General features: G+C 40.6%; 1 protein-coding gene across 1 annotated transcript; it reads left to right on the top strand.

Moving 5' to 3' along the window:
* Positions 1-422: 422 nt before the first annotated feature.
* Positions 423-119,121, top strand: LOC134348766 (collagen alpha-3(VI) chain-like). The gene is made up of 20 exons (XM_063052569.1): positions 423-777; positions 2,130-2,768; positions 16,250-16,837; positions 18,366-19,004; positions 19,918-20,526; positions 21,662-22,498; positions 28,798-29,382; positions 30,917-31,537; positions 33,534-34,151; positions 42,815-43,432; positions 51,103-51,714; positions 58,237-58,854; positions 63,418-64,035; positions 78,314-78,952; positions 86,059-86,646; positions 93,387-94,019; positions 94,466-95,050; positions 106,839-107,495; positions 108,665-109,228; positions 118,261-119,121. Exons 1-19 carry the CDS (start codon positions 423-425, stop codon positions 109,216-109,218), a joined length of 11,613 nt encoding a protein of 3,870 aa, XP_062908639.1. The 3' UTR covers positions 109,219-109,228; positions 118,261-119,121.
* The last annotated feature ends 2,775 nt before the right edge of the window (positions 119,122-121,896 follow it).

The raw sequence follows: 121,896 nt of genomic DNA, 5'->3' as shown, positions 1-121,896 counted from the left end.
GTGGGTGATTAGTTTGGGATGTCTTACACTTCTAAGCATCTTTCATTTATCATTCATATTTTCTAAATATTTGCAATCAAATTATGGTTTTCTATACTGTTTGGGCATTTCAATGTGCACTTTTTTAAAACAAACTTCTGGTAATTGTTTCTGTGCAGATATTCATTCTGATTCCATTTTATCTTTATACAGCCAGGAAAAGGGATATTGTTTTCCTCATCGATGGCACACCTGGAATGGGAAGGTCATTTTATTTCGTCCGTAAATTCATTTCAAAAATAATTTACAGTCTCAACATTGAATCAGGTGAAGATCAGATTGCTGTAGTTCAATACAGTTTCGATTCAAGACTTGAATTTGGCCTCAATGTTCATTCAACAAGAAATGTGCTTTTGAATACAATAAAAACTCTGCGATTTAAAATGGGAAGACCCCTCAACACGGGTGCAGCACTGGACTTTGTCACAAGGAACGTCTTCATCCCAGCTGCGGGCAGCAGAAGAGATGCTGGAGCTGCACAAATCCTGGTGCTCATCACTGCTGGGAGATCCATTGATGACGTTGGTCCAGCAGCAGAGGCAGTGAGACAGGCTGGCATTGAGCTCATTGTTATTGGAGCCAAGAATGCAATCATGTCAGAGCTGCAACAGATCACTTCTGACCCAGATTCTGTTTTCAAATTGAATGAATTTCGAGAATTGCCAACAATTGAACAACAACTCCTTTCTAAGTTTCAAGCAATAGCAGTGATAGAGGAACCAATTCCTCCGACTGAAGGTAAAAATCTTTAATAGATTTACCCAAAATAACCATGATGTACAGAAAACAAAGAGGCATGTAACAAGTTCAAGTCCTAAAATGGGCTTAAATATTAGGAGATCTTTTTTTTTAAAATGTAGTTTCTTTATGTGTTTAAATTTACTAGCTATCATGGTCTGATTTGAATCACACTAAATTCCTTAGCCTTGGTCTCTACTTAAATGGGAACAGAGCTGCTCTGCTTTTAGCCCATATATATCCCACCATTAATTTGCTTCCTTTCTTCCAAGAAGATGTGCTTTCTGAGGACAATGACCTGGATATTTACATGAATGGTTGAAATAAGTGTCTATGCTTCAGTGCCACTTTCCCTTACTTACTCCATATTCCTTGAAGCCATTGCAACATTGAACTGTACTATGTGATGTAAGGAATGTGAGAGTAAAAGGAATTAGCTGAGATTACTGCAAAGTTACTTGAATCCAACGGCCAGGGGAGACTAGTTTCACAACAGCTTTATTCTCAAGCCTTGATGAAGCTTTTCCTGTTGTGAGTATACAAATAAGTTACGATCAAGACAGCAGCAGTTCTCTTGCCTCAGAAACCTTTGTGGCCACTTTAAGCCAATCAGGCTGGATATCAGTACCCTAATCCCCAATTTCCCATGTCAAAAACTCCATCTCAATTTTCAAATCTATGATTTTGTCAGACTTTCTGAAAACAGAACTATCACCAAATTTGTTAACATTCCAGAGAGCCTCAGGGAAAGCAGAACGTTCTTGGATATGTGATAACCCATGCAGGTTCAGGTTGGTTGATCTTTTTAGGGCCATATTTCATTCAATTGTTGTGAATGTTTAGAACAATATTTCATACTATCTAATATTTATTTTATCATCTATATCTGTGGTAATTCCTAGAAGTATCAGTATCCATTTTCTTTGGTTTAATGAACACAATGCACAAGAATTTTTTTAACGTCAGAGAAGCTTTACTAATCTCAACACAGAAGAGATGCACTTTGCATCAGAAAATGTTGGGTTCATTGGATAATCAGCTAGAAAGCTAGCATGCAAAGTTCTTTCCCATGCTATCGTGTTTGATAGCCCTGTGTTGAGCATTTGGTCTATGCTCTTCAGCATTAAATGTACGTTGCTAACAATTGGAGAGACATCAGATGGATGTGTAAAGATAGCCTTGATACCTTGAATTCTATCATAAGATAATAAGTTATGGATAACTGGTTTTCATGCATTTAGTTATCATGAGTCAGTAGGGACAATTAAGATATGCTTGGTATGACACTTTTCCAAACTTCTATGATCTCTGCTTACTTTATATAACCTAGTCTGTTTTTATACTTTTTCTAGTTACAACTGCAGCTGAAATCCAGAGAGACATTGTGTTTCTGATAGATGAATCTGATTATATTGGAAATTCAAATCTACAATTCGTCCGCAATTTTGTTTCATCAATAATCAATAGCTTTGAAATTGGGAAAGACAGAGTACGAGTTAGTCTGGTGCTATACAGCAATGTTGCAGAAACTGAGTTCTATCTGAACACCTACTCAAAAAGAGATGAACTTCTGTCTCTACTGAGATCTCTCAGCTTTGGAGGTGGTAAGATTCTTAACACTGGGAAGGCATTGGAATTTGCCCTCAAAGCTCACTTCATCAGATCTACAGGAAGCAGAAAAGAAGAAGGTGTTCCCCAGTTCTTGGTGCTCATTACTGGTGGAAGGTCTGGAGACGATTTCAGAAGAGCTGCAGATGCATTGAAGCAGAGCGCTGTAATAACCCTTGCTGTTGGATCTGGGTCTGCAGATCCTGCTCAACTGAAGCAGATAGCTTTTAAACCCAACCTGGCCTTCCATGTGAGGGAATTCGATTCTCTGCAAAGCATACAGACACAGGTGATAACATTATTACAAAAGCTGCATGTTCAAACAGTGCCTATTGAAGAGACATCAGTGCCTGTTGAAGTACCACTGGTCACTACTACCAAAGGTAATTGAGCTGTAATCATTTCCATCATTATGGTTTTGAAATTTTGTTAAAATTACCTTTTCTTCATTTGGGTTCATCAGGAAAATCTTTTGATATGCTGTAGCTCTATCACTCTGACTCTATCTCATTATCAATCATGTTAGTGCAAATTCTTGTGATGATCTCCAGCTAGGAAGCCCTTAACAGTGTTGTTCTGTGGAGAGATCTTGGAGTCCAAATCCATAGCTCCCTGAAAGTGATGCAGAGGTTGATAGTGTGGTGGACATATGGTGTGCTTGACTTTATTAGTTGGGGCATTGAGTTCAAGAATCAGGAAATGATCTCGCATTTTTATAAACTTTGGTTAGGCTGCATCTAGAGTATTGCATTCAATACTGGTATTCCCATCATAGGAAGGGTGTGGAGGCTTTGGAGAATTTGAGAAGTGCAGAAGTGGTTTCCCAGGATGCTGCATGGATTAGAAGGCTGGTACTATAAGAGGACATTGGACAAACTTGTGTTGTTTCCTCTGGAGTGGTAGAGGTTGAGAGGACCCTTACACGAAATTTATAAGATTTATAAGGTATACATAGTTGGTATCTCTTTCACATGACTGAAGTATCTACAACTAGAGCGTGTGTATTTAAATTGAAGGGGTAAGTTCAAAGGAAATGTGTGGGGCAAGATTTTCATTCAGAGTGGTGTGTGCCTGCAATGAGCTGCCAGGCACGGTATTGGAGGCGGACACAATAGTGGCATCTCAGAAGCTCTTAGGTAGGCACAAGAATGTGCAGAGAATGGAAAGATATAGATAGTGTGTAGGCAGAAGGAATTAGCATAGTTAGGCATTTAAGTTCTTGTGTAATTAATTCAGCACAGCATTTTGGGCTGAAGGGTCCAGTGCTGAGCTGTTCTATGTTTTACATTCTTTGTTCTTTGCATGGAATAAGTGTTCAGAAATGATAATGTCCCCAGAAGCACAAGGGACTGCAGATGCTAAATGTCTGAAGCAACAAACAAAGGTACTGGAAGAACTCAATCAGCCAGGCAGCACCCGTGGGAAATAAATCTGTTTATTTCCCTCCATAGGTAGTGCCTGACTCGGTGAGTTTCTCTAGGAGCTTGATAAGAATATAAGAGCTGACCCTTCTAATATGTATGCCTTTTTACAAAAGATTGATTTTCCTAGAATTTATCTATTGAAGATCAGCAAATTCTTGATGTTCCTGTCACTGAAAGGGAAATTCAGAAAGCTATTCTTTCAATGCAATCTGGTAAAGCTCCTGAATTGGATGGTTTTACTGTAGGATTTTATAAAAAATTTGAACATTTGCTTACTCCTTATATGTTGGAAATGCTTAAAGATTCTTTTCTGTTGGGAGAGTTACCTTCCACATTTTATGAAGCTTCTATTTCTTTAATTCTTAAGAAAGATAAAGATCCGACTGATTGTGCTTCATATAGACCTATCTCATTATTAAGTGTGGATGCCAAAATTCTTTCAAAAATAATGGCTAATCGGATGGAGAATATACTAGCTAAAATTATTTCTCAGCATCAAACGGGTTTTATAAAAGGCCGTTATTCTTTTTCTAATACTCGGAGATTGTTAAATATTATATACTCATCCCTCTCTAAGACTCCCCAATGTGTTGTTTCTCTAGATGCTGAAAAGGCATTTGATAGAGTTGAATGGAAATATCTATTTAAAGTTTTAGAGAAAATTAGCTTTGGTAGTAATTTTAATAAATGAATTAGATTGATATATAAAAGCCCTTTTGCCACTGTTATCACTAATAACTGTAGATCCCCCTTTTTCCAACTTTCCCGGGTACGGGACAAGGATGTCCATTAAGTCCTCTGTTATTTAACTTGATGTTGGAACCCTTGGCTATTGCACTTCGTAAAGCTAAAAATATTCAAGGAATTTCTATAAATGGGACTACCCAGAAGATCTCCCTTTATGCGGATGATCTTTTGGTTTATGTTTCGAATCCCGAAGAATCTATTCCTAGCTTATTGAATTTATTAGATGAATTTGGATTGTTTTCAGGATATAAATTAAACCTGCATAAAAGTGAATTATTTCCTTTAAATGATTCCACATCTATATATGATAACATTCCTCTAAAAGTTACGGATTCTTTTAAATATTTAGGTATTATCATCACTAAAAATTACGGAGACCTTTATAGAGTTAATTTAGTTCTCTTAGTGGATTTTATGAAGCAATTTTTTTCTAGATGGAATCCACTTACACTTTCATTGGTAGGTCGAATTCATGCAGTTAAAATGATGATTTTACCAAAATTTTTATATGTATTTCAAAACATTCTATTTTTCTAACTAAGAAGTTTTTTGATCAGGTTGACTCTATTATTTCCTCTTTTGTTTGGAATAATAAAAGACCAAGGATTGGGAAATTTCATTTACAAAAATTAAAAAAAGGATGGAGGTCTTATTTTGCCTATTTTAAGAATGTGCTATTGGGCGGTTAATATACGTTATGCGGGTTCTTGATTATATTGGACCGATAAAAAGGAACGACCATCTTGGGTTGATTTGGAATTGAAAATTGTGAACCAATTTCATTTAACTTCGTTATTAGGAGCTCCTTTACCTGTACAATTAGCCAAAATTTCTATTCTAAATATAAATCCTATGATTAATCAATCCTTACGAATTTGGTACCAGTTTTGTAAGTTTTTTAATCTTAAAAAATTTAACCTTTTTAGTTTAATTTATCAAAACTATTTATTTAAACCTTCACTTAGTGATCCCACCTTTCTCTTTGGAGGAATAAAGGGATTTTTTCCTTTATGGAAATGTTTCAAGAAGGTCGATTGATGTCCTTTGAGAAATTAGTAACTAAATACTTTCTCTGATACTCACATTTTTTGCAATATCTTCAGGTCAGACATTTCTTACAAAAATATTTAAGTAATTTTCCATATATACAAGACTCTGACCTGTTAGACATTATTTTAAAAATGAACCCTTTAGTGAAAGGTTTTATTGGGAAAATTTATAATTTACTATTACAACGGGATAATTATCCTTTACTTAAGATTAAGCAAGATTGGGAAAGAGAGCTTAATATGACCTTGATAACAGAGGATTGGTTGCGAATTTTGAAGCTGGTTAACTCTTTTTCGATTTGTGCCAGTCATTCTCTAATTCAATTTAAGATTGTACGTCGTTATTATTTGACAAAGGAGAGATTGTCTAAAATATTCCCTAATGTAAATAGTCAGTGTGATAGATACAAAACTGAAATAGCTACATTGACACATATGTTTTGGTCATGTTCTGTATTGAAATAATTTTGGAAATCTATTTTTTCTACAATCTTTAAAGCTTTAAAATTAATTTACAACCTAATATATTGACAGTTTTGTTTGGTATAATTCCTCAACATATTCACGGTATTTCTATATCTGACCAATACGTAATTGCATCTGTCACATTATTGGCTAGAAGGGCTATTTTATTAAAATGGAAAGATGCCTCTGCTCCCACTTTGATACAATGGGTCTCTCAGGTGATGTTATATCTTAGTTTGGTAAAAATTAGAAGTCAAACTTTCGATCCTAAATTTGACTTTGAGAAAAGGTGGGGTTCTTTTGCCTGTTATTACCATTTGACTTGCCTGTTATTACCATCCTTCTCTGATGCTTGTTTATATGGGTTTGGTTGGCGGTTTGATGTCTTTTTTTTATGGAAGCTTGTATGGCACATAGCTCCGGGTTTGTGCTCCAAATGGGTTTTTTATCCTTTTTTTTAAGTTATTAGGGGTTTTCTCTTTTTAGTTAGTGAGGGTTCTTTTTTTTCCTTTCTTTCCTTTTTTCCTTAAGAAAAAGCTTTAATACTTTATTTTTTGATTATTATTGATATACTGTTCAGCCCGGTTGATAGTTTAACTTTTACTCTATATATGGATATGTTATCTTGATTATTTTGATGTATTTTTTTTCTGTTGTTGATTTTCAATAATAATTAATAAAAAAGATTTAAATAAAAAAATATAGATTAGATTATGAGGACACTCAGTCCTCGTTTATTGTCATTTAGAAATGCATGCATTAAAAAAATGATACAATGTTCCTCCAGAATGATATCACAGAAACACAAGACAAACAAAGACTAAAACTGACAAAACCACATAATTATAACATATAGTTACAACAGTGCAAAGCAATACCGTAATTTGATAAAGAGAAGACCATGGGCATGGTAAAAAAAAGTCTCAAAGTTCCGATAGCCTCATCATCTCACGCAGATGGTAGAAGGGAGAAACTCTCCCCGCCACGAACCTCCAAGCACTGCAAACTTGCCGATGCAGCACTATTGGAAGCACCCGACTGCAGCGGACTCTGAGTCTGTCCGAAAACTTCGAGCCTCCAACCAGCCCTCCGACACCGAGCACCGAGTGCCATCCTCTGCTGAGAGCTTCGACCATGCCCTGGCCGCCGAGCAACAAACAAAGCCGAGGACTCGGATCCTTCCCCTCTGGAGATTTTGGATCATACAGTAGCAGTGGCAGCGAAGCAGGCATTTCAGAAGTTTCACCAGATGTTCCTCCGTGCTCTCACGTCTGTCTCCATCAAATCAGGATTGTGCATGGCACCCTACTTGACAGATAACAGACATCAGCTCCGGAGTGGCTGCTGCGAGCTGCGTCGCGCCGCCATCTTCTCCTCCCTCCTTTCAAATATACATAAAGAATTGGCCTCCACAGCTGCGAGTGGCAAAGAATTCCACAGATTCACCACTTTCTGGCTAAAGCAATTCCTCCTCATCTCCGTTCTATAAGGACCTCCATCTGTTCTAAGGCTGTGTCCTCTGGTCTTTGACTCTCCCATCATAGGAAACATCCTCTTCAAATCCACTCTATTAACACCTTTCACCATTCAATAGGTTTCAATGAGGAACCCTCATTCTTTTGATTTCTAGTGAATATAGGCTCAGAGTCATCAAGTGCTTTTCATATGACAAGCCATTCAATCCTGGAATCATTTTCGTGAACCTTCTTTTAACTCTCTTCAGTTGCTACGAGAAGGGACTGAATACTGCCCACAATACTTCAAGTGAGGCCTCACCAGTGCTTTATAAAGTCTCAACATTACATCCTTGCTTTTATATGATACTTAGAGTACTCTGTCCACTTGGAGTACCGTGTCCAGTTCTGGTCACCTCACTATAGGAAGGATCTGGAAGCATTGGAAAGGGTACAGAGGAGATTTACCAGGATGCTGCCTGGTTTAGAGTGTATGCATTATGATCAGAGATTAAGGGAGTTAGGGCTTTACTCTTTGGAGAGAAGGTGGATGAGAGGAGACATGATAGAGGTGTACAAGATAATAAGAGGAATAGATAGAGTGGATAGCCAGCGCCTCTTCCCCGGGGCACCACTGCTCAATACAAGAGGACATGGCTTTAAGGTAAGGGGTGGGAAGTTCAAGGGGGATATTAGAGGAAGGTTTTTTACTCAGAGTGGTTGGTGCATGGAATGCACTGCCTGAGTCAGTGGTGGAGGCAGATACACTAGTGAAGTTTAAGAGACTACTAGACAGGTATATGGAGGAATCTAAGGTGGGGGCTTATATGGGAGGCAGGGTTTGAGGGTCGGCACAACATTGTGGGCCGAAGGACCTGTACTGTGCTGTACTATTCTATGTTCTATTTCTGTGATATCACTCTGGAGAAACATTGTATCATTTCTTAATGCATGTATGCATTTCTAAATGACAATAAAAAGAGGACTGAGTGGTTCTCATAATCTAATCTAGTCTAATCTAATATTCTAGTCCTCTTGAAATGAATACTAACATCACATTTGACTTCCTCTCCATAGTCTCAGTGCAAATTAACCTTTGGAAATCCCTGCACAAGGATACCCAAGTCCCTTCGCATCTTAGTTTTTTGTATTTTCTCTCCATTTAGAAAATAGTCAACCCTTTCATTTCTTCAACCAAAGTACATAACCATACGCTTCCCAATACTATATTCCATCTGCCAATAATTTTCCCATTCTCCTAATCTCTCTAAGTCCTCTACTTCCTCAAAACAACCAGTCCATCCACCTATTTTCATATCGTCTGCAAACTTTGCAACCAAGCCATCAATTCCATCATCAAAATCATTGACATATAATTTATGTGTTGCTTATGATAGTGATTCTGCCAAAGTTGGAATTTCAGGAATTGTGTGGTAAGGTTAAACCAAAAGCTTGCATTTCTATTTGTGACTACCTGGGACACCCCTGTAGCTGTGGTCCTCGTCTCATATCTCATAATTAGTGTAAGTTAATGACAGAACTAAAGTGAAACCTATGGGCATATGACAGAATTAAATGGAAGGCAATAAAGGGAATGTGTTGGATGGGATTGTTCTGCTGGGATTTGGCCTGGATGGCAATGATGGCGTCCTTCTGTGCTGTAATAAGTAAGATGCTCTACAATTAAGAGTGCAAAGAAGCATGTGCGATGAATGCAAGGCTAGAGTTTAGACCAAGTTAGTTGTATGGTTAGTGTAGCTTGTAGAGATAAAGGGAATGAAACTGAAAAAAGATTCATAAATGGTGTTTAAGATTTTGAATTTAAGAAGAATTTTGCGCAGAATCTTTCCAGTCTTCAAAATGGCGCAGATGAAGGCATGGACAATGAAGGGATCTTCAGCACTTAACCACTGGATAGTGAGGAACAACACCACAACAAGGTCTCACAAACAGCAGTAAGATAAACAGCAAGGTTATTGCTTTATTATGAAAACTGAGAGATAACTAAATACTGGAATACTATCCTTCTTCAATAGCACCATCTTTTTCACCAAGTATGAAGTTACTTAAAGTGTCATTTAAAAATATGCTTCTATTCTGGCGTAGAGGTGAAAGTGATACCAGTGAGCACCATTAATACCTGAGAGGAAAGCTTTGGGAATGGATGTGATCAGGACATGAGGAAGGTTGTGGGAGACCCAGTGAGCAAAGAATTGTTGTAGCTCAGAAGACCATTCAGCCTATCCAGTTGAAGCTGGCTCCCAGCAAAGCAATCCTGCCATTCCCATTCCTCAGCACTATTTCTTCAAGTTATTCATTCCTAGCTGCTTACCCAAGTATGCTTTAAGCACTTCCACTAGAAGTGATTTGTAGATCATAACTGATCTCTGAGCAAAAAAGTTTCCTTGACATTCCCTTATATTTTTTGCTTTACAACATCTACCCTCTTTGTACTCTATCCAAGCTAGCTATTAATGTACAGGATTCCTTCTTTGTTATGTTAAATTTAAAATGGCTTCTTTGTTATGCTAATCTTTTAAACTGCTGCGTATGTGGATTAAAATGGCTTCTATGTTATGTATAATGCAAAGTCTCCAGCTAGAAACTTGCTTGGGTTATAACAGATAGCAGATGTACTATGAGCCAATGGGTGTCCATGGTATTCTTTCTTGGGGTGATATGCTGTCTCATATGGCTGGGAACCAGGGGCTTTTGGCGGGGAGTTGGAGGAGAGACCGTGAGGACGACGGACGTGCGGGGAAAGCTCAGGTTGATCACTCCGGGTGGTCCTGCGCTGCGAGTCGATGGGGTCAGGGTGGTCCCAAAGAGGGTCCTGAGCTCCAACGTGTGCACGAAGAAATTGAACTTTGATAAGTCTGGCACCTTTTCCATTCCCTTTTTCTGTATTGAACTTATATTAAATTCATCGACTTAGTAATATCTATAAAGTGTACTGGGTAAAACATACTGCGTGCGCTGGCTGATGATTGATGCTTGAAACTGATTTTGGTGGCAGTTGTACAGCAACTGACACAACGGGGAGGGTCCAGGCGGGCGGCGGACGGGATTTCCCCTAGATATATATGAACCAATTTAGCTGAGCATTACCTTAATTAGTACTAGGAAGGGTGAGGTTGCAGGAAAAGTAATCCCATCTCTTTTTGCAGATATCTTTATGAGTTCTCATATCATAGAACGTACAAAATATAACAGGGAACACTACAGCACGGTATAGATACTTTGGTCTATGATGTTTTGTTGACCTTTTAACCTACTCTAAGATCAAATTAACCCTTTTCTCCTACATAGCCCTCCATTTAAATATCAACTATTTGCCTATCAACGAAGTTATTAAAATGTCCCTAATGTATCTGCCTTCACCACCGAGTAAATCTATCCCTCAATCCATCCTAGTAAATCCCTCTCACACCTGTCCAGCCTCTTCACATCCTGTATTTAAGTGACCAGAACTGAATGGAATGTTCCAGTTGTAGCTTAGCTACAGTTGTGTAAAGGGTCAACATAGTTTCCCTTCTTTTGTACCTCTACTTATGAATTCCAGATTCCCATAATTTGGCCAACACTTTGCCTCTCAGTTAAGAGCTATGGGCAGTCTAGGAAGTCTCAAAGACAAAGGGATATGAAAATAATTCTTGCACCAGCTAAAGGAAGTCAAACAAAATATATGATTTATGGGTGGAGGTTGAGCCTTTTTCTCCTGATGTCTTTTCCTCATTAATTGTTTCCAGTAAATCAAATAAAGAAGTGTATTGCATCTTGATAATATAATTTGCTGGTTCAGGAAAAGTCAGTGAAATGAGGGAATATCTGTGGGAAGGAGTGTTGATAATACCAGGGTTCTCCTGGTCGTGGACCTATTCATTAAGTGAGTGCATCCACATCAATTAGATATTAATCATATATCGCTGGTGGTGGCTGAAGATACATAAATATTGGTTATGACGCTGGTTTAGTGTGATCCAGATATCTCTGTGTCAAAGCAGATTACCTACTAATGCTCTCACATGACAGGTAAGGAAGCTTAAATCAACAATGTAAAGAATGAATCCATTCTGTGTTAGACGCAGAACTGATTGTCATTAAATCATGTGTGTAAGTAATGTATATAATCCCGGACCATGACCAACCTTGTTCCAATTTGCCCCATTTTGCTAATCTGAATTTTAACTATTTGCCTTCAGGTAGCTTCTCCCTTTCTGATCAGAGAGACACTCTATTTGCACTATCTTCCTCTCTCCTGTACTTTCTGCCCTCTTTCAGCTTCCCTGATTGTTTTCTTACCTCAGCCAATTAAAAACAAGAACCTTGTTTCTGGCTGGATGGCATGAACAGCTTTATTTCATCATTTGAAAGAAATTGCAGAAGAACTTACCAAAAAAAAACATAAAATTCATGAGATAGGGTTGGAAAGCAGAAAGAAAGAGGTGTGGCTCTGATATGCTGTGCAGAAAATCATTGTGGTTGGGATAATGTGGTGTCGTGGATGAGGAGAGGAGGAGGTGAGAGGAAGTTATGTCAGAACATGGTGGCCAGCTATCAAACTACAAGGTAAATGAAAATCACATAGAATGATATTAGATATATCCAGTGGATGGTAATCTTGCAGCCAAAGAAACATTGTCATAGTCATACGTTATTGATCTCGAGGGAAATTGGTTTTCATTACAGTTGCACCAACCAAGAATAGAGTATAAATGTAGCAATATAAAACCATAAATAATTAAATAGTACTATGTAAATTATGCCAGGAAATAAGTCCAGGACCAGCCTATTTGCTCAGGGTGTACGACCCCGCAAGGGAGGAGTTGTAAAGTTTGATGGCCACAGGCAGGAATGACTTCCTATGACGCTCAGTGTTGCATCTCGGTGGAATGAGTCTCTGGCTGAATGTACTCCTGTGCCCAACCAGTACATTATGTAGTGGATGGGAGACATTGTCCAGGATGGCATGCAACTTGGACAGCATCCTCTTTTCAGACACCACCGTCAGAGAGTCCAGTTCCATCCCCACAACATCACTGGCCTTACAAATGAGTTTGTTGATTCTGTTGGTGTCTGCTACACTCAACCTGCTGCCCCAGCTCACAACAGCAAACATGATAGCGCTGGCCACCACAGACTCATAGAACATCCTCAGCATCGTCCGAGAGACGTTAAAGGACCTCAGTCTCCTCAGGAAATAGAGATGGCTCTGACCCTTCTTGTAGACAGCCTCAGTGTTCTTTGACCAGTCCAGTTTATTGTCAATTCGTATCCCCAGGTACTTGTAATCCTCCACCATGTCCACACTGAAACAGGGGTCACTGGTGCCTTAGCCCTCTTCAGGTCCACCACCAGCTCCTTAGTCTTTTTCACATTAAACTGCAGATAATTCTGCTCACACCACGTGACAAAGTTTCCTACTGTAGCCCTGTACTCAGCCTCATCTCCCTCGCTGATGCATCCAGCTACGGCAGAGTCATCAGAAAACTTCTGAAGATGGTAAGACTCTGTGCAGTAGTTGAAGTCCGAGATGTAAATGGTGAAGAGAAAGGGAGACAAGACAGTCCCCTGTGGAGCCCCAGTGCTGCTGATCACTCTGTCGGACACACAGTGCTGCAAGCACACGTACTGTGGTCTGCCAGTCAGGTAATCAATAATCCATGACACCAGGGAAGCATCCACCTGCATCACTGTCAGTTTCTCCCCCAGCAGAGCAGGGCGGATGGTGTTGAACGCACTGGAGAAGTCAAAAAACATGACCCTCACAGTGCTCTCTGGCTTGTCCAGGTGGGCGTAGACACGGTTCAGCAGGTAGACGATGACATCCTCAACTCCTAGTCGGGGCTGGTAGGCGAACTGGAGGAGATCTAAGTGTGGCCTGACCATAGTCCGGAGCAGCTCCAGAACAAGTCTCTCCAGAGTCTTCATGATGTGGGAGGTCAATGCCACCGGTCTGTAGTCATTGAGGCTGCTGGGGTGCGACGTCTTCGGCACAGGGACGAGGCAGGATGTCTTCCACAGCACAGGAACCCTCTGGAGACTCAGGCTCAGGTTGAAGACATGGTGAAGTACTTCACTTAGCTGAGGGGCACAGGCTTTGAGCACCCTGGTACTGACACCATCCGGGCCTGCAGCCTTGCTTGGGTTAAGATGTTTCAATTGTCTTCTCACCTGTTCAGCTCTGAAGCCCACCGTGGTGGTTTCATGTGGGAAAGGGGTATAGTCATGAGAGCAGGGTCGGGGACCTGTGAGGAGGAGTAGGAGGGGAGAGTGGAATATGTGTTGATTGGGGGCCGACAACAGATGAATCATGTGGATGGGCAGGGGCCACAATATCAAATCTGTTAAAGAACTGGTTAAGTTCGTTGGCCCTGTCCACACCGCCTTCGGGTCCTCTGTTGCTAGTTTGCCGGAACCCAGCGATGGTCCTCATCCCACTCCAGACCTCTCCCATGTTGTTCTGCTGGAGTTTCCACTCAAGCTTCCTCCTGTACCTGTCTTTAGCCTCCCTGATCCTGGATTTCAGGTCCCTCTGTATTGCCCTCAGTTCCTCCCTATTTCCATCTCTAAACGCCCTCTTTTTAGCGTTCAGGATGTCCTTAATGTCCTTTGTTACCCATGGCTTGTTATTTGAATAACAAAGGACAGTTCTCGTCGGAACATTGCAGTCACACAGAAGTTGATGTAACTAGTGATGCACTCTGTGAGCCCATCAATATCTTCTCCATCATTGTGGTTGGGATAATGTGGTCTCTGGGATGAAGAGAGGAGGAGGTGAGAGGAAGTTATGTCAGAACATGGTGGCCAGCTATCAAACTACAAGGTAAATGAAAATCAAATAGAATGATATTAGATATATCCAGTGGATGGTAATCTTGCAGCCAAAGAAAATACCTCAGATGAATAGTTTTCTATTTATATACTTATTTATAATTTTATCTATCTATCTGACTATCTACCAATCTATCTACCTTTGTGTTAGGATCTGGACATCGTCAGCATGCCCAGTATTTATGGTTTATTTCTATCTGGTGATGAGTGAGCCACATTCTTGAACTGCTGCATTCCTTCTGCTATTCGTATGATGAAGGAATAGGGATATTTTTGCCAGCCAGGGTGGTGGGTGACGTGGATGAGAATCCAGAGATGGTGATGTTCCGATCAGCCTGAAGCCTTTGTCATTCTTGGTTGTAGGAGCTGATAAGTTGGGAAGTGCTGTCAATAGTATCAGGGAAGTAATTGCAATACATTTTACAGATAGTACACACTGCAGGCACAATGGAGGGTGATGAAGGGAATTAATGTGTAGTGCAATGCATGGAGTATTAATGCATACATGATATTGATTTTATTGTGAGTAGGTTGAACTGATCTCATCAAGGAAAATAAAAAGTATCCTTTTGAGGCCCTGACTTGTGTTTTGTCACTGGTATAAAGACTTAGGAGTACGAACAGGTGAGTCTCTCGCTTTTGGATTATCAGCCTCTGGCCTGCTCTTATAGTCATAGTGTTCCTGTGGCTGGTTCAGGATGTTCATATGGAGTCTTGGCAATTGGAATGCCACTAAACAACAATTTGGAGAATTAATCTAAGTTGCAGATAAAAGAGTTTGCCTCACAGAATTTCATTAGAAAATAGATGTAAAGGAAATATTTCCAGAGAGCCAACTGGCAAAATCAATGGTGGCTCAGTTGGCCTCAGAGTTTGGAAGCTGTGAGTCCAAGTCCCACTGCACTGATTGGAAGACAGAAATCTTGGTTGAAGCTTCAGTGAATGTTTGAAAATCTGTGAAAACAAGGTCACAAGAAACACAAGAATGACAGAAAATAGGAGCTCAAGTCTACCTTGCTTTTCAATATGTTCATGGCTGATCTATGCTGGCCTAAGCTCCTCTTCTGTATCAGTTTCCCATAATACCCAACTCCTTGATCTTTCAAATACTTATCTACCTCCAGCTGAAATATGCCTGATGATTAGGCCTCCACCACACACAAGAGCAGAGAATTCCAGAGTCACTACCTCTGAAGAGAAGAAATTTTTCTGTCCAGATTATTAAATGACCACCCTCTTGTTTTGTAGGGAAGTCTTCTTGTTTGTGAGAAGCCTATCTACTTTGTCAAGCCTCTTTAGAGATCATTGAAGATTTTGACCTTCTGATAAGATATTAATGACTCCAAAGAAAAGTGCCATATTTAAATCTGATGACTTGCTCAATAGTTGCCCTCATTCAACATTTCTAAGACAGATTTTCAATATATTACTAGATAATTATCTGCAGAAGTTTATTATGTGCAAATTATCTGCCTTATTTCCTAAAATATAATCCTGGCTTCACTTTGAAAACTTGTGACTTGTTCTAAAAAGCTATGGTGTGTACTGAAAAGGGTTGTAAATGGTTCTAGGTAAATGTCAATCTTTCATTCTTTGTTATACATTGCTATTAGTTACAGATAAGGAAAGTAAGATAAAACCATGCCTTTTGGTTAGTTCGATCCTCTGTGAAAGTAAGGTTGAAAACTCACCTCTAATAATGACATATCATCTGTAAATTCCTCAGCATAATATCTGACAGATTGCAGAAAAGATTGTATTTTAATATAGTGTTAGGAGGTATGTGGAATAGAGCATCAAATTCAGTGAAAATGCTAGGTATGTTTTAGCAAACTTAACGCTGTTATGTAAAATTCTTTAACCTTATATATCTATGCATCTGTGTTCACAGCCATGAAGAGAGATATTGTTTTCCTAATTGATGGTACTCCTTTTATGGGAAGATCTTTCTCTCAAGTCCGTGAATTTCTTCTGAAGATAATCCCAGAGCTTAATATTGGACCAAACGAAGATCACCTGGCTTTGGTACAGTATGGTTCTGTTGCAAGGGCGGAATTTTATCTCAATTCTTTTTCAACTAGAGATGAAGTTTCAAATGCAATAAGAAAGGTGATACCAAAAATGGGAAGACCCCTCAACACAGGTGCAGCACTGGACTTTGTCATGAGGAATGTCTTCAATCCAGAGGCAGGCAGCAGAAGAGATACCGGAGCTGCACAAATCCTGGTGCTCATCACTGCTGGGAGATTCAGGAGTAATGTTGGGCCGGCAGCAGAGGCAGTGAGACAAGCTGGTATTGTGCCAATTGTTATTGGAGCCAAGAATGCTGTAATATCGGAGTTGCGACAGATCACTTCTGACCCAGATTCTGTGTTCAAACTAAACACCTTCCAGGAATTGTCAACTATTCAGCAACAGCTGCTGTCTAAAGCTCAACCAGTGCTTGAGATCGAGGAGCCAATAATAATTGTCAGTGAAGGTATAAAACTTTGATAAAATTACATAGGATAACATAGAATGAAAATTTGATTAAATTGAATAATTTCTAAATCCATCATGAGAAATGAAATGTTTCTTGATTTCAGCAATGAAAGGAAATAACATGCAAAATGCATTTTTTATTATTCCAACATCTTTGCTTTTAATTTATACTGTAGCATATTTCCATAATTTGTGAAAACTGTGAAAATTGTTTTCATGGTATAAAACTGTTGCAATTGGATATGAGCACAAAGCTCAGTGTTTTTGTAACATCATCAATTTGAGTAAGTTGTTCCCTTTTATGAACATCATGCATCTTCAGCTTTAAGTTTTCTTTTAAATTTTAATGCTGTGGATCTAAACACTTCCTTCTGAGTACTGTATACTTTAGACCCCCACTGAATTTAAGTTTCCTTTTGTCATGATCTTCTAGAAAATTGATTGATTTGTACTTGTTTTCTGCACACATCATGTCCATAGGAACACTGCCGCTTACTTTGAGGTGTTTATGCTCCTTACTGTAGAAGCCCCACTCACTGAAAAATCAGTCTTGCTCCTGCAAGTGTCTTTCATATTTTTTTAGTATTGTGTTTTGTGCAGGCAATATATCAACAATATGTGTGGCTTGCTGTAATTTCTTAACCACAGAAATTCGATCAAAAATTCACGATCTACAACCTTTGTAAGTAACTCAAAACAAACTGAAAATTGCATCGCAAGAAAACCATACACAATTTACTGTGACATCCCCAAGAAGGGGTTTATTTCAGCTGGAATCCATCGATTCCTTGTAATTATTATTCTAAAAAGTCAGTTCCAGCATTTTGCTGTGGAGCTTGAGGAGTGCGTGAACTGGTCCTGGGATCTGTGAGCCCAAGTTACTGCTGAGCATGGGGGTGGGGTGGGTAGGGTGTGGGTTGGGGGTGAGGTTCGTTCTGGTCATGTGAAACAAATCTGTGGCCGGTTCCATACTCCACAGTTCTCTGCATTTCTGCATTTACACCTCCTCCCATGATGTGAACCCTTCCTGGCCCCTTCCAATTCTCCTTCATCTTGGTTACAGCCTTGGGCTCTTATTGTGTGAGTTCTTTCCTCGAGGCTAGTTCACAATTCATGCCTGGCTAGAAAGAGGTTGCCATCTGTGAAGTGCACAGGCCTGGTTCAAAATGTTCAAAGGAGTGAAAACAATTATAATGATTGCTTAAAGGAAAGATATCTCAATTTTGTCATTTTCTGTTGGGTTTGATATTACCGCTATGTGCAGGTCCAATTCAGCACATTTACAAAAACCGATGGCTGTATTGCTAGGCAGTTGCTTTTAGATTTGTCTAAACTTGAGTTACTTTGTCTTTAACAATAATGGTCTTGATTCAGAGAAGGATGCCTCTGAGAAGCCATATGGCAAATTGTCAACGCTAGTCTCCATTTGGTATAAAATGAAAAATTATTCTACAATCTGCAGAGTAAACAGAGATGATTTAATTTCTGGAGTTTTGTACCTATTAATGTTCATTTCATTTTTCCAGTTGTGCCAAAGGAAATGAGTGAGAGAGACGTTGTGTTCCTAATCGATGGATCAGACAATGTTGGTGACGTTAATTTACCTAATGTCCGTGATTTTATCATAAGAATAATTCAGCAACTGGTTGTCGAACATGACAAAGTGCGAGTGGGTCTGGCACAGTACAGTGATGACACAGATGCTGAGTTCTACCTGAACACTTACTCATCAAAAGCTGAACTTCTGTCTCATGTCAAAAGCCTCAGGCTGAGAGGTGGGAAAATAGCCAAAACTGGGTCTGCGCTTGAATTTGCCTTTAAAAACTATTTTACTAGTTCTGCCGGGAGTCGAATCAAGGAGAATGTTCCCCAGTTTTTGCTGCTCATCACTGGTGGAAGGTCCAATGATAATGTGGAGGTGGCTGCGGATGCACTGAAACGAGCTGCCGTCATGACTTTCGCGATCGGTGTTAACAATGCAGACCCAGCCCAACTGGAAGAGATGGCAATTGACCCAAGTTTGGTCTTTAATGTAAATGACTTCCGCTCTTTGCCAGATGTCCTGAATCAACTGATGATGCCACTGACAACGTTAAGTGTCCCAACAGTAATTATTGAAGAACCAACAGCAAAACCTGAGGAGGAACCTCTCACTATCACAGAAGGTAACCAAATTATGTTCTCTGCTTCTTTTAGTTATTAATGGTAATTGCTAGGATCAAGTATCAAGGATCATGTGTTACAAAATTGCTGTGGTGCTTTAGTGCTACATGCAACAAAACCACCGGCATTCATGAATTATGCAGAATCAAGAAGCATATAAAAATAAATTAACAAGTACAGTTATGGAATAAAATGTGCATACTGTATATACATAACTACTAATGTAGATTTACATTGTAAGCAGCATTATAAAAAGTAGTTTGATGTGTTTACAGTACAGTGCAGTGACTGAGGTAACGTTTGTAATAATTTATAAACATTTTTAGATTTATCAAATAGTCTATTGACTGTTAAGGTACTATACAACATGTATAATCCATGTTTACGATTTCTTCCCTTAGTCAGGATCATTGTCTTTCTTCTCCCTACATCCCTTCTGTCAACCTGGACTCTATTCCAATGCTGTTAACTCAAGGACCTCCCCCTATGTTTTATAGCTTTTCGCTGTCAATGTCAATGAGCATAAGGATAAATATATTTGAGTAGTGTGCCTTGTAGTGAGCTTCAATGTCAGGACAAGAAACATGGTCCTCAGACCAAAAAATTTTACATTTTCTACCCTCTAATACTTTTACTAATTACTTATGATCCATAGTTCCCTCTGGCAAGAAAATTAAAAGTCTTTTATTATTCCATCTAGGTCCCTCGTAAATTACATACTTTAATAAAATCTTGTCTCATTTACTCTGTTCCAAAGAAAATGGCTCTAGTGTGAACTACTTAACTAAAATATTTCAGTTCTGGCAAAATGCTTGTATAACTTCCACTGCAAACACATCTTTTTCTGTAATCTGGTAACCAGAACTGCATACTGCAGTCAACATTTAGTCTTAACGTGTTTATGTTTATGCTTAGTGCTTGAGAAGGAAAGAAATTCCTACATGAGGGATATTGTATTCCTTGTTGATGGCACCCCCGGAATGGGGAAATCATTTCCTCAAGTCCGTGAATTCCTGATGAAGATCACTCAAGAGCTTGACGTTGGACCTGACACGGATCAAGTTGCTGTTGTTCAATACAGTTCGAACCCAAAACTTGAATTTGCCCTCAACGATCATTCAACAAAAGATGAGCTTTTGAATGCAATAAAAAGACTGCGATTTAAAAAGGGAAAACCCCTCAACACGGGTGCAGCACTGGACTTTGTCACAAGGAACGTCTTCAGCCCGGCTGCGGGCAGCAGAAGAGATGCTGGAGCTGCACAATTTCTGGTGCTCATCACTGCTGGGAGATCCACTGATGACGTTGGGCCGGCATCAGAGGCAATGAGACAGGCTGGCATTGTGCTCATTGCTATCGGAGCCAAGAATGCAGACACATCTGAACTGCAGCAGATCACTTCTGACCCAGATTCTGCTTTCAACCTGGCAAACTTCGAACAAATGTCAATTATCTCTCAACAGCTGCTGTCTAAAGTTCAACCAGTGCTTGTGACTGAGGAACCAACTCTTCCTACCCAAGAAGGTAATTGTTTTTGACGCAGTGTAATTAATTTGATTTATTCAAATTTGTGTTCGAGCACATGAAAGAAAGGAAAGTTATGTACATTGGAGGTGGGAAAGTATCAAACATAGATTGCTCACTTCCAGTTTAAAGTAATTTCTTCACGCCATTGCTAGAGATGTCAGCATGTTAGAATGCAAAGCAATTGCAACAACTCCTAGTGCTACTTCTGACTTGGAACACCGTTACTACTGTGCTGATGCTAATATTAAGGAATGCATTAAATCATTGATACTGCAGTTTAGGGGTAGAAATGGACTGTAGAACTTAGCATATTTGACTCCATTCCTGTTTCATCACTGGGTTAGACCTAGTTTCAATTTACACTACTATCACCTTTCCTGCAAGTTCCCATTTTTACATCGAGCATGGAATATAGCCTTCAGCCTACAACATGTTAATATTTTAACATATTTCCAGATCAATCAAACTTTTCCCTCCCACATAACCCTCTGTTTCTCTTTCATCCATGTGGCTATCTAACGGTCGTTTATATGTCCCTAATGTATCTGCTCTACCACATACCCCTGGAAGCCTGTGCCACACACCCACCACTGTAAAAAAAAACTACCACTGTGTGAAAAAACACTACTTCTGACATCCTCCCTATACTTTCCTCAAAACTATGCCCTCTCATATTAACCATTTCCGCCCTGATAAGCAGGTGCTGGCTGTCCACTCTATCTATACCTCATCATTTTTGTGGAACAAAAAAGAAAAGCAAGATTAATTAGTGTGTGACATGGGAAATGCCATATAGTAGTATTCTAACCAGGTCTTTTTTTATATATAATGGTGCCAGAGTTGGTGTGCAATAAATTGTTGGCTTGATGCCGTGTTCTGGGATCAGAAAATTCAGTTAGTTACTTCTTGCGTACTTGGAGAAAAGTTTCTCATATTAGGCACACAGTTAAATTGCAAACATATGGATGGGTGTAAGTGATCATACGAGTGGGCTTCTTGTAAGTCTCAACTAGAAATTCAAAAAGTAAACAGAGAATAATTGGGAATTGTTTCTATTTGTTTCAGAATTTAGAAGATGTTGTATTTAAATCTTAGAGTTTTTTTTAGGACCCAATGTGCATTTCTCTTTCAGTTGTACTGAAGGAAATGAGCGAGAGAGATGTTGTGTTCCTTATTGATGGATCAGACAATATCGGAAATGTTAATTTTCCTCATGTCCGTGATTTTATCATAAGAATAATTCAACAGCTGGCTGTCGGACATGACAAAGTGCGAGTTGGTCTGGCACAGTACAGCGATGACACAGAGGCTGAGTTCTACCTTAACACTTACTCATCAAAAACTGAACTTCTGTCTCACGTCAAAAGCCTCAGTCTGAGAGGTGGGGCAACAGCCAACACCGGCTCTGCACTGGACTTTGCTATTAAATACTATTTTCTTAGCTCTGCTGGGAGTCGAATCAAGGAGAATGTTCCCCAGTTTTTGCTGCTCATCACTGGTGGAAGGTCCAACGATGATGTGGAGGAGGCTGCGGATGCACTGAAACGAGCTGCCGTCATGACTTTCGCAATCGGTGTTAACAATGCAGACCCAGCCCAACTGGAAGAGATGGCAATTGACCCAAGTTTGGTCTTCAGTGTAAATGAATTCAGCTCTTTGCCAGATGTCCTGAATCAACTGATGATGCCACTGACAACACTAAGTGTTCCAACAGTAATTATTGAAGAACCAACACTGACTGAAGAAAGAACAATTATTGAAGAACCAACCATTATTGAAGAACCAACAATTATTGAAGAACCAACACTGACTGAAGAAAGAACAATTATTGAAGAACCAACCATTATTGAAGAACCAACCATTATTGAAGAACCAACCATTATTGAAGAACCAACCATTATTGAAGAATCAACAATTGTTGAAGAACCAATAACAAAACCCGAGGAGGAACCTCCTATCACTGCAGAAGGTAATAGCATTGTATTTATTTCCTTTCCTGTCCATTAGGAGAATTGGTAGCATACTTATGAACATTAATTACACTCTTATCAATTTTTTCATTGCCTAATCAAATACAGCTTGTAATATGAGGGATTTACAGAATGTATTTGACTAATTATCCTGTTTATATTCTCTCAATATGATACAGCTTATAGGAGTTGCATTTAGTGCATCTGTGCTGCAGCATGTCCCAATGTTCAAAGTTCAAAGTAAATTTATTATCAAAGTGCATATTTGTCACAATATATATACAACCCTGAGATTTGTTTTCTTGTAGGCACACTCAGTAAATCTAAGATCTAATAAATAAGCAATAAATATCAAAAACATAAGATGAAGAGTCCTTGAACATGAGACCATAGGTTGTGGTAACATTTCAGCGATGGGGCAAGTGAAATTGAATGAAGTTACCCCCTTTGAATCAAGAGCCTGATGGTTGAGGGGCAATAAAACTGCTCCTGAACCTGGTGGTAGGAGTCCTGAGGCTCCTGTACTTTCTTCTTGATGGCAGCAGCAAGAAGAGAGCATGACCTGGGTGCAACAGTGCTCTGTGTAGATGTGCTCAGTGAAGGGGGGGTGTCTTTACCTATGATGGACTGGGCTGTATTCTTAAAGGTACTTTATAGGTCCTTTCCAAAAATTAAACACTTTTAACACATCAGAAGAGATTTCTGATACATTCCTACCCCCGCCAAAGAATTTCAGAGATCGAGCAATTTTCACATAGGTTAATGCAACCCGTCATGAATTAGACATATCTGCCTTAAATTTAACACTAATTCATGGTCTAAATTCATAATGCAATAATGATATATGTATTTTATAGCACTATTTCCAACATAAAATCTTTTTGCTCATTGAACCTACGTGTGGTTAGAACTATTGTTCAAACAGAAGTCATTCTTTAATTATCAAAGGAGTTACGCTGCTGAAAAACAGGTTGTTAAATTAGTTTTCATAGGTTGTAAGGACTGGGCTAAATGCATTGTGGGATTTTTGTTAAACTGTATCCTTCTATGTGGAAGTAGCATAATATTTATGATTGTGAAAAACAGCTTTGTAAAATTTAAGTGCCCAAAGGACTCAATAGCATTTTTGTGAAAAATTATAAATCAAACATATGGATTTAATTTTTATATTAAGCTCAGAATTACCCATATTATAACAGATCCTCTCTTGACAACAATGTTGCTCAAAAAAGCAGTTTCTTATTGTTCTTTCTAACTGTTAAAGTCTTTTCAAGCAGTAACATTCATACGAGATGAAGTTGAAACCTTGGCAACTGCTGTAGGTTTTGTAAATGGTGCACACTGCAGCCATTAAGTTCTGACTGTGGAAAGATGATAGATAGTTTTCTAAATGAAGCAGGCTGCTTTGGCCAGATAGCAATGAGTTTTCCTGACTGTTGTAGGAGGCACTCTCCTGGGCTAGTCAAATATCCCAGACTCGACTAATATCCTGACTCGAGCTTCACTGTCTGTGAAAAGACTTTCAGTGTTCAGGACAAGCTTACCGACATGCTGATCTCGGGTTTTGATCTGTTTTTGCGCGCCAGTGTTTGTGTACCTAGTCCATTTAGCTTTCTGGTCAAGAGTAAGCAACAGGATTTTGATCATGGAGTTCTCAGCAGAAGTACAAGAGTGGAAAATGAAACAAATAAAGTTATCTTCCTTTTTTTGCAGATGCTTACTGCCTGGCGCATCTTTTACCATATAAGTTACCAATTTTCACCTCAAGCTTAAATATTAACCAAATATTGAGGGCAGAGATTGCTTTATTAGCTGTGAAGTTGTGAAATAAACTAATTGTGAATGAATACCCTAGATATGACAATATATTAGAAATTATTTTATTGATGAAACATGTTACAGGTTTATTACAGGATAAGGTCTCAAAGGAACTTGAGTACTAATGTCCTGGGGCTGTATAAAGTGCAAAGTTCAAAGTAATTTTTTTTATTAAAGTACATATATGTCATCATATACTACCCTGAGATTCATTGACTTGCAGGCATTCACAGTAGAACAAATAAGTGCAATATTATCAATGAAAAACTACACACAAAGACAATGTGGAAAAGAAGACAAACTCTGCAAATACAAAAAAAGTAATAACTACAAATAAATAGTAAATAATAATACTAATAACGTGTGTTGTAGAGACCTTGAAAGTGAGTCAATAAGTTGTGGAATCTGTTCAGAGTTGAGGTGAGTGAAATTATCCACCATTGTTCAGGAGTCTGATGGTTAAAGGGTAATAACTGTTCCTAAACCTGGTGGTGTGAGATCTAAGGCTCCTATACCTCTTTTTTGATGGCAGCATTGAGAAGAGAGCATGTCCTGGATGATGGGGGTCCTTCTGATGGATGCTGCTTTCTTGTGGCAGCACTCCTTGTAAACGTGCTCAATGGCTGGGAGGGCTTTCCTGTGAGGGAGTGGGCAGTATCCATTACATTTACTCCACATGTTTCTTTACATTCAGTATGACAAAACTCACAGCTAGTGGAGAGGTCATTCCTTTGATTCCTGTTGACTTTAATATTTAGTCATAGATGTCAGATTTGTTACTGCGCTGGACATCTGAGCAAGATGTGAAGCTGAATATTCAGCTTCACAATTGCAATGCTCTCTCGATTCATAGCATTTTTATGTCCAGTGTTCTCAGATATTTGCTGAGTTTTTTTTGTTTAGAGAGTGAATAAAATTGGCTGAAGACTAGTTTCAGTGGGGCTCGCAGAACTGAATAATCAGCTTGGCACTCCTGGCGAGATATGCAACGAATGCTACAGCCTTGGTCTTTTACATAGAACATAGAATAGTATAGCACAGGGACAGGCCCTCCAGCCCATGATGTCTGTGCTAGCCATGATGCCAAAAGAAATTAATCCCATCTGCCTGTAGATGATTCATATCTCTCCATTCCCTCCATATGCATGTGTATGTATAAATGACTCTTAAATAATATTGTATAATGTCTATTTCCACTAACAAGCCTGGCAGTATGTTCCAGGCACCACCACTCTCTATGGAACTTACTGCACTTGCTTGCTGTGTATTGAGGATGGAGATGTTCTTGGAATTTTTTCTTCCTTTTAGCATCTTAATTGTTTGCCACCATTCAACAACAGATGTAGCAGAATAGCAAAGTGATCTGATCCATTGATGCTGGATTGAGGAGCTTGATCGAAAACATTTTGCTTCCTATATTTAGAATGTGTGATGTGCCATGATGCAATATGACTGGACATTGAGGACACTGGATTACTGTTGGCCTTAGAGACCAAGGTTGTCTTTTGGCTCAATAGCACTGTGAATGCAGAGCACAATGCAATAGCTTATGTGGAGTACAGCAAGTATACCCTGTGTACTTCCTACATCCAGCACATCTCCTAGGTGATGTTCTACATGAGTGTGATAGGAAGCTTCATTTCTGTGAGATTTCCTGGGGTTTAGAAGGCTTATTCTTCATTACCAGTGCCACTTCCTATTGCATGCATGTCCTGTGCCACTATGTCTGGTGAGACTCATTGTGAAGTCACTGACTGAGAGTCATGAATCTGTGACCATGACTATATCAGCCTATCATTTGTCAATGGACTATCAATGAAGGGAGAATTATTGTTTTAAGTCATTGGCTTAAAACACTACCTCTGCTCCTCCACGGATACCGCACACATGGATGAGCATTTCCAATGTTTTCATTTCATATTCCAGACTTCCAGTTTTGCATTTTTCCTGAAGTATTTACATTTTCTGGTCACTGATAAACTGTAGAACTTATAGTCATAGTCATACTTTATTGATCTCCGGGGAAATTGGTTTTCGTTACAGTTGCTCCATAAATAATAAACAGCAATAGAACCATAAATAGTTAAATAGTAATATGTAAATTATGCCAGTAAATTATGAAATAAGTCCAGGACCAGCCTATTGGCTCAGAGTGTCTGACCTTACAAGGGAGGAGTTGTAAAATTTGATGGCCACAGGCAGGAATGACTTCCTGTGACACTCTGTGTTGCATCTCGGTGGAATGAGTCTCTGGCTGAATGTACTCCTGTGCCCAACCAGTACATTATGTAGTGGATGGGAGACATTGACCAAGATGGCATGCAACTTAGACAGCATTCTCTTTTCAGACACCACCGTCAGAGAGTCCAGTTCCATCCCCACAACATCACTGGCCTTACGAATGAGTTTGTTGATTCTGTTGGTGTCTGCTATCCTCAGCCTGCTGCCCCAGCACACAACAGCAAACATGATAGCACTGGCCACCGCAGACTCATAGAACGTCCTCAGCATCGTCCGGCAGATGTTAAAGGACCTCAGACTCCTCAGGAAATAGAGACGGATCCGACCCTTCTTGTAGACAGCCTCAGTGTTCTTTGACCAGTCCAGTTTATTGTCAATTCGTATCCCCAGGTATTTGTAATCCTCCACCATGTCCACACTGACCCCCTGGATGGAAACAGGGGTCACTGGTACCTTAGTTCTCCTCAGGTCTACCACTAGCTCCTTAGTCTTTTTCACATTAAGCTGCAGATAATTCTTCTCACACCATGTGACAAAGTTTCCTACCGTAGCCCTGTACTCAGCCTCATATCCCTTGCTGATGCATCCAACTATGGCAGAGTCATCAGAAAACTTCTGAAGATGACAAGACTCTGTGCAGTAGTTGAAGTCCGAGGTGTAAATGGTGAAGAGAAAGGGAGACAAGACAGTCCCCTGTGGAGCCCCAGTGCTGCTGATCACTCTGTCGGACACACAGTGTTGCAAGCACACGTACTGTGGTCTGCCAGTCAGGTAATCGAGAATCCATGATACCAGGGAAACATCCACCTGCATCGCTGTCAGCTTCTCCCCCAGCAGAGCAGGGAAGGTGGTGTTGAATGCACTGGAGAAGTCAAAAAATATGACCCTCACAGTGCTCGCTGGCTTGTCCAGGTGGGCATAGGCACGGTTCAGCAGGAAGACGATGGCATCCTCAACTCCTAGTCGGGGCTGGTAGGTGAACTGGAGGGGATCTAAGTGTGGTCTGACCATAGGCCGGAGCAGCTCCAGAACAAGTCTCCCCAGGGTCTTCATGATGTGGGAGGTCAATGCCACCTTTCTGTAGTCATTAAGGCCACTGGGGCGCGGCGTCTTCGGCACAGGGACGAGGCAGGACGTCTTCCACAGTACAGGAACCCTCCCGAGCCTCAGGCTCAGGTTGAATACATGGCGAAGTACTCCACATAGCTGAGGGGCACAGGCTTTGAGCACCCTGGTACTGACACCATCCGGTCCTGCAGCCTTGCTTGGGTTGAGACGTTTCAGCTGTCTTCTCACCTGTAGAGCTGTGAAGCCTATCGTGGTGGTTTCGTGTGGGGAAGGGGTATAGTCATGAGAGCAGGGTCGGGGAACTGTGAGGAAGAGTAGGAGGAGAGAGTGGAATATGTGTTGGTTGGGGGCCGACAACAAATGGCTCATGTGTGGGATGGGCAGGGACCACACTGTCAAATCTGTTAAAGAACAGGTTAAGTTCATTGGCCCTGTCCCACTGCCTTCCGCTCCTCTGTTGCTAGTTTGCCGGAATGCAATGATGGTCCTCATCCCCCTCCAGACCTCTGTCATGTTGTTCTGCTGGAGTTTCCACTCAAGCTTCCTCCTGTACCTGTCTTTAGCCTCCCTGATCCTGGCTTTCAGGTTACTCTGTATTGCCCTCAGCTCCTCCCTATTTCCATCTCTAAACGCCCTCTTTTTAGCATTCAGGATGTCCTTAATGTCCTTTGTCACCCACGGCTTGTTATTTGAATAACAAAGGACAGTTCTTGTCGGAACATTGCAGTCCACACAGAAGTTGATGTAATCAGTGATGCACACTGTGAGCCCATCAATGTCCTCTCCATGTGGCTCACAGAGTGCCTGCCAGTCTGTCACCTCAAAACAACCCTGGAGCGCCTCATAAGCCTCTTCCGACCATTTCCTCACTGTCCTCGAGGTTGCTGTTTACTCTTCACCAGAGGCACGTAGCAGGGTTTTAGATGCACCAGGTTGTGATCTGACCTTCCCAGTGGGGGGAGGGGAGAGGAGCTGTATGCATCCTTAACGTTAGCGTACATCAAATCCAGAGTACTCTCCCCTCTGGTTGAACTTTGAACATTGGATACTTGCAAAGGCACTAAAATTGAAATTATAGCAAATGTGGAAGCTTCATTCTTGTTGGTTTACAGTTTTATCCAAGTATTTACATTATATTTAACTCTATTAATTTCATTCTGAATTTCTTCAGCCAAGAAAAGAGATATTGTGTTCCTAATCGATGGCTCTCGTGGAATGGGAAGGTCATTTCAACAAGTCCGTGAATTCCTTTTGAAACTAATGCAGGAGCTTGATGTTGGACCTGATACAGATCAAGTTGCTGTGGTACAATATAGCTCTACTCCAAGGCTTGAATTTGCCCTCAATGTTCATTCAACAAATCAAGAAGCTTTGAGTGCAATACGGAAATTAAAACTGAAAACAGGAAGACCCCTCAATACAGGTGCAGCACTAGACTTTGTCATTAATAACGTCTTCCTCCCGGCTGCGGGCAGCAGAAGAGACACCGGAGCTGCACAAATCCTGGTGCTCATCACTGCTGGGAGGTCCAGTGACAACATCGGGCTGGCAGCGGAGGCAGTGAGACAGGCTGGAATTGTACCCATTGCTATTGGAGCTAACCGTGCAAACACATTGGAACTGCAACAGATCACTTCTGACCCAGACTCTGTTTTGATCCTGCGAGATTTTAAGGAATTGCCATCTGTTCAAGAAGAGCTTTTGTCTCAAGTTGGAGCAGTGTTTGTGATTGAAGAATCAATTCCTCCCACTGAAGGTAACAATCTTTGACAGATTTACTTTTATAGTGAGCGCAAGACCTAGAGCCATAGACTAAAGTAAGTTTTGAATTAATACATCCCTATCAGTATCACAACTACAATACTGAGTTTTGATCATTTTAGTAAATCAAGAGATAAATTTCTGTCCATGAAAAAAAGCAGGATTCTGGTGTAGATATGTGAGATAATTTCCTACACTCCTGTTAGAGAATCTTGCACATGAGAGTTAGAATGGAACATCAGTTTTCAGATTCATAGAATTTTTCAACTTTTAATTTTAGTAACTAAAATCTTAGGCTTGTAGAGTTACACTGCATGGAAGTGGTACTTGGGTCAACTTGTCCATGCCTACTAAGGTACTGAGCTGAGATAGCCCCATTTGCCTGTATTTGGCTCATAGACTTCTATACCTTTCCTATTCATCAACCTGCGCAAATACCCACCGTGTCAAAAACCTGCCTCTCAGGTTCCTTTTACATTTTTCCCTTCACATTCTTAAACCCTTGCTTCTTCTTTTGGACTTCTGTACTGGAAAAGAAAAGACATCCACCTTATCTAGCTTGACTTTATAACTTAGGCCTTCAAGCCCTAACAACATTGCTTTGATTTTTTCCCCTGTACCCTCTAGAACTTAATTAGTTTGTTCCTATAATTGGTGACCAGAACTGCATACGATACTTCAAGTGCAGTCTCAGCAACGTCTTGTACAGCTGTAACATAACATTCGAACTCTTGTATTCAGTGTCCTGACGGATGAAGAGAAGCATGCCATATAAACCTATGTCTTAGAACATAGAACAGTACAGGCCAACAAAGACAGGTTTTTCAGCCAATGATGTCAATGCTGATGATGATGCCAATCCAAACTAATCCCATCTACCTAAACATAGCCTTGAGTGTCTATTTCCCATCTGTTTCTCTGTTTGTCTTCATAAGTAGTGTCTCACAAATTTTAGAGTTTCTTGAGGAGATGATTAAGATGGTTGATGAGGGCATTGCAGTAGACATTAGCCACTGAGCGCCAATATGAGAAACAGCTTTGCACTACTTTTCATCTAAGTCTTGTAAGAAAGTCAATTTGGTATTCACTTAGCTAGCACATCCTAAATCCCATGTGATTGAACCTTACCAACCAGCCTAGTATGTGAGACCTTGTCTAAAGCCAGCCACTCACCAGTCTTCCAGTACCTCACCTGTTCTAACAAAGATACACCAATCTCTGCCAAACCCCAATAATTTCTCTGCTTATTTCCCAAATGATCTTAGGATACACATGGTCAGGCCCCATCCATGATCAAATGCATGCCCATTTATACAATAATTTCTTACTCAGTTTAACTTATTAAAGTAATATCAATTATTTAAGTGATCCAGACCCATTTGTAGGAGGGTGGAATCTGACTTCCATTAACTGAGTTTGATGCTGCAAGCAACTTTGGGAGTTTGGGTAAAGGGTTCCCATTTTTGAGCTTCACATCCTACAGCATACAGTATGATCTTTTGTGAATTACAATCCTTTCAATTTTCCAGTTGCACAACAGGACGTGGACAGGGGAGATATTGTGTTCCTTATTGATGGCTCCGCCAACACTGGAAACGTTAGATTCACTTACATCCGTAAATTCATCACTTGGTTAATTGATCAATTGGATATTGGAAGAGACGGAGTGCAAGTAGGTGTAGCACAGTACAGCGATGGAGTAAAAACAGAATGCTACCTGAACAGTTACTCAACAAAAACTGATCTTGTGAATCACTTGAAAGGACTCAAGGTGAAAGGTGGCAGGACGGTCAACACTGGGGCAGCACTGGACTACGTCCTTGAAAATCACTTTACCAAATCTGCAGGAAGTAGAAAAGGAGAAGGTGTTCCTCAAATATTGTTGCTACTTACTGGTGCAAGGTCTATGGATGATATCAAATCACCAGCAGATGACTTGAAGCAAGCTGCTGTAAAGATCCTTGGTGTAGGAAACAAGAATGTTGATATAGCACAACTGACAGAGATTGCAAGTGATCCAAGTTGGGTCTTCAGAGCAAATGAATTCTATTCCCTGCCAACTATACAGAATAAAGTGTTGACTCAATTAACAGCAATACTGATGGTGCCTTTGACAATGACGATTACTCCAACGGTTGCAAGTACTGAAGGTATCTGAATTGTTTCTGGTCTTACTTAATCATTATTATGTGCACTGTTTTGCAATAGAGGTATCAGAGTCATGAGAAAATGCCATTGGAGATGCAGTTACCCAAGGCTTGATAAGAATTTAGGAGAACATGCTACCTCAAATAAATTGTCCACATGAACTTAAGGTGAGCTGATAACCAGACCAAAAACGAATGGAATGATAAACAATGCAGGTAGGGTTAGATGAACAGTGCCAAGAGGAAGCTTAGCCACAAAAGGCTCCAGTTATACTGACTGGCCTTCCTTTGTGCCAAAGAATCAATGTAAACAGAAGCTCAATTTAACGATATGTATTACCTAAGAACAAATTGATAGCCTGTCAGGGAGGAATAAGCTTCACAATTTCAACCCTTTTGTGGGTGCATTCTGTTCATCAGTATTATTTCTTAATTTTCAGCTCCAATCCTCACATTTTGCTGTGTGATCCAATTTGTTGTCATTAGCCAACTTGGATTAAATGCACTCTCAGTGTTTACCTATTATTTAATAAATACGGTGCAAAGTAAAGGCTTCAAGCAGATTTTAGGAAGACACTGCAGGCCAAAGGATGACAATCTGATGACACACTCAATAATCTAAATTTTCCTCCTTACCAAATACCTGCTCATTAGAAAAAGTAATGGCTAATTCCAGGTAATGTATCATTTTCCAATCCATAAAATATTGGTGAATCAGAACACCTTTTAAGAATAAACCTTTTGTAAATTTGGATATTACTTGATATGGCTGGGGGCAAGAGTAGAGAGTGGGGTTTAATACTAGATATTCACAACATTTTATTATCGCAGAGCATAACCTTTCCAAGACTCAATTTTGTGAAATATGACCCACATTAACACCTTTCATGTATCACATTTTGTGTGCCCTGAATCACTTTGGCATCTAATTCGACATTAGTCTAATTTAAAATTCTCATTCTTGTTGTTTGTCCCTTCATGACCTTGGCCTTCTCCGTCACTGTAACCATCCTACCATGCACCAGGTCCAGTTTAAACCTCTCACACAGCCCCATTTTCCTTACATAAGAACATACATATGAAATAGGAGCAAGACTAGGCCATCTGGCCCGTCATGCCTGCTCTGCCATTCAATAAGGTCATGGCTGATCTAGCCATGGACCCATTTCCACCTATCTGCCTTTTTCCCATAACCTTTAATTCCTCTACTATGCAAAAAATATATCCAACTTTGTCTTTTATACATTTACTGAGGTATCCTCCACTGCTTCATTGGGCAGTGAATTCTACAGTTTCAACACTCTCTGGGAAAAGTATTTCCTCCTCATCTCCATCCTAAATCTACTCCCCTGAATCCTGAGGCTATGTCCCCTAGTTCTAGTCTCAGCTATCAGTGGAGACAACTTTCCTGCCTCTATCTTATCTATCCCTTTCATAATTTTATATGTTTCTATTAGATCTCCTCTCATTCTTCTCATTACACCCTGTTTGGCATCTGTGTCTTCATTTGTCCGTAAACTCTGTGGTTCTGTTTATTGCCTTTTCTATTCATTTCATGCATTTTCTTCAAATATACTGTAACCTTAAAGCCAACCTCCTTGAGTTGCTATTTTTATTTTTATCCCTATGTCACCAATGTGCCATGTGTCAAACTTTGTTGGTTAATTTTCCTCAGGTATGTTAAAGGAGACGAAAACATACTTTTTCGAAGAGTAAAATTCAGCGGCAGAATCAACAAGATATTCGCATGAACAATTCAAAAACACCTTTTAGGTGGGAGGGAATGGAGTGGAGGAATGTAATGGAGGTACAACCACACAAGGAAGCTTTCTATGTCTTCATATTTTATAGAGGAAACAGGCAAGAAGAGGAGAATGAATAACATGTTGTTACCAGTTCTCATGGTGCTATCCAGCAATGAGATATATTACCTCCTCTGTAAAATATCTATCAATATATTATAATCTTATGTGAATGACAATACTTTCATTTTTTCCAGTTGCACCACAGGAAGTGGACAGGCGAGACATTGTGTTCCTTATTGATGGCTCTGCCAGAAATGGAAATGTTAATTTTTTTTATATCCGTGAGTTAATCAGAAAATTAATTGGTAATTTGGACATTGGAAGAGACAGAGTACAAGTAGGTGTGGCACAGTACAGCGACAGTGTAAAAACAGAATGCTACCTGAACAGTTTCTCAACAAAAACTGAACTTATGAGCCACGTGAGAGGGCTCAAGTTAAAAGGCGGCAGGGCAGTCAACACTGGGGCAGCACTGGACCATGCCCGCGTCAATCACTTTACCAAATCTGCAGGAAGTAGGAAAGAAGAGGGTGTTCCCCAAATACTGGTGCTATTCACTGGTGTAAGGTCTATGGATGATGTCAAATCAGCAGCGGATGCCCTGAGGAATGCTGGCATAACTACCTTTGGAGTTGGAATCAGGAAAGCAGATGCAGTACAACTAAAGGAGATTGCAAATGACCCTAGTATGGTACTCGAGGTAAAAGAACTTCATTCCCTGCCAGATATACAGGCGAAGGTGTTGAAACTGTTGTCAACACTGCCTACTTCACAACTAACTACCGAGAAGCCAATTACTACCATTAAGCAAGGTATTTATCAAAGTTTTATATTTTAGCTTCTAATTGCTTTGGCTGTAATTATTAACACATATAAAGTTTATTCACAAGTAACTATGGATAATAACGTTATAGATTGGCCACATGCAGAAAAAAATGCATGACAGACTTGTAGAACTAGTTTGCATAACCTAATTGGATTTCCCTCCATTTGTATGGATCTTTTGCATTGCCATTTTCATCCACTGATTTCGTTGCTCCGTCTATTGTTTCTGGGTTTGCCTTAAATTAATAGCTTAGCACTTCAACTATGACTTGTTTGTGGGACTTCTCTGTGACTATTTGTGACTGTCTCTACATCAGCTGGTATGCAAATTGCCATTCAAATGAGTGGATGTGCATGAAAGAAACTCCAGACCACAAGGAGCCACTCAGCTTTTGAGCAGATATGAGGCACTAAGCCTTTGATATCATAAGGAGTTGATTTATATAATCATAATCGAGCAATCCCCTGTCATCTAAAAAACTTAATGTTCCGCATTATTGCATCAGAACAGTTATGACCCTGCTAAAGTATACTGAAAGAGTTGTAATTGCCTGAAAGGGACTATCCTCAGCAGTTTAAATTTTGAAAGATTTGGAGCATTGTGAAAAGTAGTCTTTTCACAACTATTGCATACAGGGACAATAGGATATACAGACAAGAAATGGCATAACACCACAGTCAATCAGACATCAGCTAAGCAGAGAGACAGAGAGTAAATGTTTCACATTGATCATGTTGCAGCAGAACTGTAACTCTTCATTAATTTTGCTCACATTTTCACATGCGGATGTTGTTGGATGGGCCAGCATTAATTAACTACTTCTAATATCCTGAAAAGGTGGTGAGTCATCCTCTTAAACTGCAGTGGTTCGGTGAAGGTCCATCCAAGATACTATTGCAGGTAGAGGTGTGGGTCCAGGCATTGAAACCAGCAACAGAGAAATAATGCAAAGTATTCTGCAATCAGTTGAGGTTGACATTGAAGAGTGTTGCAGCAGCTCAGCTGGCTTTAATCTTCCGGGTGGTGGAGTTATCGGTTTAGGTATTGATGGAGTGGTCTGGGTGGCAATAGAGGCAATGGATTTTATTTGTAGTACATACTGAAGCTATGGTACATCTGTGGCCAAGTTCCAATAAAACGATCAACTTTGGGTGCCGAACATCTTTTCAAAGTCAAAGTAAAAGTAAAATTTGTTATCAAAGTGTGTATAGGTCACTATATACTACCTTGAAATTCATTTTCTTGCAGGCATTTATAGGAAAATAAAGAAATACAATAGAATTTTCAAAAAAACATACATATACAAAGACTGCAAAAGATGACAAATTGTGCAAATACAAAATAATACTGAGAATATGAGCTGTAAAGAATCCTTGAAGGTGAGCCTGTTGGTTGTAGAATCAGTTCAGAGTTCTGATGAGTGAAGTATCCACGCCAATTCAGGAGCCTAATGGTTGTAAGGTAATAATGCTGGTGTGGGACCTAAGGCTTCTATACCTCCTACCTGATGGTAGTAGTGAGAAGAGGGCATGACTTGGATGGTGGGAGTACTTGATGATGGATGCTGCTTTCTTGTGGCAGTGCTCCTTGTAAATGCATTCGCTGGTGGGGAGGGTTTTCCCTGTGATGGACTGGGGTGTATCCAGCACTTTCTGTAGACTTTCCCATTCCTGGCATTGGCAATTCCAAATCAGGCTGTGATACAACCAGTTAGGATGCTATCTACCGTGCATCTATAGAAGTTGGTCAAAGTTTATGGTGACATGCTAAATATATACCACAGTCATCCAGAAAAATGGAGACTATTCCATCACGCTTCCGACCTGTGGCTTGCAGAAGATGGAAAAGATACCAGGTGTCAAAAGATGAGTGATATCCCTCAGGATACCTGGTCTCTGACCTGCTTTTGTAGTCATGGTAAGTTTTCGGTTCAGTTGAGTTTCTTGTTAACTGATCCTATGGATGTTGATGGTGCAGGATTCACAATGTTGTTGCTGCCAGAAATTGGTAAGTGGTTACAGATGTGATTTCCTTCCACATTTGTGGCATGACGGTTCCTGGTCACTTATCACCCCATTCCTAAATTTTGTCTTGGTATTGCTTCCTTGTCTGTGTAGTTATGATTTAAATTAAATATTGTGCAATAATCAGCAATCTATGATGGAATGAAAATCATTAATGAAGCCATTGAAGATGGTTGGTGTTTTAATACCCCTTGAGGAGCTCCTGTTGTGATATATTGGGAATATTAACCTCCAGCAATCACAACCATCTTCCTTTGTGTTGGCTATTATTATTGGACCATTGGAACATTTTCCCCGTGATGCTTAAGGACTTCAAATTAACTGAGGCTGTTGAGTACCCACTTGATCGGGAATTCAGTTTCATTGTCCATGTTTGGATTAAGATTGTGATGAAACATGCAACCAAATGCCCACTGGTGGTATAGTGGCATCTGCACTGGACTTTGAGGCTAGTAATCCGGGGTTCGAATCTGGCTGGCTCCTCGCACGCTTTCCATCCATGTTAGGCTGAGCATCAAGCTAGCAACCTGGCCTTGTAAAAAACAGACAAAAGAGGTGCGGAAAGGAACAACAACAACAACAACAAAGCAGTCAAGTGGTTTGCACAGTGGTACAGAAGTTAGAGGTGATGCCTCTCAGTTCCAGTGATCCAGGTTCGATCCTGATCTCTGGTGTCTGCGTGGAACTTGCAAGTTCTTCCAGTGGCCATTAGTGTTTGCTTTGGGTTATTTGATTTTCTCCCACATCCAAAGATGTGCAGGGTTGGTGGGTTAAATTAGAAGCCTACAGCACAATACAGGCCCTTCGGCCCACAAAGCCATGCCAAATATGTCCTTACCTTAGAACTACCTAGGCCTAATCATAGCCCTCTATTTTTCTAAGCTCCATGTATCCATCCAGAAGTCTCTTAAAAGACCCTATCATTTCTGCCTCCACCTCCGCCACTGGCAGCCCATTCCACGCACTCACCACTCACTGCGTAATAAAACTTACCCCTGACTTTTCCTCTGTACCTACTTCCAAGCACTTAAAACTATGCCCTCTCATGCTAGCCATTTCAGCCCTGGGGAAAAGCCTCTGACTATCCACATGATCAATGCCTCTCATCATCTTATACACCTCTATCAGGTCAACTCTCATCCTCCGTCGCTCCAAGGAGAAAAGGCGGAGTTCACTAACCTATTCTCATAAGGCATGCTCCCCAATCCAGGCAACATCCTTGTAAATCTCCTCTGCATCCTTTCTATGGTTTCCACATCCTTCCAAGTTGCCATTGTAAATAACCCCAAGCATGTAGGTTTATGGTAGAATCTGTTGAGAGTTGAGGATGTTACTGGATTGACGCGGCCATTTTTCCCTTGTCCTTTCCAGTGCCTGGTTCAATTCAAGATGACCCTTCTGGTTTGCTTTTTTTTGTGGTTTTCTATTAGTATAGAACATAGAGCTGCACAGTGTTGCAACAGGCTCCTCGGCCCTCAATGCTTTGCCAAACCTATTACATTTGTAATCAATTTGACAGCACGGTACAGTTGCATAGCAGTTAGCCTAATGCTTTACAGCACCAGAGATATAAAGGTCAATTCCCGCTGCTGTGTGTAAGCAATTTGTATGCTCTTCCTATGACTGCTAGGGTTTTTTTCCTCTGGGTGCTCCAGTCTCCTCCCACATTCCGAAGACATACAGGTTAGGGTTACTGAGTTGTGGGCATGCTATGTTGTCACCAGAAACATAGTGACATTTGCAGGCTGCTCCCAGCACATCCTTGAATATTTATCTTTAATCCTTTTGAATGCCCAACTAAGCTACTCCCTTTTGCCTACACAATGTCTATATCCTTCCATTTCCTGCAAATTCATTTGCTTAACTACGAAACTCTTGAATACTCCTGCCGTCTTTGCCTCGATCACCCCCTGAGCCAACATGTTCCAGTCAACCACCAGTCTCCGTGTAATAAAAAAAATGCCGCACACATCTCCTTTGAACTTACTCCCCCCGTCTCACTTTAAATGCTTCCCCTCTGGATTTAGACATTACAACTTTGAGAATAAAATACTGACATTTTACTCTATCTATGCCTCTCAGAATCTTATAAACCTTTATCAGATCTCCACTCAGCCTCGGACGCTCCACAAAAAACAGCCAAGCTCTGCTGATAGGACATGCCCTCTAATCCAGGCAGCATTCTGGTAAGCTTCTTCTGCACCCTCTCCAAAGCCTTAACATCCTCCCTATGATGACATAGCCAGAAATCAACACAATGCTCCAGATGTGGCCTAACTAGAGTTTTATTAAGCTGAAACATGAATTCACAACCCTTGAACTTCCTTAACTAATAAAGGCAAGCATGCCGTATGCCTTCTTTACCACCCCAGCAACCCGTGTAGTTACGTTCAGGGAGCTATAAAACTGGGCTCCCAAGATCCCCCTGCACATTTGCGCTGTTAACTGTCTGTCCATTAACTGTGTTCTCTCTCCTTAAGCAACACTCACAACATGCTGGAGGAACTCAGCAGGTCGGTCAGCATCCGTGGAAAAGATCGGTCGACGTTTCGGGCCAGAACCCTTCGTCGGGACTCAAAGTTCTGACAAAGGGTTCCGGCCCGAAATGTCGACCGATCTTTTCCACGGACGCTGCCCGACCTGCTGAGTTCCTCCAGCGTGTTGTTTTGACCCCAGCATCTGCAGATTATTTTGTGTTTCTGTCTCCTTAAATTTAATCTCCCAAAGTGCAACATTCATTACAGTTTGTTGTAACTGAATGGCTTTCTGGGCCATCTCAGAGGGCAGTTAGGTGTCAACCACTCTGAGTCTGCAAGAATACGCAAGGATGCAGTTTTCCTCCACTACAAGACATTATGTCTGTGTGTCATGTTTATTTACAGCAAAAATAAAGCCAAGAAACTTCACAGAATCATTATCAAACAAAATATTGTACCTCCCCCCACACATCCATCCAGGGAGCTAAACAGACCTTCCAGGAGATTTAGTGCTCTCAAAAAGGACTCCTCTTCATGTCTGAGATCAAACACAGACTAGGGCAACTGGCTTAACACATCACTTGTGCTCTGTCTGTAATGAGCACGGGTGATGTGTCAAACCTGAGCTCCCAGTTGCATCCCATTCCAATACCCACCTGTCCATCCTTGGCATTCTCTTCTCCCAGGGTGAGACCAAACAAAACTAGAAAAACAACACTTCATATTTCACCTGGGTTGTCTACAACCCAACTCAATAAACATTGAATTTTTTAGTATCATTTCAGGTATTGCTGATCCGATGCTTTCGCTTCCCCTCTCCTTCTGATCCACCCATGGTCCTTTCACTTTCCTTGCTTTCCCATACCCCACCTTCATCCCTTGTTTACATACACTTCCCCATTCTATTCCATCCGCTAATGACCCACACACTTCACACATGGGTCCTCTCCCTCAGGTCTCCCATGAATGGTTTCCATTGTCACCTTCCTTATTTTATAAGATCCCAGCACATAGTAGTGTCCCTGCTCATCACCCTCCAGCTTCAGTCTTCATCTTCACTCTCCCCTCCACCACCCGGCTCTCTACACTTACTACCTTTCCTGGTCTACCTATCACCTCTTGACCCTGCCCTACTCTTCTCCCTTACATCAACTACCTTCACTCTTCACCCTCAGTCCTGATGTAGCATCTTGACTTGAAAGTTTGACAACTCCTTCCTCTCTACAGCTACTCCTGATCTTCTGAGTGCCCCCACATGTTTGCATTTTGCTCCTGATTATGGTGATCTGCACTCTCATGTATTCCCCAAATTTTGCCAGAAACTTGGTGAGAAGTTATTAGAGTGGTTAACCAAACAATGTCTAAGTTTTTTTAAAAAAAGGTGAATTAGGAAAGAGTGATAAGAATTCAGAGCTTTTTAGCAGAATGCACAAGTGACTATGGTAGTGCAGTTAAATTTAGCGAAGATCAAATTAGAGTTTTCTCAGAGTTATAGGACTAAAGGAAGTTACATTGTTCGGGATAGGACATGGAGAGATTGCACGATTTACTGTGTACATACATCTACTGATGCTTCTGAACACATCTTCAGTGATGTTCCTGGAATCATCGGGTGTTTCGGGTCTTTCAACATCATACAACCTCCTCCAGGTGACCCAGCCGGGGCTGATCAGACCCCAGCTTGTGTCCAGATGGCTAGCTACTTATGACTCCATGGCTCCCCTCTTTTGAACCACAGCTATCTTGAGGCCCTCTCTGCTGCATCGGTGGTACTGTGGATGGCTCTCCTCTTCCTCTCTCCCTCGATGCCAAAATGCTGAAGGCTCTAACTAATATATGATTCTTGTTTCTTTCAACTTTTCCTCTCAAAACAGTTTTCTGTAAATTTTCTTCATTCTTGAAATGTTCATTTCAGGTGACATACCTGTTCCCTAACTGATTTTTCACCAGGTGCTTATATAATCAATAGCTAATCCACTTTTAATCAGACAGTACCTTTTTATTTCCCATTTGTCTTTCTAAAATGCCTTCTCTTTTAAACTTTTGGTACACCACGTGTTATACAGCTGGTTTTAACACATGAAATAGTTAGCAAAGCAGCTTAGCTCTTTTAAACTGGTTGCCAAAAGCTGAATGTTCTTTTAATAAGATAATGCAATGTAAAATGAGAGGATTAAAATTAACTAAAAATCTTGGATAATTGAATCCAACAGACTTATAGCAGAAAAATTCTGGTTATGTAATTGGTAGTCTTTAATCTTCCTGATTATCAGGATTACCAGGAGAAAAACGGTACTAATGTGTACCTAACTCAGATCCACATTGGACAGCAATTTCATTCAAGGCCAGCATTACACTAAGACTTATCTTGGTACCACATGGAAGTCCTGGGTTCCAATGCTGACTTCAGCTTAATTAGGCAAGGATATCCTCCACTTAGCAGCACTGCCTCATCTCCATCTCCCAAACTCTGAGCAGCTCTGCTGAACTACTTATGGTGTCCTATAGAGCAGCATGAGCTTTTGAGGTCTCGGGCCATCCCAGTAAAATGAATAGGATACATCCCTTCTGGAAAAAAGGTAATTGGTTCTGCTCATTTTATTCATATCCTAGTTTTATCCTTGTTTTAATTGAATTTTCGGTCTAGAAGTGCAATTTTTCATTCTAATTTTCTTGAATGATTTTTTTTGTTAACATTGTCCCAAATATCACTGACAGTCACCAAATTGACCTTGATAGATTTGACAGCACTGGCTGTCAAAGCCTTTCTATAAGACAGCACTCATGCTACTCTGGCCAATGCCACGTTCATACCAGAAGATGGTGTCTGGAGCCAAGAGCATAATCTGGGGCCAGAAACCTAATAATTTGTAACAACAGAAGTCCTACATCAATATTTAAGTTTTAGAAATAATCTCATTGGATATGAGAAATAGGATAGAGACAGAACATCACTTAACCAGATAACCAGAACATATTTGCACGAACCGTTTACCATTTTATTTAGACTGTATCTCTAAGTTTACTTTCTACTTCCTGTTTCTATTTCCAACTGCTGATAGTGTAACAGTAACTGAATACTTGGTTTTGAACTTGTAAATCCCCTTTGCCATGTGTATTAGCTGGAGGGATCAATACAGCCCAACTGTGTGGGGGTTCTGAATTAACAAATACCGAGCTGACTAATCTCTGGAATCTATGACCGTGAAATGGCAACAATGAATTGATGGACTCACCTCATTATTGACTCAAAGAGGTTCACAGTGTAGAAGGAGGCTACTAGTCCATCAGGTCCAGGCCATCCAAAAAGATCTGTTTAGTATAATCTGATGTTTTAGCTCTTGATCTGCAGTTTGTAGGCCATGGCATGTGAAGTGTTCTTTCAGTCTCATTTAAATCTATTGATGGTTTCTGGTTTCAGAGTCCTTAAGAGCTCTAGATTCTCACTGTCATGTGGGCAAAATTAGTTTAATTAATTCCTTCTCATCCTTATATCAAGTACTTTAAATCTATCAAGGGTCCTGATGAAGAGACTCAGCCTAAAATGTTGATTGTTTATTCCTCTCCACAGATGTTGCTTAACTTGCTAAGTTCCTCCAGCATTTTGTGTGTGTTACTTTAAATGTATAGGTACTCATTTTTGTCGGCATTTTCCTCTCACTCTGTATATGACTTTTATATTATACAAACATCAACATTATATCCGCTTTCATTCTCCTCTCTTCCAAAGAAGAAAGCACGAACCCAGCTAATCTCTCCTTGGAAGAAAAATTGTCTTTAACTGGTAATACTTCCGTGAATCTTCCCTGTACCATTTTGAAAATGAAACTCCTTCTCTCCACTGAACCAAATCATTTTGGGAATAAATAAGTTAAATCCAGAGATGTAAAAATGGAAAAAATAATTCGACAGTGAGATAGTATTTGAATTGGTTCATGATTAAGAAGGTAATTTAAAGTTTAAGTATACGTATAAATGATACAACAAGTTGCAGGTATTCTTTTCTTCACTGGTAGAGATGTGCTTGTGTTATTTTTATAGCTATTGTGAATAATAGCTATTTATAGCTATTTTATAGCTATTGTGAATAATAGCTATTTATAGCTATTTTATAGCTATTGTGAATAATAATGTGTTTTACTTTCTAGTTCTGCCAATTGTGGAAGGCAAGAAAGACATTGTGTTCCTTATGGATGCATCAAATAATGTCAGGAACACAGATTTTCTTCATCTGTGTGATTTTCTCACATGGATGATAGAGCACCTTGACATTGGGAGTGATGGAGTTCAAATAGGTCTGGTGCAGTACAGCAATTATGCAGAGACTGAGTTCTATCTGAACACCTACTCTTCAGAAGATGAAATTATGTCTCACACGGAAGGACTCAGACAGAGAGGTGGGATGCCACTTAATACTGGGGCAGCTCTGGACTACGTGCTTAGAAATCACTTCACCAGATCCTCAGGAAGCAGAAAAGACAAGGGAGTTCCTCAGATACTGGTGCTCATCATGGCTGGAAGATCCAGAGATTATGTTATGCAATCTGCAGATGCACTGAAGCGAGCGGCTGTTACAGTATTTGCTGTGGGAACCAGGGATGTCGACCCAGCACAAGTGAAAGAAATCGCAAGTGAGGCCAGATTGGGCTTCAGTGTAGAGGATTTCCGCTCTCTGCCCAACTTACAGGAGCAGGTGATGATATCATTGTCAACACTGCCTGCTAGACGAGAACCCACTCACCAGCCAACTGTTCCTGTCAAACCAGGTACCTCAGCTCATTTGCTGTGTTTAGTTGCTGACTTAATGCTGAAGTAATGAAATTTTATATGAGTGTTTACACAAGAGATCAAAAGTTCTAGGGTTTCTATCATGAAAAGAGAATTTTTCTTTAGAGTATTTCCAGATTTTTCTATTCTTGTTTTAGCTTTCCAGTATCTGCGTTTTTTCACAAGCTAATCAGCAACATGTGGCCAATGATTCCTTGCATTATTATTATAAATTCCAAAGATATGTTCCAGTTGCTGTTTGTCCATCTGAACTGAACCCTCACTGCTATAGTCCCAATCAATCCATTCATCCTAGACTGGCTGGTATTGCACCACTTCCTGCTCTTCCTAGTTATCGCTATGTCTCCATGTTGTCACCATGCTCTTCGTAGATTACTTATCTAGAGAAAGAGCAAGGGAAAATAACTTAATCTATTACAATCAAAGGTCACATGAGCAATGAACCTCCTCCCAGTTTACTTGGTGTGGAGGCTCACAACAAAGTCTACAATACCAATTCAAGCAAGTTCCTTATAGGATTTACCGGATGCAAATCATCCTCAAAATTGGGACATAAGAAGAAAACATATAATTCTCCGTCAACTCAAAGTAAATGCAAAATCAGACATTTAATAGTCTGTAGATCATTGCACCAGTCAGTGTACATCTATTGTAGTTGCTGCTCATGCTGCTATTTTAACACTCAACACTACTGCTATACCCACCCCGGGCTGAGCCCCTTCCCCCACCACAAGCATACACCCAGTCGATCAACAACCATATAAATTTAGCAGGATCATCAGCAACTCGCAGGTTAATTCCTGTTTGATTCTACTACCTTGGGCTTCATTTGTACAAGTACAATTGTTTCAAGTGGCTCTAATCCCAGGATATGGTATAGCAATTACATTTTTTTCCCCCTGACTCCAAGGATCGGTTAATTGCTTCCAAACATGGGATGGTTTTGGCCTCAATTCTCCTTAGCTTATCAGACAACTGGAAAAATAAGTGGAGGATAAGCAGGACAAGAGAATCTGTGAGGGAAAATAATGACATGGAGAAGGAGTACACATTCACCCAGGGGTATAGAGAGTAATTCTGCTTCTTAAAACCCAGCGAAGAGCAGTCCATGGAACATGTATAATTCAGTAACGATATCTTCACCAAAATCAACAAGGAAACGTAAACCCACACTGTCAGTGGTTGTTAAGCTGAATAAAGTGATTAACCTTTTACACATTTGGCTCTTCCAATGTGGATGCTTGAAGCATGTCAAGGTGTCCTTGTTATTACTGCCAGCTGGCACATACGGGATGCCACTACTGTTATTTAAGTAATTAATGTCTAACACAGTTAGTAGTTCTCTCTACCATTGATAATTTTCCCTGTGGCATGTTACAATGAAGGTCATCAGGCTGCATGAAATGTAGTGCAGTGTGTTGGAACTGCACTTCCATTACTTAAACTTCACTAGAATACTCCTCGACTACTATGCTGGTAAGATTTCAAGACTGTTGTGGTCTGCTACCCAATGCAAAATCTGAGAGGATAGACATTACCATCGTGTGCAGTGTACAGGCAAGACGCAGAAGCAAAGACTGAAGAGAAAATGTAAGAAAGAGGTAACCAGCTCTGTTCTCTTCCGGCTAGACCACTTAAGAACTCATAAGACAGGGATAAAGAAATCCAATTCCCCATTCACCAGAAGTTCCTTACTTTTACGTTGATGAAATATCTGCATGGCTACTGTACAAGAGTGAAATCACCACAAAGTGAATGTACCAACTAATTTTATAAATTAAATCATGCCAATTTGCACACAGAAGCAAATTAATATCCTTACACATTCCCTCAGTGCCGGTCTGCCCTGTACCTTCACCCCTCCTGTCCCATGATGCCTTGCGGTTGCAGCATGTCTGGTACAGAAGTGTTGGCTTTCAATGAGGAGGGTGAAGATGATCTGAGGTCACATCCTCAAGCAACCCTCGACTTTGAAAGGTTGCAGCATCTAGGCATGTGCAGCCACTTATCCAGGCTGGCTGGCTGAAGATGATGAAGTGTGGGTGGAAAAATACTAACTTCTTAGGAGATGATGGCAGGTTTATGCTCCATGGCAGGTTTATGCTCCATGTTGCCATTGCCATCTCGTAGGGGTAATACATCAGCAATTGTAATTATCTCTTGGAGATCAGGTATGTGGACGGCAGCGTTTAACCACTCAAAAATCTGATTGCTAATTTCTGGCCTTGCGTGGCAGTCAGCTGGCCTTGCATTACAGCAGTCTGATCCTTCACTACAGTGCCCAGGCAGCCAGTCTTCAAAAGAAGTTGCAAAAGCAGCCATCTGACACAGCCTCATGATTGGCTCCATAACTGAGCTCATTCCCCATTCTGGAAAAGACTGCAACATTAAACCAAGTTCACAGTGTGCCCGTGGAGTGGGCCACCATTCCCATACTGGAAAGGACTGCCTCAAAGGCCTGTGCCGTAGGCCTCAGACTCCTCGACAGTGAATTTGTTGACAATTGGCTGACAGCTCTCCTAATACATAAGGCATTTCCTATCAGTCTTCTACTTTAGACTACCCTATCAGCTGAATCAAATGGAGACAAACAGATTTTTGATTTTGCCCGTGGGCAAACTGGCATGTGTACTTCAATTTCCCTGGCTGTAGATGTCATGGGTCACTTGTGGAGGGGCAACCCTTTGCTGGGAACAGGAGGCTTGTTTTGGTGATGCTTAAAGTAGGTGTTCCTGAGCTGATCCCACTTCTCAGAGGGCAGAATTCACACCCGATTCCCTGGAGGAGTCCTGTATCCGTAATCTTTACTTCACAGCACCTTTTCTTTTAAACCTCCAGACTTGGTCCCTTGTAATCCATGCATCAAACCCATTCACCTAATCCCCATATGTTTGCTGATTTGCTTTAACTGCCAGCAAACTGTCACCTGATCTGGATAGTGAGAGACACTGAAGCAGGTCGATAGTTCAGACTTTAATGTGGACAGTGTTAAAGGGAACAGAAATCAGTAAACAGGGCCATTAACTAAAACTTTCAAATGGAAAACAAAGCCTACACTGCGGCTAAAAAGAACAACTAAGAATAAAACGAATGCTGCTAGTCTTCAGAGACAGTCCAATTACTCAGGCAAGACAGAATGCAAGCAGGCAGCGAAACACTGCTGTGTCCAACTCTCGACAAACTCTACGATGGAACCAATGGAGTTAAATACTACCACAAGGAAATAATTAGCTAACACTTGCATATTCATGAGCACAATTGCCGCATCTGCTGCGCTGCCAAATCCGTGGTTGTGGCAGGACCCCCCTTTCTACAGCCCCTGAGGCACCACAGACCTGTGTGCGTTGGAAGTCCCGATGAGAGACTTGTCCACGATGTCCTTCAGTCATGCTGGTAGATAAATACCATGGTGTGCACTGCCAATATTGGAGCAAAAGATTTCGATGTAGAGACAGAAACAAGAGCTTTTACTGAGGTAGCTCGATTGAGTGACACCATGAGACGAATCATTCTCAAAGTGAGGACCCTCTGATTGGAGCTAATCGGGCATCTGCTTCAAAAATAAAACTAACACAGAATCCCTGAGCCTATCAAAATAAACTTAAACAGAAAGTTCCAGGAAATCGCTTTAGAAGAGTGAGTTGCTGGAGAAAAACACAAGCAACTCTTAAACCATTAATAACTGTTGTTAAGCAAAATTTAACCTATTCAGGTGCTCTTAAAAACCTCAGAGCCCTGCACAGGCCTAAAGAAGTCACTACAGGACACCCCTTCTTACAGCTGGCACCTGATGGCCCTTGAAGCCCTGAAGGCGCGAGATCCAGGGATGACAAGAGAGAGACCTAGGGAACAGAGAGGGAGGCATGGAGAACTCGAGAGGCAGGGAGACTCGGGGATCCAGAGAGACTGAGAGACCTGGGAACTTCAACCGACTCAGAGACCGGTGAATCCTTAGAGACCTGGGTACTCCAACAGACTGAGATCAAGAAACCTCGGGCGGGGCTGAGAGGGAGGCTTGGAAGTGCAGACATCCCACCTCTTCCAGAAGTTGTGGGAGTCTCCCGCGTATTGATAGTGGTTCCTTGATGTCTGTGAATTATATACAATATCCCAGAAATCAATTTTTTTGAGAGCAAACAATAGAGCGCGAGAGCGAGAGAGCCAGAGCAACCACGAGAGAGAGAGAGAGAGGGAGAGAGAGAGAGCACCATGGCAGAGTGCTCCAAAAAAAGAAAATATAAAACATACATCACCCCACACTACACTAAAGTGTACCCCTGCCTAATAGGGGTCAAAAATAATGACAGTGTTGCTCGCTGCACTGTTTGCAACAGTGACTTTTCTATTGCCCATGGTGGGTTACGACTGTAAAAGACATGTTGAGGTGAGTTTAACAGGTGTCGTTCGTTCATTAGCATAGCTAACATTATTTAAACTAGCTGGCTAACTGCTAAGGAGCTACTCTATTGCAGACATCCCACCACTCCCAGAAGTTCCAGGGGTCTCCTGCAAATTGATGATGCTACCTCCCTGAAATGAGTTTTTGCAGGGTGGGATGTCTGGAAGTGTTTGAGGTGGGGATGACATTGATAAACCCTAAACACATTGAATAAGCCTTGGAAACAGTCAGAAAAATAAAAACCTTGGGAATATAGAGAAAAGTCCTTGGGAAAACTTGAAAGCGTGAAACTTGAAACCTAGAGAAGGAACCTTTTCAAATCTTGCTCAGTGTTTTATCTTTCACAATTTTTCCCGAGGCAGTTAGGATATACTCTCAATTTTACCATTCAAGTCAGCATAGACACGTTTCTTTCATCGCTAAGAAAGCTGGTTCTCTGTAGATCTGTTTAATTTGCAACATGAAAGTTCAATTTTTCCAGTCTGTACCATGACTTGCATCAAGAGGTTAAAAATACTCTTGATAGGGTTACTTTACTTGTCTATTTGCACACTCCAGCCAAGAATCAGCTTTTGTAGTCGGGCTCTTCCAGAATTTACACTATTGACTTGAATGATGATTTATTGGATCAATTGATAAGCTTGCTTGAAGCGCTCATTTGTTATGCAGATCTGAGTCTCGGGACCACAAAGCTGGGAACCTGGGTACTTCTGACTTGTAAAGCTTGGAATGGATACTGGAGAAACTCAACGTAGACTAGAGAGGCTCGGTATATAGACTCGGGAAACTCGGAATGTAGAGTCAAGACATGCACTGAGAATAGAAAACACCCTCTCCTCAAGCCACCAATGTCAAAATGTCACTGTTTAAACCTTGCTGGGTCCATTATTTGGCAAGATCCTTCTGTCATGCTGGAGACAGAAACAAGAGTTTATACATAGAAATTCCAATGGAACATTGTCACCTCGAAGAGTCGCTCTGACCAATGAATCTCTTGGCCAAGGTCAGCTGCTCTCTATCTACTGGGTCCATCTTCGTGTGGTCGATACTTGCTGTCACCCGATTCGAATATGGCCCAAGTTCCGAGTGAGAGACACTGAAGCAGATCGATGGTTCACAGACTTTAATACGAACAGTGTTGAAGGGAAAAGAAAACAATAAATGCTAGGCCAAAGAAGGCTGTTAACTAAAAGTCTCAAATGGAAAATGAAGCCTACACTGCAGCTGAAAAGAACAACTAAGAGTAAAATGAATACCGTTAGTCTTCAGAGTCAGTTGACTCGACAGTCCAATTTCTCAGGCAAGGCAGAATGCAAGCAGGCAATGAAGCATTGCTGTGTCCAAGTCTCGACAAGCACTACAATGGAATGAATGGAGTTAAATACTATCATAATGAGAAATAATTAGTTGACATGTGCATATTCACGAGCGCAATTGCTGTATGTGCTGTGCTGCCAAATCCATGGTTGTGAAACAAACTGAAGGAGAGTTGTCAGGAAACCTGAATTCATTGTCAAGGAGTCTGAGGGTTAAAATGTAGAACTTTCTGCACAATTTTTCAGGTGGTCCTCTTCCAGCATTGGAATGGTGGCTCGCTCCTTGAGAACACTATGAATTTGGTTGATGTAGCTGAGGGTTAACAATTAGATCATCAATAGGAGAGGGCTGAAAATGCACCTTTAGAGCACCCAAATGTAATGACCTTTAGGGCAAAGGGAATCCATTATGACTGATTCCTTGCTGTGACTGAACAGGAATAATGAGGCTAGAGGAGGTGCCTGGAATGCCTGTGGCAAGAGAACAATATAAAAGCAAACCACACACCAGCAAACCATTCTCATCAGACCAGGTGGAATGCAGAAATTGGCAAGGAATCGGGCATTCAATGGGAATTGGGTATGTTGTAGCGTGGATGAAATTACCGGAGAGACAGAGTCACTGGTAGATACAAAGCAGCTTCTTTATTCGACACAACAGGGTACAGTAGGTATCTTAAGGGCGGAGATGCTTTCTGCAGAAAGGTCTGTTAGCTCAATGTGGGCTCGATATTTATATGCTAAACACAAAGGCAATCGCTACTTAAAAAGTTACAGACAATGCATAGACAATGCTTCCTATTGAAGCTACATACAAAATCTCATACCATCCTTTCCTCCCGACGCCAGTATACCTGGGTTGGTATATACAGCCTTTAGGAATGTAAGTTAAGTCTATGATACATTTATTTGGCATTTCCCATGCTAACATAGAAAACAATTAATACAATTAATATTTATAATGTATAGGTGATACTGCCTTCGAAACTACTGTATCAGGTCAAACTACCAGAAGTATCTGGTATTCACACCTTTTAGGAAGCCCATTGTGGTGGACTCAATCCACAGTCCTTTGTCAAACAGTTAAAATAGAAGCCCGGTAGCCAAAGTCATTTAAGTGTAAACAAATCATCTACCCAGAAAGAAATCTACTCTAACAGGGTATACGAAACATGTAGTGTGTCAAGATGCCAAGACATTAGGAGAGTTTGAGAAACGACAGAGGAAAGATTTGAATTCATTGCTATGGCTGGGAATTATTGAAGACTTAGGTCATAGAGTTAGATGACATTGAGTGGAAAATCCTACAAAAGTTAGTGGATTTGGCCAGGTACATCATGGGTAAAACCCTCCCAACCATTGAGCACATCGACATGAAGTGTTGGTGTAGGAAACGAGCATCTATTAGCAACTTAACCTCTCTGCCTAGATAATGCTCATTTCTCCCAGCCGCCATCAGGTAGAAGGCACAAGAGCATCAGGACTCACACCACCAGATTCAAGAACAGTTACTACCCTTCAATCATCAGATGCTTGAACAAATGGAGATAACTACATTCATTTAAGGATTCTTTTATCTTGTTACTTCATACTCATTATTTATGCTAATTATTTATATCTGCATTGTACAGTTTGTTGTCCATTGATCCTGCTTACATTTACTGTTCTATAGATTTGCTGGGTATGCCCACAGAAACAAATCTCAGGATTGTATGTGGTGACAATCACATGTACTCTGATAATAGATACACTTTGATTTCGATTTGACTTTTGACTTTAAAATACAGTTTTCAATTGATCAGAATAGCCTGATTTTGTGCTATATATTTTATGAATACATGAAACTAATTATTAACTGAATCTTCTGCACTGATGAGACTAATTATTGCGACCAGTTAAATAATTATAATACTGTATATATCTTCACTTTCAGGAGAAAGAATAATCAAGAAGGACATTGTATTTCTTATTGATGCATCAGATAATGTCAGGGGCACAGATTTTGGGTTTGTCCATGAGTTCCTCCGACAGATAATAGAGAACGTTGATATTGGGAATGGTGATGTTCAGATAGGTCTGGTGCAATACAGCAATTATGCAGAGACTGAGTTCTATCTGAACACCTACTCTTCAGAAGATGAAATTATGTCTCACATGGAAGGACTCAGACAGAGAGGTGGGATGCCACTTAATACTGGGGCAGCTCTGGACTACGTGCTTAGAAATCACTTCACCAGATCCTCAGGAAGCAGAAAAGACAAGGGAGTTCCTCAGATACTGGTGCTCATCATGGCTGGAAGATCCAGAGATTATGTTATGCAATCTGCAGATGCACTGAAGCGAGCGGCTGTTACAGTATTTGCTGTGGGAACCAGGGACGTCGACCCAGCACAAGTGAAAGAAATCGCAAGTGAGGCCAGATTGGGCTTCAGTGTAGAGGATTTCCGCTCTCTGCCCAACTTACAGGAGCAGGTGATGATATCATTGTCAACACTGCCTGCTAGACGAGAACCCACTCACCAGCCAACTGTTCCTGTCAAACCAGGTACCTCAGCTCATTTGCTGTGTTCAGTTGTTGAATTAATGCTGAAGTAATGAAACTTTATATGACTGTTTACACAAGAGATCAAACGTTCTAGGATTTCTAGTGTGAAAAAGAGAATTTTTCTTTGGAGCATTTCCAGAATTTTCCATTTTTGTTTTAACTATCCAGTATCTGCAATTTTTTGTTTGATTTTCATGAGCTAATCAGCAACATATGGCCATTAATGGTCTCAGTGCAGAATTATCCCTTTGCACTATTATTATAAATTCCAAAGATATGTTCCAGTTGCTGTTTTTAGATCAGCAAGGAATGAATCTCCACTGCTATATTCCTAAATTATTATAGGCGTAGCTTGCTAATCAATCTCTTAATTCTAAACTGGCTGGTATTATATCCCACCTCCCCAAATGGAAATTTTCAGTGCTCTTCTTAGTTCTGTCTCTACCTTCACATTGTCATCATCTTCCTCTTTTATAGAGTTGAAGCAATGCAGTACTGATACAGACTCTTAACCCAACTAATCCACACACCTTGTCACATTTGTGTTTAGAATTAGGTTTAATATCACTGGCATATGTTGTAAAATTTGTTATTTTGCAACAGCAGCACATTGTAATACAAATTATATGAAAACTCTATAGATAACAATAATAAATAAATAAATAAACACACGCACACACACACACACACACACACACACACACACACACACACACACACACACACATGCAATTAAATTAAATAAACAGTGAAAATAGAAAACAAAAAAAACAATATAGTGATGTAGTGTTCATGAGTTCATTGTCCATTCAGAAATCTGATAGTGGAGAAGAAGAAGAAGCTGTTCCTGAAACATTAACTGTGTGCTTCAGGCTCTTATACAATCTTCCTTTATGGTAGTAATGAGAAAAGTGCATCACTTGGGTGATGGGGCTCCATTATTATGGATGCCGCCTTTTTGAAGTATCGCCTTCCGAAGGTGTCCTTGATGCTGCAGAGGCTAGTGCCTATGATGGAGTTGGCTAAGTTTACAACTTTCTACAGTTTTTTCTAATCCTGTGCAGTGGTCCCTTCATACCAGATGGTGATGCAACCCGTTAGAATGCTGTCTCTATGGTACATTTGTAGAAATTTGAGAGTCTTTGGTAACATGCCAAGTCTCCTCAAACTCCTCATGAAACATTAAGAGTCATGCCTTCTTTGTAATTGCATCAATTGAGTTGAGTTGTTCTCTGATCTTGGCAATCCATTTGCAAATGTCTCATCACCATACAAGGATACATCATCAGTGCGCTGTTCACTTGTAGTGTGTCCTCCGAATGCTTGGCCTTTATATACTTATCAATCAGTTGATTGGTCATCATTACAGAAACTCAATTGTGATATAGGGAGTAGTTGGTTGCACGGCGGACTCTGTGCGGTTTTTGAAATTTTGCCCACATTGGCTTATAAATGCGATCGAGGTCTACTTGTCTACTTATCTCAAACAATAACGAGGTTCCCTACAGGGAAGAAGTCATCTCTCTGACACAGTGGTGTCAAGAAACCAACCTCTTCCTCAATGTCACAAAAACAAAGGATCTGGTTGTGGATTACAGGAGGAATGGAGATGGGCTAACCCCTATTGACATCAATGGTTCTGGGGTTGAGAGGATGAACAGCTTCAAGTTTCTCGGCATGCACATCACTGAGGACCTCACGTCGTCTGTACACACCAGCTGTGTGGTGAAAAAGGCACAACAGCGCCTCTTTCACCTCAGACAGTTGAGGAAGTTTGATATGGGCTCCCAAATCTTAAGAAATTTCTACAGGGGCACAATTGAGAGCTCCTGACTGGCTGCATCATTGCCTGGTATGGGAACTGTACCTCCCTTAATCAGAGGACTCTACAGAGAGTGGTACGGACAGCTCAGCGCATATGTAGTTGTGAACTTCCCATGATTCAGGACGTTTACAAGGACAGTTGTGTAAAAAGGGCCCGTGGGATCATTAGGGACCCAAGTCATTCCAACCACAATCTATTCCAGCTGCTACCATCCAGGAACTGGTACCGCAGAATAAAAGCCAGGGACCAACAAGCTCCAGGACAGCTTCTTCCACCCATCAGACTGATGAACTCATGATGATTTGAGTGTACTCTCTATTACATTTACTGTTCTAAATTACTATGATAGCACATGGCACATTTAGATGGAGACGTAACATAAAGATTTATACTCCTCATGTATGTGAAGGATGTAAGAAATAAATTCAATTCAATTCAATCTATAGACATGTTTGAGGAAAGCCATGCTTCTAGGTCATGCTGCTTGATAGCCAGTTGATAAAATCCAATGTAGGGACTGCAGCAAATATTACATTGGCTAAACTGGGAGAAAACTATCCACAATGTTCCGTGGACATAAATTGGCTGTTAAGTGGCATGACCAATTCTCTCTAGTCTTTACCCATGAAGTTTGGAAGGGACATAAATTCAACAGAGCCCCAGTAAAAATCATGATGCAAGCAAATATGAGGCACGCAAAAGAATTGCAGGAAGCATGGAATTATTGAGGGTCTGAATTGTGGAACCCCTGACCCAGCAGCACCATGAGAGAATCTTCATCGTGTGGACTGTAGAGCTTCATGACAGCCACATCATAAAAGCAGCTCAGACAGGGCAGTTAAAGTTAAACAGCTGGGAGAACTCAGAGGGCATCTCTGGAGGTGAGAGAGATGTGTCACTATTCCTGGTCGGCGTCCTGCAAGTGGACTGGGACAGTGGGGTGGGTGGTTGTAGAGAGAAGAGAATAGATGGCAAATACTGTGTATAGTGGTGCAGGGGAAGGGTGTAGGTGATAGGTAGAATCATATAGAACAGAACAGTATGGCACAACACAGGCCCTTCAGAGCATGATGTTGTTTCAGCCTATATAAACCTACTCTACAATCCATCTAATCCTTCTCTCCTACACAGCCCATAAACCTCCATTTTCCTTACATTCATATGGATATCTAAGAGTTTCTTATATTTCCCTAATGAATCAGTACAGTATCTACTCCAATCCCAGCAGTGTGTTCCAGGCATCTCCTTCTCTCAGTGTAAAACAACACTACCTCTCATATCTCCCCCAAAACTATCCTTCACTCAACTTAAACAGATGAAGATGGATTGATGGGTAGATGGAGTTAGGTGAAGAGAGGGATGTTGGCATGAAGAAGGTGAACAAAAGGAGAGAGAATATGGGTTGACTGGTGGGAGTGAGAAGGAAAACAGAGGATGTGGGGTTACTTAAAATTGGAAAATCTAATGTTCACACCATTGGGCTGTCTACTACCCAAGTGGAACAAGAGGCATTGTTGTTCTAGTTTGCATCTGGCCTCACCCTGGCAGTGGAGAAATTCAAGAGTAGACAAGCTAGTGTGGGAATGGGAAGGCAATTTGAAATGATAACTGCAGAAGAGCGATACCTGCCCCCTTTACCTCTTCCTTCACCACCATCTAAGGAGATTTATCTACAACTCTTCCAGCCTGATCTATTGCATTCAGTAAATGCAATGTGATCTCTTCTACATTGACAATCCAAACGAGGACTATACAATCATTTTGTGGAGCAACGGCATTTTGCCTGTAGCAGCAATCTTGAGTTTCTGGTTGCACGTCATTTCAACTAATCCTGCCTTTCACACCCTAGTTCTTTCTTCCTTTGTTTTTGTTTTACACCTCTTGTTCTCCCCTGCACCCGACTCCATCTACCTTGCCATCTTGTTCCACCTCACAACTCCTGTCCCACCCTTACCTGCACTTCTATATCCTCATCATTTTTCCTCCTCACCCCCAGTCCTTATGCAGGATCTTGACCCAAAATGACAGCAAAAAATTTTATCTCCATGGATGCTGCTTAACCTCCTGAGTACTTTCAGCAGTTTGTTTTTTTTGCTTCAGATTCCAGCTTCTGCAGTCTGTTGTTTCTCTCAGCAGCAGAAGTTGGCTTTACCAGCTCCACTTACATCCCAGCATCAATTTGGCATTTTATAGAACGTAAAGTATAGATGTCACAAAGGTGGGGCATTGGGAGCAAGGGTGGACCCAAATGCAAGACACATCTTGTGAGGTTACTTAGATTTAGTTTATTGTTCGATACCAGGAGAGCAAGGCAGGAGCAGGGTAGCAAACTGGACAAGGACTCAGGACTACGACTAGGCTGGGACCAAGGGTCTGGGCTTGGACTCGGAATCGGCTCCCAGAACTAGAGGAGACATGAAGAGGCTAGGGTATGGACACCGGGCCAGAGATTGGGCAAGGACCCAGTACCTGGGTCTTGCCTCGGGCTCAGACCCCAGAACCAGGCATAGACATGACATGGGCTAGGGAGAAGAGGAACATGGAAAACAGAGCCTCGGTCTCAGGTGAGCAGGTACATGGAACCATGGACACATACACAGAACACAGAGTTGGGACCCCTCCTTGGGTACAGGACATAGGGCCGGGACTCACACACAGAACAGAGAGCCGGGACCCCTCCTTGGGTACAGGACATAGGGCCGGGACTCATGATCCTCCACGGGGCAACGGCAAGACGGCCTGACTTACCCCACGGAGGCGAGGACAAGACAAGACAAGACAAGACTCCCGGCGGGGCAACAGTAAGACGGCCAGACTTACCCCCACGGAGGTGAGGACCAGACAAGACAAGACATGACCCCCCGCGGAGCAACGGCAAGACGGTCTGAATTACCCCACGGAGGCGAGGACAAGACAAGACAAGACCAATGCGAATGAACACCAGACAGTACCTATCTAGCTCCGGCGATGGAACTAGACCAAAGTGCAGGCGGGGGCTGCATACGAGGGCTAGAGGTGAGAGGGGCACAGAAGGGATTCAGACAAGGGGGTAGGACAGGAGTCACAGACCGCCAGGGCTAGGACTTGACTCAGAACTGGGAAGCCGCCAGGGCCAGGACTTGACTTGGAGCCTCCGGGTAGTGGCGAGCTCTCGACTTGGCCCGGGAACAGTAGACAGCGGTTCTTGATTCCCTCTGGCGGGTTAACTGACAGACCCAACTCGGTGAGGAAACTTTGCAGGCTCGCTTTGGCGAGGTAACTGGACAGGGTTGCTCTGGTGAGGAAGGGCGAATTACCAGCACTCGCTTCGGCAGAGACTAGGCTTGCTCCGGCCAGATGACATTAGCACGCCGTGACTTTGCAGACGCTCCCGCACCGAACGGCTGAAAGCCGGAGACTATAAACTACTGGTTCAGCTGAGTGTTAATTGCCTCTAATCATCAAAGTCGAGGGACATGGGAAAACAGGGAATCAGCGGTCCGGATCGTAACATAAATAAGGTAAATTTAAAGGGACCCTGATCCGGAACATGACAATAGATCAATAAGGTTCGGGGAAAGAAAATAATGTCAAAAGAAAGTAATCCCATCTGTCTGCTCATGATCAATATTCTCCATTTCCTTCATGGTCAAGTGTATGTCAAAATGCCCTTTTATGCACCACTACCATTTTCTACTTCTTCCACCACCCTGGCAGTGTGTTGTATGCATCTACCACTCTCTGTATAAAAAAAACTCCCTTCACATCTCTCTTGAATTCTCTCCACCCTTCCTGCCCCAATATTTTCATATCTGTTAAAATTAATTTAGCAGGAACCAAGCAAGAAACTAATGTTCTACATGCTCATGTACAGCACCAGACGCTGAACCAGATATTATTCCTATTCCTTACTCTCTCGGAAGGAGATTAAAACATCTTGATCAAATGTAAGAGGGTCTGCCAAATATCCTGTTTTATGAAGTCGCATTTTCTAAGGAATAGAGGCATTAATAGTCATGGTTTAAAGCCTTCGGTTTAAAAACAAAATTTGGTGGCTTTCACAGAACTTTGCCAGCAAGTCTGACTAGAACAGCCGTCACTCAAGTGTATGGACGACCTTGGGTCCTAGGGCATTTCCCACATGGTTTTAGGCATGGAATCCTACATTTAACCTGGTGATAGGTGGTATTGTCATTAATTACTTAAGTATTTTAAATGATTATTTTGTTTTTCAGCTATTTAAGTCTTAGTTTTCATTTACTTTTAATTGTCTATTTCAAATACCTATTTTTTGTCAAAGGTATGTAAGCATCAATGATATTATTTTCAGTATTTATAGTTGGAAAATTCCTATGGACAAAGCCTGTCAGAGGTACTTTGAAACTGAGACCGCAGAATGATACCACCATTAAACCATTTCTGTTTGTACCATACTGTTTGACTAAGGGTGCAATGAGTATGTTTTAATGGAAAGGAGATAAATGAGATTAAGTTCTATTACATTGTGAAATTGCGCTAGTTCATAGAAGATTTTCTTTTTGCAATTATCTAAATCATTTCAAGAGGGAGCTTTGGAAAATGAGTGTAGTTTGTATTGTCGATTGTGACTAAAGTGACAGACATTGCATTTTTGTGGAAGCATTTACCTAGACTTGTTTTTATTTTCTCTGGTGATTGTATGTGGACTGATATTTTAAAAAATCATGCATTTATTCCAGCTGTATTAGGTAGTGGAAGCAAACGAGACATAGTGTTTCTTGTCGATGGATCGGATGAAGTTGGAAACACAAATGCTCCTTTTCTCCGTGAGTTTCTGACAAGCCTAATTGAGAATCTTGACATTGGAAATAATGATGTTCAGATTGGTCTGGTGCAATACAGCAATTATGCAGAGACTGAGTTCTATCTGAACACCTACTCTTCAGAAGATGAGATTATGCTTCATGTGGAAGAGCTTCAGTTAAGAGGAGGAAAAGTACTGAACACTGGGGCAGCATTGGACTATGTCCTTAGAAATCACTTTACCAGATCTTCAGGAAGCAGGAAGGCTGATGGTGTGCCTCAATTTTTGGTGCTGCTCACTGCTGGAAGGTCCAGAGATAACATCAAACCATCTGCAGATGCACTGAAGCAAGCTTCCATAGGTATCTTTGCTGTAGGGACTAAGAATGCAGACCCAGCACAGCTGAAGGAGATGGCGACTAACCCCAGTTTTGTCTTCAGAGCTCAGGAATTCCACTCTTTGACACATGTACAGGAACAAATGATGATACCACTGACTACGCTGACTGTCCCTCAAGTATCTACAGAAAACCCAACTCTTCCGAGTAAACAAGGTACTTCAAATTTTCTGTTGTACTCAGTGCTACTGTATTTGATATCACACTTGTAAAATTCAATATTACATCCTGCATCAAAGGTATTAACTTTTAATTGACAGCTAATCAGTAATATCAGCAAAGATAATCACATGACTTGCTGTTTACATGCTTGATTGTATAACACTGAATGCATATAAAATTAAAATGAATTGACAAACAAGGGAAGTGTATTTGATGCGCAAAACTCATCCCTTGCATTAGGTTTATCCTTAATGTGACTATTACTGTTGCAAACAGAGACGAATATTTCATAAACAAGTGCTTCAAGAGTAAGGTAGTCAGAAAGAAAGTCATGCAAGAATTATGATCAAGGGGCAGCTTTCCAGCTACTTAAATGGCCAGTGCTTTTAGAAATCAATTTCAGCAGTTCCCAGATAAGCAGAAAACTTTTAATGCATGGTTCCACAGGCCAAGAGCACAGTGTAGTAGGTGGTACATTTTTAAACATTCTATATTTATTCTGGAACATTGTTTACCAGGAGAAGTGTGCCTACATATAAGGATACAAATTAGGAGCAAGGATACTTAACTCTTCAACACGTTCCACCATTTTTATATCATACCTGATTTGGTTAGAAATTCAACTTTGCAATCTTGTCTACCCCTGCTAACTTTTCACACATTTCCCAATGAAGAATCTATCCTAAAACATTTCAAGCAGTCTGACTCCACCACACTTTGAAGAACAAAATACCTAAAATTCATAACCATCTGAGAGAAAAAAAATCATAATTGCTGTCTAAAATGGGTGACTCCTAGTTCCAGATAGTCCAATAAAGGCAGCAATCTCTCCATATCTGCCTGTCAATACTGCTCAAGAATGTATATGTCTCAATCAAATCCACTCTCCAGAAGATGCAACCTTGTCTGGCTACCTTTCTTTACAAGATAGCTTGTCATTCCAGGTATCAGTTGACTATTAACACTTACATCCTTCAGTACTGTTACCCTGAACTGAGGATACCAATACTGTTCATAGTTCTTTAGCTGTAGTCCATATGATGCCACAAATAATAAAGCATAACCTCTCTAGCTTTGTATTCCATCCTTCAGAATAACAATAACTTTCCTCGTTACTTGCCATATCTACATACTGCTCATCTACATGAAATGTCTCCAAACTCTCAGATTTTAAATAATATGCTATTTTGTCATTGTTCCTGAGAAAATAGACATTAAAAAAAAATTCCCACATCATACTTCATTGACCAGTTCTTTGTCCACGTATCTAATCTTTCAATATTCCTCCTTACAAATTAATTGTCCACCTATCTCTGTGACATCAATAATTTAGACATACAAATTTAGCAATAAAAGGCATCAGGTCAAGTGCATGGAAATGAAAGGTTTAGGAGACCATGGACAAAACATGACACGTGGGTCTGAAAACGCAAACACGAGGAAATCTGCAGATGCTGGAAATTCAAGCAATGCACACAGAAAATGCTGGTGAACGCAGCAGGCCAGGCAGCATCTATAGGAAGTCGACATTTCGGGCCGAGACCTGATGAAGGGTGGTGGTAGAGGGGAACTGGTTAGGTCTGGAATCCAAAAAGAAGCGGAGAGCTTTGAGACCTTCTCCCCCTCCCCCTCCCCCTCCCTCTTTCAAATCTCTTACTAGCTCTTCTTTCAGTTAGTCCTGACAAAGGGTCTGGGCCCGAAACATCGACTGTACCTCTTCCTAGAGATGCTGCCTGGCCTGCTGCGTTCACCAGCAACATTTGTGTGTGTCAGCTAGAAAAGACCAGTTTATGCCTGCTGTGTGTTTCCTGTTTGCAAGTCAATCATAATTCCATTTTGATAGGTTACCTTCTGCAATTTAAGTTGTTGTTTTCAGCAGTAACCTTTGTTGTGGCCCCTTTCTGGTACAACCAACAGTTCCTCTTTATCCTTAGCACTTCTTCAAAAAAGTCTAATCAATTGGTCAACCATAATTTGCCTTTTGCAAAACCACTTTGACTTTGCCTGATTATCTAGAATCACCTTGACTATCCTTCCATAAAAATATCTTCTAACGTTTTCTCAAAGGCAGATGTTAAGCAAACTGATCTGTAGTTTCCTGCCTTCTATCTCCTTCTCTCATCCTGAATATGTCCTTTAAAAAGGGGGAATAGCTCATCCTAAAATAACACCACTTCACAGAAGCTCCTAGGGTAAGAGCACATAATTATTGCATGCAGAACTGGGGAAAGACTGCATAGTTATGGTACAGTTTCTTAGTAATGGTACAGTATGTGAAACCAAGTTCAAGTGGGGATCAAAAATCACATTATACTTACTCAAATGAGACGAGAAGGTTCTCCAAGTGCCCTAGCCAATATTCCTCTTTCAATCAAAGCCGCTTAAGAAAATCCAACATGTCACTTATAGCATTTCCCGTTTTGTTGGACTCTAAACCTGTTTAGCTTGGCTGCCGTGTTTATTGATATTGTCAGCAACTGATTGCTACTTAGTAATTTGCTTGCATTAAAACATGTAGGAATGCCTGGACCGTGTTAAAAGGTGTTACATCAATATTTGTATTTTCCCAGCTCAGAACAGCTATTACATTTAATGGACACAGTTTGTATTCTGGCTTATAAAGTATCTAGTATTTTGATGATGCTCAGACATTCTTTCCTTCATTCAGTTGGTTTGATGGATTAATATACACTTTAATTTTTATTTAAAGGATTACTTTGAAAGTAAATTAACCTGGCATTCACGTTACTATGGGCTTGGCTCTTTTATTATCAAACAGAAAATAAAATGTCATTATCAAAGCCAGCACTCTCATCTCAATGTCCCAATGTGCACAGGTTTTGGCTCATCATGTTTTCTCATTCCTTACCTTCATCCTTGCCGACACATTGATATCCTCATACTTGTCATCAAAAGTTTTCACAACATGACAGCATCTGTTGTGAGCATCAAACAATCTGCTAGAGGAGCCCAGTGGGACGGGCAGTGTCTGTGTGACAGAAAGAAATGACAACGTGTTGGGTCAAAGACCTGCATCAGGATTGAGCAGGGAGAGGCAAGACGTTGAGTGGAAAGAGGGGGAAGGGTGGTAGTGAGAGAGGAGTCAAGGATATTGGTGCATTGAGGAGGGGGTGTAAGATAATGGGCAAGTTGTGCCAGGTGGGGGGGGGGGCTGTGTGAGACGGTGACAAAGGAACGATAAATGGAGGCAAAGAGGGAGAGGCTGAGATCTATATGGAGGAACGACAAAGCAGGGTGATGGGGGTGGGGTAGGGGAGAGTGTGAAGATAGGACGTACCTGCTGGAGAGAGATAAACAGGACTACATCGGGCTACCTGTGTTGGACTCTGATAGGTAAAGGAAGTGAGAATGGGAACCACTAGGGGAGAGGTGAATGACAGATGGTGGTTGGAGGGCTTGGGAGAAAGTTGTAGACAGCTGCTGGAGGGAGATAAACAGGAAGACAATTGGGTTGGAATGGGAATCTGATGGGGGGGGGGTGTGGTGGTGAGGATAAGTCACTGGATGAACTGACCTATGAATAAACTATGTATGTATACTGCTGAGTGGAACCAGGAGGGGGAGGGGGACAAAGATGGCTAATACTTTCTGTGATCTTCTTTACAAGTAGAATAGCTTATTCTTTACAGGTAGGGTATGTTCCCCATTCCTTTGTCATATGCCATCTAACTTATAGTGGCAAACTGGTTAAATACTTTGATTAACAATCTAGAGGTCTAGACTATTGATCTGAGGAGTTTAAATCCTAATCCTAATAATTAGAATTGTTGGGGAATTAGAATTCAGGAAAATAAATAAATAAAAGGAAAGTTAGCTGTTTTTAGTAGTGGCCATGGATGCTATCAGATTATCAAAAAATAGCACTTACAAGCCAGGCAGCATCTATGGAAGGAGAAGTGGGATTAACTTTTCAGATCGAAGTCCTGTTGGGTGTCCCAGCATTTTCTAGCCTAATTTAAAAAACACAGTCTCTGCAGATTTTTTAAAGATATATAAAACCATCTGGCTCATTAATGTTCTTCAGAGAAGTAAATTTGTCCTGCTTACCTGGTCTCACACATAAATATTTCAGAATCTTCACTGCTTTCTGAAACGGCCAAGCTCCCTGCTCAGAAGCAATTAGAGATCGACAATAAATGCTGGCCTAGTTAGCAACACGCACATCCTTCGATGAAATAAGTCAATAAAATACCTTTTCCCCAAGTTGTGATATTTCCATCACACCTCCTTTTGATGTACCATTTAAACTGCCTCTTTTCTATCTCTTGCAAATTCTATGCCTTTCAGTCACATCCTTCTGAGGGTTTTTCTCCCCCTCTGAATTCTTTGTACCTATTTCAAATCCTTCATCAAAATTGTCCTCTTAGATTGGGAGCCAATAAATTGGCTAAATATTTCTCCCATTTCCTAGTCCCTGATCTTCTTCAAAATTGCTTTTGGATATTTAGTTATTCAATAACTTTGGCTATTTGAATGAAAATTGTATTTGTGCAATTGTATATAATGTGCTGTGAAATATAATGCATATTGTTCCAGTTTTTCCTGATGACGAAGTCGAGAGAGACATTGTGTTCCTTATCGATGGATCTGACAATATTGGAAAGACGGATTTTCCACAAATCCGTGATTTTCTTACACATATAATTCAAAATCTCAACATTGGAAGTGACAGAATCCAAGTAGGTCTGGTGCAGTACAGCACTTATGCAGAAACTGAATTCTATCTGAACACCTACTTATCAAAAGCTGAAATTTTGTCTCATGTAAGAGGACTGAAATTAAAAGGTGGGACTAAACTTAATACAGGTGCTGCATTGGACTACCTTTTTAGATACCATTTTATCAGCTCTGCTGGAAGTAGGAGGCGAAATGGCATTCCTCAGTTTTTGGTTGTGCTTACTGGTGGAAGGTCCAGTGATGATGTCAAACCATCTGCAGATGCAATGAAGCAAGCTGCTATCATAACTTTTGCAATTGGAGTCAAGAATGCTGACTTAATGCAACTAAGTGATATTGCAATCGATCCCAGCTTAGTCTTCAGTTCAAATACGATGTATTCTTTGCCAAACATAGAAGAAGACGTGACAACACTATTAACGACACTGCCTGCTCCTCACCCAATGCCTGAAGAGCCAACTGCTCCCATTGAACCAGGTATTTGATTTATTTTATTTGTTGCACTCAGCCTTGTGCTGTATGCATTTTGCTGTTAACGAAACTCTTTAAGACCAGCAAACCATCTAGCATGACCACAGAAAGCCAGGAGAAACACACTCTCACAGCAAAAGGAGCATGGGAAAATAAAGCAGGGTAGGAAACTATGGCAGAGACAATGTTTGTGTAACACTCAGGTCTATCAACCCACGTTCGTCTAGGGGGAAACCACCGTCTGCCCGCCAAACTGTGTCTCACGTTTGCGTAGATGCTGTGTAATGCACTCCGGTACAACGCACAACGTAAAATATCAGGCAGTACACAATGTACGTTTAAACGATTACACTTTATAAATTTTACTGTGACTATGGGGTTAATAAAGAAGCAAAAATATAAATTAAAAAGGCGCCAATAATAGGGATTATACAGTTCGTGCACAATGTTGGAGCTCACACAATATCCTTGATCCACCATTCGCTTTCCTCTGAACTCCACTACCCTCAGACTGGGACCAACCACGGTGGTCTACCAGAGTGATTCCTGCACATACTTCCTCTTCGCCTCTCCTTGCCGATCTCCCACGCACTTACCCAGGTTCCCACACATACAGATAGAATAACATGACTTCCATTGGTTAGTTCCCCATTATCTATAATTATAAACCAAACATTTCAGCTACAAAGCACATTACTTCATCAGTTAACATTACAGAGAAGCCATTTCATTATAACACTACAGTTAATATTACTGAGAACCCTACATTTGCAAAAGTAAATCAAATGATTTTAGGATAGGAGCACATATCTAATGGAAAATAATAAAATATGCATGTATATGTATTGTATCAACGTTAATCAGACTCAAACATCAATGTAAATAATAAGGCCATTCTAAACTTATTTTCAAATTTCAACTTACTTAACAGAAAGAATCGAAATAGACTCACTTCATTTCTTCTATCAACGTAGCTATAGCTGATTGCTAATCAGAATATTTGCATCTTCTAACTAACAAAATGTACATGATAATTAAAATATTTCAGCAGTTGCAGCAGGTATAGTTTGAACAAACACCAGTGCAATTTTAGGATCAAAAAATGTATGAGGAGGAGAATTAGAAGGAAAAACTTTAATTCTTGTTGGGTAATGCAAGGAAGGAAACAGTTTCTTATCATATGCCTGTTTCATTAGCAGAGAAAATTTTGATTTTTGTTCCATTATCTCCTTCGAATAATCCTCATAAAAACGGAGCTCAGATTCCTTAAATTTAAAAACGCTATGTTTTCTTGCCTGTTGCATTATTTGATCTTTAATTTTAAAGTGATGAAAACAAACCAGAACAGACCTTGGTTTGTTTCGATCTTTAGATTTCGAAGTAAAAGCTCTGTGTGCTCTTTCTATAGTAGGCGGCTGTGATAATATGGTAGGAAATAAGGTATGAAAAGGCTTACCAAAGTAAGCAATTAAATCTCCATCTTCAGCTCCTTCTTGCAGCCCAACAATCCGTATATTCCTTCGGTGAGACCTAGTTTCCAGGTCTATAACATTCTACATGCTCATGTACAGCACCAGACGCCTGAACCAGACATTATTCCTATTCCTTACTCTCTCTTGGAAGGAGATTAAAATATCTTGCTCAAATGTAAGAGAGTCTGCCAAATATACTGTTTTACGAAGTCACATTTTCTAAGGAATAGAGGCATTAATAGACATGGTTTAAAAACAAAATTTGGTGGATGTCACAGAACTTTGCCAGCAAATCTAACTAGAACAGCCGTCACTCAGGTGTATGGACAACCTTGGGTCCTAGGACATTTTCCACATGGTTTTAGGCATGGAATCCTACATTTGACCAGGTGATAGGTGGCGCTGTCATTAATTACTTAAGTATTTTAAATGATTATTTTGTTTTTCAGCTACTTAAGGCTTAGTTTTTATTCACTTTTAATTGTTTATTTCAAATACCTATTTTTTTGTAGCTATAGCTGATTGCTAATTAGAATATTTGCATCGTCTAACGAACAAAATGCACATGATAATTAAAGTGTTTCTGCCAAGGTCAAATTTCATTGGGGGTTAGGGTTTATTGACTTTGCTCAATACAGTAAATTGTTCTTAACTACTTGCTAAACACATTTGTTTTCAGTCGTTTTATATAAGCTACTTTCAAAAACAAATGATTAGCAATGGTAGGGAGAGTAAAAAAATGTGACTTATTGTGATACTTAAAGTCATCAGGAAAGTAACATGAGCTTCAGCATTATTTTCTCAGACCCAGGAAATGGCTGATCCAGATTTCAATTAGATCATAACAATTCTGTTTGGTTATCTATTTTTCTTGGTTCTCAAAACCTAAAAAAAAACATTATTCTCAGTTCTGATATTTTCAATTGCCCTAACATCTCAACTCACTCCAGCCTCCAAAGCTTTTTTTACAAAGAGAGTCCTAGATTTCGAATGCCCTTTTGTGTGAAGGAGTGCTTTCTGAACAGTTAATTTCAATTCTTTTTTGGATTAGGGCTCCTTGCTATGCAGTCTCCCACCAATGGATTTCCTAACCATTTATCTTATCAATTTATGTTAAACATTTCTTAAAAACCTCAGAAAGATCAATCCTTAACCTTCTTTGCTCAAGTCATGTAATACAACCCTTTCAACCCTGGTATCATTTCATCTTCAATATATATTTCTTATTGTGTGTTCAGATCTCATCATATACAATTTAACCAAAGCCTTTTGGAGCTGTAACAAGACTTCCATCTGCATTGCAATGAAGTAAAATCTAGCATTAAAAACATTTTTATACATGTCTACTAGATCACAGTAATTGCTATATCTTGAACGCAACACTTTTCAAGAAACAGAAGACAGCAGACGCTGGAATCTGGACCACCAAATAATCTGCTGGAGGAACTCAAAGGTTCAAGAAGCATTTGTGGGAGAACAGGAATCATTGACATTTCATACTGAAACAGGACTGGTTCTGATGCAGGATTTCGACCCAGAAAACAAGCCATCCCTTTCCTCCCACAGATGCTGTTCTGCCTGCTGAGTTCCTCCAGCAAATTGTTATCTCCAAATCTCTCTGCTGCTCTCATCTTCCAAAATGAATAACTTTGCATTTTCCACGCTATACTATATTAACATAACCTAGCAGTGATCCTTTGCAAAACCTTCCTCCTGTCTAATGATTTACTGTGACACTAAATTTGGCCCTTTCAGCAATGTGCCCGTATGCATCCTTTCATCCATTTATCTATTTCTCAAGAGGTGAAAAGCTGACATCCCAGTATAGATATCATGATTCTGTGGATATTTACCCATTTTTATCTCCTCAGTTAAGCCATTTGTTAATCATTTAATCCGGTAAGATTTCCCCCTGATTTATTTCTATCTTCCTCACATACCTAATAATCTATCAGGGAAAAAGAAACATCTTAAATACTTAAGAAAATCCTTAGTGTTAATCTTGATATTCTTCTCCAACTACTGAGTCAGATTTGGCCAAACGTATAAAAAAAATCAAATATTTGGAACAGGCTGATACCACCAATAAAAAGAATCCTCTCCAAATTCAGGAAAGAACTAAATAGTTTTTCCTAATAATCCATAAGCAAACATTTATTCAATATCAGGATTTGCCATTTAAGGAAAAACTGTTATTAGAAAATAAAATGAGTTGATGAATAAAATGCCATATTAAATTTGGACGACTTGATTTGAAGCCATACTTTGCCTTGTCAGAGCACCTTAAGCAACCTAATTTTGCAGCCAGTAAGGACTCTTAAAACAGTCAATAACATTTAATAAATGTTAAATTGTAAAGCATCCAAATTGTTCACAGAACAGTTCTCCAAATGGCATGTGTTAATTACTATATAATTGATTCTCATGGTAGTTGAGGTATAAACATTGGAATGGTATGTCCCTTTGAGAGAGCAGATAGGGACATAGACCCAACAATTCTGTAGATGCTTGAAATCAAGAGCAACGCATACAAAATGCAGAAGGAACTCAGCAGGTTAGGCAGTATCTACGGAAATGAATAAACAATCAACGTTTTGACCTAAAACCCTTCATCAGGACTGGAAAGGAAAGGGAAGAAAGCCAGAATGGGTTTGTAGTTTAATGCTTTGGACTTCCATTGCTGCAGAACCTTCGTCCTAGGAGGAGGTCAACAACCCATTAGTGCAGAAGTCATCCTGCCACTGAGTCTCATGACTGGACAGGCATCAGAAGAGACTCATCAGTTATTGTCAGGGATGGAGCACTTTAGGTTGTGACTAGAGAGGCTAGGGCCTGTTTTACCTGGAGTAGAAGGGGTTAAAAAGGGTCATGATTGAGGAATATAAAATCATTATTGGCATAGATAGGGTAGAACACAGGAATCTCTTCCCAACACAAGAGATTCTGCAGATGCAAAATCCAGAGCAACGCACTCAAAATGCTGGGGAACTCAGCAGGTCAGGTAGCCTCTGTAAAGGGAAATAAGCATTTAATATTTTGGGCTGAGACCTTTTATCAGGATGAGAAAGGAAGAGGGAAGAAGCCTGAACAAGAAGATGGAGGGAGAGGAAGGAGTACAAGACGGCAAGTGATAGGAGAAACCAGGTGAAGGGGAAGATGAGCTTTTCTCCCCTTGACAGAGGTGTTTAAACTAGATGGCTTGGATTTAGGGTAAAGGGGAGGGATCTAAAGGGGATCTGAGGAGACATCTTTTACCCAGAAAGTCACGAGCATCTGGAATACACTACGGGATAGATTGATAGAATTAGAGTTGCTAACAACATTGAAGAGGTGTCTAGGTAAGCATTTGAACTGCCTTTTCATTGAAGGTTATGTGGGTCAGGTTGCTGGAAGATGGAATACAGGTGGGGTGCCCACTGGTTGGTGTGGTCAAATTGAAAAAATGGCATGCTCTGATATTTTATCAGTCTATCACTTACCAGATGGATGAATGTGAAATTCACTTCTACAGCAGTCTGGCATTTAGAATATGTATTATAAAGCTAGAATTATGTTATAAAACATATAAGTGTATCGCAGTACAGACAGGGCCTTTGACTCTGTGTGAATATGTTAACCATGATACCAATCTAATTAATCCCATACATGTCTACTTGGTCCACATCCCTCTATTCTCTACCTGTTTGTATGTTTGCTTAAATGCTTCTTTAGCATTGCTATTAAACAACACAATATTTCTTTCAGTTGCTCCCCCAGATGCAAGCAGGAGAGATATTGTATTCCTTATCGATGGATCAAATAATGTCGGGAATGCAAATATTATGTATGTTCGTGATTTTCTCATTAGTGTCATAGAAAATCTTGACATTGGAAGAAACAGAATTCAAGTAGGTTTGGTGCAGTACAGCAACTTTGCAGAGACTGAGTTCTACTTGAATACATATTCTTCAGAAGATGAACTTCTGTCTCATGTGAAAGGACTGAGTCTAAGAGGTGGAACCTCTCTCAATACTGGTGCGGCGGTAGACTATGTGCTCCGATACCACTTCACCCAATCTGCAGGGAGTAGGAAAGAGGAAGGAGTTCCTCAGATCTTAGTGCTGATCACTGGTGGGAGGTCTGGAGGTTATGCTGGGCAGCTGAAAGATGCATTGAAGCGAGCTGCTGTGTTGACCTTTGCTATAGCAGCCAAAGATTCTGATCCATTACAGCTCCAGGAAATGTCAATCGACCCAGGTCTGATCTTCAGAGTGCAGGAATTCAGCTCACTGCCAGATGTACAGGAACAACTAATGCTATCATTATCAACGCTGACTGCTCCGACAGTAGTTCACAAACAGCCAGCAGTAATTACCGAAGGACCCATAGGCACAGTTACTGAAGGTACATAAATTTTGTTGTGTGTTTGGTCTTCATCAATCCTGATTCCTTCTCATCAAGCTGGTCATTAGAATTTACGTCAGTCATGTAAAAGAAGATTTGAAATCAGTCTTAGAGTTACCTAGACGCTTCCTGCTAAGTTGCAGCTTAATCTCGCATTTGGCAATCTATTTTTCAAATCTGTCCATTGGCTACCCCTTACAATCTCCCACTAACCTAAGAGATAATAGTGCTTTTCCAAATCTGACCTTATTAAGTGTCTCTGAATTTGATGACAAAGCATTTTCTTTGCTCATTTAAGATGCACCTCAAATCTTTGACGTGAGTAGACTTTGTGTATAGGCCATACCAGGTGTAAAGTTGAATTAATTTTCCTAATCTTTAAAGTAAGTTTGTGGAAGCAAACAAACAGTACTGAATTTTATTGTTTTCTCGGCCTCTGAGACACCTATACTTTGAAACCTGCAGCTTACATATTAGTTGAAAGGGAATGAGAAGGGATGTCATCAATTAACCTGGCATACTCAGGACATTTATGAAGCTAGACCATAAAACACATGAGCAGAAATCGACCCATCGAGACTGCTCCACTATTTGATTGAGCTGATTGATTATCCCCATTCTCCTGCCTTTTCCCTGTAACCTTTGAGACCCAATGACTCAACCTCCACGGTTATCTGTGCCAATGAATTCCACAGGTTCACTACTCCCTACCTAAAGAAATTCCTCTTCATCTCTGTTGTAAAGGGATGTCCTTGTACTCTGAGGCTGTACGCTCTGGTGCTGGACTATTCCACTTTTGAAAACATCCTTTCAGTGTCTATTCTATCTGTGTTTTTCAATATTTGATAGGTTTCAATGAGATTCCCCCTCATTCTTCTAAACCCTAGTGAGTACAGGCCCAGAGCAACCAAAAGCTCTTCATACATTAACCTTTTCATATCCAGGATCATTCATGTGACCCTCCTCTGGACCTTCTCCAATGGCACCTCATCCTTTGTTAGATAAGGGGCTAAAAACTGCTCACAATACTCCAAGTGCGGTCTGACCAAAGCCTTTTAAAGCCTCTATGTTAGATTCTTGATTTTATATGCTAGTCCTCTCAAAATGAATGCTAACATTGCATTACCGTCCTCGCCACTGATTCAACCTGCAAGTTAAAGTAAGGGAATCCTCCACAAGGATGCTAAATCCCTTTCCACTTCTGAATTTTAAATTTGTTCCCCATTTTAAAAATAGTCTCCGCCTTTATTCATCCTACCAAAGAGTGCATGACCGTACACTTGCCCACATTGTATTCTATCTGCTACTTCTTTGTCTATTCTCCTATTCTGTTCAAGTCCTTCAACGTATTTCCTCTTCCTTAACAGTGTCTGCCCCTCCACTTATGTTTATATCATCCAAAAATTTGGCCACAAAGCCATCGATTCCATCATCCAAATCATTGGTATATAATGTGAAAAGAAGTGGTATCAAAACTGACCCCTGCAGCACTCCACTAGTCACTGGCAGCCTACCAGAAAAAGCCATATTTATTCCCACTCTTTGCCTCCTGCCAGTCAGCCAATTTTCTATCCATATTAATACCTTTCCTGTAATACCATTCTTATCTTGATTAGTAGTCTTCTGTGTGGCACATTGTCAAAGACCTTCTGAAAATATAGAAAATAGTTGCAGGAGTAGGCCATTCGGCCCTTCGAGCCTGCACCGCCATTTATTATGATCATGGCTGATCCTCCAACTCAGAACCCCGCCCCAGCCTTCCCTCCATACCCCCTGACCCCCGTAGCCACAAGGGCCATATCTAACTCCCTTTTAAATATAGCCAATGAACTGGCCTCAACTGTTTCCTGTGGCAGAGAATTCCACAGATTCACCACTCTCTGTGTGAAGAAGTTTTTCCTAATCTCGGTCCTAAAAGGCTTCCCCTCTATCCTCAAACTGTGGCCCCTCGTTCTGGACTTCCCCAACATCGGGAACAATCTTCCTGCATCTAGCCTGTCCAATCCCTTTAGGATCTTTTGCGTTTCAATCAGATCCCCCCTCAATCTTCTAAATTCCAACGAGTACAAGCCCAGTTCATCCAGTCTTTCTTCATATGAAAGTCCTGCCATCCCAGGAATCAATCTGGTGAACCTTCTTTGTACTCCCTCTATGGCAAGGATGTCTTTCCTCAGATTAGGGGACCAAAACTGTACACAATTCTCCAGGTGTGGTCTCACCAAGGCCTTGTACAACTGCAGTAGTACCTCCTGTACTCGAATCCTCTCACTATAAATGCCAGCATACCATTCGCCTTTTTCACCGCCTGCTGTACCTGCATGCCCACTTTCAATGACTGGTGTATAATGACACCCAGGTCTCGTTGCACCTCCCCTTTTCCTAATCGGCCACCATTCAGATAATAATCTGTTTTCCTATTTTTGCCACCAAAGTGGATAACTTCACATTTATCCACATTAAATTGCATCTGCCATGAATTTGCGCAGAACAAGTAATGCCTAAGTTGCATATATTCCAATGCAAGATGTATTGTAGGAAAGGCAGATGTGCTCAGGGCATGGATCAACACATAGAATTATGGTATTATAGCCATAAGTGAGACTTGGTTGCAGGAGGGGCAGGACTGGCATCTCAATATTCTGGGGGCCATTGTTTTAGATGCAACAGAGCAGGAGGGATTAAAGGGGATGGGGTGGTGTTACTAGTCAGGAAAAAAGTCACGGCTGTGCTCAGACAGGTCAGACTCAAGAACTCCCCTCGTGAGGTTCTATGGGTGGAACTGAGGAATAAGAAAGGTATGACCACGTTAATGGGGCTCTATAACAGACCACCCAACAGTCTGTGGGATTTAGAGGGACAAACTAGTAGAGAGATTGCAGACTGTTGCAAGAAAAATAAGGTTGTGACCGTAGATGATTTTAAATCTTCAAATATTGCCTGGGACTTTCAGATTGTAAAAGAACTAGATAGGATGTGTTTGTCAAATGTGCTCAGGAATGTTTCCTTAATCAGTACATAGAAGTCCCAGCGAGAGAGTGTGCAATACTTGATCTCCTATTAGGGAATGAGACAGTTCATGTGACAGAAGTTTGTGAGGGGAACACTTTTATCTCGTGATCAAAATACCATTAGTTTCAAAGTAATTATGGAAAAGGATAGGTCTGGTCCTTGGTCCTTGAAGCAAGTCCAGTTTTGGTGGTATCAGAATGGATCTGACAAGTGTGGATTTGGACTGGCTATTTTCTGGCAAACGTGTACTTGGTAAGTGGGAGGACTTCAAAAGAGAGATTTTGAAAACACAACATATGTACAGTATGTGCCTGTCAGAATAAAAAGCAAGGATAACATGTTTATGGAACCTTGGTTTTCAAGAGATGTTGAGGCCCTGGTTAAGATGAAAAGGGGTGTATAGCAGGTACAGGAGGAACAAACGAGGCAATTGAGGAGTATAAGAAATGCAAGAGAACACCTAAGAAAGAAATCAGAAGGGCTAAAAGAAGGCATGAGGTTGCTCTAGCGGACAAGGTGAAGGAGAATCCTAAGGGCTTCTATAGATCTGTTCAGAAAAAAAAAATTGCAAGGGACAAAATTAGTCCTCTGGAAGATCAGAATGGTAATCTATGCGTGGAGAAAAAGAGATGGGGGAGAATTTACATGGATTTTTTGCATGTGTTTACTCGGGAGACAGATACAGAGTCTATAGATGTGAGGCGATGCAGCAGCGAGGTCTTGGACCCTATACAGATTACAGAAGAGAAGGGGTTTGCTGTCTTTTGGCAAATTAGGGAAGACAATCCCCAGGTCCTGACAAGATGTTCTCTCAGACTCTGTGGGAGCCAAATGCAGGGCACCAGCAGAGATATTTAAATCATCGTTAGCAACAGAAGAGGTGCCAGAGAAATGAAGGATAATCAATGTTGTTTTGCTGTTTAAGAAGGCTCTAGGAATAAATCAGGAAATTATAGGCTGATGAGGCTGACATCAGTAATGGGAAAGTTATTGGAAGGCATTCTCAGGGAACAGATATATGAGTAGTTTGAATGAAATTGTCTGATTAGTGATAGTCAACATGGTTTTGTGCATGGTAGGTTGAGTCTAACTAACCTTATAGAGTTTTTGGAGGAAGTTACCAGGAAAGGTGATGAAGGCAAGGCAGTGGATGTTGTCTACAGGGACTTCAGCAAGACATTTGGCAAGTTCTCACACGGTAGGTTAGTCAAGAAGGTTTAGTCACTTGGCATTCAAGATGAGGTAGTAAATTGGCTTTGCAGGAGAAGACAAAGAGTGGTAATAGATCTTTGCTTCTCTGACTGGATGCCTGTGACCAGTGGAGTGCTGCAGGGATCAGTGCTGGGCCCGTTGTTGTTTGTCATCTATATTAATGATCAGGGTAATAATGTGGTTAACTGGATCAGCAAATTTGGGGATGACATTAAGATTGAGGGTGTAGTGTGATAGTGAAGTTAACTATCAAAGCTTGCAGTGGAATCTGGACCAGCTGGAAAAATGGGCTGAAAATGCCCATTGAAAGTAGCTTTATAGGTAGACAGAGTCATAAAGAAAGCTTTGGTATGTTGGCCTTCATAGTTCAAAGGACTGAGGACAGGAATTAGAATGTTATGTTGAAGTTGTATAATAAATTGGTGAGTCCTAATTTGGAGTATTGTGTGCAGTTTTGGTCACCTACCTAAAGGACAGATGTAAATATGATTGAAAGAGTACAGAGAAAATTTACAAGGATGCTGTCAGGACTGGAGGACCTAGGTATAAGGAAAGTTTGAATATGTTTGGGCTTTATTCCTGAAAATGTAGAAGATTGAAAGCCAATTTGATAGAGGTATAGAAAATTAGGAGTGTTATACAAATTACAATAGGAGATAGAAAATACATGCCAAAAGGGCAATGTTACAATAGTCATGGAGGACTTCAATATGCAGATAGATTGGGAAAATCAGATCGGTGCTGGATTATAGGAGGAGTAATTTCTCGAGTGCCTACAAGGTGACTTTTTAAGAACAGCTCATGGTTGAGCCCAGTAAAGGATCAGCTATTCTGGAGTGGGTGTTGTGCAATGAACCATAATTGATCAGAGAGCTTTTGGTTAAAGAACCTTTAGGGGCAAGTGATCATAATGTGATCAAATTCATAGTGAAGTTTGAGAAGGAGTAGCTAAAGTCAGATGTCTTGGTATTAGAGTGGACTAAAGGGAATTACAGAAGCATGAGAGAGGAGTGGGCCAGAATCGATTGGAAAAGAACACTAGTGGGGTTGACAGCAGAGCAGCAATGGCTGGAATTGAGGAAAGTAATTCGGAATGCACAGAGAATCCCAAAGAGGAAGAAATTTTCTAAAGGCAAGTTGAATGACACCACTGTGGCTAACAAAAAAAGTCAAAGTCAACATAAAAAGCAAAGAGAGGGCATATAATAGAGATAACATTAGTGGGAAGTTAGAGGATTGGGAAATTTTAAAAACCAAAAGAAGGTGACTAAAAGGTAATTAAGAAGTTAAAGATGGAATACGAACGTAAGCTAGCCAATAATATTAAAAGAAGGTACCAAAAGATTCTTCAAATATATAAAGTGTAAAAGAGAGGCAAAAGTGGATATTGGACTGCTGAAAAATGATGTTAGAGAGGTAGTAATGAGGGACAATGAAACAGTGGACAAACTGAATAAGTATTTTGCATCACTATTCAATGTGGAAGACACTAGAAGTATGGTGGAAATTCCAAGTGTCAGGGGGCATGAAGTGTGTGAAGTTACCATAACTAGAGAGCAGTTTCTTAGAAACTGAAAGGTCTGAAGGTAGATAAGTCACCTAGACCAGAAGATGTACACTCCAGAGGTCTGGAAAAGGTGGCTGAAGAGATTGCGGAGTGATTCTTTCAAGAATCACTGGATCCTGGAAGGGTTCCAGAAGCCTGGAAGATTACAAATGTCACTCCATTCTTCAAGAAAGGAGAAAGGCAGAAGAAAGGAAACTTCTGGCCAGTTAATCTGATCTCACTGGTTGTGAAAATGTTGGAGTCAATTATTAAGGATGAGTTCTCAGGGTATTTGGAGGCACATGATAGAATAATCCACAGACAGAATGGTTTCCTCAAGGGAAAATTTTGCCTGACAAATATGTTGGAGTTCTTCGATGAAATAATAAGTAGGATAGACAAAGGAGATTTGGTTTAGGGCTTAGATTGGTTTAGGGCTTAGATTTGCTTTAAGGCTTAGATTTTCAGAAGCACTTTGATAAGATGCCACACATGAGGCTGCTTAACAAGCCACAATCTCATGGTATTGCAGGGATTAAAGGGAATAAAATGAGCCTTTTTTGGCTGGCTGCCGGTGACTAGTGGTATTCCACACTAATTCTTTTTACTTATATGTCAATGATTAAGATAATGGAATTGATGCAAAGTTTGCAGACAATATGAAGATAGGTGGAAGGGGAGGTAGGTTTGAGGAAGTAGAGAGGCTACAGAGTGTAATGTGTGGCCAAGTGGTTAGGGTGTTGGACTAGCGATCTGAAGGTCGTAGGTTCGAGCCTCGGCCAAGGCGGTGTGTGTGTCCTTGAGCAAGGCACTTAACCACACAATGTTCCAGTCTACCCAGCTGAGAATGGGTACCGGCAAAAATGCTGGGGGTTAACCTCGTGATAGTCTGGCGTCTGATCTGTTGGGGGGGGGTGGAGTCTCGTACTCTCAGTCACTTCACGCCATTGAAACCAGCATAACCACCGGCCTGATGGGCTACAAGGCTCGTGACAGACTTTAGAGAGGCTACGGAAGGACTCAGACAAATAGGGGGAATGGGAAAAGAAATGGCAGATGGAATGCTGTTTTGGGAAGTGTGTGGTCATGCGCTTTGGTAGAAGAAATGAATGTTGACTTTTTCTAAATGGACAGAAATGTGAAAAACTGAGGTGCTGCAAAGCGACTTGGGAGTCCTTGTGCTGGATTCCCAAAAGGTTGATTTGTAGGCTGAGTCTGTGGTGAGGAAGGCAAATGCAATATTAGCATTCATTTCAAGAGGAATAGAATATAAAAACAAGTATTTAATGTTAAGATTTTATAAAGCACTGGAGAGGCCTCACTTGAAGTATTGTGAGCAACTGTGGACCCCTTTTCTGAGAAAGGATGTACTGAAACTGGAGAGGGTTTAAAGGTGTTTCAGGAAGATGATTCTAGGATTGACTGTCTTGTTATATGAAGAAGATTTGATGACTCTGGGCCTGAATTCAATAGAGTTCAGAAGAACGAGAGAATGACCTCATTGAAACCTATTGAGTGGTGAAAGGCCTTAATAGAGTGGATGTGGAGAAGATGTTTCCTATATTGGGAGCATCTAAGACTAGAGGACACAGCCTCAAAATGGAAGGATGTCCTTTTAGAATGGTGATGAGGAGGAGGTTCTTTAGCCAGAGAGTAGTGAATTTGTGGAATTCTTTGCCACAGGCAGCTGCGGAGGCCAAGTCTTAATGTGTATTTAAGATAGAGGTTGATAGGTTCTTGATTGGTCAGAGCAGGAAGGGATATGGGGAGAAGGCAGGAGGAGATTGAGTCTGAGAAAAAAATTCCGTCAGCCATGAGGGAATGCTGGAGCAGACTCGATGGGCCAACTGGCCTAATTCTGCTCCAATGCCTTATGGTCTTATGGTATAGATGGGGTAAATACAAGCAGGCACAGATTTATCTGCCTTTTCCTCCTGTTCGTAGCCTCACCAACACAGCACCAGGAGCAATGCTGATATTACAATCTTCAGGTCTTATTTTTGAACCTTCTACCTTACTCACTATATTCATTCTGCATGCCTACACTCCTTTTTTTACTTATGTTGTTGGTACCAATGCACATACAACCTCTGGTTGCTCACCTTTTCCCTTGAGAATGTCCTCTAACATCTAGAACTGCAATGCAAGTTACTGTGATATGAATATCCATCCCAAAATTGTGCTGATTATTTGCTTTTATTTTCCATACGAATTCCACAAGGACAAATTTTAGTCCGTATCTCAAATTTTTTGGATAGTGATTTGTAAATTATCTCAGGGAAAATTTTCTTAAACTGAATGTCCATTATACCAGGGTCACCTGTATTTTTACTGTCTCTACTGTTAACTGTTATGTTTCAAGATTACAAAGGGGTATTTAGGTGTTGCCCTTTGTAGTTTATATGTACTGTAATAAACAATTCATTAGTCATTTCCAGTAATCAATAAACACCAAATAATCATGCTTTGCCATCATGTAACTGCCAAATCTCAACCAATATCTTGTGACATCCTTCAACATGGATGCTGTAACTTTCCCTTTAATTTCACTTCTCTTGCCTGCTCTAATCTTGGCAAAGGTTTTTAAAATGTTTTTGATACCCCAACATTTCAATTGGCTTTCTGTATCCTGGAGTATTTTTCATATGTATTCTTTTTCTAGGTCCGTCTACAACAGACAGCAAGAGAGACATAGTATTTCTCATTGATGAATCTGATTATGTTGGGAATTCAAACCTACAGCCTATCCGTGACTTTGTCTCCACAATAATTGAGAACCTTGATATTGGAAGTGACAGAGTGCGAGTTGCTTTGGTGTTATATAGCGACACTGAGGAGACAGAGTTTTATCTAAACACCTATTTGAGAAAGGATGAAATTCTGGATTTCCTAAGAACGCTCAGATTTAAAGGTGGTAGGAGACTCGCAACTGGGAAGGCGCTGGACTTTGTCCTCACCTCTCACTTTGTCAGCTCTGTAGGCAGCAGAAGAGAAGAAGGTGTTCCCCAGTTCTTGGTGCTCATCACTGGTGGAAGGTCTGGAGACGACTTCAGAAGAGCTGCAGATAAACTGAAGCAGAGCGCTGTAATAACCCTTGCTGTTGGATCTGGGTCTACAGATACTGCTCAACTGAAGCAGATAGCTTTTAAACCCAACCTGGCCTTCCATGTGAGGGACTTTTATTCTCTACCAGGCATACAGCAACAGGTAATGACGTCATTACAAAGACCACATACTCTAGAAATAATTACTGAAGAGACAACAGTGCATGTTGAAGAACCTGTGGTCGACAGTACAGAAGGTAACTGAATTATATTTACATTTTTCTCCATGACTATCAATCATGACATTGAAATAATTTCAGAAGAAATATTGTTAATCTTTATCTTTTAAACCCAAAAATTGAATCTTTGCTTTCCATGAAATGAATTATTGGTGTATTTTTATTGGCCTCAATAGATTCTTTATTGGTTAGGTGAATAATAATAGGCTACCTTTGAGAATTAAAGGCCTAGATTTTAGTGGGTAGCTTGGATTACAGGAGGCTGTGAAGTAGAATAAAAGCAGCTGTTTTGACTTTAGTTTATCTCACATTGTTATGTTTGTTAGGTCAGCTGTGGAAATCTATGGAAATCTTCTGAAACACAGGGCTTATTATTTTCTGATTAGCAGGGTGAGTCAGAAACCTCAGACATATCCTCGAGGACAGACAGACTCTTTTAATTCATTTATTTCATGTGTGTCACTGGAAAGCTACTGTTTGTTGCCCATCGCTAATATGCCATGAGAAGGTGCCTTCTCAAACATCAGCAATCACCTAGTGAAGATACTGTGCTTTCATGGTGCTTTTAGAAAGGGTGTTTTGGGATTTAAACCAGCAATAATGAAGGAGCAGCAATATATTCCAAATCAGGAGACTGCTCATCTTGGAGGGTCCTTGGGTCTTCTGCATTGTCGGTTTAGGTGATGGATTAGTTTTGTTAACCAGTTTTGTTAATTAGTTTTTGCAAAATACTGGAAAGCCACAATGGTCGAGGAAGTGAAAGCTAAGGGGAGAACTTGGTGTCATTCAAGTAAGCTGCTTTGTTCTGTGTCACACTGAACATTTTAAGATTTGTTCAAGTTGTATTCATCCATATGAAAGAGAATATTTCAGCCTCCTAAAAAATCAAATCCTTGTTCACTTATCTTACAAGAAACCACCCCATAGAACATAGAACAGTAGATTTTCTAATTTTCTACCCTAGTCTCTGATTTTCTATCTTGTTTATGTCTCTCATAATTTTATAAAATTCAATAAGGTCATCTCTCAGCCTCTGATGGTCCAGAGAAAACAATCAAGCTTGTCCAATCTCTTCTTATTGATCATTTTCTCTATTCCAGGCAATATCCTGGTGAAACTCTTATACTTCCTTTCCAAAGCCTTCACAGTCTCTTAAAATACCCTATCATATTCACCTCCACCACCGTCACCGGCAGTCCATTCCATGCACTCACCACTCTCTGTGTAAAAAACTTACCCCTGATATCTCCTCTGTACCTACTTCCAAGCACCTTAAAACTGTGCCCTCTTGTGCTAGCCATTTCTTCCCTGGGAAAAAGCCTCTGACTATCCACATAATCAATGCCTCTCATCATCTTAAGCACCTCTATCAGGTCACCGCTCATCCTCTGTCGCTCCAAGGAAAAAAGGCTGAGTTCACTCAACCTATTCCCATAAGGCATGCTCCCCAATCCAGGCAACATCCTTGTAAATCTCCTCTGCACCCTTTCTATGGCTTCCACATCCTTCCTATAGTGAGGTGACCAAAACTGAGCACAGTACTACAAGTGGGGTCTGACCAGGGTCCTGTACAGCTGCAAAATCACCTCTCATTTTACTTAATGTACATATAAATTGCCGCAGAATTCTCTTTATTACCACTTGCCATGGCCATTTCATGCCCCCTTCTCATTCCCTCTTTTTTCCTGCTTTCCTTATATTCCCCTGGGGCCATGTCAGATTTCTGATTCCTGAACCTTACATATGTTTCTTTTCTGGTTTGACTGAAATTGCAACATTTCTTTTGAGCTTAGGTTTGCAAACCTTGTCATCCTTCTACATGGGACTATAGTTGATCTGAATTCTGACTAGCCAGCTTTTACTGCCGCATATCACATCTGGATTTAACCAGTAACAGCTGCTCTCAAACTACTTTATCCAGCTCCTGCCTAATACTGTTGTACAAGTTCAAGCTCAAAGTTCAAAGTAAATTCATTACCAAAATATATACTGTATATGTCACCCTGAGATTAATTTTCTTGTGGGCATTCACAGTAAATACAAGGAGCAAAATAGAATCAAAGGATGCCTGCCCCAAACAATGTGGTAAAGACACCAGACTGTGCAATTACAAAAAGAAACTAATAATGTTGCTTTCCTGCGATAGTGCTCTGGGTAGACGTGTCCAATGGTACAGAGGGCTTTACCTGTGATGGACTACTACTAGTCCACTGCTTCTTGTATCCATTACTTCTCGTAGGCTTTTTGATTCAAAGGCATTGGTGTTTCAGTACCAGGCCATGATGCAACTGGTCAATATACTCTCCACCACATATCTATAGAAGTTTGTCAAAGATATAGATGAGATGCCGTATCTTTGCAAACCTTTAACAGAGTACAGGCACTGCTGTACTTTCATGATAATGGCATTTATGCAGACTGGGGGATCGCTTTGCCGAGCACCCACGCTGCGTCTACCTGAATAAGTGAGATCTGCTAGTGGCCACCCATTTTAATTCCACTTCCCATTCCCATTCCAACATGTCAGTCTGTGGCTTCCTCTGCTGTCACAATGAGGCCCACTCAGGTTGGAGGAGGAACACTTTCTATTCCGTTAGGGTAACCTCCAACCTGATGGTATGAACATCGATTCCTTGAGCTTCTGGAAAAGCACCCCCTACCCCCTCCAGCATTACCCATTCCCATTTCCTGCTCTCACCTTATCTCCTTACTTGCCTACCTGCCTATCATCTCCCTCTGGTGCTCCTCCCCCTTTTCTTTCTTCCAAGGCCTTCTGTTCTCTCCTATCAGATTCCCCTTTCTCTAGCCCTGTATCTCTGTCACCAATCAACTTCCCGGCTCTTTACTTCATCCCTATCTGCCCTCCTGGTTTCACCTATCACTTTGCGGTTCTTCCTCCCCTTGCCTCACTTTCTTATTCTGACTCCTTATCTTTTTTTTCCCAGTCCTGATGAAGGGTCTCACCCCGAAACATTGACTGTACTTTTTTCCAAGGATGCTGCCTGGCCTGCTGACTTCCTCCAGTCTTTTGTGTATGTTGCTTGGAATTCCAACTTCTGTAGATTTTCTCTTGTTTGTGAGTACCAAGTTGTTCTGTTTTATGGTTACAGACAGTCTTTTCTTCCTTGCTCTTCTTGTCTTACATGCAGTTTTGCCATGATTGACCCTATCATTTGCCTCCAATGTCATCCAGTAAGCCTAGCTGAATTCCTCCACTTTAAATATCTGACTGGACCTTTGCTTCATCTCATCTGCTATCAGATCCTTCATAATCCCTTTTTACCTTCAGACTTGTTACACATTCCTGCCTTACCTGCCTTGTTGCACCCTTGATAAACATGTGATCATCCAAAGAACTTCCTTCTTTCAGAAGACACATCACCCCTTTCACCCTCCCCTCTTTATTCTTCCTGCTTTCTGATTGACCTGACATGTAATTTCATATGGATAAAACTGAATCCTTCCTGGTTGAGTTGTTTCCAGGTGCAGCCAATGAATAAAGTGGCATATTTGACAACTACCAACTTAGATTTCAATTATGGGAATAGAAAGTTATGGGAATGGGAGTGTTAGATGGCCGAGGTCATATTGCAATGGTCATGGTGAATACTCTTCCACATGGGAATGTTTAGTAGATATATATTTCATGGTTTTGATAGAGGCAAACATGCTTTCCTTGGGAACTATGAAAACCTCTGCAACATTCATGTACATTTTGAGTGGTGGTAACTACTTATCACCTCCCAATCTAATGTCTGCTTCACCCTCTTAGAAGGCTGGTAATAAAGATGCAAGAATAGAAATATGATTAATAAATCTGTAGATGACACACAGATAGGTAATGTTTTAGATGTTGAGTTAAGTAGTCTTAGATGACAGAAGGTAAATTTGCATTATCAATGGTAAATGAAATCCTAATGAATATGAGATGATGCATTTTGGGATTCTAATAAAGAAAGACATATAACATAAAAGATAGGGTTGTGGGGAGTATTTAGGAACAAAGGGATTCTGAGTTTGTAAGTCCAAAGATCCTTGAAGGGGACAGCACACAAAGACAGGACGAAAAGGAAGGCAAATAGGATGCTTTGCCTAAAGTACAATGTAAGTTTGGAGAGGTGATGGTACAAATGAGAAAAACATTGGTTAGTCAGTGTGTACAGTTCTCATTACAATGCTACAAAGAGGGCAAGAATACATTGGAGAGGATGCAAAGGAAATTCACCATGTTGCTTGGGATGGAAATGTTTACATATGGGGAGAGGCTGGTTTCATTTTTCTTGGAGCAGAGGAGCCTGAATGAGGACGTGATAAAGGTGTAGACCATCGTGAGAGGCATAGATAGGATACATAGTAAGAAATTTTCTTCATAGCAGAGATGTCAAACACCAGAGGGACACATTTAAGCTGACGAGTAAGGGGTTTTTAGGGGATCTGAAGAATTTTTCCACCCAGGGAGTCATTGCAATATGCAATGCATTACCTATGAATGTGATGGCTGTAAGTATCTCAGACTACTTTAGTAGCATCTGGACAAGCATTTGAATTGCAAAGGCAAGGTGGGCTATAGAGTAAGGCTACGTCCACACTAGACCGGATAATTTTGAAAATGCCGGTTTCACGTAAAAACGATAGGCCGGCGTCTACACCAGGCATTTTTAAAAATACCTCCGTTCACATTAAAATGGATATTTGGGCGAAGCTCCTCCTACTGGGCATGCGCAGGACACACAGAAAACAAGTGAAGAGGAAACGGTATACTTGGTGCGCATTTGTCCAGTTACAGACTGTAAAAACTTAAAAGGAAATTGCCAAACGAAAGACTTGGTGCGCGTTTGTCCAGTTACAGAATAGAAAAACTTAAAAGGAAATTGCCAAACAGAAGACTTGGTGCATGTTTGTCCAAAAACGTTTCCTACAGCCAAGGTCTCTTCACCGATGAAGGGGACAACAGCTACAACTAAAGGCAATAAGGCTTGTTACTGGGCAAAAGTGAAATTTGCTGTTACCTCATTTGTTTGCCTTTACTTTTGCCATGTCTTTGTGTATTATTTTGCTGTATTTAACATGCGCAATAAAATGAGTTACTGGGCAAAAGTGACAATTGCATCTATTGAATGTTTGCACAAGCAATATATTAATAAAATACCTTGTTAAATGTATAAACCATGTCTGCATCAGTGTTATCTTGTATTTCCATACAATGTTACATTAGGCTGTTACACATCTATTGTCAGATTTTTTTGTTGTGGTGTTGGAGGTTGTGTTCAAGAAAACAATGAAATGTAGCACTGCTACCACCATTTGTTCCGGCACGTCATGACAGTATTTTTAAAATTAGTCGGTTACCCCGTACGCACTACAACGCCCAACCAGCGTTCTCAGATTTAAACACTCTGGAGAGTGTTATAGAAAAGCTCCATTTCTGGAGGAGGAAAACACGGTTTTAGTGTGGACAGAGGGTCAAAACGAAGAGAAAAAGCTTTTGGTTACGGATTTATTCCGTCTAGTGTGGACGTAGCCTAAGTGCTGGTAAATGGGATTGATATAGAGAGGGGTTTAATGATTGTTTCAGACAATGGCTAATGGACCTGTTTCTTTGTTCTATGACTGACTTTTAAGAGTTGCTCTTTATTGCTTACCGCAATGGTTTTGCTTAAGTATCTAAAGTGTTTTAATTGCTACAAGCATTTATGATACAACTTCTCCATTGCAAGCATAACTCCACTTCTACCTTCTCCTAGAATCAACACTCTGCCTCCTTAATCTGATGTAAACATTTTAAACAAGTGTTTCAAGTGATTTCTTTATTTATTAGAAACCATAGAAACCATAGAAAAACTACAGCACAGAAACAGGCCTTTTGGCCCTTCTTGGCTGTGCCGAACCATTTTCTGCCTAGTCCCACTGACCTGCACACGGACCATATCCCTCCATACACCTCCCATCCATGCATCTGTCCAATTTATTCTTAAATGTTAAAAAAGAACCCGCATTTACCACCTCGTCTGGTAGCTCATTCCACACTCCCACCACTCTCTGTGTGAAGAAGCCCCCCCAAAATGTTCCCTTTAAACTTTTCCCCCCTCACCCTTAACCCATGTCCTCTGTTTTTTTTCTCCCCTTGCCTCAGTGGAAAAAGCCTGCTTGCATTCACTCTATCTATACCTATCATAATTTTATATACCTCTCTCAAATCTCCCCTCATTCTTCTACACTCCAGGGAATAAAGTCCTAACCTATTCAACCTTTCTCTGTAACTAAGTTTCTCAAGTCCCTGCAACATCCTCGTATACCTTCTCTGCACTGTTTCAAACTTATTAATATCCTTCCTGTGATTTGGTGACCAAAACTGAACACAATACTCGAGATTCGGCCTCACCAATGCCTTATACAACCTCATCATAACATTCCAGCTCTTATACTCAATACTTTGATTAATAAAGGCCAATGTACCAAAAGCTCTCTTTACGACCCTATCTACCTGTGACGACACTTTTAGGGAATTTTGTATCTGTATTCCCAGATCCCTCTGTTCTACTGCACTCCTCAGTGAATTACCATTTACCTTGTATGTTCTACCTTGGTTTGTCCTTCCAAAGTGCAATACCTCACACTTGTCTGTATTAAGCATCTGCCAACTTTCAGTCCATTTTTCCTGTTGGTCCAAGTCCGTCTGCAAGCTTTGAAAACCTTCCTCACTGTCTACTACACCTCTCATCTTTGTATCATCAGCAAATTTGCTGATCCAATTTACCACATTATCATCCAGATCATTGATATAGATGACAAATAACAATTAGTGAAGAAGAATTAACCATGCCCTAAATCTCACAACTTCATGAACACTAAATCCTCTTGGAAAACAATAAAATGAAGAGAAATTATATTTTTACACAAAAAAGTGCTCTGTTGTGCTTTACAAAGACATTGTTAAATTTATGTTGTATTGCCTGAATTAAAAGACACTAATCAATGTTGAGCTCAGCCAGGGAGAATGTATGTATTTAAAATGATAAATTGCAGCTTTAAGATTTCTCATGGGGTAGCTACAATGGCTGTAATGATATTTGATTACTTTGTACAAAATGTTTCAATTTTTAACTATGAATGTTAATTTTCAGCTTCTGCAGCTACAAAGAGAGATATTGTGTTCCTAATTGATACCTCTCCTGGAATGGGGGGATCATTTATTCAGGTCCGTGAGTTTCTGATGAAACTAATACAGGATCTTGATGTCGGACCAGACAAAGATCAAGTAGCTGTGGTACTATACAATTCCAAGCCAACACTTGAATTTGGCCTCGATAGTCATTCCACAGCCGCACAACTTTTGAATGCAATAAGAAGACTGCGATTTAAAAAGGGAAGATCCCTCAACACGGGTGCAGCACTGGACTTTGTCACAAGGAACGTCTTCATCCCGGCTGCGGGCAGCAGAAGAGATGCTGGAGCTGCACAATTTCTGGTGCTCATCACTGCTGGGAGATCCAGAGACAACGTTGGGCCGGCATCGGAGGCAGCGAGGCAGGCTGGCATTGTGCTCATTGTTATTGGAGCCAAGAATGCAGACACATCAGAACTGCAGCAGATCACTTCCGACCCAGAATCTGTTTTCAAATTGAATCACTTCCAGGAATTGCCAACTATTCAACAACAACTGCTGTCTAAAGCTCAGCCTGTGATAGAGGAAACAATAATTATCAGTGAAGGTAAAAACTTTATTAAGTATCTTTTTTTATTTTGGTTTAGTTGGTTTAGAACTCAAACTGTAGGAGAGTGTTTATCAGATATGTAACCCTGATTGCAGATGCACTGTATTCTATCCAAAGTATTAACTTTACAACAGTTTTAAATTATGGCCAATTATGATCCACCTACAGCAATTTTCTGCCAATGTGTGAGGACTGTTTGATAATTCTAGGCTTGAGTAGAGAAGAATGAGGGGGGTGGAAATCTCTTTGAAATATATCAAACATTGAAAGGATTAGATAGAGTGAATATCAAGAGGGTATTTTCAGCACTGAGGGAAGCTAGGACCAGAACACACAGCCTCATCTTTAGAGATAAGGAGGAATTTGTTTAGACGGAAGGTGGTGAATAAGTAGAGATCATTGCCACAGATGGCTGTGGAGGCCAAGTTATTGGGTATATTTAAATCAGATGTTGATAGGTTCCTGATTAATAATGCTGTCATAGTTACTGTGAGAAGGCAGGAGAATGGAGTTGAGAGGGGTATTAAATTAGACATGATCAAATGGCAGAGAAGGCTCAATGGGAGAGATTGGCCTAATTCTGCTCCAATCTCTTATAGTCTTATCATTAAGTCTATGGCTTATGAATGACAGTCACAACTGAAATAAAATTGCTAATGCAAAGGCATATGACATAATTTGTCAGCTGTTATCCACATTCTATCAGAGGACTGAGTAATTGGGATCTTATTTTTATTTATTAGATTAAGATTTCAAGGTCAGAAGTTATAGCTCACCATTATGGTACTTAAAACATTTATTGTGAGAGACCACCTTTAAATGCTGCAACCCTTCTGATGAAGGCAGTCGCAAGGAGTTGTTGGAGAAAGAGCTCTGGTATTTAGACCTAACAATGGTGAATGAACAGTGATATATTTCCAGGTCAGAATGGTATGCGACTAATTGAGAAGAAGTTAGATCCCTGTCAGCCTGCTGCTCTAATTTGTAGCGGTTACAGGTTTGGGAAGGGCTATCAATGAAGCGTGTACAAGTTGCTGTGGTGCTTCTCATTGGCATCACAAACAGCAGTGAACTATATGTATGGTTAGGTTGGAAGATGGAATACCAATCAAGCTGTTAACTTTGCCTTGGATTTTGTGTAACCTTGCATGATGTTGGAATTGCATTCATTCACTTAAGTGGAGAGTATTCCACAAGATGCCTTTTGTATGCTTAGTAGAGAGAAGGACAATGTAATCTCAGGAGGTGAGTTACTTTCCTCAGAATACTCAGCTGCTTCTTTTAAATGTGGTATTTATGTGGTTGATCCAGTTCATTTCTGCTCAGTGGTGACCTTCAGAACATTAGTGGTAAGGGCACGCTGATGTTAATGATATTGAATGTCAAAGAGTATGGTTAGACACTTGGAGACCATCATTGGACATACTTTGATGGTGTAAAAGTTAAATGCCACAATAAGACCAAGCCCAAATTTTGTGATTATATTCCATTACTCAGGTATGGAAACTGAACATATTTCACCAGAGAAAAAAATTGCATCTTAAATGAAGGAGGGGCATCAATAAAGAAGAAGATATGACACGACCCTGGGGAACAATTCCACTGATGTCTTGGGAGTACTAGCTCACGATAATCATAATTATCTTCCATTGTGTTGGATATGCTTTTTAACCAATGGAGTGAATTTCCCTCGATCCCCATTGACAAATGTTTTACAGATTCCTTGGTGCCACACTTGGTTAAATATCGCTGTAATATCAAAGGCAATCATATTTAACACTAGATTCTGATCTTTTGATTTGGGTTGGACCAATATTTTAATAATACTTCCTGTCTCAAGCCTAATATGTCTCAGCATCGTGTATCATTCAATGATTTTGCCTTCCCTCTTTCAATGTATTTTATATAAGCTTTACCTGTAAAACAAGCAAATGAGTTCAAGCAACCTGCTGGAGGAACTTAGCAGGTTAAGCAGCATCTGTAGGGGGAAAGGAATAATCATTGTTCCAGGTCAAAACCCTGCATTAGTACTAAAATTGGAGAGGGGAGATAGCCAGAATAAGGAAGGGGACAGGGGCCAGTGATGATTGGTCGGCTCTTTGTTGCTCCACATCCCAGAATCTTGTGTCTCCAAACAAACGAGTATACCACATTTACTTTTGAACTAATGCCATTAACTAACTTTCATTAAATTTGTGTAACATGATTTTCCTAATTTTTATTGATCAGCACTTGCACCACAAATATTTGTATACTTGAATGCAGATTATATATTCTAAAGAACTACCAGAATCAAAGATTCCCTGAGACTAGAAATTTCATGGTTACAGTTTCCAATTGTATTCCTATTTCCACCTTGGTTGGGCCTCCCACTTAATTCCTAGTGATATATCAAAATACTTCTTTCCTTAAAGGTACAGAAGTCACCCTGACCTGAGGAACTGCACCCTAGGGTTCTGAAAGAGGTAGTGTCAGAGAATGTGGTGGCACTAGAAATGATCTTCCAAAAATTATTGGACTCTTGCATGATGCCAGAGGACTGGAAAATTGCAAATGTTACTCCATTCTTTAAGAAAGAAAGAAGGAAGGCAGCAGAAAGGAATTTATAGACTAGTTAGGCTGACCTCAGTGGTTGGGAAGATGTTGGAGTTAATTGTTAAGGATGAGGTGATGGAGTACTTGGTGACACAGGACAAATTAGTACAAAGTCAGCATGGTTTCCTTCAAGGAAAACCCTGCCTGATGAATCTGTTGGAATTCTTTGAGGAGATTACAAGTAGGATAGATAAAGGGGATGCAGTGGATATTGTATATTAGGACTTTCAGAAGGCATTTGACAAGGTGCCACACATGAGGCTATTACCAAGTTAAGAGCCCTTGGTATTACAGGAAAGTTACTAACATGGTTACAGCATTGTCTGATTGGTAGGAGGCAGCAAGTGGAAATAAAAAGCTCCTTGTCTGGCTGGTTGCCAATGACTAGCGGTGTTCTGCAGAGGTCAGTCTTGGGATCGCTTCTTTTTATGCTGTATATCAATGATTTAGATGATGGAATAAATGGCTTTGTTGCTAAGTTTGCAGATGACACAAAGACTGGTGGACGGGCAGGTAGTGTTGAGGAAACAGGAAGGATGCAGGACTTAGATTAGGAGAATAGGCAAGAAAGTGGCAAATAAAATACAATGTTGGATGGTCATGCACTTTGGTAGTAGAAATAAATGTGCGGACTATTTTCTAAATGGGGAGAAAATCCAGGAATCTGAGTTGCAGAGGGACTTGGGAGTCCTTGTGCAGAACACCCTGAAGGTTAACTTGCAGGTAGAGTCGGTGGTAAGGAAGGCAGATGCCATGTTAGCATTCATTTCAAGAGGTCTAGAATACAGGAGCAAGGGTGTGATGCTGAGGCTTTGTAAGGCACTGGTGAGGCCTCACCTTGAGTATTGTGAACAGTTTTGGGCCCCTCATCTTAGGAAAGATATGCTGGCATTGGAGATGGTCCAGAAGAGGTTCACGAGGCTGATTCCAGGAATGAAAGTGTTATCATACGAGGAACGTTTGATGGCTCTGGGTCTATACTCGCTGGAATTCAGAAGGATGGGGGGAGGGATCTCATTGAAATGTTGAAAGGCCGAGACAAAGTAGATGTGAAAAGGATGTTTCCCATGGTAGGAGAGTCTAGGACAAGAGTGCATAGCCTCAGGATAGAGAAGTGTCCTTTCAAAATAGAGAAATTTCTTTAGCCAAAGGGTGGTGAATTTGTGGAATTTGTTGCCACATGCAGCTGTGGAGGCCAGGTTGTTGGGTGTACTTAAGGCAGAGATTGATAGGTTCTTGATTGGACATGGCATCAAAGGTTATGGCGAGAAGGCCGGGAACTGGAGTTGAGGAGGAGATAGAAGAAAAGGATCAGCCACGATTGAATGGCGGAGCAGACTCGATGGGCCAGATGGCCAAATTCTGCCCCTATGTTTTATGGTCATATATTCTTATTGGGCTAGAAACTTTCCAACCGAATAACCAGTATGGGATTCTTCATAGAGTCATAGAATAATGGTGTGGCTTTTAACATTTGCACCATTAAAGTATAGCCAATGATAGTCTCCAAGGGTCTAACAATAGGTTCTTGATTAGCCAGGGCTTCAAAGGGTATGGGGAGAAGGCAGGGGAATGGGGATGACTGGAAGAATTGGATCAGCCCATGAGTGAATGGCAGAGCAGACTCGATGGCCTGAATGGCCTACTTCTTCTCCTATATCTTATGGTCTAATACTCTGACATTCAATATCATTAACGTCAGTGCGCCCTCCACCACTAACATTCTGAGGGTCACCACTGAGCAGAAATTAACTGGATCAACCATATAAATACTATGTTTAGAAGAGCCATATCATTACACCCCTCCATGTATCTATCTGAATGCCTCTTCAATGTTGCAATTGTACCTACCTCGACCACTTCTCCTTGCAGCTCATTTTAAGTACTCACTGCACTCTGTAGAGAAGTTACTTGCAAAGTATTTTAAATGTTTCCCCTCTCATCTTGAAACTGCGCCCTCTAGTCCTGGGAAACAGACTATGCCTGTCCACTTTACCAATACTCCTCATGATTATATAAAATCCTGTGAGTTCACTTCTCATTCTCCTATACTCCAAGGAATAAAGATCCAGTGTGGCCAACCTTTCCCTATGACTCAGGCCCTCTAGTCTAGGCAGCATTCTTCTGCTCATCTGCTTTCTCTGCGGTTTGACAACGATGACAATAACAGGATGACCAATACTGTACACAAATACTCCAAGTACGGTCTCACCAATGACTTGTATAACTGAAATATAGGACCACTCTCAGGCCGGAGGAGCAACACCTCATATTATGTCAAGATAGCCTCCAACCTCAGGGCATGAACATTAATTTCTCCAACTTTCAGTTATTTTTCTTCTCTCTCTTCCCTCATTTATTTCCCCATGCTCGCCTCTTACCTCTTTTCCTCCCTTGGATGCCATCCTCCTTCCTTTTCTCCATGATCCACTCTCCTCTTCTGCAGCCCTTTGCCCTTTCCACATCACCTCCCAACTTCTTCCCCCTCCGCCACCCACCCAGCTTTACCTGTCACTTTCCAGCTTGCCCACCTTCTTGTTCTGGCATCTTCCCCCCTCCTTTCCAGTCTTGCTGAAGGGTCTTATCAGCTGTTTAGTCATTTCCATAGACACTGCCTGTACTGTTTTGCTCCAGCATATTTTGCGTTGAACTGCGATACAATATTCATACTCCTAAGTTCAATGCCCTGACCAATGAAGACCAGCAGGCTAAACGCCTTCTTTGTTACTGTTCACTTGTGTGGCTCTTTTCAGGGAATTGTGCACTTGTACTCTCAATATCCTCTGCTTCACAGCACTTATCGATGCCCTGCCATTCACTGTATAAGTCCTACCCTTGTTTGAGTATCCAAAATGCATCATCTCACACTTATTGTAACCTGATTCACTGAAGTACTCCCTATTGTGGCCACATTGTGGAGGATAAATGGTTGATATCCCTCGTGCAGCAGCATGTCAGACATTGCCTAATCTTGAGCTGTCTAAGATTTTAACAGGGCAAATGCCTAAAAGATTGGTCAAGGGTCCTAGTTATCAGACCTTCTTTAAGGAAGGAAGAGGGATACCACAACATTGAGGTTTGCAGATGGAAGTACAGACCCTGGGGTCTAAATAGCTGAAGTCACATCTGTCAATGAGAGGACAAAGGAAATCAAGGATGCAGGAAAGACCAGAGCTAGAAGAACCCCGAAGCTTCATGGGCCTGTAAAGATGGTGGAGACAGGGACCTTTTCAACAGCTTTACAAAAGTCCATTTAAAACATATCACGTCATCACTCTCAAGTTAGTCAGCATGAACGTTGGAGCAAAATTGATGGTAAATCATAGAGGGGGACGTAAATGTCTACATCACACAATTTTCAAATGATTTCAAAATAGGAAATTCCAGTGTTCTTAGCCTCGTGAATCATTCATGTGAGTAATAGTCTTCAGTCGCAGCCTTAAAGAATATTGCTTTAGCTATTTTAGGGCCAACAAGGCTGTCTGCTGAATACCTGTGAACTGCTATGCATGACAGTTTCTATAAAGGAAAAGAAATAAACATTGGACTCGGCACTTGATAGGCAATAGATCTAAATGGAGCTTCAGAAGGGTACTGTGAATCACCTCAGGGTACCAACGTCATATAGACATTTGGCTCTCTCACCTCAACGCTGCCTCAGATATTAAACATTCCAGTGGAGAGGAATGCAGAGTCACCTTTTCATGATAAGGGCTTTCACCTGGAGAGACCTTGACATCAATCAGCCCATTTCTCAATTCCTCCTTTTAAATAGAAATAGTCCAGATGAAGGATCTTGACCTGAAACATACACTGTTCATCTTATAAATGCTGCCTGGTCTGCTCAGTTCCTTCGGCCTTTTCTGTGTTGTTCCAAAATTCTAGTGTCTGCAGTGTTTTGTGTGTGCGTGTGTGCCTCTCTCTTAAATTCTTCAATGTTAGATCTTCATCTGATAATGGCAGCTGCAAAATCTGCATTATCAATAATATATTTCTCTTAATATGTCAGGACTTATGGTAAATCATTTTAAAATCTTTTGACTATGTTTAGATCTAGCTTAATTTGAGGTATTTTACTTTGTTTTCCATTGTGTAGTTCATGTGGACAAACTTTTAATGACCAAATGTGAATTTTATTACAGTTGAACCAGTAGAAATGAGCAAAAGAGATGTTGTGTTCCTTATTGATGGATCAGACAATATCGGAAACGTTAACTTACCTCACGTTCATGATTTTATCATAAGAATAATTCAACAGCTGGCTGTCGGACATGACAAAGTACGAGTGGGTCTGGCACAGTACAGTGATGACACAGAGGCTGAGTTCTACCTTAACACTTACTCATCAAAAGCTGAACTTCTGTCTCATGTCAAAAGCCTCAGTCTGAGAGGCGGGGCAACAGCCAACACGGGCTCTGCACTGGACTTTGCTACTAAATACTATTTTACTAGTTCGGGTGGGAGTCGAATCCAGGAGGATGTTCCCCAGTTTTTGCTGCTCATCACTGGTGGAAGGTCCAACGATAATGTGGAGGTGGCTGCGGATGCACTGAAACGAGCTGCCGTCATGACCTTCGCGATTGGTGTTAACAATGCAGACCCAGCCCAACTAGATGAGATGGCAATTGACCCAAGTTTGGTCTTCAGTGTAAATGAATTCCACTCTTTGCCAGATGTCCTGAATCAACTAATGATGCCACTGACAATGCTGAGTGTTCCGACAGTAATCGAAGAGCCGACAATTGTTGAAGAGGAAATGGTCACAACTTCAGAAGGTACCTGAATTGTTCTTATGACCTTTTTTTCAGATAGTGCTAGATTACCAGTAACACTAGAATGCTTACAATAAACTATCTTTTCCCCATTCAATATGTCGATGCAGAAACATTGCTTTTGCTGGAGGGTCTTCTGTAGCATTGCTCATTGTGGTGAGGCAGGAGCATCTGAACAACTCCTAATTTATAATCAGGTATCAAGTGGTCTGCTTGGAGGAGGATCAACAGAAATGGTCTTTTGCTAGGCTGGCACATCACCAGACTCAAACTGCATCACAAATAGGTGCATTCATCAGAGCTGTTATGAATCAAAACAATACTGTCATTTATGTATTTGTTCCGTATTATGTCCCTGCAAATCTGCTCGTTTTGATGTTTATATGTCCATATTTCATCTCTCAGTTTAAAAGTTAATTTGTATTCAAATTTATGTTCAATATTTGCAGCCAGGAAGAGAGATATTGTGTTCCTCATCGATGGCTCCCCTGGGATGGGGAAATCATTTCAAAAAGTCCGTGAATTTCTGAAGAAGGTAATCCAGGAGCTTAATATTGGGCCTGACACAGATCAAGTTGCTGTGGTGCAGTACAGCTCTAATGCAAGACTGGAATTTGGCCTCAATGTTCACTCAACGAAAGATGAAGCTTTGAATACTGTACGAAAACTAAAACTGAAAACAGGAAGACCCCTTAACACAGGCGCTGCATTGGACTTTGTCACAAATAACGTCTTCATCCCAGCTGCGGGCAGCAGAAGAGATGCCGGAGCCATACAGATCCTGGTGCTCATCACTGCTGGGATATCCAAGGACAACGTTGTGCCGGCAGCAGAAGCAATGAGACAGGCTGGTGTTGTGCCCATTGCTATTGGAGCCAACTATGCAGACAAGTCAGAGCTACAACAGATTGTGCATGAACCCAACCTTGTTTTCAAACTGAGTGACTTCCAAGAATTGCCAACTATCGAAAATGAGCTGATATCCAAGGTTAAATCCATAATTATTGAGGATGCAACTGCTGTAAATACTGAAGGTAAAATAACTTTGATCAAGCATGACTTTTCTAAATAATAATTATCTAAGTTGTTACTAAATTTTTGAATTGTGTGATCATAGAATTATAGAATCATCTAAGTTCACATCAGATACAAACAATTTTTGACTGTCTCTTTGACAGACTTACTATTCCTGGATTCACATTGTATTTTTTTTTAGTCTGCAATCCCTACAGTTCCTCAGACTCAGGTAGCCATCCATCCTTTTTAAATTTACTTATCAAATTTGCTTACACCATCTTTCAGGGAAAGTATTCTAGATCCTGCCATTATGAAGAAAACAATTCTCACCCTTCTGTCAATGAGTTGTTGATAGTCCTAAAATGGGAAATAGTTTTTCCCCATTCAGTTTATCAAAATCTCTCAGCATGTTAAAAGCTTTATTCGATCGTCCCTTAATTTTCTTTGCTTCATGGAAAGCATTCTTATTTTGTTTCCCCGAACTCTTCTAATAAATGAGATCTTTCATCTCTCATTACATCTTGTAACACTTGTTTCGTACTCTAAGGACTTTGCATCCTAGCTGAATGTGATGCTCAGAAATGGTTCTTATATTCCAAACGAGGTTTAGACTGCACCTTGAAAAATTATAGCAATGATATTTCAGTTTTCCTTTTACGTTCTAATGTTCTGTTTATAAACCCAAGAAATAATAAGTGGAATAGAGGAGAATTGGTTGATGTTGTGTACTTGGATTTTCAGAAGGCCATTGACAAGGTGCCACACATGAGGCTGCTTAACAAGCTACAAGCAGATGGTTTTACAGGAAAGACTCTAGCATGGATAAAGCAGAGGCTGATTGGCAGGAGGCAAGGTGTAGGAATAAAGGGAGACTTTTCTGGTTGGTTGCCGGTGACCAGTGGTATTCCATAGAGGTCAGTGTTGGGACCGATTCTTTATACGTTATATGTCAATGATTTGAATGATGGAATTTATGGTTTTGTTACAAAGTTTGCAGACAATATGAAAATAGGTAATGGAGAAGGTATTTTGAGGAAATAGACAGGCTACAGAAGGACTTAGACAGTTTAGCAGAATGGGCAAAGAAATGGCAAATAGAATACAGTGTCGGGAAATGTATTTTCATAAACTTTGGTAGAAGAAATGAAAGGGTTGACTATTTTCTAAATGGAGAGAAAATTTAAAGAACTTGAGGTGCAATTGGACTTGGGAGTCCTTGTGCATGATTCCATACAGGCTAATGTGTCTGTTGAGTCAGTGGTGAGGAAGGCCAATGCAATGTTAGCATTGATTCAAGAGGACAAGAATATAAAAGCAAGGATGTAATGATGAGCCTTTATAAAAAATTTGTGAGGCCTCACTTGGAATATTGTGAGCAATTTTGGGCCTCTGAAACAGAATGTGCTAAAGCTGGGGAGGGTTCAAAGGAGGTTCATGAAAATTATTCCAGGATTGAATGGTTAGTCATATGAAGAGCATTTAATGGCTCTGTGCCTGTATTCACTAGAATTCAGAAGAATGAAAGGTACTCGTTGAAACCTACTGAATGGTAAAAGGCCTTGATAGAGAGGGTGTGCAGAGGATGTTTCCTATGGTGCGAGAGTCTATGACCTGACGATACAGCCTCAAAACAGAGGAGTGTCCTTTAGAACAGAGATGTGGAAGTATTTATTTAGCCAGAGAGTGGTGCATCTGTGGAATTCCTTGCAACAGGCAGTGGTGGAGGTCAAGTCTTTATGTATATCTAAGGCAAAGGTTGATAGATTCTTGATTAGTCAGGGCATGAAAAGATATGGGGAGAAGGCAGGAGATTGGGTCTGAGAGAAACATTGGATCAGCCATGATGAAATAGGGAACAGACTTGATGGGACTTGATGGTCTAATTCTGCTCCTGCATCTTATGGTCTTACGGTCTAAATGGGAGGAAAATGGTGTTGAGTTTAATTCTGGGGAGTGACCTCAGAATTCAACTAATATAATTCAATTAGATCAAGTTTGGAAAGAGAACAGAAAATACTAAAAATACAGACGCTCACAAAGGGAAAAGCTCATTTCAGTGATACATGGAGATCAAGCATAGATTGACTGAAAAAGGCAAATGCAGGGTTTAATCAGTAATATGGTGCTACAAATTGTGTAGAGAAGAGACAATTAATAATTAATTGAAAACACAAGCGAGGCACATGGCTTTGAAGGGAAAGGTAGACCATTAAAAGGCAAAATGTTCTGGATGGCAAGAAACATTTATCTAAATCAGAAAAAGATAGCTTATGACAAAAGAATGAAGCATAATTCAGTTACTAAACAGAAAGATTGTATGAAGTATAGAAAGGGATTAAAATGTTTATGCAGGAGGCAAAGATTAGTTGACAACATTAAACTGAAACCTATATAAGTTCCATTTCTCATAAATCCAAAAGGAATCAGAATAACTGGGCAGTGTATATGACTGTTTTTTGCTTTTATGAGATGAGGGGAATGATTGACATCATTGACAACTAACAGAGAAAATACATTACAGTAATTGCTAATAATGAACGTTGAAGACATTTGGGATGCACCCAAGAGAAGGTAAAAGTAATGAACCATTTGTTACATTTTAAAAACCTTATTGTATACAAAAGCAGTACTAGGGGAACAGGTACACATGGTCCTATACACTATTGAGAAAAGAGTGGGGGAAGCACCTGAAAATATGATTGACCATTCTAGTTAGCCCCTCCCCCACCTCTCTCACCTCTCTCTCTATCTGTTACCCCAGTCACTGCACTGCACCCTGTACTTCCCCTCCCCTTCTCACTGTTCATGTTCTACAACAGCCCATGACCCCTCTCTTCCTTAGTTTAATTAAAATCAATCAAAGCCTGGAATTGTCTAGTATGCCCTTTCCATTTAAACTGTAAAACCATCCTTAATTCAGATTTTTCCCCTTCAATACTTAATAACTAGGAATATTAATATTCATTTCCCGGATGTGTTAAAGGCATTTCTCTGTGCAATCATGTCATAATCCCACTTAGCCAATTGGCTTTATTAGTTGCATTAGGGATGTAGACATAATTCAGTCAGAGTAGGCTGCTAATTTTAGGACTAATTGTGATTTTATTCCTTATCTCTCTCTCATCTGTTCTCATTTATCTCTCTTTCTGCTTTCTTCTAATATCCTTGCTCCTACCAAACTGGTTAAGTTCTCCATGAATTACTCTCACCACAAACACTGAGTTTGATCTGATTGAACTAATTTCCTTGAAAATCAGTTCTAATGCCCCGAGAATCTGGTTTTCCCCCCCTTCCCAATGGTCATAATTGTCTGTCTCTGAGCTCTTTGGCATTGTTTTTGAAATGTTGCTGAATAATGTTTTATTCCAGAAGCAGTTGTGGGCAATCGAATTTATTTCACATTATGATGAAATTAAAAGGAATTAGCTGAAATTGGTGGATACTTTGTTTTTTTTTAAATCAAAGAGGCAAAATGGAGACTTTGTATAATAAACTATTTTTAATGATAAAACAGCTGTGCTATTGTGTTTGGGCTGAGGTAAAAATGCCAGTAAAGCATATTGGTATATGAGTGTCTGTCACAATCAGTGCAACTGGGCTATTCTGGCAAGTGTATCCAAAAACAGTACTGGCAATAAACACAAGGACCTTTCACAGTTGGACCCTGGAAACTCAGACTAAGTGTTTGGAAGTAGGTGGCACCAGTGAGCAACATGACTAAAGGTGACGTCCTTCAGAAAGTCCACGAAAGTACTGCTTTAACTTCCTCTTTCAAATATAATGACGCTACTTAGCTTTTACATGCGATTGGAACCTGTGATTTACATTTTGATGGTGTATCTTTGGGCTAGTTGAGTGATCTGGCACTTTGCTGTCTCCGAGGGAGTTCGGTGAGGTTTCGAGCGGAGTGTGCTGGCCAGAGGCCAAGAAGCCCGGAGATGGGCAGTAAGGCCATGGCTGACTCCATTTCTCTTTCTTTCTTTCTCTCTCCCTCCCTCCCTTCCTCTCCCTCTCTATCCTCCCGGAGAATGGTGCTTGAGTCTTGGGTCTTGGACAAGGTTTCATTGATGCAGTTTGTGCAATATGCTCTGAAGTTCAAGTTGTATGTATTTCTGCTTCTCATTACTCCTTTTTTATTGCTATCTTGTGTGGTTTTGATCAGGGTGAACTGCCTCTGGGGCCTGCAGCCAACAAACAACACAACACTAATTTGGACTGAACTGAGCTAAAATGAACATTCCTAGACTGTTTCAATGACTCTGTGCTTTGATGTTTTATATTCTGTGTTTTCCACTCGTTTTTTTGTCATTTGTGCAATTTGTTCTCTTTTTTTGCGTGCTGGGTGTTTGATGTTTCCTTTGAACAGGTTCCATGGTTTCTTTGTTTCATGGCTGTCTGTGGGAAAATGAATGTCAGGGTTGTATACTGCATATATACTTTGATAATAAATGTTTCCAATTTTCAAATCTTTGTATCTGCAGGGAAGAATATGCACTCTGCTATTAACACATCCTTATACTTAGAGTGATTTACCACTTGTCTTTAGTGGAAAGAACTTTATATGCTGCACATTTAAAAGATGCAGCGGTACATCTTTTAAAAGAGAAAAAGCATATGGCTGAATCAGGAAATGGGAGTTATTCTAGAGGTCACAGTAGTCATGACAGAACTTGGCATAAACAGATCCTCACTTGTTCATTGCTGGAAATCTTGGTAAATAATAGAAAGGTAAGGATGGCTTCTTTACTCACAAGTAATTAGAAAGCCATCCCGTTACACACCAAAGCATGCTTGAGCAGATAGAGCCCACAAGGTAAATAACAAGAGGAGCAACCCTGGTATTCTGGATGCAGTACCTTGGGTGCCTTTCAGATCCTTGGCATAGTTTAGGAAATACGTCTGCAAACACCATCTCCCACCACTAGTCTCACACGTTGTGGTGTGCTTTACTCTTCAGCATGTATCAACCAATATATTATTGGATTTAATATTTGCATATCCCACCAAATATTCACACACTTATCACTTCAAGCCTCACACCTACATTCTACAGGTTGCACAATCAACCAGATATTCAACGATGATTGGCATATTGCCCAAATAAATTGTGTGGCAGTCAGATACAATTCTGTCCTTAACAAGAGAAGGTGGCATATGACCAGTACCCACACCAATGAATTGGGAGGGGGGGGGTACAGTGAGCAACGGTTACATCTCGCTCCATAGCAGTTACTGGAATAGCCACAGTAAAGTCTATGGCCAACAGAGGTGCTGAAGCCACTGAAGATGGATGTAAATTCTAATCCTAATCTTTTCATTGCTATTTGCCTCTTAGCCTGTGATCTCTTCAAATTTACTGACTCCAGCTGGTGTAATCTTGCACCCCCTCATGTCTCACTTTCTTCATCCTAACCCGACCCATGTGTCTTTCTACTTTGAGGTAGCTAAGACCTCAGTGTTACAAAGTTTGTGGGAGGAACCTTTCAACAGACTTGCAGCAGGTTTGCATGGCATTGGGAGACCACTCCTTCCAGTGTCAAAGTGGTGCTGACTCACTCCTTTTCAACACTTGTGAACCCAAACGTAACACAAAATCCAAAGCATGGAGTCTCAGATTATATTTTAGCACAAACAAATTCCAGCTAACATCTGCACTAATACGTTCAAAGGAGACTTTAGTCTATCAATAATCAATCCCTTTACCTCTAGTGGAGTAAATAGTCTGATGGGATATTGCCCCTTGTGAGTGAAAATGGATCCACAGTATATGAACCTGAGGTTCTCTATCAGAATGAGAGCTTTATTGATTTTGCCACTGTCACTCCATAGGTTCTCTCTCTTTCCAGTTTCAAAGGTTTCAAAAATACATTTAATGTCAGAGAAATGCATACAATATACATCCATGAAAAACAGAGGAGTGCCCCCAAAGAATGAATGACAGTTTCAATATTAGAACCCCAAAGCCACCCCCAGCTCCCCGCTCCCACCCGTATACAGCAGCAAAGCAACGGTTCTCCCTCCCACACCAGCAAAAAAAAGCATTGGCACCCACCACCGAGCACTCAAGCGTGCAGCAATGCATCATCAAAGGCACAGACTTGCAGTACTCCAAAGACCACTCATTCACTTGGTATTCGACATACCACAGGCACTCTCTCTCCCTAATAAGGGAAAAAGAGGTATCTCCATTTCACAGCAAGAGAAAGAGGAGACAACAAACAGCTCGCTGATTCACGATGTTAAAAGTCCATTGCGTAGCTTTTTTCCAAGCTCTGTGCCTAAAGAACTCGGGTCTCTGGGCACATAGCCTGTAGCTAGCTCGCTGCTTTCGATCTTCTGTCTCCCACAACACACCTGATTCCTGCAGAGGCACCTTTGGTCCGCCCATCTCCCGAGCCACAAGATCCCGGAACTCCAAAATCATCTAGGCTGCATCCCTGGCATATCGAATAATGGCTAGCCGTGAAACCCTGACAGCGGGTCCCATTCCCACAAAGAACCAAAGTCAGCGTGTAACTCCAGGTCAGCGTCTTCAAAAAAACCCTTAAAGGGAAAAGTAGAGATATTAAAGATAGAAATAGAGCTGTTTCTGAAGATGCGAGTAAAGGAGTCACCGTTAGGTGCCATTGACTCTCCATAAAGAAAGGGTAGAATCCAAATTCAATACTTCTAGACCTGCTCAAGGTCACCTCCGAGGATGCCTACATCATCTCCACTGAAACTCCTGCTTGGTGTTGAGATTCTACGTTCTTGTCAGAGTCGCACTCATCCAGGCTGGCAGAAGGTATTCCACCAGCGTCCTGACCTGTGCTTTGTAGATGGTGGATAGGGGCATCGGAGCATGGGTCATTCACTGCAGAGTTCCTAGTCTCTGACCTGCTCTTGTAATCATCATATTAGGTGCCTTGACTCAGCTGAGTTTCTGGTTAACGATGATCTGCAGAATATTGGTATTGGGAGACTTAAGTTCAAGTTCAGATTACTGTCATTCAATTGTACGTGTATATACCCCCAAATGAAACAGTGTTCCTCCAGACCAAGGTGCAAAACACAGTACATATAACTCACACACATAACACACTAAATAATATTACCATAAATAAATTGACAAACAAAGCTGTGCATTTACAATACAAGTTTAAAAGTAAATAGTTTAACACTACTGGTGCTTTTTATGTGATGAGACCTGGGTCATGGCAGGGAGTTCAGTAGTCTTAGAGCCTAGAGGAAGATGCTGTTTTCCATCCTAACAGTTCTTGAACTAATGCTAAGGTATCTCCTGCCTCATGGTGGGGTGGGGGGGAGGTCAAAGAGACTGTAGGATGGATAGGAATGATCATTGACAATGCCAAAGGCCCTATGTATGCAGTATTCCTGATATATACTTTTAATAGGTGGAAGAGACCCCTCATCAGTACGCGCAGTCCTTTGTAGGGACTTGCGGTCAAATGTCTTGCAATCCCTATACCAAATGGTAGGGTGCTCCTGTAAAAACTAGTTAAAATTGGCCTCACTCACCTCAATCTCCTCAGGAAGTGGAGACACTGCTGTGTTTTCATGACCAAAGAGGTGATGCTGAGTGATCAGGTGTAATCGTCCGTTATGAGCAGTCTCAGAAGCTTAGTGCTCCTAACTCTCTCCACAGAGGAGCTGTGTATATGCTTTGAGGAGTGGTCAGCCTGCATCTTCCTAAAGTCTTCCTAGAGATTTTTCTGCCAACACAGACTGACTGTGCCCTTCTGTTAAGAAGTGCAAGATCCAGTTATAGAGGGAGGTGTTGAGACCCAGTAAGGACTGTTTACCACCAGTCTCTGAGGGACAATTGTATTAGAGGCCGAGCTGAAGTCAATAGAATGTATCCTGGCATATGAGGCACCATTTCCCAGGTGGAACTGGCCAGAATGGAGTGCAGAGGATATGGCATCATCAGGGGACGGATGTGACTGATAAGTGAGCTGGAGAAGGTCCAATGTTGCTTGAAGATGGGATTTAATATCATCGATAACCAGCTGCTCAAAGCTCTGCATTTTATTGAGGTGAATGCAACTGAATGGTAGTAGATGAGGCAGGTTACTGTCGCACTCTTGGGCATCAGGATGATGGTGGTCACCCTGAAGACCGAGGGATTAGTGAACTGTTCTAGAGAGATGTTGAAGATGTCTGTTAGGACCTCAGTTAACAGGACTCCAATCCCTCAGCACCCAACCAGGTATGTTATCAGGCCCCACAGCTTTACATGGGTTGACCCTGGCTTCGGTCTTCCTTAGAGCTTAATGAAAGGATTGAAGATAAATGGTCAGATACTCTTGATAGGGGTGGTCATTCTTTGCCAATTCTTGTGCCGAAGACACCGCGCCCCAGCGGCCTCAATGCCTACGGACCGGTGGCATTGACCTCCCACCTCATGAAGACCCTGGAGAGACTTGTTCTGGAGCTGCTCCGGCCTATGGTTAGGCCACACTTAGATCCCCTCCAGTTCGCCTACCAGCCCCGACTAGGAGTTGAGGAAGCCATCGTCTACCTGCTGAACCATGTCTACACCCACCTGGACAAGCCAGCGAGCACTGTGAGGGTCATGTTTTTTGACTTCTCCAGTGCATTCAACACCATCCACCCAGCTCTGCTGGGGGAGAAGCTGACAGCAATGCAGGTGGATGCTTTCCTGGTGTCATGAATTCTTGATTACCTGACTGGCAGACCACAGTACGTGTGCTTGCAACACTGTGTGTCCGACAAAGTGATCAGCAGCACTAGGGCTCCACAGGGGACTGTCTTGTCTCCCTTTCTCTTCACCATTTACACCTTGGACTTCAACTACTGCGCAGAGTCTTGTCACCTTCAGAAGGTTTCTGATGACTCTGACATAGTTGGATGCATCAGCAAGGGAGATGAGGCTGAGTACAGGGCTACGGTAGGAAACTTTGTCACATGATGTGAGCAGAATTATCCGCAGCTTAATGTGAAAAAGACTAAAGAGCTGGTGGTAGACCTGAGGAGGGCTAAGGCACCGGTGACCCCTGTTTCCATCCGGGGGTCAGTGTGGACATGGTGGAGGATTACAAATACCTGGGATACGAATTGACAATAAACTGGACTGGACAAAGAACACTGAGGCTGTCTACAAGAAGGGTCAGAGGTGTCACTATTTCTTGAGGAGACTGAGGTGCTTTAACATCTGTCAGACGATGATGAGGATATTCTATAAGTCTGTGGTGGCCAGTGCTATCATGTTTGCTGTTGTGTGCTGGGGCAGCAGGCTGAGGGTAGCAGACACCAAGAGAATCAACAAACTCATTCGTAAGGCCAGTGATGTTGTGGGGATGGAACTGGACTCTCTGATGGTGGTGTCTGAAAAGAGGATGCTGTCCAATTTGCATGCCATCTTGGACAATGTCTCCCACCCACTACATAACGGACTGGTTGGGCACAGGAGTACATTCAGCCAGAGACTCATTCCACTGAGATGCAACACTGAGCGTCATAGGAAGTCATTCCTGCCTGTGGCCATCAAACTTTACAACTCCTCCCTTGGCGGGTCAGACACCCTGAGCCAATAGGCTGGTCCTGGACTTATTTCCTGGCATAATTTACATATCACTATTTAATTATTTATGGTTTTATTACTATTTAATTATTTATGGTGCAACTGTAACGAAAACCAATTTCCCTCAGGATCAATAAAGTATGACTATGACTAAATGCAACCTGCCGTTTATCACATCTTACCTGTTTCTGGTCTTTCGGTATGCATGTGTACACTGCCTCATTTGCTGAAGACCTGAGAATGAAAATAAGCTTTTTTTTACAATCATTACTGAGCATCCCTGTGTTATGGGGAAGCAGGTTCATGGATTTGGTAAGTGGGACAAAAGACACATTACGAGTAAGAACATTAACCATTTATTTACAGACAAACAGGAAAACACTTGACCAAACAACAAAGTCAAACAAGTACTCATCTAAGGCACCCTGAGTTGCAAAATTTATGACTATAAACATTCAGTAACACTTCAAACTCAACAGGTATTTTATTAAATCTCCCCAAGTTACACAACTACAAAACGAAACATTCGACAGAAAGGTGCTTAGCTAAGTGTGCGCGTGGGCCCTCCTATATGTGCAACACACTTCCAAATGGTTCTTCAGTGCTGGTCGCAGCCTCAGCCTGAATTGAGCCCCTAGCTGCTGCATCCTTTGAATGGGCCAATCAACGACCAGAACGACGGAAGCAGCCTTCGACCGGCAAGTAAGTTAACCCTTCACATTACATCCTGCTTTTGACATAATGATACAAGTAAGTGCATTAATTCAACATACAAGTAGATTTGGGGCTAAGACAATGCCCTGAGAAATTCATTTGATTAATCTTGAATGATCACAACAATCTGCTTTTGGGGGAGGTATGAATCAGACCACTGGATTTTTATTTTCTTTATGTCCATTGACTTCAGAATGTCAGGGCACATTGATTCACACCAGTCAAATGGCTTTTATCTCACATTTGGAATTTAACCTTGGGTGCCATGGTAGCGTAGTGGATAGCCCAACATTACTACCATTCAGGCCATTGGAGATCAGAGTTCATTTCCGATGTTTGTATGTTCTCCCCGTGACCATGTGAGTTTCCTCCCACACTGTAAAGATGTACCGGTTAGAAGGTTAATTGGTCAATGTAAATTTTCCTGTGATTAGGCTAGTGTTAAATAGATGGATTGATGGACTGAAGCTTATTGGGTCTGAAGGGTCTGTTCCACACTCTAAATAAAGGAACTTGGTTGGTCAAAGTTCTGACCAAAGCTGTGATAAAGTCTGAAGCTGGGTGAAACCTGACCTGCACATTCATCATAGATTATTGATAAGTGTCGTAGAACCATAAGAGTAGTACAGCACAGAAGCAGGCTCTATTGTCTAATTCGTCTATGATAACCATGGGACCTTCCTGAGCTAGTCTCATTTGCCTGCATTTGTCTCATATCCACCTAAAGCTTTCTATTCAAAATATATTTTAAACATAGTAACATAGTAGCCTCTACAATTTCCTCTGGCAGCTTTTAAAATATATATCCAGCTCTATGTGAAAATCTTACCTCTCAAGGCCTCTTTAAATTGTTCCTGTCTCGCCTTTAATCTACGTTGTCCAGTTTTAGATTCTACTATTCCTAGGGAAAAGTGTGACCATCCAGCTTATCTATGCTCCTCATGATTTTATAAACCTCCTTAGTAACCCCTGAATCTGCTGTCAAGGAAACAGTTCCAGTATATCAAGCCCCTAGATAGTATTGTCAACAGCATTTTCCATATCTCTGCTGCTGATTGAAAGTAGACAAAGAGCAGTAATCATTTAGATTATATTTGTCCTTTTTTCTGTGGAGGACACATCTGTATAATTTTCAAAACTGTCAGTTGGATAATAATGTTTCATAGCTATGGAACAGCAGAAAGTTTGCAGATGTTTTGTACATCAGGAAAGCACATTTCCTTCTGCTAGAGTAGAAGACCACGTAGATTCACTAAGATTGCAGGCTTCCTGATAATGCTATGAACCACTTCATTGATGAAACATATTTCAAGGCTGTTGACTTAACCTTGTCTATTTATTTCAGTTTTCTTTTATTGTGGGATAGACACTTGGAAACTAACAGATAAGGGTTCTATGGCTTCTAGAGTATATTTCTGATCATGTTGAATGTGTTATGCTGTAAGCACCTTTGCATAGAGTTTATTAATGGTGAAAGTAGATTTTCCTGAATATTGTGTTCCATTTTGTATGATCTGCTGTGACTTACACTTTGTATTCTTTTTCAGTTTTGCCTGATGAAGTGAACAAGAGAGATATTGTATTCCTTATCGATGGCTCAGACAATGTTGGGAGCGCAAATTTATTTCTCGTGCATGAATTTATTAGCAGTATAATCGAGAATCTTGATATTGGAAGTGCCAAAGTAAGGGTAGGTCTGGCACAATTCAGTCACAATATCAAAACTGAGTTCTACCTTAATACATACTCAACGAAAGCAGAAATTCTGAGTCATGTCAAAGGAATCAGACTGAAAGGGGGCCCCATACTTAATACTGGTGCAGCATTGGACTTTGTTTTAAAGAACCTCTTCAGCGAACATGCAGGAAGCAGAAAAGAGCAAGGAGTTCCCCAATTTCTTGTGGTGTTCACTGGTGGTAGATCGTCAGATGCTATTAAGCCATATGCAGATGCACTCAAGCGAGCTACCATATCAACCTTTGCAGTTGGAGTCAGGAATGCCAGCCCTGCACAGCTGAATGAAATTGCTACCAATCCCAGTTTGGTCTTCAGTATAAAGGAGTTCCAAAATTTGCTAAATGTACATGAATGGGTGATGACACCATTGTCAACAATGACTTCTCCAACTTTGTCTGTCAGTGAGTCAACAACCATTAACGAAGAAGCTCTAATTCAGGAAGAAGTAGAAGTTACTGGTGCTGAAGGTACACAAATTCAGTTTTGCACTTTAATTATTACTGTATTATAAGAGCACAGTGGCATTGTGGTTAAAGTTAAAGATTTGCATCCAAGGATTTGAATCTTTATTTCAGAGATACAGTATGAGTTCAAATCCCATTACAGAAGATGGTAAATTTTCAAATAATTAGGAATACATCAAAACAATGACAAAAGTGGTAACAATGAAATTGCTGGGTTGCAGCAAAATTCCTTCAGGTTCAGTAATGTCATTCAGAGAAAGAAATACATCTTATTTATCTGATCTGGCTTATTCCTTGACTGCATTGAGTCAACTAATGTGGATGTATAACACAGTTTGTAAATTAGTTCAGGTAATAATTTCATATATTAATTAAACAAATTGTTGCATTACGTTGTTAATTTCTTCTGAAGTTAGTTGGTAAATTAGTTCAGAAAATTACTCCATATATTAACTAACTAAATTATTGCATTGTTTAAAAGTATCGTACATTATGCATGGACCAGATTGAATATAGTTGCTAATCACTAAGCCAGAAAACATTCTCTTCCATTTTGTATCATTGGGTCTTAGAAGTTCTTGTGATAGTTTTAGAGGAAGTGCCTTGGTTGCCAGTGTGAAATGTGCTCAACGCATCAGATGCCAGTGGTGGTCACTTGATACATTCTGTTCCATTGACATCAAATAGTATGAATGGCAGTTGATAGCTTCACTTGCAGTGAGTCATAAGGGCCAAGCATGAATTGCTCCAGATTCATTACTCTCTGAGCTCACTTCTGTCAGTCTCTTTCTAGCTAAACAGTTTTGAGTCTGTCAGGGGATATCTTATATTTTAAGATCCTAGATGATATCACTAATATTGGCCAACTCCAAAGAAATAATTTTATGAACTAAGAAAGCAATATTAAAAATGTACTTTTGAACTTTTCTCACTCACTTCCATAATATGCAGCTTGCAATGAAATGCTGTAGAGGTACATCCAGGGATGAACATGCTCACTAGACATTCAGGAACTGCTATAACAGCCAGATTTTGGAGGAGAATTCATAAGTAAAGCAGGCTGGATAACAATGGGTAATGCTGAAATTTTCTTTGTAACATTGTGACTTGGTTTGGACTTTCTGTTAAATTTATGTATGATCATCTGGTATATTTATGTTTACATCCTGCAGCTATGAGGCAAGATATTGTCTTCCTAATTGATGGCACCATTGAAATGGGCAAAGCATTTCCTCTCATCCGTCAATTTCTTATTAAAGTAATTCAGGATCTTGACATTGGACCTGACAAAGACCAAGTTGCCGTGGTACAGTACAGTTCTGATGGAAAAACTGAATTTGCATTCAATACGTATTCAAGCAAGGATGAAGTTTTGGCTGCAACAACACAGATTCGACGTAAAGCAGGAAGAGTCCTCAACACTGGTGCTGCACTAGAGTATGTCTCAAGAAATATCTTTACCACATCTGCTGGCAGCAGGCAAGATGCTAAGCAGATTCTGGTACTTATTACTGCCGGGAGGTCCATGGATGATATTAACCCAGCAGTAGACAGAATAAAGCAAGCTCATATTGTCCCCATTGCAATCGGAGCTAAGAATGTAGATCCAACAGAGCTACGGCGGATTGCAAATTCCCCTGATTTTCTCATCATATTAAAAACCTTTCACACCATACCAACTTTCAAGCAGCGGTTGATATCAATGCTGAAATCAGTTTCAGTTTAACCATTTCAAGGTAAGGATTTTTAACAAGGTGTAACCATTAATTAGGAGAACAAAGATTTCCTAAATCAAGTTGAACGTTAGGTGCAGGCTTACTAAAAAGACACAATGATACATGGTGAATATCAGAGGGAAGGCTAACACATAGCACAGAAGAAGAAAATTCAATAATATGAAAGTTGGCAATAGGATATTTTTAGTTTAAACAATAACCTTCAGTTGTAACCTAGGCCAGGGTCTGTGGACAAAAGCACTGATAAAATTAGAATAAGGAGCAAAGCTAATGCAAAAATAAAACTTTGCTGAATAATTGGATAAAGATGGGAATGCTTCTGCCAGAACAGGAATCTAAAGCTAAACAAAGGTTTGGATAGAGATGGGTCTTAGTTACATCATACAGGAAGGTCAGGGAAGAGATCAGGTTTGAGAAAAATAGCATCAAAATAAGACCTCAGTGCTACATTTCACAAACAAGAGAACATCTGCAGATGCTGGAATTCCAAGCAAAGCACACAAAATGATACATTTTGCACTTTTATTCTAGCAATTCAAAGGATTCCACGATAGTTTTTTTCAGTTATTATCATTCAATGTGTGATGAAAGTGACACAATTTATAACCTGCCACTGTCAGTGGTTGCCACTTTATATAGATTAGATTATATCAAACCCAATAATGGTTGTCCAGTTGACTGTTTCATTTTAATAAATATACATAACTGGGTGATATGTGCCCTCTTGACCACTTACATTCAAAACAAAGTTTGCACTTAGTGGTGTAAGACGAAAACCATTTATGGCTGGTGCTTAAGACGTCAAGAATCAGCAAAATGCCGAGAGTCTCTACCACAGAGTAACTGAACTGCTTAGGAGGTTAGTTCAATGTTGTTCAACATGTTTTTTTTAAATTATTTATGAAGTGTTGGTATGGCTGCAAGTAGATCATTCATTGTGTTCTCTCAAGTGGCCTTAAAGGCGATTGCAAACTACATTAAAAAGCTCCCGTTCATGTATTAAAGGTCCATTCACAGGCTTTTTTGATCAGTAACTTGAGTATTTTGACCCTGCACAGCTGAGTGAAGAGGGATTAAATCCCAAGTTAGGAAGGTCTATGACTTGGAAGGATGATTATTCCGTTTTTGCTCTTCTGTGCGGAAATGGTGGCTTTCCATTGTATCCATTGATGACAAGAAACTTGTGCAGAATTTTTCCAGTAGAAAAACTGTTCCACTCTCTCGACCTCAGAAGTCTAGGTCCAGTGGTATGAGTAGTTGTCACAACTGGGGTTTTCCTCGGTTGCAGTGGATGACCATGATTTCTCTGCTTCATCAGGTGCCTTGCTCTCTATGGAGCATTGCAGATCCCCCTTCTTGTCTGTTGGATCTCACTGCAGATTATTCTTTCTTCCCTTCTTAAATTAAGGAACAACATTGGCTACTGTCCAGTCTTCAGGGATCTCAGCTGTAGCTAGAGAGAATACAAAGACCTCAGGTCAAAGCTCCAGCAATCATCTTCCTTGCCTCTCTCAATAACCTGAAATAGATTCCATCAGATCCTGGGAATTTATCCACTTCAATAGTCTTTAACAGACTCAATAACATCTCCATCTTGATCTCAAAATGCCCTAGCATATTAGAATACCCCACACTGGTCTTACTATTTATCCTCCGAGTCCTTTCCCTTGTCCAGTACTTTGCCGGCTTTAAAGGATCCATAATGGGAGCTAACTTTGTCATGCTTGGTTGTAAATATTTTTGTGTTCCAACTGAAGGATGACATTGGAGCTGTACTTAGTCTCACAGTCATGAGTATAAGGTGAGTAGAGCAGGGGGATAAGCACACAGCCTTATGGTGCACCTGTGCTGATGGTGAATGTCATTTACGTAGGCTTTAGTTAAGTGTTTGACAAAGTCCATCATGACAAGCTGATCAGGAAGATTACCATGCATGGTTTTCATAGTGAATTGGTAGCCTTGATTCAGAATTGGCCTGCCAATAGAAAATAGAGGTGGAAATAATGTATAATTCTGGATGTGGTCAGTGACCAGTGAGGTTTTACAGGGATCAGTGCTGGGACCTTTATTTGTAATAAATTTAAGTGATTTCAACAAAAATATAGATAGGCTGGTTGGTAAGATCGTTGGTTAATGACATAAAAATGACATAAAAACAGGAAAGAAGTTCATATATCCGTGGATGGAAAAAGGGCAGATAGAGTTTAATCTGGGAAAGTGTGAGGTGTTGCATTTTGGGAGATGAAATCTAAGGGGAAAGTATACAGATAATGACAGGACCCTTAATAGCAATGATGTACCGAGGGATCTTGTGGTCCAAGTCTATACCTCCCTGACAATGGCAATGCAAATAGATACAGTGCTAAAGAAGGCATAACACATGGTTGCCTTTATTACCATGGGCATAGAATACAGGAGTCAGTTCCACAGGACGATTCAGAAAAAGCAGCAGCAGCAGCAGCTGATTTTCTTGATGATCCTTCAGTCTTCACGATGGCTGTGCAACTTGCCATAACTTGCTATAAACGAGCAAACCCACAAAGTGTTGTTTTATCTGATCTGTCATGCTGATTAGCATGTTAAGATTGCCATCTCATCTCTCTGGAGGCAATAGCCGGCATGCTGAGGTTATTGCAGAACTGATGAGACCTGCAAGATGACCCCTACAGTACTTTTTAAACTCTGCCTGCTTCCAATTCCACAGACTGACACAAATTAAAATTCTTCCTTTATGACATAAAGCTGGTATTTGTACCTTGAGTGATTTCTGATTCATTTGTTATCATGGCTGGAGTCACCGACGCATTATCTTTAAGGAAAAAAATACCAAAGCTTCAACGGATATGGTAATCACCAGAGAACATGCAGCCCACTTATTATGGCTCCTTGTAGACCTGTCAAAGGGAAAACTGAGTCATAAGAAATTCCTTTTTTTTTCTAAATCTGGAAATTAGGAAAGAGAAATGCAGTTCACCAGCAATAAATCCTTGGTTTTATGTAATGCTGCACATGTATTGAACACAAGAGCTTTTGTGAAATTCAGTATTGAAAATAATTATTATATTAATTGCCAATATTCCTGTTCTAAATCTCTTTAAACCAAGTATTAAATACCTTTATTTACTAGTTTAATAAGGGAGCAGTTCTTTCCTAACTTACAATCAAACTTGCCTAAATTTTTCCCCATGAATATGACTCACCAGAAATAATTTCATTTTTTGCTGTTTTTGAACAACTTGAATCTTTAATAATTTTGATCACCTTATTAAAATACGTAACAATCTCAGGACTGTGTTAAAATAGAACAGTGTAGGGGCTTGCTAGTTCTATCTAGTGGACCCCTCTTGTGCTACCCAAAAACAATTCTTCAATGGGCTTAATTATGTAATGTGAAAAATTCCGTCCATTAGGATGTACGAGCAGATTAAGTAGTACTTTGCCAGACTGCAATGATATCCTAGACAAATATGCATGCTGTCCCTTAATACGATTAAAGGAAATATAGTCTACTTTAGTTTGGAACAATCATATATGGAACATAGAACAGTACAGCACAGAAACAAGCTCTTTGGCACATGCTTTTGCTGATAATGATGCCAAATTAAACTAGTCCCATCTTCCCGCACTGTCTTAATGCCTTCTAAACATTGCTTTCATATCTGTTTCCATCACTTCCCCTGTCCGACAATCTAGGCACCGACTATTCTCTGCCTCAAAAAAAACTTGCCTCTCTTTCAGCTTAACCCTATCCCCGCTAGCATTTGACATCTAACCTATCAGTGCCTCTCACAATTTTATACACTTCTTCGGGTCACTCCTCAGCCTCCAAGGGCCTAGAGATAACAATCCAAGTTTCTACAACCTCTCCTTATAGCAAAAACTCTCTAATTCAGGTAACATCCTGCACTCTTGTGCACCCTCTCCAAGGCCGCCACATCCTTCCTATAAAATGTAACCAGACTGCACACAATACTCCAAAAATGTGGCCGAGCCACAGCTTTAAACAGCTGCATCGCAGCTTGACAAACCTTGAGATGAATGAAGAAAAGTATATTCTTTGCCTTCTATGCCACCCTATACAACTATGTCGCCATTTTCAGGAAGCTATGGACTTGTATCCCAAGATACCTCATCACATCAATGTTCTCAAGGGTCCTGCTATTTACTGTACACTTTACACATGACCTTCCAAAGTGCAACACCTCACACTTGCCCAGATTAAACTCTGTCTGCCACTTTTCCTCACGTATTTTCAGCTGATTTCTACTCTGCTTTATCTTTCGACAGACTCTCTCACTGTCTACAACTCAGCAAATTATTTCTGTCAAATGTCTATGCATACATCATCCTGGCCTCTTCAGTAATCTTTATCACCTCCTTAAAATAAAATTCAACCAAATTTGCAAGACAAGGGCATGTTGACAATTCCTCATCAGTCCATGCTTTTCCAGATGAGAGTAAATCCTATCCTTGAAAATCTTCTCTAATTGTTTTCTTTAGCAACTATTGGTGTTTTCATCTTTCTGAATAGAATATTTGATCTTGAGAGCTGGTCCTTGACAAAAATGGAGAAGGGAAGCATGGTAGTATGTTCACTGAATACTCATCAACATTTTCAATTGTCTGGCAGGGTTCTCGTTTACTTGTGTGTGAAGGGGGAATCAATATCAATCATTTTTTAGCATTTGGTTTTTTTTTGATGACGATTTGATATTGTTTTGTCCTTGCATGTGGAACCTCTTCATAGGAGGATCAGAAAAGGCTCTTACAACCCTTCTTAATGCAATAAAAGATAGTAGATGTGGATGTAGAGATAAGCAGAGAAAGGGTGAGTGCAGACAAGGGCTCAGAAGATTTGTGTGGAAGTAGGACATATCAAACAGATCAGTCTCATCAACAGCTGAAGAACTATTAACTACTTTGCTCTTTGTAGGGGTTTTATCCTATTGAAATGACTATCTTTCTTTTAAACGCTTATCCATGGCTATTCAGAATTGGAATGAGTTCAAAAGGCGTCTCCTTTTTCTTAAAAGGGCCTCAAGCAGTCTGAAGAGATTTATTTCTTTAAGAATTTGATTATGCTTAAATCATGATGCATTGCCAAGTTTAAAGAAAAGAAGCTATAAAATGAACCAGAACCTGAGCCAAGGTAACCGATGAGTTTAAAATTCATATAGAGAAAGTGTATAAATTCAGCTAATACCTCTGACAAGATCTGAAACAAAGGAGGTTCACATAAACATTTAGGAAGATGAAAAGCTTGTTTGGTCAGTTAACATTCCCTAACTGACCCTGTAAACATATCTCACAGTCCCTTCCCTCTCTGGAATTATACTTAACTGTCTCCATCCTGCAATTTATTCATTCTCCCATTTTATCTCCTTTGGTCAAATTCAGTTCCTCCACTGAGGTGAAATAATTTCTGGTTGACAAGGTGGCAATAGTAATAGTAGTAGATGATTGATAATAGTAACAGTAATGGTAATAGATGATTGGCTACAAAATGCCAGTATGAGCTTTATGGGCCAAATGGCTTTCATAATGTTGTATCATCTTAATCCTTATACAGAATTTCAAGAGTAGAATTTTAGCCAACTTACTTTAAGGTACTGTACATTGAAACTAGCTAGTGAGGAATACTTAAGATCCTGGACAGGCATTAGAATTTGAAACTGCTGATGAAGAGACTGATGTTCAAATCTCTCTATGGTAACAGGGGAATTTAGTTTCAAGTAATTAAACAAATTTAGAATTAAATGAACCATTAATCACTCTGATAGTAACCATGAACCTACTAGATTGTTATCAAAAATCTTTCTGCCTCACTAATATCCCTCATGGAAGGAAATTAGCTGTCCTTAGCCAATTCTGGGACAATTAGGGCAATGCAATAAAATGTCAGCATTGGGAACGATATTTTCATCCTGTGAGTAGGTGTAAAATAACGTCAGATGAATGTTAGCAAAATGTTCATCATTGATCAGGGAAAAGAAGGAAGCATGCATCAGGTACAGTCAACTGGGAATCCCTGAAGTAGTATAGGAGATGCAGGAGTACACTTAAGAAGAACATCAAAAGGATCAAAGCAAGATAGCTTTCAGACACAAGATAAAGAAGAATGCAAAGAGATTTTATATTGAGAAAAAGGAAGAGAATAGGCCCTTCAAATATGAAAGTGACTTCTATGTGTTGAACCACAGGAGATGGGTGAGATCCTCAATGAATAACACTTCCCTATTTTTATCATGGAGAAAGACATAAAGACACTTGAACTTGAGGTAGTTGATGGGGACAATCTGCATTGCAGCAGAGGGGGTGCAGGCCATTTAGAACACATAAAGGTAGATAGATCTCAGGGGACTAATCAAATATATCCAAGCACACTGGGGAAATCGAGAGAAGGGAATTGTGGGAGCCCTAGCTTAGATATTTGCATCATCATTAGCCATGGGTGAAATTCCAGTGGACTGCAGCATGACTAGTATTTTGCCCTGATTTAAGGAGGACTACAGAGAAAAATACTGGGAACAATAGACCATATGAGCAGGATTAAGCCATTCTGTCCATCAAGTCTACTCTCCCATTCCATCATGGCTGATTTAGTTTCCGTCTCACCCCCATCCTCCTGCCTTCTCCTCGTAGTCTTTGATGCCCTGATTAATTAAGAACCTATCAACCTCCAGCTTAAATATACCGATGACTTAGCCTCCACAGCCACCTAAGGCAATGAATTCCATAGATTCATCACCGTCTGGCTAAAGAAATGTTCTTTCATCTCTGTTCTAAATGGATGTGCCTGTATGCTGAGGCTGTACCCGCTGGTTGTAGACTGCCCCACTAGTCGGCCTATCTGTGATAGAATTCTGAGGGATAATACATTTGGAAAGAAACAGTTTGATTAGGGGTAGTCAGCATGTCTTTGTGAACGGGAGATCATGCCTCATGAACTTGATTTAGTTTTGTGAAGAGGTAATCAAGATGGTCGGTGAGAAAAGGGCAATACTCATAGTTTATATGGACTTTAGTAAGGCCCTTGATAAAGTTCCGCAGGGTAGGCTGCTGTAAGAAGTTAAATCACATGGGATCTAGGTAGAGCTAAAGGGTGATAGTGAAAGTTTGCAGAGGGAGTTGGCCGAAGGATCGCAAACTGAGATTGAATCGTATAAGTATGACGTGTTACACATCGGGAAGATAAACAAGGGTAGGGCTTTCACAGAGAACAGCACGGCCTGAGGTGTATTGTAGAACAGAGGGACCTGTAGTACAAGTATTTGGTTCACTGAAAGGTGTGTTGGCATGTTGGCATTCACCACTTAGGGTATCAAGTATATGGTATGTTGCAGATGTACGAAATATTGTGGAGGCTACGTATGGAGTAGTGTGTTCAGTTTTGTTCACCCTACTATAGGAAAGATGTAATTATGTTGGAAATAGAGCAGAAAAAATTTGTGAGGGTGCTGCATTGACTTAAGGCACTGAGTTATTGAGAGAGGTTTGGCAGATTAGGATTTTATTTATTAGAGCACATGAGAACGAGAAGTTATTTAATAGAAGTGTATAAAATCATGTGTACATAGATGGGGTGGATGCCCTCTATTTCTTAATTACCCTACACAGAGGAAGGCATAGGTTTAAGGTGAGAGGGGGAGAGATTTAAATGGAGGAGCAACTTTTTCACTTCATGGTAGTCAATACCTATGGAATGAACTGCCAGAAGGAATGGTTAAGGCAAGTACTTTCAGAATGCCTAAAATACTTGGATTGGAAAGGTTTAGGGGGATACAGGCCAATTGCAGGCAAATGGGATTAGCTTTGATGGGTATATTGACTGGCATGAACTTGAACTTGAAAGGGCCTGTTTCCATTCTGTATTACTCTCTCATAGTTAAAGCTTTTGCTTAATAATCTTGTGATTATTTTTGATGGCACTTACACCACAAGGTTAGGTGATATCTGCTGGTGTGAAACTTAAATGCTCAGGTCAATGTAAGGTTAGTGTCTCTTTCATCTCCAAATTGATGGGCTGGTCTCGTTCTGCTCCTGCTTCTTTCTGGAGTGGTCAACAGCCTGACCAATCTGCAGTTAAGCTACAATTTCTGAGTTGCAAGTTTAAAGAGATACCAATGAAAAATATCATTGTTCTCTGAATAGCATAATTATTCATCCTAATAAGTACAATAAAAGGCAATTCTAACAATATTCAGCAAATCAGGTAGTGTCTGTTGAGAGACAAACAGTGTAAGTGCTGATTAATGGTCTTGTCTCAGAATTTCTTGTGCCGACTGGCCTTAAAAATGAATAAATCGTGCTTTGCATAGAAGATTGCCATACATAGGAGCCTTTAGTTTTGATAGAAGGATAACGACTGACACAATAACTCTTTTTCTCCACCAAGATGCTGCCTAGCTTGCTGAGTATTTCCAGCATTTTCTGATTTTCTTTTAATCTAAAAATTGTAAAACCACAGTATTTTGCTTCTGGTAAATGGTATGTTATTTATTTTGCTCTTAATATTTTCCTTTTCTTGTGTGGTGTGTAGGGCAATGAGATTTAGGAAAAAAGGCATACAGCATGCAGGGAGGGCAAAGTTTTGTTTCTTTCTCTGGTAGTAGAAAATGGAAGTTTTCATGTGAGTTTGTTACAACTTAATCACGATTGTTCAAAGCAGACGCTGGAAGTCATGAGCAAAATGTACAGACACAGAAACACACAGACAGACAGACAGACAGACAGACACACACACACACACACACACACACATACACACACACAATGCTGGAGGAACACAGCAGGTCAGGCAGCATCTATGGAGGGGAATAAGCAGTCAACATTACAGGCCAAGACCTGAGTTCTGATGAAGGGCCTTAGCCAAAATGGTGGCTGTTTATTCCCTTCCATAGATGCTGCCTGATCTGCTGAGCTCCTCCAAAATTTTGTAAGTGTTGAACTTAGTGCACGTCAATTTGATTTATAGCAATCTTGATTTTTTATGAAGATCACACACACAATGTTTATTCTTTTGTTACCCACAGATCATCTCACTGAATTACAGAGAGTCCTGCTTCTGAATTATACTACACCATTCAGGCTGCGTTCCCTACATTACGCTGCAGAAACAATTAAAAAAGAATTGCTTGAATGAACCACTTCATGATGAGAAGAAAATGAAAGTCAGCTATCTTTGGAAGCCACAATTTTAACAACAATCTCCTGTTTATTATTGTGATCTCAGAATTAAATTGCATCTGTACATCTGTCTTTATAAAGTTACTTGCAATGTTTAGTCAACAAAATTACTGGGTAAACGGAACATTGGTACAGTGTAAGGAACTAGGTGATGCACAATTACCAGTTCATTCTGAAATAAAAGCAAAATGCTGCAAAGATACAGCAGGTCAGGGGGCATCAACAGAGAAAGAAACAGGGTTAACAGTCAGCAGGTCAGATAGTGACTCTGGACTGAAATGTTAACTCTTTCCACAATTGCAGCCTGAACTGCTGAGCAGTTACAGCTTGTATTTCAGTTTACTGGCAACAGATTTTCTATTTTCAGTGATATTATTTGGCAAAGGATTAAAAATAAATTGGGACATAATTGCACTCTAAGCAATGGAGGATTTTCAGTTCTGTTCCGTATTTTATTTGGATCATGATACTCACTACCGTATATACCAAAGCTGCTTCTCATCATGTTCGGTAATTTCAAATCCAATTTCTCTTTGCTGCTACCTGCTCGATAAATGATCAGAATTGCTTTTTCTTCCAATGACCTCTCTCTGGCCATTGTGCTGGTTTCAATTCTATTGAATTGGAAAGCGGCACCCTCTCAACTTATCTGGGTTTATATCCTCAATACATTGTCATAGACTTGTAAAGTAACAAATAAATTTTAATTTTAAAACACAATGGTTCATTGTCTTATTAGCTGCAGTCTCTTTACAATCTAAATAAAGAGATGCTCATACTTTAGGGATTCTGACAGGGAAAAGAGAAGCTGAGTATAAAAGTGTGAAACCCCAGTATTTAAATAATAGATAAACAAGTCCCAGAAATCAGGCAGTGTTATAACGGGTTTCTTTGGTCTGACATAACAACGTTAAATAACCCCACAGACTGATGGGCTATTGGACTAATGCAAAACTTAACTCACACAAGTGCAACGGACATACACGGTGAATGGGAGGGCCCTGGGGAATGTTAAACAGAGGGACCTTGATGTACAAGGTACTTGATTCACTGAATGTGGGAACAAGGGCAGACATAGTGGTGAGGAAGGCTTATGGCACACTGGGCAGAGTTCAGATGTTACAGCTGATGAAGATATTGGTTAGACCACACCTGTAATATTGTGTGAGGTACTGATGGCTATATTGCAGGAGGAAAATGACTAGGCTGTGGAGGTGCAGAAAAGATTCACAAGGACATTGCTGGACTGGGGAGCTTGAGTTATAAGGAGAGAATGGACAAACTGGAATGAAGGACGTTGATAATTGACCTCACAGAGATTTATAAAATCATCAGCGGCATCGATAAGGTGATTGGCCACAGTCTTTTTTTTTACTAGGGTAGGGGGCTTTAAAACTAGGAGACATAGGATTAAAGTGAGGGGGAAGGATTTAAAGGGGATTTGTAGGTCCAGTTTTTCCACACAGAGGGCAGTGAGAATGTGGAACAAGCTGCCAGTGGAAGTAGTAGGGGTGGGTAGAAATACAGTGTTTAAAAGTCACTTGGACAGGTACATGGGAGGAAAGGTTTAGACAAATATGGGTCAAGCGCAGACAAATGGGACTAGCTCAGGAATACAGCTTGGTTGGCATAGATGAGTTGGGCCAAGAGCCTGTTTTCATGATGTATACAAATGACTCAATACAAATGTACTGTATATATAACAATCTGTATTTTTATAGCAGCCTTAATATAGAACATCCCAAGATCATTAAAAGGAGGGAGGAGAAAATCAAAACATAACCTTGTAAGATGAGTTATTAGGTCATGTGAAAGAATTTTTAAACAGAGGTAAGCTTCAAAGGACCAGATGCATCCAGGGTGGTTTAGGGAGTTATTTACCAACTGCCGGAACAGCTACCAATGATGGAATCATTAAAATCCGCAAAAGGCCAGAATTAAAAATGGGCAGCTATCTCAGAGAGTTAGGATCATAAAATTGTACAGCATGGAAACAGGCCATTCAGCCCAACTAGCCAATGCTGACTATGGACACCTTTCTGTATTATACCCGTCTATTTTATTTATTTTTTTATTTAAAGGTACCACACAGTAACAGGTCCTTCCGGCCCTATGAGACTGCCTCGCCCAATTACACGCATGTGATCAAATAACCTACTAATCCATACATATTGGGAATGTGGGAGGAAACTGGAGCATTGCTAGGAAGCCCACACAGCCATAGGAAGAACATACAAACCCCTTACATCAGTGGTGGAATTGAACCTGCGTCACTTAGTTTCGACCTAGAGGCGGTGAATCTCTGGAATTTTCTACGCCAGAAAACCATGAGTAAACAGGCTGATCTATTACTAGCTACTGGAGGGATCCAGTGACATGGAGATGAGTCCACACAGGTTAGTGTGGGTAGCAGTGGCCATGGCCAGTCAGTCTAGGCAGCATGCAGAAACAACGTGAGCAACAGGCTAAAATATTTGGGCTAGATGGGAGAAATAAAAATGGATGTAAGAAGAAACCAGAGGACCCAGGGAATGCCACATGGGCACAAGGGGTAATTATCTAGGAAGAGCACTTGCTAAAATATAATCTGCCACACTGACTGAGAGAGAAAGTATGGAGACCAGCCCATCAAATTTGCACTGAACATCAACTACCTATTTGCAATCATCCTGGAGTAACTAGAGTAATGACATGTTTTTTAAAAAATTCTCCCTACGTTCTTTTCAACCTATCCCAGATTTTAATACTTATCTGCGCTCTGGGCCAATTTACAGTTCGTTTGTTCATTATGTGCCATGTCATATGATGGGTCATCACAGTCTTTCCATGACCATGACTGTTTTTGGCAAATTTTTTCTGCAGAAGAGGTTTTCCATTGCTTTCTTGGCAGTGTCATTACAAGATCGGTGACCCCAGCCATTATCAATATCCTTCAGAGACTGTCTGCCTGACATCAGTGGTTGTATAACCAGGACTCCTCCTCATACCACCATCTACCACCATCTCAATTTGCAGATGACACAAAGCTGGGTGACAGTGTGAAATGTGAGGACGATGTTATGAGAATGCAGGGTGACTTGGACAGGTTGGGTGAGTGGGAAGATGCATGGCAGATGCAGTTTAATGTGGATAAATGTGAGGTTATCCACTTTGGTGGCAAGAACAGGAAGGCAGATTACTATCTGAATGGTGACAAGTTAAGAAAAGGGGAAGGACAACGAGAACTGGGTGTCCTTGTTCATCAGTCACTGAAAGTAAGCATACAGGTACAGCAGGCAGTGAAGAAAGCTAATGGCGTGTTGGCCTTCATAACAAGGAGAGTTGAGCAAAGAGGTCCTTCTGCAGTTGTACAAGGCCCTGGTGAGACTACACCTGGAGTATTGTGTGCAGTTTTGGTCTCCAAGTTTGAGGAAGGACATTCTTGCTATGGAGGGAGTGCAGCGTAGGTTCACTGGGTTAATTCCAGGGATGGGGGGAATGTT

This window comes from Mobula hypostoma, chromosome 6, assembly GCF_963921235.1.
Source record: "Mobula hypostoma chromosome 6, sMobHyp1.1, whole genome shotgun sequence".
In the NCBI taxonomy this organism is placed as follows: Eukaryota; Metazoa; Chordata; class Chondrichthyes; order Myliobatiformes; family Myliobatidae; genus Mobula; species Mobula hypostoma.
The sequence above is the reverse complement of the archived record's forward strand: the minus strand, read 5'-3'. Positions and strand labels throughout refer to the sequence as shown.

Excerpts from the sequence above, each read along its gene's own strand:
- LOC134348766 (XM_063052569.1), top strand. The coding sequence starts at position 423 with ATGGGAAGACCCCTCAACACGGGTGCAGCACTGGACTTTGTCACAAGG. Across the intron at positions 778-2,129 it reads ACCAATTCCTCCGACTGAAG|TTACAACTGCAGCTGAAATC; the intron begins GTAAAAATCTTT and ends TACTTTTTCTAG. Across the intron at positions 16,838-18,365 it reads AATAATAATTGTCAGTGAAG|TTGTGCCAAAGGAAATGAGT; the intron begins GTATAAAACTTT and ends TCATTTTTCCAG.